The sequence below is a fragment of the Oryza glaberrima genome, chromosome 10 (genome assembly GCF_000147395.1).
Source record: "Oryza glaberrima chromosome 10, OglaRS2, whole genome shotgun sequence".
Lineage (NCBI taxonomy): Eukaryota > Viridiplantae > Streptophyta > Magnoliopsida > Poales > Poaceae > Oryza > Oryza glaberrima.
In genome coordinates this window covers 9077253-9221431 of record NC_068335.1, presented here as the reverse complement: position 1 = coordinate 9221431, position 144179 = coordinate 9077253, and the positions used below count along the sequence as shown (strand labels likewise).

General features: G+C 46.3%; 3 protein-coding genes and 5 pseudogenes across 6 annotated transcripts; 4 read left to right on the top strand and 4 right to left on the bottom strand.

The window, feature by feature from the left end:
- The first annotated feature begins 46349 nt into the window (after positions 1-46349).
- On the top strand, positions 46350-48273 carry LOC127753157 (tyrosine decarboxylase-like). Its single transcript, XM_052278624.1, has one exon. The coding sequence runs from the start codon at positions 46463-46465 to the stop codon at positions 48038-48040; it is 1578 nt and encodes a 525-aa protein (XP_052134584.1). The 5' UTR covers positions 46350-46462; the 3' UTR covers positions 48041-48273.
- Positions 48274-61284: 13011 nt separating this feature from the next.
- LOC127785810 (berberine bridge enzyme-like Cyn d 4) lies at positions 61285-67041 on the top strand (annotated as a pseudogene).
- A 12612-nt stretch (positions 67042-79653) lies between these two features.
- On the bottom strand, positions 79654-81373 carry LOC127753128 (tryptamine hydroxycinnamoyltransferase 2-like; annotated as a pseudogene).
- Positions 81374-85430: 4057 nt separating this feature from the next.
- LOC127785809 (probable inactive purple acid phosphatase 2) lies at positions 85431-103343 on the top strand (annotated as a pseudogene).
- A 3931-nt stretch (positions 103344-107274) lies between these two features.
- On the bottom strand, positions 107275-113564 carry LOC127752825 (beta-galactosidase 13-like; annotated as a pseudogene).
- A 3008-nt stretch (positions 113565-116572) lies between these two features.
- LOC127786290 (uncharacterized) lies at positions 116573-117079 on the top strand (annotated as a pseudogene).
- A 6414-nt stretch (positions 117080-123493) lies between these two features.
- On the bottom strand, positions 123494-124771 carry LOC127752661 (uncharacterized). Its single transcript, XM_052278065.1, has 2 exons — positions 124528-124771; positions 123494-124425 (listed from the first exon to the last, which is right to left on the bottom strand). Exons 1-2 carry the CDS (start codon positions 124664-124666, stop codon positions 123674-123676), a joined length of 891 nt encoding a protein of 296 aa, XP_052134025.1. The 5' UTR covers positions 124667-124771; the 3' UTR covers positions 123494-123673.
- Positions 124772-126135: 1364 nt separating this feature from the next.
- On the bottom strand, positions 126136-131934 carry LOC127752662 (uncharacterized). 4 transcript variants are annotated; one of them, XM_052278067.1, is made up of 7 exons: positions 131763-131934; positions 131526-131661; positions 130076-130403; positions 127210-127692; positions 127039-127098; positions 126886-126950; positions 126136-126571 (listed from the first exon to the last, which is right to left on the bottom strand). In XM_052278067.1, the coding sequence occupies exons 3-6, from the start codon at positions 130286-130288 to the stop codon at positions 126945-126947; spliced, it is 762 nt and encodes a 253-aa protein (XP_052134027.1). In that variant the 5' UTR covers positions 130289-130403; positions 131526-131661; positions 131763-131934; the 3' UTR covers positions 126136-126571; positions 126886-126944. The 4 variants fall into 4 exon arrangements, with proteins under 4 accessions (XP_052134027.1, XP_052134026.1, XP_052134030.1 ...); XM_052278066.1 differs by lacking the exon at positions 131526-131661; XM_052278070.1 differs by lacking the exon at positions 131526-131661 and having other exon boundaries at positions 126136-126564.
- Between the last annotated feature and the right edge of the window lie 12245 nt (positions 131935-144179).

Genomic DNA, 144179 nt, shown 5'->3' with positions numbered 1-144179 from the left:
TCCAACATGATGATGATTGAAGCCTTCGGGTTGGTCAGGGCAGCTTACAAATCAAAGGATGGGTATGAGAGAGCAATGGTTGTTTTGAAGGGACTGCGAAATGAAGTAGAGGACATACCAGGCGACACTACAGTGATTGTTGATACCAATAGGTAGGACGGCGCCGCCGGCCAAGTTGAAATCAGCAAATTAGTAGGGAGCCACCTCCAAAGTCCAAAACTAAAGGCAGGACTCGTGATCCTGACGAAGAAGTTCAACTCGGGGTGAAGGGCAAAAAGTTGTGCACACGAGAATATGGGTGGTGCCATAAGAGGGATGGACACTATGTGAATACATGCCCGAAAAACCCGGCAAATTTCGATAAGGTGATCAAGGTTGCTAATAGGGGCAAGGGAAAGAGAGGCAGACCACGAGGATCAACCAGGGGCAGAGGTCGTGGTACGCATGTTGCTAGCATGGTTATAAGCGCCGTCGCTAGATCAACAAGGAGAACCGGTGCAGCAGGTCTGTCGCTCCGAAGATGCTTGGACGATGAGTGGACTGAAGATGCGGATGATTCAGCTGGTTTAACAGATGAAGAGCTCGCTCATGCTGATGATTTAAACGGGTGGAATGAAAGCGAGTTGCCATGAAATAGATTTCCTTACTACACCCTACATTTTTTATCCAAACCGTCTTTGTGGCACTGTTGATTTATTTAATTCTTATGAAACGGAACATCATCTATCAGTGATTAGCTACATTCACTTATGTTTTGAACCATGTTTACAGTGTGATTTGATTTCATCAAAGTGTTCATGCAACTCATAGTAAATAACTCATTTTCATCCCCTAGCTGGGTGTACGTCCAGTACTTTAGTTACTTTTTAACTTTACCTAGCTGCAATGACCTCACCAAACAACATGTGTTACATAACAAGCAAAACTTTAACTTAATAACTATAGTAGACCGAAGGGAATCCCATCCCACCACGCTACCGATTCTAAGTTATATTATAACTGCAATCAGTGTCATCAAGGTGCCCAGGAGCAAATTTGTAACTGACTAACACAGCACCTGAGTATAATAAACTCGTACAAGCCCGGGTTGACCGTTCTGGTTTTTTTAAGATAGTCAAAATTTAACTCCACATTAGTGTGTCTCCAAAACACTACCCAATGAAACGAATGAACATTTTTGGAAATCTGTAAACAACAAACCTTACTGAGATAACCAGCTCTTACGCATGACTTTTTTTATCTTTCAAACCAGAAGATAACGACACGCCATCAAAAAACAGGGATTCCAACAAACTAAATAGATGCTGAAAGCACATCATAAAATGGGTGGCACTGATAAGGAACACAAATAAACTAGCTACGTCTTTGATGCTTCAACCTGGTAGTTGGCGACTGATCATCGATGGGTGGGGATGGGTGCTCCATAAAGCTGCTTGTGTCCTCGTTGATTACCTCATCGTCGGTGTCGTCAACGAATGTCGGGTGGTCAGTGCAGATGCTCTGTGGTGAATCAGGAGGGTTCAGGTTGTCGATGTCAGATGGAGGTGAAGGGCACAGAGTTGAGACGTACCCTAAATCTTCGGCGTAAACCATGTAGTCTTCTTCCATCGACGGCGACAACGGGAATGGGTCTGGGTACAACGGTGGAGGTAGCTCTTGCACATGGAACTCCTCTGGGAGTTCACATCTATCATCATGTCCTCCGGGGTTTGGGTGTACGGGTGGACATTGCTCGATTTCTTCGACATCAGGCTCTTTGTGGGGTGATGGTTTGGCATTTTCATCCATGTCGATATGGTTGGTGCGCGACCATAAAGGGAGCACCGATAGTAAGTTTATAAAGGGTAAGGGCACAAGGAAATCAGTAATCATGGGATACGATCATAGTTATCCCCGAATTTCCTATACGATATATTGTTACGAATCACATAGCATATACGAGAGCATTACCCGGGATTTTATGGTTACCTATACCTAAATAATTCAGTCAGCCCATTTTTATAACGGACTGTATAAAAGATCTTTACATCCAGAGGTCCAAGTTAAAATTTAACTGAATATGCACCTAAACATCATCCACGTCACAAACGGTACCAAGTAAATCATTAACTCAGTCACCATCCACGCAATATCCGATCACACCAGTCAACGGTAGTCAATAAATCAGCAATATTAACCGATTAAAAGTTAAAAGATAACTCTCTTTTTACGGCATCACAAACCCACCACCGATTACACGAAAGTTATTTTTTAACTCCGCATTCTGTTGGTTGCACTCAGCGGGGAGGGGGGGAAGTCTCCCTCTGTCTCGCGTTACGTACTTTCATGGCACGCAGCGCCTGTGTGTAGCACTGGCTAGCGCTCCGTGTGTGTGTGTGTATATATATATATATATATATATATATATATATATATGTATGTATGTATGTATATATATAGAAAATCATAAGCTACAGTTATGAGTCCGATCGTCTCAAGTTAGTATGGGCGTTTTTTTAAACAGATTCTTATATGAATCCTTATGTATTACCACTGTCGACGGGTGATACCAGTAGACCGGATATAGAGGGTATTGGGGTACGTTGGTACAAGGATATACGTAGTACGACATTAAGCAAACAGAAAACGAAGATTATACTGGTTCAGGCCCCTTAACAGGTAATAGCCCTAATCCAGTTGATATGGGATTATATGATGGAAATCATAGGTTACAAAGGGAACAATGGAACTCGGTGAAAACCGTCGAGATCGTAATCGAGTTGGTTCGACTAGCTCTCCCGACGATTTGGCTCCTGCAGGCTCCGACTTCGTAGGCTGTGGTGATTGTGTTGGATCTGAGATTCGATGCCTTAGGTCCTCCCAGGGGGTCCTTTTTATATCGCAGGTCAGGCGGTTTCCAAGTCGAACTCGGAGACATCGGACCCTACGCGATACGTTGACGACCCAGTCCTGTCCGAGTAGGACTCTTATTCTCTGCAAACTCCGTGAAGGATTTCCTTAGTGTATGCAGAGAATGTCCGTATATGCGCGGGCATGCCATATCGATATGTGACGTATATCGAAGGGTAAAGGGTATCCCTAACCCGTGACCCTGACAGTAGCCCCCGACTTCTGCTTAAATGAACTCGTGTAACCAATCGCGACTTCTGATATCGAGGCTGATGTCGTTTTCGGTGTGGAAACCGTAGAGACAGGACATAGTCAAGAACACCATGTGAAGCCCAACGGTCATGAGTGAGTTTAAACTGAAGTCCGAAAAACTGCCGCGCGTAACGAACTCAGAGATTTCCGGTGGCCATCTCTCTACTTCCCTTGGAATTCGCTCCATCGGAAGTGCGTTTATTTAAAGGAGTTTTGGGGATTCATTTTGAAGTCCGTCTATTGTGGAAAAAACCTTCCAGCCTCCAAGCGCATTTCGTCTTCTCTGCTCCTGCAGAAAACCCTAGCTTGTCACTCTCCGTCCCTTCTCCGGCGACCTCCGGCGGCGATAGATCTTGGCAAGTCCACCTCCACCAACGCGTCACTGAAAAAGCTACAGGAGGATGGCGCCCTCCCCGGCCACGGAACCATGGAGAGGGAACTAGGAGGTACTGAACCTGAACCCGTCCTGGGTCGTATGGTTGCGATCGAGGACTACATTCCTTGTGGCTTTCTTCCTCCGCCTTCTGAATTTCTTCTCTTGGTCTTGAATTTCTACGGCCTTTCTCTGCTCCATTTGAACCCCAATTCCATCACCTTCCTTAGTATCTTTTCACATCTTTGTGAGGCCTACATTGGGGTAGAGCCGTTTCTCGACCTCTTTCGCTTCTACTACGAGTTGCGTTGGATGGAATCTACCAGGGTATCTGGATGTGTGGGTTTCCGGCTTCGGGATGGCCTGAAGCCGCGATATATCCCCTTCCAGTGTCCTTCTCGTAGCAAATGGCGGGCGAGATGGTTCTATCTTCAAATAGAGGATTCAGATCCGATCTTTGTCATTCCTAAGGAACAACCAGACAAGATCCCGTCTTGGACCGCAAAACCCACCTTGACTCCTTCTCTTCAGTCGTTCATCGATGCCATCGATGACCTCCGAGCACGAGGGTTGTCGGGGTATGAAGTCGCCGCCGACTTCGTTGGTAGGCGGATCCAGCCGCTCCAGGCTCGTGCCCACCAAGCCTTTGACTACTTTGGCCGGAGGACGCGACCCGGGTTTCTCCTTGGGGTATTTTTCTTGTGTTTAGTTTGACTCCCTTATGTGCATGTTCCTCCTGTCTTACCGAATTCTTGTTCTCGGTCTACAGGTTTGAACAGCGAGACCGTGGAGCGTCGCGTTGGCCAATTGATGATCAGCGGCCCGACAACAGCGAGCGACGTCCCCGACTCCCTTTGCGAGAAGGGGAAGGCTGAGCGCGAAGCCACAATCAACGTGAATGCGTTTGCCGACGATTTATTTTTGCTCCTAGATCGCATAATGATTTCGCGTGGTGCAGGCTCTCCCTCTGACCGACGTGATTGGACCGCTCGTGGACCACCAGGCGGTCGCCTCGTTGAAAGAGGGCGTCGCTCAGGAGGCATCCAATGCGGCCGTTGTGGCTGTTGCCGCGATGTCACGTCCTGATAAATTCATCCCAAAATAAAAATCATTCTCTAAAAGGAATAATAGAATTAATTAAAATTCGAAAAGAAATTGGCAAACACTAAAACATGTACAAGAAAAATTCGAATGTGGCCCGGAGAATTTTTCTTAAATTCTCCTTGGTCTAAAAGGAGCCTTCAAATTTTACTTGAATTTTCAGAACACCGGAAATAATTATTAAGCAACAACAACAATTATTAGAGTTTGTTAAAAAGAAAAACTAAAAATTAATCCTCCTTTTCCTTTGGGCCAAGTCTAGCCCAAAGTTCCCCTCCTCTCCCTCGGCCTTCGGCCGAAGTCTCTCTTCCCTCCCTCTCTTTTTCCTCTCCCATCTCTCTCTCGGGCCGCCCCTCCCTCCCCTCCCCCTCCCGGCCCACTTCTTCCACTCCTCCCTCCCCTCCCGGCCTGCCCGGCCCAAGCCGAGCCACCGCCCTCCCGCGAACGCGCGTTGCACGCGCGCTGACTGCGCGACCGCGTGGGCCCCACCCACCCGATCGTCTTCCTCCTCCCGCTCGGCCTCCTCTCTCTCCCGTGCAACCCTAATTCCTTTCCTCCCTCAAATCCGCGCGATTCAAACCTTGGAGTCCAAAATTAATTGGGGGGAATTAATCCCCTTTCCTTCTTCTTCAATTCCCCCTAATTTTCCCCTTGAATGGCGCCGTCCATCGCCCGGAACGGCCGCGTCCTTTTCGGCCACCTTCCATGGCCGCCGGCCACCAATCCCGCCTCTGTTCCCCGCCTCTCCCGTGGCCGGCTCCCTCCCCTCACCTATAAAATGGAACCCCCTCCGTGCGTTCTCTCGTTTTAGCCCCTTCCCGAGCTCCCCCGTGGCCGCACCACCTTTCCCCGCCTCCTCCTTCTCTTTCCTTGGCACCGGCCTCTCCTTCCTCCTCATCGACGTCTCCTCCGGCAGTCCCTTCCGCCGTGCCCGTGCGCCGTCCGACGTCGCCATCTCCTCCTTCGGCATCACAGCGGCGTGTTCCACGTCGTCCTCGCCTCCCCGCCGGCGTTCGTCGTCGCCTCCTCGCCGGTTCCCCTCGTCGTCCTCTCGTCGCTCCCGGTCATCGTCGTGGCGTTCGTCCCTCCGTCAAGCTACGGTCCGCGTTCTGCCAAGTGAGCCGCTGCAGCCCCGTCGTCGTCCTCGTCCTCAGCTCCGCGTCGTCAAGCCCTGCACCGGCCGTGTCTCGCCTCCGTGCAAGGATCGCCGCCGAAGTCGCTCCCTCGCCGTTCGCCTCCATCGTCTCCGAGCCGTCTCCGCCGCGCCCGTTCGCTGTCGTCGTTCCCACGCCTCGTTGCGTGGTGGTAAGGGTCCGTCCTCTCGCTGCCCCGTCCTAGTCCTTTCGGTGTCGCCCGTGCCCGTTGTGCAGTTGTCGACCCCGGTACCCGTGTACTGGTGTCTGTAGTCGTTCGTGTGTGTGCATGGTGACCGTGTTGGTGTGCCCGCTCTATAGCCGCGTGGTTTCCACGTGTGCAGCCCGCGTGGTGTCTTGTGGAGTCCGTTTGTCGGCAACTCGCCTCGGTTGACACACGAGGTCCGCTTCCGTCGACCCGTGGACCGTCTCTGTGTACCCGGTCTATCGTGGTCCCTTAGGTTGACATGTGGGGTCCACATATCAACAGCGCAGCCTTCCTGTCTTTTCCAGGCTAGCGCTTACACATATTTTATAGTTGCAAAGCCTAACTATAATAATCCGCAAATCTCCATATAACAACATTAAACTTCGGATGATCATATCTTGGTCATACGAACTCTGAATCGACCCGTTCAAGTTTCTTAATGTTTGTCATAACCTAAAGAACCATGTGCTTTCTTTTTATGTATTGTTATTGCTTCTTTATAGGCTTGTAGCTTTGCTTGTGTGTTTCGCGTAGCTTCGGTCGTTCCGGAGGTTCCCGAAACGTGGTTCGTGGTCGTCGCTGAAGGTTTGGAAGGCCGTTCTCTCTGAGCAAGGTAAGTCACATCATCCTTGAGCATATTGAATCCCAGTTTCTAAAATTATTTTATTTTAAATTATTGCATTAATGTTTTATTTAAATTCCTGCGTTATCACTGTTTTATTTAGCACTTCCTATTAATCCTTGTTATAGCCTTATCATTGCTATTGTTTATTATGACCTTGTTCACCCTAGGAAAATAAAACCCCAACTAGTGGGTACTCTATTAATGGTTCCACTAGTATGAATTTAGGTAGATGCTTCGCTGATTAATTAGGCAACACTAGATAGTTTCATAACTTTAGACTTTGGGAGTTCTCATATCATTTGAACATTGTGAAATGGTTGACTTGTGATGGAATTGAACACACACCTTCCCCCCCTCTATTCAAAACTCCCGAAATGGTTTTAGGCTGGGCTCGAGGTGCATGGTTTTGCTAGAAGCACCTCGGCCACCATAAGGACCGGTCTTCGGGCCTCTGTTGCAAAGCACTACCGTACTAACCACATGTCTAATGGGTAAGGCTTAACTCGGTGCTCAGTCTAGTCCTGAACAAAAGGACACGGGTAGAGATGGATGAAGTCGTTGCGACGATGGATATGTCTGAGGCAAATGAAGGCTACGCGAGCTGCGGCTCGGTAATCGAGATGTCTAGGCAAATGAAGGCTACACGGGCCGGTGTCCATTAGTCGAGATGCCATGGCACTGGACTAGTACGCGGGTGGTCTCACCCCTATGTGTGTGGCGCACCCGGTTTAGGCTCAATCCTGGCCTGCCTGTCCGGGATACCGGCCGTAGGCAGGGTTGGGTCGGTACTTTTGTTCACGGCTAGGATGGGTGAAGGGTTATGTCACATGTTTACGACAGGTTCCAAGGCCATGGAATACGGAGTAAAGATGTGTCTTGTGGGTAAAGATGTACACCTCTGATCAAAGTAAATCTATTCGAATAGCCGTGCCCTCGGATATGGGCAAGCCTAGCAATGTACCCAAGTTAGTGGTTTAATTCTTAAAACTTGCTTAACAACTAAAATGTGTAATGGTTGGCCTGGGTTGGCTTGGGACGAGCTGGGACCCAGGTCGGGTTGCCAGTTCGGTCCAAATTATCGTAGGCCTTGGGTTAAGGCAGGTTCTTGTAGGTCCACGGCCTTGATTAATAATATTGTGTAGCTCTAGGATCGTGTTTACAAAATAGCTTTGGGAAACTAAGTGACTTTTAAATGCTATTTTCTACAAAGCTTAACCCCTATACTATTTCCCCTTGTACCCCCTTGCATTAATCATGCATCTGCCGGTGTGGCTTGCTGAGTACTGTGGTTGTACTCATTCTTGCTCTATCTCTCCCCCCTTCAGTAAGAGAAGCTTTGGAGAAGAAGTCCTAGGTGGAGTCCTGGCTTATACCCCAGTTGAGCGCCTGTGAAGATGGAGCCTGTGAAGAGTTGAGCGCCTTGTTTGAACTCTAGCGACTTGTCTTGAGGGCCAGACATGATAATCTTCTGCAGGTCGGCGCAGGCGAAGGCGGCGCGCGACAGGTCCGGAGGAAACTCCAGCACATCTCCTGCGGTGGCCTCGCCCGATGTCGTGGTCGTGCCCAGGGGCCGTGAAGCGACGCCGAGCAGCCCAGCCGGTGATCTCGGGCCTACTTGCGGCCCGCCTACTGACGTCCTCACCTGGGGGGAGCTCCAAGTCGAGATGGGGCGCATCCTCGAGGCTGGTGCTCGCGGCATAAGTGGCGAGATTGCGGAGGCGAGGGCAGCGGCAGCGTCGTCGGCGAACAAGCGTGCCGACAAGCTGGACCGCGACCTGGCGGAGGTTCACGAGGACCTCCAGAAAATGAGGGAGCTGGTGGCCGGCAACGAGCGACAACGGCGGGGACTCGAAAACCGGATGTCGGAACTCGAGAACAACCCGTCGGAGATCCACGGCTCGTTGCAGGTCACCTACACCGGCCTACACCAGCTCGCCGGGGAATGTGGTATTACGACCACCATCCCGGCGAACCCCGACGAGTTCTCGCTGACGTCTTCACTCGCGGAATTGGCCACGGCGATGGAGGTGAAACCCTCCAAGCATGCGGCCAGGATCGTGGAGGAGGCGTCCAACGGGATCTATACCGGGGCGTGTCACGTCCTTGCGTGTGTAAGGCTAGCACACCCCGAACTCGATCTTCAGCAGATCTTGGGTCAGGGGGCGGCCAACGACGCGCGTAAAGTAGTGATGGAGGAAGTCGGCGAGCTGGGAGAGTCTGTTCTCCCGCTTTTTGAAGAGTAGGACCTCAGTTCTCTTGTAATCGGTTATGCTTTATAAAACCTTTGTTGGCTTCAAGTGCCTTTGTTCGTGCAGTCATCACCTTGGTCTCGTTTAGCACTTTGATCCTGAGTACTTTTGTTGCCCTTTGTAGAGATGTCGAGGTCGAGGATGTCCAACAGCGTGGGTAGCCTGAGTCATCAGTGGTCCTTCCGGATCTTGCGTCTGAGGAACACGCGTTGCTAGACAACGTGGCTGAGATTTTACCCTTGAGAACGGCGACGACTTCCTTAGGTTGGTGGTCTCTTCATCCCTTTTCGCTCCTCCGACTTGATCAGCCGTGTTCTCGAGAGGGAAAAGCAGCTTGACTTAGTTGCTTCCGTATTGAACAGATCTCGAGAACGCACTTGCTGACCAAGATCGTCGTATCCAGTATTGGAAGACGAAATTCGAAGTGGCAGAACTCGAGAGAGCCATGTTGGAAGTGAAGAAGGAGCAGGCCGTGGAAACGCTCCGAGGTCGTGAGGTGTGGTTCAACTCATACTTGAAGAGTTGCTGCACGTCCATGGCCCGAGTTTGTAAAGAGCTCCGAGTACCCCATGGAGATCCCGAGGAGTCGGCGGCCGGATACATCTCGTGGCTGAATGGGGCTTGCGGTCAGCTCGAAGGCGTCGGCAAGCGCATTGACGAAGCCCTGAAGCAGGAATGTCGTCGATCGAGCCGATATGCGGAGGGCATGTGTTGGCTTGCATACGAGATCATCGTCCGCAACTGCACCTCGAATTCTTCCATGAAGGGTTCGCTCGTTCTCGGAGGACTCCGGCGAAGATAGACCACCAGGCGAAGTCGATGGCGCCGCTAGCGGAGAAGGTTTTCCAGTCTATGGACTGGCGTTGGCCTTCCTAGTAGACTTTGTACCCTGTAATAGATATCTTGGGAAAAAGGTGTAATATAGTTCTGAACTTGTATAGAATTGTAAGAAGTATCTTGTGAAATAGAAAAGAAATCTATCTTAATGAGTCCTTCTTACTCTGGATGTAGTGTGTAAGAGTGCCTCCTCAGTCCCTGACTTTAGCTAGTCGTTTGAGTCGTACACTCTCCCTAGCCCCCAGTCTTGTCGTCGGGGAGTTTTTCCCCGGGGACAAGGCTCTTAGACCTTTGACCTGCCTCGGTTAAGAAAGCACTGATCCTAGCCCCCAACCGTGAAGTTGGAAAGTTAATTTCCGATTACACGGCTTGGTTAATACGCACGGCGAGAACTCTTACACGACTAGGTCTTACATGGTCTTTCGTCTCTGAAGAATCCGACAAGGCCTTATCGGCTCTGGGCGTCTCCAGCTGAAGATCCCTTGGGTTCCTCGGAGGCCTTGTCAGGACGGCATAAAGGGACATGAGGATAGGTTTCAACACTAGGTGTCATCTGGGTAAGGGATCATCAGGCAGCAACACTGTGATTGTAATATGCGCCTGAAAATAGGCTTTATTGATACTGTAAGGTGTCTTACAGGTATGGATTATATTGACTCATACATAGAATTTACGTAGTTGGTCAATGTTCCAAGAATTTGCCAACTCGCGGCCATCGCCGTCTGTAGGATCGAGATGTCGACTAGAGGGGGTGTGAATAGGCGATTTAGAACTAAAAAACACCTAATCAAATATAACCTAAGTTGCTAGGCTTGGTGAGGGTGAACTCTAACTAAGCAACTAAGTTATGTTTTGTAAACCTAGGGTGATAGTGGCTCAATTATATCTCTAGGAAAGTAAATCATGCTCCTATGTCAATGTTTTGCAATCCTAGGGTGATATGATCTCAAGTATGTCTCTAGAAATGTAAATTGCAGAAATGTAAATGCGACAATCAAATGAGACAATGAGATAAGAGATTTTTCACCGAGGTTTGGAAACTCGCTGGTTTCCTACTCCCCGTTGAGGCGAGCCCAACTCCACCGCTCAACCACGAAGCCACCGCACGCCCCCTTCGTCAAGGGGTGGGCAAGGCAGGAGCCGGCCCACGGAGAGGACTACCCAAGCCTCGATCACTCGGGGTAGTTCTTCCTTCACTCCGAAGGTGGTGAACTCCAAACCACTCACAAACCGACGCCGGGCCTCCTCAACAATCTTCTCGGAGAGGTCACCGGGCAACTCCTCCACAAGCCGTCTAGGAGGCGGCAACCTCCAAGAGTAACAAGCAATGACCCGGTGTGGAGATGATCAAGTGCCACACTAGCTCTACAATGGAAGCAAATGCACTTGACTCTTGGCTAAACAACCCTCTAACACACTAGATGGATGAACACAAAGCTCAAGTGAGTGTGAGAGAGGTGCAATGGGTGTATGCAATTGAATTGGGTGCCAAGAGAGCCCCCTTGCTGCTGGTGGGGGAGTATTTATACTCCCACCCACCAAAACAAGCCGTTGGGGGCGAAATCCCCCAACTTTGTGCTCTGCCGGTCTGACCGAAGGTATGTGGCCAGTCAGACCGTGCTACTCTGCAACGGCTAGAAAACTAGCCGTTGAAGTGCTGTCAGAGGGCCCCATCGGCCTGACCGGTCAGACCGACATGGGGTGGCCAGTCAGACACGGCCTCGGCTCGGTCAGACTGCATCGGCACGGCCTCCAGGGGGCCGGTCTGACCGGGAAAATGCCGCCGGTCAGACCGTCCTTATGCGCCGGTCAGACCGCCCGCTTGGGGCCGGTCAGACCGGCCAGGGCATGCCGGTCAGACCGCCCCTATGTGGCCGGTCTGACCGCCCCTGGTCAGGCCGAACCTAGTGAATTTGCAAGTGAATGTGTGTGTGATGAAAAATAGAGCACAAATGAAAATGCAATGACCTAATGTGGCAATTAAAATCATCTCTTTGCTAGGTCATTACCCCTCTCAATAGTACGGCGAAACTAAAAATAAACTAACAAATTTGATCGCCCTACACCTCGATCAATTCTAAATTAAAGCGCTAGTTTTACCGTCTTCTTTCCCTTTGCTTTGCGCCGTCAATTTTAATCCATCGATAATGATCCATGCGCACATATGACGTGGACCTAACTTAAAATGTATAGCTTAAAGACAACGCTTAGTCCACAATTAGCGCTTGTCATTAATTACCAAAATTAACACCGGGGGCCTAGATGCTTCAATCTCCCCCTTTTTGGTAATTGATGACAAACACCACAAATATATATAATCAAACATAGAGCACATGGACATATATTGTATTGACAAGCAAAAGCTCCCCCTAAACATATGCATAACAATCACAAATAGCAAATATGGAGCCAATGCACAATTCAATTTCACAAATCAACATAGCACAACACATAGACAAATTATAATGTGAACTTCACATATGAATCAACCGAATGCATAAGATGGTCACAAGTATATCAATATCACACCAACCATCCATCATAGCACAAGTTCACATTAAGACCACATAAAGGGCTCACAAATAAATATAGGCTATTACAACACCACGAAGGGTCCAAATGACATAGAGAACAACAAAACGAAAAGGAACACACAATATAGAGTAATAGCCCATAGCCATACATAATATAGCCCAAACCTCCTTAACCTATTAGATATGAGGTGACTAACCTCATGTCACGTCCTGATAAATTCATCCCGAAATAAAAATCATTTTCTAAAAGGAATAATAGAATTAATTAAAATTCGAAAAGAAATTGGCAAACACTAAAATACGTACAAGAAAAATTCGAAAGTGGTCCGGAGAATTTTTGTTAAATTCTCCTTGGTCTAAAAGGAGCCCTCAAATTTTACTTGAATTTTCAGAGCACCGGAAATATTTATTAAGCAACAACAACAATTAACAAAGTTGAAAAGGTTTTATAAAAAGAAAAATCCTAAAAAACCTCCTTCCCTCTCTCTGGGCCGAATCCGGCCCATCTCCCTCCCCCTCTCTCTCCTCTCCCTGCGGCCCACTCGGCCTCTCCCCGCGCGCGTCGCTGACGGGCGGGCCCGCCCGCCACCCTCGCTGACGGGTGGGGCCCACCCGTCGTCCCCTTCCTCCCGCCGCCCCGCCCGCGCCTAGCGCCGCCGCCGCCATGAATCTCGCCGCCTCCAGCCGTTCCCGTGAGCAATTAAGTGGGAGGAATCATTCCCCGTGATCTCCTCTCCCTTTCCCCCCATTTTTTCCTTCTCTCTCCCGCATTCAAACGGCCGGATTTGCTCCCGCAAATCTCGCTGGCGCCATTGATGGTGGCCGGATCCCCTGCGCCGGTTTCCTTCCCCGCCGGCCACCCTCTCTCCCTCCCAACCCTATTTAAACCCTCCCCGCGCCTCCCTCGCCCGTTTCCGCCACTTGCCACACCTTCTCCCCGCCGGAAACGAGCTTGCGCCGTCGCCCTCTCTCTCCTCCGTCGCCGACAACCTCCGGCCGGCCCTCTCCACTCGCCGGGACCGTCCCCCGCCTTGGCGTCGCCTCCTCCGGCTTCGCCGCACCGCCGCCGACCTCGTCCACCCCTCCGTTTCGGTCGCCGACCGCCGGAACACCGCCGTCCCCGTCAACCCGAGCCGCACCACCGCCTCCCTCCGCTCCGGCCGCATCCTCCGTCGCCGTCGCCACTTCGGGGTGAGCCGTGGACCGCCGCTTCTTTCCCCCTTCCCTTCCCCTGTCTCAGCCGCCGCTCCACCGCGCCTATGGCCACCGCCGGCGACCATATGGGCGTGGGCGCCGCCTCCCGCCGGCCGCGCCGACGTGGCCGCCTCCGGGCGCGCCATGTGGCCGCCGCGTGGGGCCCCGCCGTTAGCCGCCCGTGCCCTCGGGTGCGGCTGACGCGTGGGGCCCACGGCGCCGGCCGGTGTGAGCCCGGGTGCGCCCGGTCCATCGTGGACCGTGAGGCTGCCGTGTGGGTCCCACTCCCATGGACCCGGTCCGCGCGCCCCCTCCCCTCGGCTGACGCAATAAACCCTTTTTAAATTAAAATTTAAATGAAGAAATTCACAAATGTTCACTTAAAGAGCATATAAACTTCAAATGGCCATAACTTGGCCATTTGAACTCGGAATTGGACCGTTCAAGTCTCTAATTTTTCCTTAAGAAGTCAAAATCCCATTTTTGTGCTTTGTTCCTACTTGTTATATGGAGTTTATTTGAGTAAAAGCCTTTTTCCTTTCCGTTGGTCGGGTAGACGCTGCAGCTTCGGAAGATCCGCTCTACGTGGAGGTTGAAGCCGACGTTTGGGAAAGCGAGCAAGGCAAGTCACAACATCCTTGAGCATATTGAATCCCAGTTTATAAAATTATTTTGATTTAAATTAATGCATTATCGCTTTATTTAAATTCCCGCGTTATCACTGTTTTATTTAGCCATGCCTATTTACCTTTGTTATGACCTTATTATTATTGCTATTGTTATTATTACCTTGTTCACCCTAGGATAAACAAAACCCCAACTAGTGGGTACTCTATTCATGGTTCCACTTGTACGAATTTGGGTAGATGCTTCGCTGATTAATTATGCAACATTAGGTGGTTTTATAACTTTAGACTTTGGGAATTCTCATATCACTTGGACACTATGGAATGGTTGGCTTATGTTGGAATTGGACACACACCTCCCCCTCTTTTCAAAACCCCCAAAACGGTTTTAGGCTAGGCTTGAGGTGCGTGGTTGGGTTTTGTTAGTCGTACCTCGGGTACTATAAGGATTAAGCTCGGGCCTCTGTTGCAAAGCACTATCGTACTTCCACATGTCTAGTGGGTAAGGCTTAGTTTGTGGCTCAGTCTGGTTATAAACAAAAGTACACGGATGGAGATGGACGAAGTCGGGGGTCGATGGACATCTCTAGGACAAATGAAGGCTACACGAGCTGCGGCCCGGTAGTCGAGATGTCATGGCACAGGGCTGGTGTCCTGCTGCTAGGGGCTCAGTCCTGGCTACCTGTCCCGGAGGTTCCGGCCGTAGGTGGGGTTGGGTCGGTACTCTTGTCTATGGCTAGGATGGGTTGGAAACTATGTCACGTCTTTCGTCCGTATGCCGTGGTGGTATGTGGCACGTGGTTAAACGTGAGGAAGATGTGTCTTGTGGGTAAAGATGTACACCTCTGATCAGAGTATAATCTATTTGAATAGCCGTGCCCTCGGTTATGGGCAAGCCTAGCAATGTACCCAAGTTAGCGTTTTAATTCTTAAAACCTTCTTAACAACTAAAATGTGGAATGGTTGGCCTAGGTTGGCTTGGGACGAGCTGGGACCCAGGGTCGGGTTGCCAGTTCGGTCTGAATCATCGTAGGCCTTGGGTTAAGGCAGGTTCATGTGGGTCCACGGCCTTGATTAATAATATTGTCTAGCTCTAGGATCGTGTTTACAAAATAGCTTTGAGCAAGTAAGTGTCTTTTAAATGCTGTTTACTGCAAAACCTAACCCTATGTTATTACCCCCTTGTACTCCCTTGCATTAATCATGCATCTCCCTGTGTGACTTGCTGAGTACTGTGGTTGTACTCATTCTTGCTCTATCTCCCCCCCCCTTCAGTAAGAGAAGCTTTGGAGAAGAAGTCTTAAGGTGGAGTCCTGGCTTATACCCCAGTTGAGCGCCTGTGAAGATGGAGCCGTAGGCCCGCTAGTCCGCTCCTGTTTATTTCTGTTTGTCAGGCCTGAAGTGCCTTTGTAATAATGTAAATATTATCGATATAATAAAGATGTGCCTTTTGTATCATGTTTGTGTGGTGTACCCCGGCTTTTCCTAGGACGGGGATTAATACACTAGCGTTCGGGAAAAGGTAATTTTCTCGGTCGCAACAAGTTGGTATCAGAGCCATCTCGACTGTAGGATAAGCCAAGTGGATAAAACCTAAGGACATATTTTATAAATAAAACTATTTGTGAAAATTCTTTTTTGCTCCTCTCCATTATGCTTTTTGCAAAATGTTTATTCTCTTCTTTCTTCTTCGAATTTCAACTAGTACTAGATGGTCAGCTTTGCGAAGAAGAAGATGTCGTCAATTGTCTGCCGAAGCTCCAGAAGGCTGCAGAATCCGCTAGCGAAGTGGAGGAAGCAGTGAAGCCAGCTGTGAAGAAGCAGTGAAGATGTTGGAGAACCCGTCGCAGAACCTAAGCCACCCTCTAGTGTTTCTTTTGTCGTGTGTTTCCTTGCTTGTGTGTGTAGCGCGTGGTTTGCATCGGTGGGTTGTGATGTAATCATGCTAGGTTGTTTGCTTAATCAACTTGCAGAATAAGTGAAACAAACAACACATCAACAAGAAGAGTTAGTTCCTTTAAGGTCCTGTCTCTAGTTCTGGTCTATTCTTTGCTGGCTTATTTCCTCTCTCACCTCAATCCCTGTCACAGATGTTTAACAGAGAAAAAGGAAAGAATGTCAGCGGGTATGCCTCCAGTAACTCAAGTTTTCAACTCAATCCACCACTGGCCTCAAGAGAGTTAACAAGGTCATCCCCTTGGTCCATTCCAAGCATGCTGCTTAGTTCACAGCTACCATTGGTTCGAAGTCAAGACCAAAATCAGTATGTGTTTGATCGAGCATTTGCCCCCCAGGTCAATGAGCTTCCAATGCTAGAAGAGGATGTCCCCTTTTGTCATGATTGTAGAGAACAAGGACACTATGCCCTGAATTGCCCATGGGTATATGCCAAAGAAGCCACTTCCTTTGGTTCAGCAGGGCAGACATCGCTAAACCAGCCACCTCGGACCAAGTCAAGCTTGCAGCCTAGTGTGCAAAGTGGAGAGCCCAATGGAGACAATCCATTGAATCCTGGAAAATGCTTTCCTCCTAGCCTCTTGTACCACGTGGGGTCAGGTACTAAGCAAGCCAAAGGCAAGAAGAGTAAGAATTAGAAGAGAAAAGCACCGATGCGAACTGAAGAAGAAGTACGTAAGATGACTATTACCAGCACCGAATGGCCTCCAGCAGGGATAACTATTCCTAGACGTCAAAGAGGTAATACCTTCCGAGGTGCACGACAGTTGACCCAGCACCTCCTAAGCCATGGTGGCAGAGTATCTGATAGTGAAGGGCCAGACCAAGTCTCCTCGGATGATGAAGATGAGTCTCCCCGACATCTCGGCGAGGAAGAGATGGAATCAAAGGCATGCACCCGTTGTGGAGAAATTGGACACGTTGCTAGCATGTGTCTCAAACTCTGCCCTCATTGTGAAGAAGACCATCCACCAGGGGAGTGTCCCACCCGCAAGGTCACATGTTTTCTGTGCGAAGGTACAAACCATGTGCCCAAGGATTGCCAACTCAGTGTGTTATTGATCAAGACCGCAGAAATCCAACGAACAACCCTACGATTGTCTCATCAGCTAGTTAGCTCCAACAGCAACATCGACGATATCATCCACAGCACCAACGCTCCTCTTGCTGCACCTGACTCTGCAATAAATCATAGCAATAATACCTTCAGCACCAACCATTCTTTGCACCGACAGCCTCAGCAAAGAATTGTCGTCGATGGAAGAAGTTGTGTCTCTCCCCGACCTACTCCAGGCCGAGCAAAGGGCAATCAACCTCAGGAGGGCGATACCAAGCAGAAGACCATTATTCGCTTCAAACAGCACTCAGAAGGGAGTTTCTCTCGTAATGATAGCAATATGCAGTTCTATCACATCATCACAGAACCAATCAAGGATCATGTCGTCACTAGAACAATGCCAGTTATATCTCTCCAGAATCAAAATGAGTAGCCACGTTTGTGATTTTCAGTTCGCTACTTATCATTGTGTAATCTGAAGTTTGCAGCAATCATGTAATAAATAAATATATTCATGTTTATAAACAGTGAGTTTGCTATGTTTATGGATGATTCATGTTGAGGATACAATGTACCGATGTTAAGCACCTTCCCTTTTTGTTTAAGGCAATGCCTTGTATTCATGTAATAAAGGAGAAATGTGCAATACATACAAGTTCTATGAGGATTCTTTTGGAAGATGCTGATATGGGATTATGTGTATAATTGTTTACCATCAAAGGAGACCTAGGGTCTCATTTCAGAGGAACTATGTTCTAACCTCGAGTTAATAACCAACCTGATGATGGAAAATAAAATCAAGTGATTAACCAAAGAGAAATTTGTTTGGACTAAGAGTTTTAGATGTGTCTTTTTCGGATCAAAGGCAACGACAGTCAGTACAGCTTTTGACAAACCACTTCAAGGTTTCACTGAAAGGCAGCAGGCCAAAGGACCTCATCGTCCCCAGAAGCGTCCGCAACCCACATTAAAGAGTACCACCTGTTAGAGATAGCCGAAAGATGATTGATAAAAGAGATTGGCAAAGATGTTCTCTAGCAGGAAAGAAGTAGACCGAAAGGTGATTGATAAAGGATAACCAGAAACATGCTCTGCATCACTCAAGGAAGACTCCTGATAGTAATCACCCTGCAACAGTCACCTTGTCATTGAGGTAGAAAAAAAAATTCGTGAGTAAGCAAGATGACCTAGGTAAAAGTGTTTCTATGAAGGCAAGGAGTGAAATCTTCAACTCGGTATCAGATGCTACACGGAGTGAAAAGTGCAGGCACCGGTTACCAAGCAATGCCATGTCTTGGGAGATGATCCAATGGGAAGGAACTCATCAAGGTCAAAGGTGTAAAGGAATACGTTGAATGCTAAATAATGACAACATGAAGAGAATAGTGGGAAATAAACTAAATGTTAAGAAAGTGAATCCGAGTTGCTTGTTCGTGAGAGCTATTCCTAGTTATGAACCAAGTGAAATGTTCGCATATAATCTACAGAGGTCTGATTAAAATCACATCTCACAACGAATCTTCAGATTTGGCAGGATAACAACCAGACAATAACAAGTCCAGCAGTAAAGCCATTTGGGAAGACGTCAAAGCATGTCAAGTGGGATAAGTTGGTTCTGTTGAGAAACATAATTCAAAGGCAAAGTTATCGACCCTCGCATCGAATAGCAGTAGTATCTAGCACCCGGAGACCAGGAAAGCTAATATGATGCAGTTAGTGGCAAGTTGTCAAACATGGTATGCTAGATAAGCGTGATATCATAGTCCAAAGCATTCAGTGGTAAGCTGGAAGGAAATGACAAGCATGATATTGTCATGATGACAAGCATGGTATCCTAGTAATGACCAAGCTGGTGTCGACGCATGATATGAAGTGGATAACTTGTATGAGGTTGACGCCAAAGATATGAACTATGAGAAGTTCTGGAACTGAAGCCCCATCTTCAAGTGCCGCAACCCAATCGAAGTCAGCTAAAGGTTCAACCAGGGACAAGTCAGGTGAAGAGAAGATTCCATCTGCAACAAGAGATCGAGCCAGGCCGTCCAGAGTAGAGAAGTTTTGCTAGGAAAGTTTGTTATAGAAGACGGAGTGGAAGAAGTCAGACAAGAAGAGAAGGCCGCCCAACCTATCTTCTTGCTAGCCTTCTCGAATCTCGGGGGCGAGATTCCTATAAGGGGGGTGGATTTGTCACGTCCTGATAAATTCATCCCGAAATAAAAATCATTTTCTAAAAGGAATAATAGAATTAATTAAAATTCGAAAAGAAATTGGCAAACACTAAAATACGTACAAGAAAAATTCGAAAGTGGTCCGAAGAATTTTGTTAAATTCTCCTTGGTCTAAAAGGAGCCCTCAAATTTTACTTGAATTTTCAGAGCACCGGAAATATTTATTAAGCAACAACAACAATTAACAAAGTTGAAAAGGTTTTATAAAAAGAAAAATCCTAAAAAACCTCCTTCCCTCTCTCTGGGCCGAATCCGGCCCATCTCCCTCCCCCTCTCTCTCCTCTCCCCGCGGCCCACTCGGCCTCTCCCCGCGCGCGCGCCGCTGACGGGCGGGCCCGCCCGCCACCCTCGCTGACAGGTGGGGCCCACCCGTCGTCCCCTTCCTCCCGCCGCTCCCGCCGCCCCGCTCGCGCCTAGCGCCACCGCCGCTGCAAATCTCGCCGCCTTCGGCCGTTCCCGCGTGCAATTAAGTGGGGGGAATCATTCCCCGTGATCTCCTCTCCCTTTCCTCCCATTTTTTTCCTCTCTCTCCCGCATTCAAACAGCCGGATTTGCTCCTGCAAATCTCGCCGGCGCCATTGATGGCGGCCGGATGCCCCGCACCGATTTTTTTCCCCGCCAGCCGCCCTCGCTCCCTCCCAACCCTATTTAAACCCTTCCCACGCCTCCCTCGCCCGTTTCCGACACTTGCCGCACCTTCTCCCCACCCGGAAACGAGCTCGCGCCGTCGCCCTCTCTCTTCTCTGTCGCCGACGATCTCCGGCCGGCCCTCTCCGCTCGCCGGGACTGTCCCCCGCCTCGGCGTCGCCTCCTCTGGCTTCGCCGCACCGCCGCCGACCTCGTCCACACCTCCGTTTCGGTCGCCGACCGCCGGAACGCCGCCGTCCCCGTCAACCCGAGCCGCACCACCGCCTCCCTCTGCTCCGGCCGCATCCTCGTTGCCGCCGTCGCTTCGGGGTGAGCCGTGGACCGCCGCTTCTTTCCCCCATCCCTTCCCCTCTCTCGGCCGCCGCTCCGCTGTGCCTATGGCTGCCGCCGGCGACCATAGGGGCGCGGGCGCTGCCTCCCGCCGGCCGCGCCGACATGGCCGCCTCCGGGCGCGCCATGTGGCCGCCGCGTGGGGCCCGGCCGTCAGCCGCCCGTGCCCTCGGGTGCGGCTGACGCGTGGGGCCCACGGCGCCGGCCGGTGTGAGCCGGAGTGCGCCCCGTCCACCGTGGACCGTGAGGCTGCCGCGTGGGTCCCACTCCCGAGGACCCGGTCCGCGCGCCCCCTCCCCTCGGCTGACGTAATAAACCCTTTTTAAATTAAAATTTAAATGAAGAAATTCGCAAATGTTCACTTAAAGAGCATATAAACTTCAAATGGCCATAACTTGGCCATTTGAACTCGGAATTGGACCGTTCAAGCCTCTAATTTTTCCTTAAGAAGTCAAGAACCCATTTTTGTGCTTTGTTCCTGCTTGTTATATGGAGTTTATTTGAGTAAAAGCCTTTTTCCTTTCCGTTGGTCGTGTAGATGCTGCAGCTTCGGAAGATCCGCTCTACGTGGAGGTTGAAGCCGACGTTTGGGAAAGCGAGCAAGGCAAGTCACATCATCCTTGAGCATATTGAATCCCAGTTTATAAAATTATTTTGATTTAAATTAATGCATTATCGCTTTATTTAAATTCCCGCGTTATCACTGTTTTATTTAGCCATGCCTATTTACCTTTGTTATGACCTTATTATTATTGCTATTGTTATTATTACCTTGTCACCCTAGGATAAACAAAACCCCAACTAGTGGGTACTCTATTCATGGTTCCACTTGTACGAATTTGGGTAGATGCTTCGCTGATTAATTATGCAACATTAGGTGGTTTTATAACTTTAGACTTTGGGAATTCTCATATCACTTGGACACTATGGAATGGTTGGCTTATGTTGGAATTGGACACACACCTCCCCCTCTTTTCAAAACCCCCAAAACGGTTTTAGGCTGGGCTTGAGGTGCGTGGTCGGGTTTTGTTAGTCGTACCTCGGGTACTATAAGGATTAAGCTCGGGCCTCTGTTGCAAAGCACTACCGTACTTCCACATGTCTAGTGGGAAGGCTTAGTTTGTGGCTCAGTCTGGTTATAAACAAAAGTACACGGATGGAGATGGACGAAGTTGGGGGTCGATGGACATCTCTAGGACAAATGAAGGCTACACGAGCTGCGGCCCGGTAGTCGAGATGTCATGGCACAGGGCTGGTGTCCTGCTGCTAGGGGCTCAGTCCTGCCTACCTGTCCCGGAGGTTCCGGCCGTAGGTGGGGTTGGGTCGGTACTCTTGTCTATGGCTAGGATGGGTTGGAAACTATGTCACGTCTTTCGTCCGTATGCCGTGGTGGTATGTGGCACGTGGTTAAACGTGAGGAAGATGTGTCTTGTGGGTAAAGATGTACACCTCTGATCAGAGTATAATCTATTTGAATAGCCGTGCCCTCGGTTATGGGCAAGCCTAGCAATGTACCCAAGTTAGCGTTTTAATTCTTAAAACCTTCTTAACAACTAAAATGTGGAATGGTTGGCCTAGGTTGGCTTGGGACGAGCTGGGACCCAGGGTCGGGTTGCCAGTTTGGTCTAAATCATCGTAGGCCTTGGGTTAAGGCAGGTTCATGTGGGTCCACGGCCTTGATTAATAATATTGTCTAGCTCTAGGATCGTGTTTACAAAATAGCTTTGAGCAAGTAAGTGTCTTTTAAATGATGTTTACTGCAAAACCTAACCCTATGTTATTACCCCCTTGTACTCCCTTGCATTAATCATGCATCTCCCTGTGTGACTTGCTGAGTACTGTGGTTGTACTCATTCTTGCTCTATCTCCCCCCCCCCTTCAGTAAGAGAAGCTTTGGAGAAGAAGTCTTAAGGTGGAGTCCTGGCTTATACCCCAGTTGAGCGCCTGTGAAGATGGAGCCGTAGGCCCGCTAGTCCGCTCCTGTTTATTTCTGTTTGTCAGGACTGAAGTGCCTTTGTAATAATGTAAATATTATCGATATAATAAAGATGTGCCTTTTGTATCATGTTTGTGTGGTGTACCCCGGCTTTTCCTGGGACGGGGATTAATACACTAGCGTTCGGGAAAAGGTAATTTTCTCGGTCGCGACACCTCACTACCACTAGTCCCAACCCACAAGACATAGAATCACACTTTTCTCCTCCTTTTGGCATCAAGTACCAAAAAGGTCTTCATTCTTGTGGTGGAGAAGGAGGACGCGCCGAAGTGGAAGGATGATGAGCATCACGACGACGATGATACACAAATGCTTGGGTACTCTCCAAAGTTTGGACTCGAGAATCCAAGACACCTACCCTAGTATGCAATCTTCCCACCGAAGTATTCAAGTTGCCAACATCGGTGCGCAAGCCACGAACATCCTCATGCAAAGCTTCATGCCCGGTAGACAAGCGTTGAATGCTTTCACTTAGGGTATTAATAGCCCCAAGTACCGGGTTGAAGTACTCGTTGGGTTGCATTCCAAAGTAAGCATATTGTGGATGGAAAAAAGCACTTGGATCATACCCATGAGGAGGAGGAGGGGCTGCACTTGAGCTTGCACCTTGATCAAAAGTTGGTTGGCGCACATGAGGAGCTCTAGGAGTGGAGAGTTGGAGACGAGGTTTGTACTTCTTATGTTCTTTTAAATTGTGACCAATTTGTCCCAACTTGCTTTGAATCAACCTCATTATGTAGGGAGCATAATAGATTCCTTGTCCAATAGTCCCCTTTGAGATGGCAATCTCCTTCATCATAAGGCTGATAACATCAAACCGACGACCATCCAAAATGGCATCAATGACATGCCAAGCAACTCCGCGTATGTCATCATTGTTGCCGCATCTTGGGAGAATGGTGGCCCTTACTATGCGGTTGATCACACTTGGAAGAGCCCTCAAACCCGCCACCTTTCCATATGTGTGTCTTCCCCCTTCTTCATAAAACTGAGAAAAGTGATCAATGGAGAAGGGGTTGTGGGTGTGCTCATCATGAAGGTCGTCCCCGTTGTTGAAGCGAATGTGCAAGAGCTCCTTAAATTCACGGCGGTTGATAGAGCATCGAAGGGTCCCCGACATCCACTTTATTGCATCACAATCGCCGGACACCCATACGGTGGCATAGAATTGCCGGATGAGATCTTCATCAAAAGGTTGTTTCATGGTGACAATTCTATCAATCCCAACGGTCCGGAACATCTCTTGCAAATCTTCAAACTCCGGTGTCTCACCAATATGCCTCCAAGAAATCCACTTGTGTTCGGCGAAGGCTTTGTTGGCATACACTTGTTCATACATGGACTTCTAGAACCGTGTATGAAATCTTGGATCATTACAATCATTAGGCCTCCAGAATTGATCATGATGATGGAGGATAGTGTATTGTTGAGCATTCCTCAAATTAAGCACAAATTGGATGGTGGAATCGAGAGGACTCCCATCATCACTTGCCTCATCATCTTCACCATTGGCACTCCCATTGTCATCACCATCATCACTTACTTCCATCTCATCACCCTCAACATTTTCCATATTGTCATCATCACTATGAACATACTCATCTCCGCTTGAATCCTCATTCTCACTGACGGGATCGGGCGTGGGCTCACGACGACCATGACGAATGCGGGGAGGCATGGCTGAAAAACAAGGAGCAAAGGATGGATAAGCAACAATTTTAGAAGCCACATAGTGAAGTGGGAGAAGGGGGAGTGCTTTCTGTCAGGGGCGGTCAGACCGAGAGCCAAGGCCGGTCAGACCGCAAGCCCCAAGTCGGTCAGACCGACGGCCATAGGCCAGTCAGATCGGAGGCTCACGGCCGGTCAGACCGACGGTCTCGGCCGGTCAGACCGCCGGCCCTCGGCCGGTCAGACCGCCACTGACAGTAGCACAACCGAATCCTTCCACAATCCACACAAATGTTTCTAAAAAATTGCTAGGACAAAGTTGCACAAGATTGGAACATGAACATCAAGGTGTAGGTCTATTTCATTAAGATTGAAACAATTTTGAAATGTGTGAGTTGAAATATTGCCAACCATTCATAATATTTGAAATTTATGAAGATTTGCAACAAAACTCACTTGAGTGCTAGGAGGTGACCTTTTATGGTCTATAGGGGTGTTTGGACGAATTTGATTTTCAAACAACTTTTGAAATATTTGGTTTTTGAATATGATTTGCATACCAAAAACATTTCAAATCCTCCTCTCTACCAACTTTGTTTTGAAACTTTTCTCAAATTCCTTCTCAAACTCATTTTGGGGTTTAATCTCATTTTGGCCAAAAACAAGATTCTAGTTTCTTCAAAAGAGGGCCAAAAGGCCATTTTCATCCAAAATACATTTTTCTTGCAATATAAGGCTTGGAAAACATATAGGAACCCTTTTGAAACATTTTCCAAGAGATAGTTTTCAAATTTCATTGATTTTGAAAAAGTTTTGACTTATGTTGACTTGGACATTTGAAAATACTACTAGCACTACTAGTTGATTTGCTCACATATAAGGGGAGGTAGAGCACATGCAAGATTGCAAAACTCCCCCTTAATGTGACATGCTCCATTTTCGCAATGAAGAACCAAATGGCAATAAATCCAAAGCATAAGAGCAAATAAGAGCAAATATACAATATGCAAAAAAAAAGCAACCATGGTGCACCATCTCAAGCCACATTAGAGAAGTCTATGACATTTAACTCATTCCTCAACTTGCAAAAGCGGGTTTCATCAAGAGGCTTGGTAAAAATGTCGGCTAGTTGATCCTCGGCTCTTATGTGGCTAATGATTATGTCACAGTTGGCAACATGGTTTCTTAGGAAGTGATGGCGTATGTCAATATGCTTGGTTCTAGAATGTTGCACCGGGTTATTTGCTATTTTTATGGCACTATCGTTGTCACATAGGAGTGGGGTTTTGGTGAAGGATATGGCATAGTCCAACAAGGTTTGTTTCATCCAAAGCAATTGGGCACAACAACTACCCGCCGAAACATATTCCGCCTCGGCGGTAGAGAGAGCTTCGGAGTTTTGTTTCTTGGATGACCATGACACAAGGGATCTACCAAGTATTTGGCAACTACCGGATGTGCTCTTTCTATCCACTTTGCAACCGGCATGATCCGAATCGGAATAGCCAACAAGCTTAAATTTAGCACCTTTTGGGTACCACAAGCCAATAGTAGAGGAATGCTTTAAATATCTTAGAATCCTTTTCACGGCCACTAAGTGACACTCCTTAGGAGCGGCTTGAAACCGTGCACACATGCAAACACTAAACATGATATCCGGCCTAGATGCGGTAATGTAAAGCAAACTACCAATCATGGAATGATAAAGCTCTAAATCTACCGGTTTACCTCCCTCATCAAGGTCGAGATGCCCGTTGGTTGCCATAGGTGTCTTGATGGGCTTCGCATCCTCCAAGCCAAACCTCTTGAGTAGATTCTTGATGTATTTGGTTTGGCTCACGAACGTCCCATCCTTGAGTTGCTTGATTTGAAGTCCAAGGAAGAAGCTCAACTCTCCAATCATGGACATCTCAAATTCCCTAGACATCATATCACCAAATTTCTTGCAAAATACCTCATTAGTAGAACCGAATATGATGTCATCAACATAAATTTGACACACAAAGAAATCATCACCAATGATTTTTGTGAAAAGAGTGGTGTCAACTTTTCCAATTTTGAAATCCTTTGAAAAAAGAAAATCTCTCAATCTTTCATACCAAGCCCTAGGAGCTTGTTTTAAACCATAAAGAGCTTTTGAGAGTTTGTAAACATGGTTAGGATATTTAGGATCTTCAAAACCGGGAGGTTGTTCAACAAAGACAAGTTCGGCAATTTCACCATTTAGAAAAGCACTTTTCACATCCATTTGAAATAGTTTTATATCAAAGCATGATGCAAATGCAAGAAGGATGCGAAAAGCCTCAAGTCTTGCCACGGGGGCAAAAGTTTCACCAAAGTCCAAACCTTCAACTGTGTGTGAAACCTTGCGCCACCAACCTTGCCTTGTTTCTCACCACCAATTCGTTCTCATCTTGTTTGTTCCTAAAGACCCACTTTGTCCCTATGACATTGTGGTCTCTAGGTCTTTTAACCAAAGTCCACACCTTGTTTCTTACAAAGTTGTTGAGCTCTTCATGCATAGCATTCATCCAATCCGGATCACAAAGAGCTTCATCTACATGTTTTGGCTCAAGACAAGAAACAAACGAGTAATGTTCACAAATCGAAGCGACACGAGATCGAGTTTGAACACCCTTACTAATGTCACCCAACACTTGGTCAATTGGGTAATCCTTGGAAAGAGCGGTGTGTATTCTTAGAGGCATAGGTGGATCTTGTGCCTTCTCCTCCTCCACTTCAACTTGAGCTTGACTTGGCGAAGCGGAAGTAGATGGCTCATCTTGAGTGGAGGTGGATGGCTTGTCTTCCACTTCAATAGGCTTGACATCTCCAATAGACATGTTCTTCATAGCTCTCATCAAGCCTTCATCACCTACATCATCCAAATTCTCGTGCCCCTCTTGGGAGCCATTAGTCTCATCAAATTGAACATCGGCGGTTTCTTCTACAATACCTTTGTTCTTGTTGTAGACCCAGTATGCCTTGCTATTTGAGGCATAACCTAGAAGAAACCCTTCATCACACCGACTTTCAAATTTGGTTAGTCTAACACCCTTTCGGTAAATATAACACTTGCAACCAAAAACTCGAAAATAGGCAACATTTGGCTTCCTCCCAACTAATAGCTCATAGGAAGTCTTTTTCAAGAGACGATGCAAATAAAGCCTATTGGTTGCATGGCAAGCGGTGTTTATGGCTTCCGCCCAAAAGGAATCGGAAACACCATATTCATCTAGCATAGTCCTTGCCATCTCAATCAACGTACGATTTTTCCTTTCCACTACACCATTTTGTTGAGGTGAGTAGGTAGCGGAAAGTTCGTGTTTGATACCAAGATCATCACAATAGTCCTCGATATTGGTATTCTTAAACTCGGAACCATTGTCACTTCTAATTTTCACAAGAGTGCAACTAAATTCATTTTGGGCCCTTTTTGCAAACTTTTTGAAATCTCGGCAACAATAGACTTATCATGCAAAAAGAACACCCAAGTATAGCAAGAATAATCATCAACAATCACAAGACAATGACTATTACCACCAATGCTCTTATAGGTTGTTGGGCCAAACAAATCCATATGCAAGAGCTCCAATGGTCTAGATGTGGACATGATACTCTTAGTAGGATGAGAACATGCAACTTGTTTGCCGGCTTGACAAGCACTACAAAGCTTATCTTTCTCAAACTTCACATCTTTCAAGCCCACAACTAGATCACGTTTTGAAAGTTTGCTCAATTGATTCATGCCAACATGGGCTAGCCTTCTATGCCAAAGCCAACCCGAAGAAGTTTTTGCAACTAAACAAGTTTTCAAATTTGCTTCACTAGAATTGAAATCAACCAAATAAAGATTTCCATATCTAAAACCTTTGAACACACAAGACTTGTCAAGAAGGCTAGAAACAATAACTTCTTGCGGGAAGAAAGCACATGACAAGCCAAGATCACAAATTTGAGCAACCGAAAGCAAATTGAAATTTAGAGATTTAACAAGAGAGACATTATCAATTGACAAATCATTGGAGATAGCAATTTTACCTAACCCAATTACCTTTCCTTTGCTATTGTCTCCAAATGTCACTTTCTCTTGTTCATTCCCTCCTACTTCAAATGTGGTGAACATAGCCCTATCACTGGTCATGTGTTGAGTGCATCCACTATCAAGCACCCAATGGCTCCCACCGGTGCGGTAGTTCACCTACAAAAGAAGATCAAGCTCTTTTAGGTACCCAAATGTCACGCCCGGAATTTCTATCCAAAATTCCAAACGCTTACATGTGTGTTAAACCCTCGTCCAGGAATCAACCGAGGCACACAATAACAAATTGATAATAGAGTACAAATAAATAACTATTTAATATTCGCAAATAATAAATTATCACAGAGGTAGATAGTTCCTCTCAAAGAATAACATTCTATGCAGCGGAAAAAAAAAAAAAAAACTATAACAAACTACGGAACAGCTATGGCGACTCCACTCCACAGGCATCTTAACCAGAACAAGCTCAATCCTCCAGATCATCACCTTCGCTAAAATACTCCTCTTCTGATGATTGAATATTGCAAGAATGAGCATATGACATACTCAACAAGCCACACAGCAAATATGCAAGTGCACAGGATAACAAAGGATGGCATAATATAGCTCATTTGCATAACAGCATTTAATAAATATTTAAGAGAATAGTGAAACAGTTGTATAATTAATCAATATTAAATAAACACCATACAACACACCCGTGTTGCATAGGCCCAACCTCATTTGAACAACCAACCCCAGTTGAACAAATTAAACCTCCAAACTAGGAATATACCATTCCAAACTAGGAGTTACATTAACTATCACCGTTACCATTTAATGTGTAATATGAGACTAATCACGAAAAACATTGCTCAACTCACCCATAACCGCGGGTACGGCTATTCGAATAGATTAAACTCTGATCAGAGGTGTACCACTGTACCCACAAGACACAATCCCACAACATGTTACCATGCGCCTTAGTACCACCACGGTACCTCGGAAAGGAACTGTGACAATACCTCTTGCACAACACAACTCACCACAGTGCACCGTTCCTGGATCATAATCTCCCCCTCAAAACCAGAGGCAATGGACTCCCCAGCGACCCCCACGGACTTCTCGCCGCTTCACAGTCTGGCACACTATAATGAATCATGCTACACAAAAGATAAAGCCGTTGCCCACGCTGGCTTGTGGTTGGCACGATAAATGTTTCACAACAGTAGCTCGCGAACCGGTCCTTAATTGTCATGAGCACAACCATCAAAACCATATGCTCACAACCCACCTTAACCAGGTTTTAATTATCAATTAATTAACATCACACGATTAACCATCGTGAGCTACCATTTATTATAACCATCATTAATAATCACAGTATAGTATAATTTATATTTAACCCCTTTAGTTAGCTAATGTTTCTAGGCATGGCTAAGCAAACATACATATAGCATTTAGCTGAACCAATCCAATATATAAGGTTCATGCTAATCACATTATAACCCATAGGAAAATAAGATCATCTTTGGCCATTAATTAATTGGGAAAAGGTTCACCACCCGATGACATTCGAAAATAATGCATAAGTTGAAATAAAATAATAGCTTTAAATGGGTTCAACATGCTCAAAGGGTTGTTTGGGATCTGTGTGACTTGCCTTGGGCTTCCACAAACGCTTCGGACCCTTCCTCAACGGAAACGCTCTCCTCCGGAACGTCGGAAACTAAAGCAATTAAACAAAAATCAACAAAACAGTACAAAAACAAGCATAAACAGTACATGTGGATATTTTTAACATGTAGATATTGATTTTAGAAAAATTTAGCAACTTGAACCACCTGAAACGGATCTACGGTTATTTAGTTATGATTTTCCAAAGATTTAATCTATTAGAAAAACGGGAAAAAGAAAAGATGATGATGTCATGATGACATCATCAATGGTGGCCGGCTCGGTTTGCACCCTCGCCGGAGCTAGGGTGGTCGGCTGCGAATTTGGAGGACATGTACACGTAGAGGACGACGAGACGAACGCAACGGTACTTACCAACACACCGAACGACCACCGACCTTAGCCGGCGTCGAGAAGGCGGCGGCGGCGGCTCGGGTTGACCGGCGGCGACGAGGCTACGGCGGCCGGCGGCGAAGGGGAGGAGGCGGCCGAGCTTCCCCACCTCTTGGCGAAACCAGCGGCAGCGACGGCAAGCGACGGCGACGGCGGAGGCGGCGGCGCGGCGCGGATGGAGGATGACCGGCGGCGACGGCGGGTTGAGGCGGGTGGCGACGGCGCTACAAGGCACGAGAGACCACGGGAGAGGGGGCAAACGGAAGAGGAGGACTAGGGGGTCCTATTTATAGCCTTGGATTGAAGAGATCGGACTCCTCCCGCAAGAAATCGCTTCGGGAAATCAAAAACTCGGTTTTGGAGATAAACTCGAAAACGAGTTCAATTCGGGCAAAATACTCAACCTCTTGCTCCGATTCTTGAGGGGAAAGATAGAGGAAGATGTGGGGATAAAAACCCCTCAAAAACCCGGACTCGGGGTGGAGAGATCGGGGCGGAATCAGAGGCGGAAGGCGGCGGCTCGGCCGGCTCGGGCTCGGCTTGCAGCCGGCCGGAGGTAGGAGACACCACCGACAGGTGGGCCCCACCTGTCGGCCTCCACGTGAGGGAGGGGCGGTGGTGGCGGGCTGGGCCGGCTTTGCCGCGCGGGAGAGAGGGAGTGTTGGGCCAAAAACGGCCCAACAACTTAAGGAAGGGTTTTTTTTTTTTTGAACTTTTTAATTAAAATATTTTGTGAAATATTGTTCCAATTATTAAAAATACTTCCCTTGCTCAAATAATTCCCAGAAAATTCTAGAAAATAGAGGAACAAGCAAAGTATTTAATAAAATTTTATCTAGCTCCTTTTTATGTTGAAAATTTTTCCTAGATTATTAGAGTTTGGCTTGTAGGCTTTTAATTTAATTTCTAAAGAATGATTTAAACAATGTATTTTTACATTAGACGATTTTTAGGGCGTGACACCAAACTTGTTTGGGTCCTTGGAGGTTAGAGACCAAAGCTTTGGGCACCCAAATGGCATTCTTTTTACCACCGAGTATAGGGGAACCCACATATCTAGCAACAATACTACCATCATGAGCCTTCCTAAGCATATAATGAGAATCAAACATGCATGTCTTAGGAGGCTTACCACCGGGGCAATCACTCACCAAATGCCCAACCTCACGACACTTGGAGCAATACTTACCATTGCTCTTGACAAAACGAGTGGCACGGTGAGAAGGTTTCTTACCCTTCTTTGGAATGAATCCAGGTCCCTCCTTGTTAAGGATGCACCGTTGCTCACTCAAAATCTTGTCAAGAGTGTTCTTACCCTTGAAGCATCTCTCCAAACTCTTGTTGAGCTTAGCCACTTGCTCCTTAAGCTCATTGTTCTCAACAACAAGTGAGGCATCACAAATAGAAACACAAGAGCTAGAGCTAGAGCTAGGGCTAGGCATATCCATAAGATCATCACAAGAGGTAGAAATGCTAGATGATGCAACATGAGCAATATGGCAAGTAGCACTATCATCAAGCAAATCACAAGATATGCCAACATCAATGTGAGCTCCATGTTGAGTAGTGGAAAGGAGGTTGTCATGAGCTTCCTTAAGCTTCTCATGAGAAATGGTGAGTCTCTCATGAGAGGTCTTTAGCTCCTCATACAAGACCTCCAAAGAAGCATGATCCTTCTTTAGGGCCTTGAACTTGACAATCTCCTTCTCACTATAAGCATGGAGCTCCTCAAACATACTCACAAGCTCATCATAGGAAACATCATCACAATCATCATCACTTTCACTGTCACTAAGAGATGTTACCTTAGAGGAGCCCTTTGCCATGAGACAAAGTGGAGCGAAGAGTGATGGAGCCTCCTTGATGGCAACAACGGCCATCTTCTTCTTCTTGGAGCTTGCATCATCACCACCTTCTTCCTCGGACCCGTATGAGGCGGAGCTCTCCTCATTTGAGTCCCATTCCCCGATGAAGGCCTCAATCTTCTTCCCTTCCTTCTTAAGCTTCTTCATGAGCTTGTAGCCTCCACTCTTCTTCTTGGATGACTTGTCACCATCATCATCCTTGGAAGGGCACTTGGAAGCAAAGTGTCCCTTCTCACCACACTTACAACACCTCAAGTTGGAGAGAGTCTTGTTGGGTCTTCTATTTCTTCTCCTATTGGAGTTGGAGCCCCTTCCTCTCTCCTTTCTCCTTCCCAAGAGATCATTGAACCTTCTAGCAAGAAGAACCATCTCTTCCTCCAAGTCCTCATTGACTTCATTCACCTTGCTCTTGCTCTTGTCTTCAACTTCGGCTTGGAGAGCAATGCACTTCTTGGAGGGTGAGGCTTCCTCCATCTCCTTCTTCTTCAACTTGTACATGTCATTGGTGTTGATCTTTCCCAAGAGGCTTGCGGGTGTTATTCTTGACATGTCGGAGTTGATGAGCATGGTGACAAGGGTCTCATACTTCTCTGGTAGGGCTCTAAGCATCTTTTGGGCAACCTCAAGATCGGTGTAGTTTGCCCCAAGCCCCTTGAGATCATTCACAATGACATTGAGCCTCCCATACATGTCATTCACACTCTCATGAGGCAACATGGAGAATGTCTCATATTGGATCTTGAGGAAATGAAGCTTGGCATCCTTGTACTCACTTATACCCTCATGGATCTCCGCCAACTTGTTCCAAATCTCATATGCGGTCTCAAGGTTGCTCACTCTATCGAACTCCTCTTGGCTCAAAGAGTAGAACAAGGCATTCATGGGTTGGGCATTGAGTTGGAGGTTGCGGTGATCAATCTCCGTCAAGGGTGTGCCGGTGATAGCAAAGCCTACATCCACAATACTCCAAATATGGAAGCTCATAGCTTTGAGGTGAGTAGACATTTTAATTTTCCAAGTGGAGTAGTTTGTGCCATTAAACATGGGAGCCTTCCCTATATGGTTCACCTCGTTCGACATCTTCTCTCTAGGCGGTGAAGCCCAATCAAGAGAGACCAAGCTCTGATACCACTTGTAGGATCGAGATGTCGACTAGAGGGGGGGTGAATAGGCGATTTAAAACTAAATAACACCTAATCAAATATAACCTAAGTTGCTAGGCTTGGTGAGGGTGAACTCTAACTAAGCAACTAAGTTATGTTTTGCAAACCTAGGGTGATAGTGGCTCAATTATATCTCTAGGAAAGTAAATCATGCTCCTATGTCAATGTTTTGCAATCCTAGGGTGATATGATCTCAAGTATGTCTCTAGAAATGTAAATTGCACAAATGTAAAAGCGACAATCAAATGAGACAATGAGACAAGAGATTTTTCACCGAGGTTCGGAAACTCGCCGGTTTCCTACTCCCCGTTGAGGCGAGCCTAACTCCACCGCTCAACCACGAAGCCACCGCACGCCCCCTTCGTCAATGGGTGGGCAAGGCGAGAGCCGGCCCACGGAGAGGACTACCCAAGACTCGATCACTCGGGGTAGTTCTTCCTTCACTCCGAAGGTGGTGAACTCCAAACCACTCACAAACCGGCGCCGGGCCTCCTCCACAATCTTCTCGGAGAGGTCACCGGGCAACTCCTCCACAAGCCGTCTAGGAGGCGGCAACCTCCAAGAGTAACAAGCAACGACCCAGTGTGGAGATGATCAAGTGCCACACTAGCTCTACAATGGAAGCAAATGCACTTGACTCTTGGCTAAACAACCCTCTAACACACTAGATGGATGAACACAAAACTCAAGTGAGTGTGAGAGAGGTGCAAGGGGTGTATGCAATTGAATTGAGTGCCAAGAGAGCCCCCTTGCTGCTGGTGGGGGAGTATTTATACTCCCACCCACCAAAACTAGCCGTTGGGGGCGAAATCCCCCGACTTTGTGCTCTGCCGGTCTGACCGAAGGTATGTGGCCGGTCAGACCGTGCTACTCTGCAACGGCTAGAAAACTAGCCGTTGAAGTGCTGTCAGAGGGCCCCATCGGCCTGACCGGTCAGACCGACATGGGGTGGCCGGTCAGACCGGCCTCGGCTCGGTCAGACCGCCATCAGCTCGGTCTGACCGACTATGGCTCCGTCGGCTCTGTATCGGCCATCCCGAGCAGCATCATCTCGACCTCCAGGGGGCCGGTCTGACCGGGAAAGTGCCGCCGGTCAGACCGTCCTTATGCGCCGGTCAGACCGCCTGCTTGGGGCCGGTCATACCGGCCAGGGCACGCCGGTCAGACCGCCATTATGTGGCCGGTCTGACCGCCCCTGGTCAGGCCTAACCCAGTGAATTTGCAAGTGAATGTGTGTGATGAAAAAGAGAGCACAAATGAAAATGCAATGACCTAATGTGGCAATTAAAATCATCTCTTTGCTAGGTCATTACCCCTCTCAATAGTACGGCGAAACTAAAAATAAACTAGCAAATTTGATCGCCCTACACCTCGATCAATTCTAAATTATAGCGCTAGTTTTACCGTCTTCTTTGCCTTTGCTTTGCGCCGTCAATTTTAATCCATCGATAATTATCCATGCGCACATATGACGTGGACCTAACTTAAAATGTATAGCTCAAAGACAACGGTTAGTCCACAATTAGCGCTTGTCATTAATTACCAAAATTAACACTAGGGGCCTAGATGCTTCACCGTCTGCAATTTTGAATGCGCCTGGCCGCAAGACTTGTGTGATCGTGTAAGGTCCTTCCCATTTGGGTGAGAGCTTGTTTTGCCCTTCTTGGCTTTGAACCCGTCGTAGGACGTAGTCACCGATCGAAAGTATGCGTGCTCGGATGCGCTTCTCGTGGTAACGGTGGAGGGCCTGTTGGTAACCAGCTGCTCGGACGGCAACTCGTTCGCGATGTTCCTTGAGTAGATTCACATCGTCGTTTCTCAGCTCCTCCTGATCCTCGTCGGAATACCTCTGTACTCGTGTACTTTGATGTCGTAGCTCGCTGGGGAGCATGGCCTCGGAGCCGTACACGAGGAAGAAGAGTGTTTCCTTGTTAGACGTTGTCGGTGTGGTGCGTACGGCCCATAGTACTGATGAGAGTTCTTAGACCCATTTCTTGTCGTGTGACATGAGCCTGTCGTAGACACGGGTCTTGATACCTTGTAGTACTATGCCGTTTGCCCTCTTGACTTGTCCGTTGCTTTGAGGATGAGATACCAAGGCGAAACATATCTTGACTCCCAGTCCATTACAGTAATCCTGGAAATCGGCGCTGATGAATTGGGAGCAGTTGTCGGTGATGATGCGATGTGGTAGTCCGTATCTGCAAAATATCCCTTTGACGAATTTTATGGCGTTGTCGGCCTTAATTTCCCCCGTGTGTATCGCTTCGATCCATTTAGTGAATTTGTCGATTGCCACGAATAGGAACCTGTAGCTGCCCTGTCCTCGTGGGAATGGCCCGAGTATATCTAGCCCCCAGCACGAGAACGGCCAAGTGAGAGGGATAGTCTACAGCGCTTGTGCGGGTAGCTTTGTGTGTTTGCTGTGGAATTGACAGGCTTCACACCGCTGGACTATGTCGCATGCATCTTTGAGGGCGGTTGGCCAGAAAAACCCTTGTCGAAAAGCTTTCCCGACCAACGTCCGACTGGCGGCGTGTGACCCACAGATGCCTTCGTGTATATCAAGAAGGGTTGTCCTCGTTCTCCCATCCTAGCGACGAACTTGCTTAGTGCTGCCATGCATCCGGTTAGCTTTTGTACTTCCCTGAGTTTTGTGGGCGACTTCATGTTCTCGATTGCTTTGATCTTCTCGGGATTTGCTTCTATTCCTCTGCCAGAGACGAGGAAACCGAGCAGCTTGCCCGACGGTACTCCGAACGTGCACTTCTCTGGATTGAGCATGAGGCGATATCGTCGGAGGTTGTCGAACGTTTCCCGTAGATCGTCAATCAATGAGTCGCTTGCCTTAGTCTTGACAACGATGTCATCGACGTATGCCTCGACGTTGTTGCCGGGCTGGTCGCTAAGTGCTCCGTGGACCGTGCGCTGGAAAGTATTCCCTGCGGTTATCAGTCCGAATGGCATCTTAACATAGCAAAATACCCCAAACGGCGTGATGAATGTTGTCTTCTCTTCGTCCTCTTTCGCCATGCTGATTTGGTGGTAGCCCGAGTAAGTGTCGAGGAAGCTCAACAGCTCACAGCCGGCTGTTGAGTCCACCAGCTGATCGATTCGAGGAAGACGGAAGTGATCCTTGGGACACGCCTTGTTGAGGTCGGTGAAATTGATGCACATTCTCCATTTTCCGTTGGCCTTCCGCACCATGACTGGATTGGCTAGCCACTCTGGATGAAGTACCTCCCTGATGAAGCCAGCTTTGAGAAGTTTGTCGAGCTCTTCTCGTATGGCTTGTTTTCGGTCTGGTGCAAATCGTCGCAGTCTTTGCTTTACTGGCTTGGCATCGGGTTGCACCAAGAGTTTGTGCTCGATCACCTCCCTGGGGACCCCCGGCATGTCGGACGGCTGCCAAGCGAACACGTCGGCATTGTCGCGGAGGAAAGTGATGAGCGTGAACTCCTATTTCTCGCTTAGTGATGCCCCAATCTTGACGGTCTTGTCGGGGTTGGCACTAGAGAGTGGAACAATCTTGATGGCACCGTCTGGTTTCAGCGTCTTGTCTGTCTTGGCCACATTCTTGAGTTGCTCAGTTGTAGCGGGTGGGCTGGGTATGTGCTCGACCATGTCGAGGCTCCGCTTGTCACATTGCACCGCTAGCTTGGCGTTCCCTTGAATAGTGATTGTTCCTTTTGGTCCCGGCATCTTGAGTACTTGATACGCGTAGTGAGATGCGGCCATGAACTTCGCAAGTGCAGTTCTCCCGATGATGGCGTTATACGCTGTATCGAATTCAGCGACATCAAAGGTGATCTGCTCCGTTCGGAAGTTGTTCGCTTGGCCGAAAGTCACAGGCAACGTAATTTTGCCCAATGGTTTGGACGAGGATTGGGGAGTAATTCCATAGAAGGGTTGATCGGTGGGTGTCAACTCGCTTCGTGGGATTCCCATCGCGTCCAAGGTGCTGGCGAAGAGAAAGTTGATTGAGCTGCCACCGTTGATGAGAACCCGCGCGACCTTGATGTTCCGAATAGTGGGTTCGACCACGATCGGATAGCGTCCTAGGATGACGGCAGTCTTGGGATGGTCTTCTTCTGAAAATTCAATCTTCTGTTCGGACCACTTCATCTTGGGTGCAGCCCCCTGCCATGTCGAACAGACTGCACGTTCCACTTTCTTGTATTCTCGCTTTGAGGAGTACGCTGTGGAGCCTCTGAAAATGTGCAGGACGTGGAGGTCAGAGTCTGGATATGCTGAGTCCGATTCCTGAGCAGCCGCCTCCGCATCCTTCTCGATTACTCGTACTCGCTTGCCTTTTTCCAACGCCATGTGCTTCTCGAGCGACTTTTTGAAAACAAGGCAATCTTCCAAAGAATGTCTGTCCGTTTTGTGTATGGGGCACCATGCTCTCTTTGCGTCGCTACCTTGTGGGTCTGGGCGCTTGGGTGGGTTCGCGTATTCTGCTGCGAGAACTTCCGCTTGAGCTTTCCTTTTCCTACTCTTGCGATTTTTCTTCTTGCTTGACTCGGGTGCGTCTGTGACTGGTTTCTTTTCTCCCCTGGTCTTCGGCTCGTCGTTCTTGCGTCTCAGCGCATCGTCTACGTGGGCGCATCGCTCAACGATCTCGAATAATCTCCGAGTAGTTGTGATACGTCTTGTCGCCAACTCCTGGGTAGTATAACGATCTCGAACACCGGACTTGAAGGCGCGAATTACAGAAGCATCGGTGATTTCGGGGATTGTATTCCTGCACTCGTTGAAGCGCCGAACATATTCCCTCAAGGATTCACCCGAGTTCTGTGTCAACGCATGTAGGTCATCTTCTATCGCGTGGCGCTTGTAAGTTCCTTGGAAGTTGGCGACGAACTGCTGCCACAGGTCTGCCCACGAAGAAATCGAGTAGGGCGGGAGATGCATCAGCCATGAACGTGCAGAGCCTTTTAATGCGGTTGGCAGATAATTTGCCAACGCATTGTCGTCTGCTCCGGCAGCGTAGAGTACTGTGGAGTATACTTGAAGGAATTCTTCCGGGTCAGTACTCCCATCGTACTTCCCTATTACTCCGGGTCGGAATCTCTCAGGCCATCGGACATCACGCAGAAAACGACCGAAGGCTCTACACCCCGCGCTAGGGGCGGTGGGTTGTCGGCGATCGTGTGTCCTTCGTGGATGTCTGTCTGACGATGAGGATGAAGAAGGTGATGATGATGACGATGGATCGCTTGGTTCCGGTGTGGGATTACGAGGTCGTCGGTTGGGTTTTCGAGAATCCTGTCGTCACCCTCCGTTGCTATCCCGGCGCCGATCTCTGTCGTTTTCGTCATTATGGCAGTGCCCTCGACCGGTATCGCCCTGTATCCGCCTTTCGCGATTATCATGATCGTGGTGATTGTGGCGATTAGCGCGGTCTCGGTCTTCGTTCGAGCGGCCCTCTCGTTCTTCGTGATGTCGTGAAGAGACGCGATGTCAGGAGCGATTCCCGTCGTCTTGTGTGCGTCGTGTCTCTCGGCGGCCATTGAGATAGTCGTGGAGATCACTGGTACCATGAGGTGGAGGGGTAGCTTGATGGGGTGACTCCCGATGTTCGGGATTTTCGCCATCGACACCGTCAGTTGGTGGCTGTTTCGGGTGTTCTGCAGCAGCGGCCTCTTCGAACGCATTGCTGAGGTTGGTTACTGACTCCCGTAGTCGTTCTGTCCACTGTGCGAGGTTATCGTTTAGGACGGGATCGTAAGGGGTTTCCCTCAGTATTGCGTTGATGGTCCTGATGTGCTGGGCCGGTGTAGTCACTTGATTTTGCGCTTCCGCATTAGCATGTGCTGACGTGCTGGTCCCGTCGATAGCCAATACCTTGCGTGGCGTACTCGTTGGTGACGAGCCATAGTCCTCGAGTAGATGCAGGACTGATGGTTCGTGGGAACCGATGTTGATTTCGCCAACGAATCGATCTGAGATCAGCGTTTCTTGTTCCTTGCCTTCATCTCTAAGGGGTACGCCTGACTGCTGGACCTTAGGAGATGACGTCTTTGTGGCGCTGAGAAAGACCTTGCAGCTTGAGAGGTCGTGATTCTTTTTCTTGTGAATAGGACAGTAGACATCACGAGTTGGAGAAATACGCTGAATTCCACGCTCTTTGCAGGCACAAATTTCGGCGTGGACATTGAGAAAAACCCAGCAAGCTTGCAAAGTGTGTTTCCTGGTTTTGTGGATAGGACACCAGGACCTTGTCGCTTCGGAAGTTATTCTCGTCGGCTCGTGGTTCTTGTCGGAACGACAAGGTTTGGCCGCAGTAGAATTCTTCTCGAGCTTGGATGTAGTCGATGTTCCGTTCTCCGCTTCGGCGGGAGGATCCTTCGACATGGGATCGTCTTGGGCTATAGCCACTGCGTTCTCGTTTCTGGTCATTATCAGACCGGCTGAGATTGGCATCGTGGTGTAAACCGAGAAGACGATTTCGCCGACTTGAGTCCACATCAGCATTGTTGAAGCAGGGATTCCCTGGTTGAGGTTGATGTTGATGCTGTTGTCGATGGAGCTGGATGACGTAATAGTAGAACCTTGAGTACCAAGTCCCCCTACCTAGCACGTCACTGTTGACGGGTGATACCCGTAGACCGGATATAGAGGGTATTGGGGTATGTTGGTACAAGGATATACGTAGTACGACATCAAGCAAACAGAAAACGAAGATTATACTAGTTCAGGCCCCTTAATAGGTAATAGCCCTAATCCAGTTGATATGGGATTATATGATGGAAATCACAGGTTACAAAGGGAACAATGGAACTCAGTGAAAACCGTCGAGATCGTAATCGAGTTGGTTCGACTAGCTCTCCCGACGATTTGGCTCCTGCAGGCTCCGACTTCGTAGGCTGTGGTGATTGTGTTGGATCTGAGATTCGATGCCTTAGGTCCTCCCAGGGGGTCCTTTTTATATCGCAGGTCAGGCGGTTTCCAAGTCGAACTCGGAGAAATCGGACCCTACGCGATACGTTGACGACCCAGTCCTGTCCGAGTAGGACTCTTATTCTCTGCAAACTCCGTGAAGGATTTCCTTAGTGTATGCAGAGAATGTCCGTATATGCGCGGGCATGCCATATCGATATGTGACATATATCGAAGGGTAAAGGGTATCCCTAACCCGTGACCCTGACAACCACGATCTTAAAAACCGACTCAAATACTCTCTTTTTACGGCATCGCAAACCCACCACCGTTTACACGAAAGTTATTTTTTAACACCGCATTCTGTTGGTTGCACCCGGCGGGGAGGGGGGAAGTCTCCCTCTGTCTCGCGTTACGTACTTTCATGGCGTGCAGCGCCTGTGTGTAGCGCTGGCTAGCGCTACCGTGTGTGTGTATATATATATATATGTATATATATATGTATATGTATATATATATATATGTATATATATATGTATATGTATATACATATATATATACATATACATATATATATATATATATATGTATGTATATATATAGAAAATCATAAGTGCTACAGTTAGGAGGAGTCCGATCGTCTCAAGTTAGTATGCGGGTTTTTTTAAACAGAATCTTATATGATTCCTTATGTATTACCAAAAGTGAACGATCTTAAAAACAGACTCAAATACGGATATGTATTTCCAAAAGCAAATGAACTTAAAAACCAACTCATACACGGATGATGTACCAAAATACCAACAAAAACATCTTCATTTTTTATAATAGTAGAGATAGAGAAGAGATATAGATTAAAACCAAAACATAAAATTAAAACCGACTCAATCACGGATGACGAACTGCGGAAATATCTTCAATTTTTATAACCGACTCAAACACGAATGACGGACCGCGAAAACATCTTCAATTTTTATAATAGTAATAGATATACCACTTCATAAACATACAAGTTTAAATTTGGCTTCTACCCGTTGTAATAAAATATTATTACAAATCAAACTTTATAATTAGTATATGTATATTTACAATTAAATTTAATATTTTTGTTACTACATCTTGAAATTAAATTTGAACTGGCATGTTTATATATTGATATATTACGTATCAATCTATTTCTTATCAACTTTTTTAAAATTTTTTTATAATCATCTAGTCAACATGCAAATAAATAGGTGAACAACCATTCGACGGACTAGAATCCATCTCAATTATTTTTTATGAACACCACTGATGAAGATTTACAATAACGACATCTCCATGACCAGCGGAGCTGGTGTCCGAGGTTGACCACAGCTGCCTCCGCTATGAATTATTATCGATGTCGGTAGAAACTAGTTAATTAATTGCAGTCGTCAATACTCGACGATGCCGGTGGTGACATCACTAACCACCACAACAATGGTGGTGAGCGAACCCACACCCTCCCTCTCCTTGTCCTTGTCCTTGGTGGATGACTCCCGAGCTGTCTTTGTGACTTCCGTTGTATATTATATTGGTCTCTCTACGCTAGTGTAACTAAACAAGTACTATTTGTAGATGCCTTCTGACCGCACCTTCAACTACATCCCTTGACCATATCTTGAACCAACATTAATTTATGCATGTTGTTCATCCCGAAATAACCATTAGTAATCATCGCTGTGAAGATTTTTCATTCACGAAAAATATTACACTACTACATAAAATAGCTTCAGTGCCGAACCGTAACCCCTCATCAGCACTAAACTTTCAGCACTGATGAGGGGGAAGGGGGGAGGGGGTGAGGTCATCAGTGCCGGGTTATAGCTACAACCAACACAAATGATTTAGATACAAATTTAAAATTTGGGCTATGCAAAAATTAAAAAATATTTTTTTTCTAGTACTACTGCCATCCTTAGGTGTATATATTATAGTAAGACATAACCACTAGTTTCTATTTTTTTCAAGTCAAATATAATTCTTTCCATGATGAAGATTCAAACCAACAACCTCTCCTCCATATGTACCTATCTTTACCAACTCACCTACACATCAATCCAATCAACACATGGATATTTTTTTCTTTTGAGACATCCTAACCAAGATTTAAATAATAGGTTTGACAATTTAAAAGAATTCAACTGAAAAAAATTTCAAGTACAAAATCGTAGATCTCGTTGAGAGCTACAGTTTTCATATAAACTTTGTCGCAATTCAAGTTCGTCTAAAAAAAGTTAAGTTTATGTATCCGAAATAAATATTAATATAGTTAAAAGTCATCAGTGCCGGGTATTCTCAATACCTGGCACGGGTGCGCATCAGTGCTGTGCATCAGTGCTGTACTGATGTCTTTTCCTGCAAAAAATGTAGTCATCCTGCTTCAATTGGCAAGACCCAACACTGATGAGTTGCACATCAGTGCCAATTAGTGGTAAGACCCGACATTGATATATTGCCAAACAAGCAGTGCATGTTGGTGATAAGACCCAACATATATGACTCCTCATCAGGGAAAAATATATGGTGAAAACCACATAGGTAGTAGAAACTTGGAAACTATCGCTGGAATGAAAAATGGACGTCTGATATTCGGCATGTCATCACGAATAAAAATTATTCGTGATGACGTAACCGAATCTCAGACGTCCATTTTTCGATCCAACGGTAATTTTCAAGCTTCCACTACATATGTGGTTCCCACCACATATTTTTCCCTTCATCAGTGCGGGTGAAGGATATGCATAGCACAAGCTCATTTTCTTTTTACGGGAAACTATCATCAGTGCTGTTTTCTCGAACCAGCACTGATGATGGAGGAATTGATGTGCTGGTCTGTGGTTGTGTTAGTAACTGGTGCAATATGTATAAGAAAACGAAAGTGGCGGAACGAGGTCCTATATAAATTTATGGAGAATATGGACAAAATTAAAACATTGCAATTGAGCCTAGGCGTGGCTCCAAGCTGGCTCTGGCCGTGGAGGTATGAACCTGTACAAATTTTGCTTTACATGTTCAACGGAGTAGTTGTGAGAACGCAAAGTTCTTTCCTAGTGTGAACGAGAGTAGACTCACCATTATTTTAATTTGTATTTGTTCGCTTGTTTGCGTGCAAAATCTATATATCTACACGCAAAAGGACCGTACGAGCAACCATATTATGTTTCTTATAAAAGACAGAAATAAATAACGAAGCTCTTCACCAACCCGTAATAACGTACAGAGTAAAAATACTAGCGGTCTATACATATAAATATAACACGGACTTATTCTATAACATCTCCGATCAGATCCGACGCACTGACGCACACACATGCTCTAAACAAAGATTGTACACCAACTTTATAAATCGTAATTTAACCCAATAGCATCTTCGATCGAGCTGTCATCTGGAAAATCATTTTGTTTTGACAAGACCTCCGAGAGTCTTCAGCAAACATGAAATAACTTATTTTAATAATAAAAATAAATTACATCTTCGGTTTATGTCATAAGACACATCTCCATAATCCATAAGTTCGTTAAAAAAGAACATAAAGATAAAAATAAATTAAAATAAGAATAAAATGATGGGACAAATCCCTAGCTCTTCTTTATTATTGACTAGCGTTAAACCATATATTTTTTTTTCATTAGCAATTCTAATGAAACTACATCACCCATAATAAAATAAGATACTCTTGGCTACTGATTCTAAGACTACAGTACCATTGCGCATAGTATCTTGCTCCCCTATGGTAATATCGCAGATCAAAAGTGAATCAAATAGGAAAATATGAAGATAACCTGTACAGGATTGGAAAATTATTTACCATTAAACACTTTATCATTGCGATGATGCCAAATTGACTAACATACCACACTAGCACCAATTAGAATAATCTTTTTTATGGACTTAGATACCCCTCTAAGCCAATTGCCAAAATATTTTTGGCGTTACGGAGTGGAGAGATATTGAAGGGAAAAACAAACACCACTAAACAAATTGAGCAACATGACACTCAAAGAAAAGATGATCTCTTGTGCAGAAAGAATATTGTTTGTCCCCACCCCCACCCCCACACCCACCCCTTTTTTTTTTGTTAGGTTATCATTCGTTAAAATTACTTTCTTATGAAGAAACCATATAAAGATCTTTATTTTTAATAGAACCTTTAAGTCCTATAGAATTCTCTTTTGGGTTATAACATTAGAGTTCATTAGAGTTCATGATTGCGGTATACATAAAGTTGACTGAAAATTGGTCATTCTTGTGGAGGAACCATACAAAGCAGTACTTTTTTTTGTCTTTCATTTGATAGATTTATATTAGCTAACCTAAGGATCAAATCATTCCACTCGACTAGCTTTTTGGCCATTCATAAAAGAGAGATATTCAACAACGCAATGCTTATAACCTCTACCACAGTAGACTATTTCTTTCAAGTCACAATACTGACCTTTGAGAGCACGTGATCCCAACCACGTGTCTTCCCAAATTCTTATGTATGTCCCATTGCGACATAAGAAATTAGTCTTTCCCTTTCATTAAACCAGCCCAAACTGAGAAACACCTATCTTGCTGGAATACTAAAGAGATGTCCACCCTTTAAGTATTTATTGCACAAAAGGTCTTGACATACGCCTTCACCATTAACCAACTAGAAAAGCCATTTGCTTAAACAACTATTTGTGATATCAAGGTTATGGACACCTAGTCCACCTTGATTTTTTGGTCGGCATATGTTTTCCCACTTAGTCTATATTTTGTTTTCCGGTCATCGTTACTCCAAATATATGTGACCTAAAGTAATCCAATCTTTAAAGCACATCTCGTGAAATTTCAAAGAAGAATAACATAAACAGGGTAAGGGTCGAAAGATTGAACTGAGTTTAGAAGGACCATTCTCCCACTGTATGACATGTTTTTGTTCTTTCATGTGCCGAGTTTCCTCTCAAATCTATCTTCAACTCCTTTCCAATCAACATTCCGGATTACCGACAATGAATTGGAATATCAAAATATCTAGAAGGGGAGATCCAGAATTATAACCAAATAGTTGTCTATATATTTATCCTCCACTTCCTTGGCTTTTCCAAAGAAAAAAATCTCACTTTTATAAAAGTTTATTTTCAGCCATGAAAGTTCTTCGAATACATAGAGGAAATAATTAACCAAAGAGAGAATCTATTCTATGCCACTGAATTTGTTCGATTTTAACGATTTGCCATCGACATTGTTTTTTTTTATAATATACCGGCGACTTTACCAATTGTTCTATAATACGCTATTAGGTTGGGTCTTCTTTTCAAAAATACCCAAAATACCCTTATGGATTTTTATGTGATATATGAGAGAGAAAACCCATTTTTCAAGTTGCCATTGGGTTGGGTCTCCTTTTCCAAAATACACAAAATACCCTTATTGACATACAAGGTAACAATTGATTTATCTCATTAGAAGTTTAAAAAAATGAGAACTTTTAAGTGACCTCCTTACACAACATAGAAATTTGTACATAAGTTTTATGTTTTTTACATTTATATTTTTTTAAAAAATATAACTTATCTATTATATGCTATATAAAATACTTTTTTATTTTTGTTTTTAATATAAATCATCTTTCATACACTACATAAGATATTTTTGTGCTATTATCTCTTGTATAAGAAAATTCTCTCTCATATCACATAAAAATATTTTTTTCTAAAAACTAAGTATAGCAGAAAAGAACTTGAAATTCTTGTATACAAACTTCCATGTTGTGTAAGAAGGCAACATTAAAATTTTCATAGTTTTTTGAAACTTCTGATGAGATAAATCAATTGTTAATCTTATATGTCTTTAAGGGTATTTTGGATATTTTTTTAGTAGAATTCTCAGCCCAGTGACGTATTATATAACGATTAACAATTGATTTATCTCATCAGAACTCAAACAAACTCAGTGATATAGAACAGATTCTTTCTTAACGAAAACTGCTACTCCCTCCGGGCTGATAATACTTATCGTTTTAGACAAGGATGGTGGTCAAACTTTTGAATCTTTGATTATGAATCATTTTTAAAATATTTGTCTTTCAAATATGGTGATTACATGTATAGATTAGTCTTCAAAAGTACTTTAATAAAATCATATACTTGTTAACACTTTTATACATATTATAATAGAAAATAATGGTCAAAGTTGTTTTTTGGAGACCGTACCCTTGTCCAAAACGACAAGTATTATCAACCCGAAGGGAGTATATTATAATCTAGTTGCATTAAATTTAGATTGCACCACTGTATATTATCGTACTTAATCACCATATGCATACAAGTGGATCAATATAATTAATGACGTTTGAATCGATCGGTACATGGTCGAGAGAAGCATATACTCCACCTGTATAAATAGATGTTGGAATGGCTTCATATCAGATCACTGGCGCTATATACGTTTTCATATGCAAAGACAACTTCCTAATACTATCCAGTATCCACAGAATTTTTATAGCTGATACAGGCTGATTATCCGTTAACCTAAGCGCGGGGTTAATCCATCGTTCCCATACATGGCGCCACCTTCGCACTGCCACGCCACGAATGGCGGTGGTGCCCCACAGCACAATGGCGCCAACGCCGTTGATGCGCCGGTGACACGAAGCGCGCGACTGCTCGACGCCGAGGAGTTCCGGCGTCACGGTCACCTGGTTATCGACTTTATCGCCGACTACTATGCCGGCTTGGGGGAATACCCCGTGCACCCTAGTGTGAGCCCTGGCTTCCTTCGCCACCACCTCCCGTTGGAGCCGCCGCCCCGCCGGGAACCCGACGTGTTCGACGCGGCGCTGCAGGATGTCCGTAGCGTCATCCTGCCGGGGTTGACGCACTGGCAGAGCCCCCGCCACTTCGCGCACTTCCCGGCGTCGAGCAGCACCGTCGGTGCCCTCGGCGAGGCGCTCGCCGCCGGTATCAACGTCGTTCCTTTCACGTGGGCGTCCTCGCCGGCAGCCACCGAGCTTGAGATGGTTGTCGTGGACTGGCTCGGCAAGGCGCTTCACCTGCCAGAGAGCCTGCTGTTCGCCGGAGGCGGAGGCGGCACCATCCTCGGGACCACGTGCGAGGCGATCCTCAGCGCGCTCGTCGCCGCGAGGGACCGCAAGCTCGCGGTGATCGGAGAGGATAGGATCGGCGATCTCGTCGTCTACTGCTCGGACCAGACCCACTTCGCGTTCTGCAAGGCGGCGCGTATCGCCGGCATCCGGCGTGAGCATTGCCGCGAGATACCGACGTACCGCGACGACACGTTCGCGCTCTCGCCGACCGAGCTGCAGGCCGCCATGCAGCGCGACGTCGACGCCGGCCTGGTCCCCCTATTCCTGTGCGCCACGATCGGGACCACCCAGACGACCGCCGTAGACCCCGTCGGCGAGCTCTGCGCCGTCGCGGCGCCGCACGGCGCCTGGGTGCACGTCGACGCGGCATACGCAGGGTCGGCGCTGGTGTGCCCGGAGTTCCGCGGCGTGATCGCCGGCGTCGAGGCCGCGGACTCGTTCAGCATGAACGCCCACAAGTGGCTGCTGGCGAACAACGACTGCTGCGTGATGTGGGTGAGGACGCCGTCGGCGCTGGTGGCGGCGCTGGGCACGGAGCAGGAGTACATCCTCAAGGACGCTGCGGCGAAGGGCGTCGTCGACTATAAGGACTGGGGCATGACGCTGACGCGGCGGTTCCGCGCGCTCAAGGTGTGGCTCGTGCTCCGCTGCTACGGCGTGGAGGGCCTGCGCGAGCACGTCCGGTCCCACGTCCGCATGGCCGCCGCGTTCGAGGGCATGGTCAGAGCAGACGCAAGGTTCGAGGTGGTGACGCCGAGGCGATTCGCGCTGGTGTGCTTCCGGCTCCGGTCACCGAAGAACTACAGGTTCGCCGGGGGCGAGAAGTCGGCCAACGAGCTCAACAGGCGTCTCCTCGAGGAGGTGAACGCGGCCAGCTCGGGACCGTACATGAGCTCCGGTAAGGTCGGCGGCGTGTACATGCTCAGGTGCGCCGTCGGCAGCACGCTCACCGAGGAGCGCCACGTCCGGGAAGCGTGGAAGGTTGTCCAGGGTCGGGCTACATCCATCCTTCGTAAAATGGAGATTATTATGTAGTGTGTACTTGTCGTCGATAATTTGCTGAAGAAAATGTTGTGCTTATATTCACAAGATATGGGCGATAAAATAATCTTGCCGCGCCTAAGAAAAAGAAAAGAAAAAAGTGAACAGTGGGCCATAGTTCCATACGGGTATTTGTTGCGTGAAAATATATTTTCTGTACTCATTTGATAATTGCGCTTTGCAATTACTTTTCCCTTTTAATATTTCAAAATTGAAGTGTACTAAAATGTGCAAGCTAGGCCATCCCTTCCAGATTAATATTGTAATAATGAGAGTTTTATCATGTATGTATTGTGTATGAATGCTCCAGAAAGATGTATAATTTGTATCTGCATGCATTACCCGCTCGTAAATACAAGCTATTTTATTTATCCCATATATTTGGAGCGATCAATTTTTGTGTCCGTTAACACCACAGCAAGCGAACTAATTCCAGTAAAATTTCTATGTATTTTTTTAACGTACAAATGCTTCGTCTCGAACGTTAGACGCACGGAGAAAAATCAGACGCTCTACAAATGGCACTGTACACATAGCAACAACTACGACCCTCCACAAACAGCTAGCAGCGGCAGCGCACAGCACCCACGTGCCCACGTGAGGAGCAGCTAGGGTTCATGACGTGAGATGTCATATCAGTTTCAAATGATTTTTTCTTTTAAAATATGTATAGGATCCATAATCTGATTATACCATTGCATTCATTGCAATAAAATCTTTATAACAAGATCTTACATGATTATATTCCGATAAAAATATAATATATATGTTGCACGTAGTAAGGGCTTGGTATTGCAATCAACATTTTTCAATGTTGCTTGTACTCGAAACATTTCTAACAAACGATGAAAAAATTTTCCACAAATGATGAAACAACCTAAACATTTTTCGTTCACATTTTTTTATCAAGCGTAGAAACATCTAAAACATGTACTTACACAAGATGAAACGCCTAACGATATTTTGCAAATATCAGATGTTTGATCCACAATGCTCACACATCCAAAGGGATCGAACGCTCATGGATTATTCCCTACACTTTTTATCTAATCCTCCATTTGATAACACCACTGAATTCATTACATTAATTTTTTATTACAAGATCCCACATGAGTATATTCCGTTGACTTTTAATTTTCTTTTTTTTGCACCTTTTTAGTGTTGCACACTATACTATTTGGATATTTCAATAATTATTTTCTGATGTTTCACTATATCATTTGTTAATGTTGCATGTGATGTTCTTTTGGATGTTTCCGCAACTATTTTTTATGCTTAATGCGTGATTTATAAAATTTCAACATAATTATTTTATTTTACAAATGCATGGGATGTTTCATATTATTTATTTTTATGTTTCACTCGTTTGTAGTTAGTGTTCTGTTTAGTGGTTGTTGCATTTTCTCTGAATCTGAAACAATTCATGAGGTGAGATGAAACCATTTTTTTCCCATAAACACTAAAACAATTGTTGATTTTTGGAGAGAGAGAGAGACACACACATATACATATATATAATCAAAATATAATTATGTGAGATCTTGTTATATAGATTTAATTCAAAAATTCTCCCGCTCGGGCGTCCGATGCGGGCGCGCATGCATCCGGCGCCCACACCCGCGCATGCATCGCGCCGCCACCGCCCACACCCCACCACATGTCCCCACCATGTTGCGACAACATCCGGAATATAAACGAAAACGCCCTATTAAGGGGATCCATTTCATTTTTCGTTCCACCAACAATGTTTCCGCAAGTGTACTTGTAATGTTTCACTATATATGGATAAAATGTTATAGTGGATTTTTGATACTGTTTTAATAATTTCATCTTGATGACATGTGGTTTGTTGATGTACACGGGGTTTGAATCGTTTATTGCATACGTTGAACCAAATTGTTTCATCTAGCGATCTGACCGTGTTTTACTTTTTTTCAGAATTGAAGCATTTTTTCGCTATTTGCTGAAACATTGTTTTTATATAGGGTGAAACAACGCCCAATTTTTTGGAAACCATTGTTTTATGCGTTGTAGCAAAATATTTCATGAGGTGATTTAGTTGTGTTTCAGCTTTGATGAGGGAGTTAGGTCCCGATCTTCCGGTAGATATTGATAAACAGTCGATTTGGGCGGAGTCGCGACACAACTCAATCCGGCTTTTGAACGAACACGCTACTGAGCCCCGCAATCGCAGAACCACGTCTCCTCTGGTTATCAACCATGTCGAAACCCAGTTGACCTCGCCGAGAAGGCTAATCCCTGCATGTGAATCGAAGAACACAAGCAAGAACAAGATAGATTGCAACCAAATTGCCTATGAATGATTAAGCACTCGAATTTGGGGTTCCACAAACCGATCTAGCGGCGAAACTATTCTTGACAGAATAATTTAAACAAAACTCTACTCTAAACAATGATGGCTACTGATTAAGTATGATTAGGGACGTCCTAGGGTTACCCTAGGGCGCACACCCCGTTGGGCTAAGCCCACGACACAATTACAAGGCCCAAAACCCAAATCAGATTCGGACTGGATGAGATACGTGGCTTGTTTTGCATATTCCTGATAGCTCGGTAGAATTTTGACGTGGGACCAAAACCATCTAAAAGTAAACTCCATAAGCTATCCAATAAGAACTCATGGGCCCTGAAATTCCTTCTAGATCAGCGGCTAGGTTCGTTTGAAGTTGATGCTGTTAGAAGGCCCGAATCTAAATCCAAAACGTGTAGAACTTTATCTCTTGCCTTCTATAGACCAAAAGTGACGTGTGAGATGGAAGTGGACTTGGAGGAGGTCTTAGTTTGGTCCCCAATCAACTTCTTCAATCATCCATGCATTCCTTACGCTCGGTCTCTTTTCTTTCGCCCAAGCAAATACCTCTGCAAATGAAAACACACAAAACTCATTGTGTAGTAACGTTTGTTTAAATATATAACAAGTAAATCTAATATAGAACATATGCACATTTGGTTGATTAATACATAAGTTGGTCATGGTTATATCCGAGCTAGTTGTATCCTCATCAAGCTTTTTACAAGATTGAAACATTTCCGATCTATTCAGTGAAACATTTCCGATTTACATGGTGGAACAACGCCCGATTTGTAGGCCCCTCCGATTTAATTATGATGAATATATTGATGTAACTAAATAATAGATCAAATATATATTTTGAGAGAAAAAATATTTAAAATTTGATAAAAAAATTAGGTACGTACATGTAATATGAGAGAGAAAATGCAAGCAGTAGTACGGGTATGCAATAACATGGAGTACTGTAGTATGCAGTAGACAAGGGCAGATAGAAAAGCATGCAACGGCATTGGTATGCATGCCTGCAGGCTGCATGCGCAGGCGCGTGGCGGTGTGATGTCGGGCGTCCGATATTAGGGAAATTATCCGACGTTTGACGCGTAGCCACGTCCATTTTATTTATCCCCATATGTTTGGAGCGACCAATATTTGTGTCCGTTAACACCACAGCAAGCGAACTGATTCCAGTAAAATTTCTATGTATTTTTTTTTGAACGTACAAATGAGCACGAGTGAAGCAAAGAACCGGTCCATTTTAACTTGTTCTCCCTCCGGTTTTAACAGATGATGACATTGACTTTTTTAAAAAATAAAATGTATGAGGGTTATTCAATTTGTTTAGGTGTGTCATCACTCCACTTTGTAAATACACATTTGAATCACTAATGTGAGTTAAGTGAGTCATTTACTAATCAAATTGTCCACACGAGCGTACCTCCTACACATAACATGCCACATATGATTAAAAAATTGCATCTAGAAATGTATACGAAACTCTCTGAGTATTTTTTTTTGATTTCTCGCATCACTACCAATTGGTAATACGTGGAACCAAATCATTTCACTTTTGTTTGTTTTGACGAGTTCTAATGATGAGTCCTCTCTTGGTTCCTAGCATCTTTCATTTTTCACCATGTTTTTTGCAACTCAACTATATTGTTAGGTCTGCACATTTTCAGAAATATTTTTTCAATTATAGGTGGTATGCTCACATGTATAGTTAGATGAACACATGAGTCACTTATAGGTGGGATGCCATATGTTCTTTGTCACGCCCAGAAATTCACAAGTAATTACCGAACTAATTTGTGCATTAAGACACTCGTCCAGGAATCAGCCGAGATACACAAACTGACAATTTAATATACAGATTCATCAAAATAACTAAAGCGAATAAATACTTACATAAGAGGCACTTAGTCCTCACCACGAAGAAAACTGCAGCGGCAAAGAAAATCTAGCGAAACTTCAACTCCATTCCAACAGGCAGCTCAACTGGGATCTAAGCCAAAGGTCTTCTGCTTCTGGATCCTTTTTCTTTAACTGAGGTTTGATTGATTATTGCAGGGTGAGTACATGAAATACTCCGCAAGCCACACAACAAGTATACAAATGCACATGGATACCAATGGATGGCATAATATAGGGTTCATTTGCGAAAGCAGCATTTAGCAAATATTTAAGAGTAGTAAAATAGTAGAGTAATTAATCATTAATATTAATCAACACTGAACAGCACACCCATGCTACATAGGGCCAACCAACCCTGAATAACCAACCCTGGTCATACATATCAAACCTCCAAACCAGGAATTAGGCATTCCAAACCAGGAGTCAAATTAATTGTTGCATTATTATCATTAATGAGTAGTGTGGGACTAATCACGAAAAACATTGTTAGACCCGCCCATAACTGCGGGCACGGCTATTCGAATAGTTTTACTCTAGCCAGAGATGTACCACTGTACCTATAAGACACGATTCCACACATATTGCCATGCCCCAAAGTACCACCACGGCATTGCAAAGGGGAAAATCGTGACAATACCCTTCGCACAACACAACTCACTACAGTGCACCATTCCTGGATCATAATCACCCCTCAATAACTAGAGGCTTGGACTCCCAGCGACCCCCACGGACTTCTTGCCGCTTCACAGTCTAGCGTCCTGCAATGAACCGTGCTATACAAAAGATAAAGCCGTTGCCCATGTTGGCTTGTGGTTGGCACGGTTAATGTTTCACAACAGTAGCTCGCGAACCGGTCCTTAATTGTAATGAGCACGACCATCAAAACCATGTGCTCACAACCCACCATTAATCAGGTTTTTCTTATCAATTGATTATCATAACACGATTGACCATCATGTGCTACCATTAAATATAACCATAAGTGATAGTGAAACATGATTTATCCCATTAATGAGCTAATGTTTCTAAGCATGGCTAAGCAACTATGTTAAGCATCAAGCTGAACCAATCCAATATATCAGGTCCAAGCTAATCAAATTATAACCCATAGAAAAATAAAGTCATCTTCGGCCATAATTAAATGAGAAAGGCTCACCACCCAAGGACATTCGAAAATAATGCATAAGTTGAAATAAAACAATAGCTTTAAACAGGTTCAACATGCTCAAAGGGTTGTTTGGGATCTATGTGACTTACCTTGCAAACAAGCATCTCCAATGAACGAACGATCCTTCGAAACGACAATTAAAAAAATAAACCTAGAACGCAAAACGAGGAAAAACACTAATAAAAACCAAATGAACAGTACAGCTAAAGTTCATAAATGGGTAGAGCTTGGATTTATATAAATTATGAGACTTGAAATGGGAATTGAATGTAATAATGTAGCTTGCTGTCAGCACTAGAGCTAATCAGGCTTGGTGAAGCTGGGCTGAGGCTCACAAGGCATCAAAATTCTGATTTATGATTAACTCTTGTGGGATAAATGTGTCGTTCTTAGTATAAATTCTAGCGTGAAACTTTAATTCATGATAGTTATTACAGTATATTATTACAAATTCTAAATTTCCTGCTATTTATTTGGAAGTGCTTTCAAGTTCCATGCAGGGAGAACTGTTTACCCACAAACTCTCTTTAGGAAGCCTACAAAAGTACTCTAGATCAGAAGGTGTCTGTAGGTTGGGGAATTTTATCCCATCATCTATTCTCTCTTCGACAGCTCCAAGTCACTTGCTTATGATGATTGATAGAACTAAAATTTTGATTGCTGTTTCAGTTTAGAACTGGAATAGTTATTTTGTCCTGTCATAAAGTGCATCAATGGGTTTTACCTTCGAATTGACAGAAACCAGAGTACAAAATCATTCATTCATCTGTTGATCCAAGGTAACTTACTTACTTTAGTCATTGTGGGTAGAACTGTAGAAGTTTGTTGCTGGAAGTAGGGATGTTAGGCATGTTCAGATGTTATCAAGTTTTAGGTAATCACTAATAGAAAAATAACATTAGAAGTTAAGGAAAGAAGGTTGACCTTTTAAATTTATATCTGTATGGTGAAACTTAGAAGATAGTTTGGTTAGAAATTGTAAGCCTATTAGCGAAAGCGAGGTCGATTTAGTTCTAATGAGCTGGACCGTACGTCCAGCAGTTCAGCTTGATTTTCCACTTGACTCCGGAGGTGATGGAGCAGATGTCGTCTGTTTCACTCGGCACACCTTTTTGGTCTTGGGTGTGGTCGGTGGCTTCTTTGGAACCGGCTTTATAGGCTGTTTGGCCTGTGCACCAGGCTTCGCCGGTGTCTTCTTTGGACGGGGCCTGCTCATAAAAGCTTCCTTTTCCAGGAAGTTCTTCGTGAAAGCAATGAGGCTGTCTATCTTGGGTGGCTTCACCTCGACCTCTTGAATGTTTTGTGGGTTTGGCCCGTACATGATCTTGACCATGGAGCATTGCTCTGCCCATGGTCTGAACTCGAACTTCTCTTCCTTTCAATGGATGTTCCCGGCTCCAACATCAATGATGGCTTCGGCGGTGCTCAGGAATGGACGCCCCAGGGTGAGTGGCATCTCTCGCCCCACGAAGTCCACCGGGATGAAGAAATCCCAGATCATTGCTGGAACGTCCTCGGTGATTCCCGCTGGGTAGCAGTCTGAGGAGTCAGCCAGCTAGAGCCGCATCAGGGTTGGCACCAACATCATGTAGTTCAGTTTGTTGAATACGTCCTTAGGCATGATGCTAACACTGGCCACAAGGTCGCATAAGGCCTGGTCAAAGTGTTGTGTCCTGATTGAGCATGTGATCGTGGGACACCCCGGATCCTTCTTCTTCTCCGGGAGCCAGTGGGGTATAGCGTTGCTACACTCCTCGGTGACCTTGACCATCTTCGTGGTAGGCAGTGGTCTTTTGTTGTCCAAGATGTCCTTCAAGTAGCAAGCGTACATAGGTACTTGCATCGCGTCCATTAGTGGAATGTTGATATGGATCTTGTGGATGACATCAATGAAACGAGAAAATTGCTCATCCATGGAGGGTTTCCTTTGTCGTTGAGGGAATGGCAGAAGCATGGTGTTGCAGTATTCCTGTGGTGTGGTCTTGTCTGGCCGTGCTGCCTCCTCCACTTCAGCCGAGTTAGACGGCTTTGCCTGCTTACTAGCTTTCCTGGTTCCTGTAGGGTTAGGATATGGTGGATCACGAGTGGATTTTCCTCCCCTCGTGGTGATCGCCTTCACATTTTCTAAGGAAGGTTCCGGTTGCCCCGGAATCCTTCCAGATTCCTTAGCAGGATCTAGAGCACCTAGCTGCGCCAGCTGGGTTTTTAGCATTTTGTCGAAGCTCAGCAGGTTTTGAAATGCGGAAGCAAATCCTTCTAGCTTGACATTAATGTTTTCTAGGATCTTATCATTGGCAGCCAACTTTTTATTTAATGCGTCTGTGGTTTTAGCTTGCGCAAAGGCAAGATCCTTCAAGGAGGGCTGGTTATTAAAGTTACCATTAGTGTTGCTATTGTTGCCTCCTTGGTACAATGGGCAGGGCTGGTTCCACCCCTAGCCTCTTGGCGGACGATAACCATTGTTGTTGTTCCCCATGAACTTTGCCTCTCCATGGGTCTCGGGACAATCGTTCCCCAGTGACCCGTGCTCCCGTAGACCTCGCACGCGACATGCGAGACCAACAACTTTATGGTTCCTTTAGGCTTGCTTTTGTCTTGGTCGTCCAGCTTTTTCATCAAAAGGTCCAGCTTCGCGGCTAGCATCTCCATCTCCTTAACAGTGTGCATACCACATTGACGAGTCTGAAGTTGTTCTTCGCTCCAGCCCATATTAGAAACCATCTTCTCAGTGAGATCGACGGCCCCCTCGGACCATCTTGGAGAAGAAAGCTCCTCCAGCAGCAGCGTCCAGGTGATCCCTGGGAGAGGGGGTTAGTCCATTAGGTCTGCAGGATGAGCCAGTCATCCATCCCATGATACGGATAAGCGGCCACATACTCCTACAGTCGTTCCCATCCTTCAGAAATCGACTCATCCCTTGTCTGCTGGAAGCTTGAGATTCTTGCACGAAGGCATTTGTCTTGCCCATCAGGAAGAACTTAGAGAGGAATGTGGTTGAGCATTTGTCCCATGTGTTCACTGTCGCACGATTGGCGTAGAACCACTGCTTCGCTTTTCCCAGGAGGGAAAATGGAAACAGATGCAGCCTGATGGCGTTTGGGTTGACGTCTTTCATTGTATACATGTTGCAGATCTCGAGGAACTGTTGCAGGTGTGCACTAGCATCCTCCTCGGCTTGCCATAGAACAGGCTTGCCAGCGCCAGCGTTATTAGGATGGACTTCAAGTCGAAGTTGCCATCCCTAGGTTGACTTACGGTCCAATGGGCACGTTGTCAGCGGAGGGAGCATCAAACACTCGAAAGGTCTTCTCAGCCATTTTCTTGAAACTTGGTGACGTTGGTATGGCTGGTTTCTTGGCCGAAAGTGTCTTATGCGGAGGAACGACTCGCGGCATAATGCTCCGGAAGAAAGTTTCTAGATTGTCTTTGAAATTTTCTGAAAAGTTGAAACCAGTCATACACTATCCTGTTTTCACGACAAAAGTGGAAACGACCAAGGTTAGACTGCAAAGGACAGTGATTTATATAGAGGTAATATGTCACACCCGGAGTTTTCCCCTTTTCCGTAGTTTCTAAATCATTGCTAAATAGTCTATAGAAAATATTTTGTTAACAGGAAGAAAACCTAAATAACAATGTGTTTAATAATTGGAATTGTCAGGGGGAATTTTGTTTGAATTCTCTTTGCTTTAAAACACTAACAGGACGTTCAGAGAAACATTCAGCGCAGAGGAAGTACTAATGTTAATTTAATATGTCAGGAGTTGAATTAATAATTCTTTCCTCTCTTTACTTTGGTCGTGAACCGTTCCCGGTTCACACTCCCCGTTCATGGTACACTGTATCCGCCAACCCCGTTGCCACTGCGGTTTTGTTTTGTATGATGAGCCAATTCCTATTCTTTTTCCGGTCCCGTTTCCTTTTCCTTTCCCAAAACGGCACTGATTGGTTTTCCTTTCCTTTCCTATTTGGGTTCCCTCTCCTATCCGTATCCAAAACAATCTCCCCCTCTCTCAAGCCGAGTCCCCCTCTCTCTCTGCCCATACACGCCGCCCCTCCCTTCCCCTCGCGCGCGCCACCCCGGCCCCACCTAAACCTACACTAATTCCGCCTCCTCCTATTTAAGTCCTCATACCCCTCCGTTTTTTCTATCCTTCCTCTGCGCAAATCCCTAGCCATTGCCTGCGCCCTAGCCACCGTCGCTGCTAGCCGCCGCCAGCCGCCTCCTGCCTCCCGCCGTCGCCGTCGCCGGTGAGCCGCACCCCTCTCCTGCCGGTATGGTTCACCGTCGTGTTTTTTCCCTAGGGTTTAATCTAACCTAATTGTCGTCGTCGTCTCTGTGTGTTACTGCCGGATCATCATCGCCGCCTCCTCCTCTCCGATCGTCTTCGTTCGGTGAGGCCTCCGTACGTATTCACCCGGTTTAAGTTTTTAATTTCTTAATCATGTCGACATCGTAACCCTAGTCGCTTGCCGCCGGCCATGCTGCCGCTTGCCGTAGCCGTGCGCCGCCCGCTGCCGCCGCCACCACAGCCGTGTGCCACCTGCCGCCGCACTGCGTCGCTGCGTTGCCGTTGCTTGCCACGGCACCACCGCTGCCGTGCCCTAGTCAGCCGTGCAATGTCGAGTCGTGCCATGCTGATGCTGTGCCGCATTGCGATCGCATCCTTGCGAGCCACCGCTCGTTGCCAATTTAGCCGCCGTTATTCGGTAGCCGCTTTGCCGAGCCGCCGGTTGTGTACTGCCGCTTTGCCAAGTCATTACAATTCCTATAGTTGCTACTGCTAGCCGCTAATCGTTCGTTCACACGTAGTATAGCCGAAGTCCTGTTCGTTCTAAGCTGCTGGTTCCGTTAGCCGGTTCGGTTGACTGTTTGTATGGTCCTGTTTGATGTAGATGCCGAGGTTCCATTAGCTCAAGAGCAAGGCAAGTCATACATACAACATTGATTATGTGCACCTATTTTATAAAATCCCGTGCTTTCTATTAAATTGCACTATTCTAGAATGTCATGTGGGATGGATGCCTATCTTACTTAGCGTTTTGTTTACCTTATGATTGATTAGTTGATTGGTTTAGGAGTGCTTAGCCATGCTTAGATCAATTAGTTTACAATGGGATTCATTATAATTTAGTCCTTTATTATATGATGATGTACCACCATGGTTATGGTTTAATTAAACTAAAAGGGGTGCATGGTTTTGCTAGTCGTGCTCATGACGATTAAGGACCGGTTCTCGGGAATCCCTGGAAGATATAATCGTACTTATCATAGGCTAGCATGGGCTCCAGGCTAAATCTAGAATATAACTTAACCTAGTTGACATACCATGGCAACGGTATAGACGATGGTGCAGTTCGGACCTGGCTTTGGTCTCGGCTGTTTCCGGATTTACCTAGCCATGACAGGGGACTGCCCAACATGGCTAAAAAGGAGGGGGTGAAACCTGAGGTGGGTATATTAGGTTAGGTAGGGTTATATGAAGGGTTTTGTCACAATTTCCCCCTTTGCAGTATTGCGGTGGTACTTCGGGGCATGTTAACATGTATGGAATTGTGTCTTGTGGGTAAAGTTGTACACCTCTGATCAGCGTAAAACTATTCGAATAGCTGTGCCCACGGTTATTCGGCGGTCAACCAACTCACCATGATTAGTCTCATATTTAATAATATGATATAATGAACTGGTGTAGTTCAGGTGGTTTGGTTGGGCCTGTTGCAACGTGGTTTAGCATTGGGCAGTGATATTTAATATTGCTTAATTATATCTATTGTTTTACTGTATTCAAATTATGATTTATAAATGTTGCTTTTACTGCAAATATCCTATAGCCTATCCTTTGCAAATATCCTATAGCCTATCCTTTGTGAATATCTTGCAGCATACTTTCCCGTTGGTATGACTTGTTGAGTATGGCGGTTGGTAGTTAGTCTTAGGCGAATTGAGCTTGTTCCGGACGTTGAGGATGCATGTGGTTTTATGGACGATGCTAAGCTTTTGGTCGTGAAGATTAATTTTAGATTATTTGTTTATTTCCATTGCGTTTGTAAGAATTATTTATTATTTTTGTAAGACGTGGATATGTGTATCAATTTGTCGTTTGCGTACTCTGGCTGGTTCTAGACAGAGATTTTAATACACATTTTACTTGAAATTCTGGTAGCGAATTTCTGGGCGTGACATAATATATATAAGATTATTAGCTTATAGTAATCTCTTTATTAATCTCCCCCGGCAACGGTGACAGAAATGCTTGTTGATATTTCTAAACGGCATTACTAGAAATATGAATTCCCAGCAATGGCACAGAAATAGCCTTGGTATATTTATGGTTACAGAAGTAATCCGCAAGCGCACGGATATACCATTGTAGCTAGCATTTCACCCTGAAGTATTTCAATGTATCGTATTTATTTAATCCCAATGGAAGATTATGAAAAAGAGAACTCTGCTAATATCTTATATATATATATATATATATATATTTACACGCGGTAGCGCTACATGTCATCCATTAGTGCCAGATCTGCCTAGAATCCATGCATAGCACAGGGACGGCCAACCTCCAGCCGCAAGATGAGGGGAACGTCGCCGCCTACAAATGCCTCCTCCCAAGGCGGCTATGGCCAGGACACCACACCGGCGGCCGTCGCCCATGGCTAGACCATGGAAGCGACACCGCCCACAACGCCGTCGAACGCCTCCTCCCATGGCGGAGATGGCTTGAAAAGTACACCGGCACCCGTTGCCCATGGCTAGACCAGGGGAGCGACACCGCCCACAGCCATCTTAGGCTTCTCTCGTCGCCATCCTTCCTATCCGGTAGCCCTGTGTCTCCTCAACATCTTCTTCATCACCAGTGGCCGCGGCCATCAAGCCCTCGCTGGCAAGCGCGCGGTGAAGGGGTTGTCATCCTTTCTTCTGCTGGAGTCACGGTTGAGGCTGCCGTGCCATAGATCCGAAAAAATGGAGTAATTGACGGAGGAAGGAATGGTTGGATAGGATTTCCTACGGTATAAATACTCATATTTTAATCAAGTAAAAATATAACTGAATGTTCAAGAGGGTAGCTGCACATGGCGCGTGAGTAAAAATTTTACTACGCACCTTCCCGTGTCTCTCATCCAATAAGGTAGCGCTTTGTGTTTTCATTCGAGATTAAAAAATTACTGAACATCTTGATGTGGTGGGTGGAGGATGGAGGGGAGGGCTTAAGCTGAGACGCGCCAGTTAGGTATATGGCACGTATATAGGAAAATGATTCTATACACCTGGGAGTACGTACACCTGCTCTCATCCATCATCGATCAACAACCAGCCACGATATGCCTTGTTACCGGAACCACTCAACGGATCCATTCTGATTGGAGATAATTTCATTTCTGCCCTCACTTTTATGTCCAATATTGATTTTACCCTACTTTTTAGAGTTTTCATTTTTGCGTCCACTTTTTTGAACCGAACAATCTTGTTGCCCTTGTTTTGGATGGAGGAGTTAACGGTGTTAACTAATTGTCAAAAGGACATTTATACCATCTCCCATCTCTATTCATTAATTGTGTTTTTGCCCCCAATTTATGCATGACTTTGGAAATTTATTTTTGTGAATATGTTTAAAATTAAATGACAGATTTGGACATATTTGAATTTGGACAGATTTGGACGTTACAATTTGGACAGATTTTGAATTTGATTGAAATTTTGACGAAATTTCGGCAGCATTTTGACAGAAATTGAACACGGACAGCTTCCTCCAATGCCTCTCGGCGAGCAATACCCAGCCAGCTCCTTGTACAAGCAGAGCTCACCGTCGTACATGTCGGTGCTGGACGCCACCGTCGTACATGTCGTACATGTCAGAGTTCATGATGAACACCACGCGGCCGGTCTGGATCATCACGCCGACGAACGCCTGTCACGTCCAGGCCGCGGTGCTGTGTGGCCACCGGAACAGCGTCCGCCTCCGCATCCGCAGCGGCGGGCACGACTACGAGGGCCTCCCGTATAGGTCGGAGCGGCCGGAGACGTTCGCCGTGCTCAACCTCATAAACATCCGTGCCGTCCGCGTCGACGCGGCGTCCGCCACCGCGTGGGTGGACTCCAGTGCGATGCTCGGAGAGATGTACTACGCCATCGGGAAGGCCGGCAACCAGATCGCATTCCCGGCCAGCCTGTGCCCGACCGTCGGCGTCAGCGGCCACTTCAACGGCGGCAGGTTCGGCATGCTGCTCCACAAGTACGGCCTGGCCGCCGACAACGTCATTGACGCCGTCCTCGTCGATGCCAACGGCAGGCTTCTCAACAAGAACTCCATGGGCAGCGACGTCTTCTGAGCGCTCCGCGGCGGCACCGGCGAGAGCTTCGGGATCGTGCTCTCCCGCCTACCCTTCTCCCCACCACCTACCCCTCTCCCCGCCGCCTGGCCGCCGCTCGCCGCTGCCTATCCCTTTCCTGCTTGCCGGCGGGAGGAGCTGCGCCCTAGCCCGCTTGCCGTCGCCTGGTCGCCGAATCGAGAAGAATCGATTCTCTGCGAGAAAGAAGAGATGGGAAGTGTTAGATATTTCCCACAGGTACAAAGGTAAAACACAAATTCAAAAAAAATCTTTATTTCCTTTATTTCTTTATTTTTTACTGCCATAAATCCGGTCTCACTAACTTCCATCTAAACTAGGGGTAAACGCTTTTTTCGGTTAAAAAAGTGGGGGAAAAACAAAAAACCCTAAAAAGTAGGGGTAAAATCAATATTGGGTAGGAACGAAATTGTTCCGTTTTGATTTTTGTCGGGATAATTTTAATTAGCCCGCGCTAATCGGGAAATTCAGTAATAAACTCCGGAAGAGATCGCATAAATCCCTGACTGCTAGCCATCTTATTCGGATCGACCGGAGATCAATCGGCATCTCGGAGGGGCGGCACGATTCAGCGATGACGAGACGGCGGCGAGATCCATATGCCGCAGCTGCACAAGATCCACCTCATCGCTCGCTGGTGCGGCCTTTCGTGCAACGCGATGGCAACGGCGACGTGCCAAACGGCCACTGGCGGCCCCTGCCATCAGCGAGCACCTTCGACGGGCCCGGAGATAGCGGTCCAAACATGAGTGGCGTCACTCCTCAGAATCGAGGTTCCGAGGCAGCCACGCCGTACGTGCGCTGCTAGTCCCAGGGCCCTCAAGCGGAAGCGTTGTAGCTGGATCCAAGCGGCAACGGCGTCCTTCCAGCTACGAACCGAAGACCTGGATGTCTCGCGTCCAGGCGTCGAGAGACGGCCACATGTGTCAACCAAGGAAGCGACGCGACGGCGGATTATCCAAAGATGCTGCCATGCTGTGGCCTGTGGCTACGACCCCCAGATCTTCACAGTTGTGGCCTGTGTGTACTGCTTGATCTACTTACAGTCTTGTTACTATTACTCCTCTAATCTCTGTTACAACCATGCAGGTGCTCTGCCAAAAATTCGCCAGCGATCTGACGCATTATTTTTTACAGCCTTCCGGGAAAATAAAGTGTTGAGATTATAGGCATATAATGATTTAATCTATTCCATAAATAAATCATGATATTACAGATGAAAACTAGCATGAACGCATCATTAGATCTACACATGTAAACTACACAGTGTAATATGAACAGATCAAATATACGCAACATGTTGAACACGTACCGAGGTGACGGAAAGACCGGCTGCTTGGTCGAAACTTTTCGCAGGCGTCTACGAAGGCACGAAACACGCGAGCGAAGAGGAAGGCGAGCCGTCGCGAACGAACAGGGAGCAGACGCGCGAAGCGCTTCCCAAAAACCTTATTGCCGCCTTCTCCCGGTGCAGGACGTCGAAGGCAGAGGTTCCGGAGACCTGCTCTCCCGATCGCCGGTGCACGCCGGCGAGCGAGATGGAGTAGTCTACGAGCGACGGTGCAGTACAGAGTAGGAGGCAAACCCTAGATTGATTTCGCATGTGTTCCGTGAAGACGGCAGGTCGGTTTATATAGAGAAGGGTCGCTTGATCAGGGCGCCCGCACGATCTCTACTGCGCGTAACCGAACCGGATAAGTCGCGCGTAACTTATCCGGACTCCACGCCGTTTGCACGCACCAAATTTTTCGGAACGTTTCCAGCCCAGCCCAGGCGAGGCGAGGCGAGCGAGCGCGCGCATGTGTTTCCCCTCTTCTCTCCACCACACATGCTTCAAGTGGCTAGGAGGGCATCCTCCCTTTTAAGGAGATCCCCCTCTCCTAGAATAAGCAAGGTGGTACTAAACTCCACATGCATGCCATCCCATGAGGTGGGCTTTTGTGATTTTCCAAAGAATTAATCTTCGAGTGGGCTAAGCCCCATTCATTAATTCCAACATAAAGAACCGATCGACGTATGAGTTCCTTACTGGCGTAACAACAAAGATTACGTCCAGGGGTTACTTTAATTATATGGGTAGAGTGACACGGAGCAGAAAGTCTATAGAGGGGTTACTTTAATCATATGGGTAGAGTGACACAGAGCAGAAAGACTTAGATTCTCTCATTCAAATAATTCTAGACTAGACTAGTGTGGAGGAAGAAATAGAGAAACAATCATTCATATACTTCTAATATACCCTAAACCTTAGTTTACATTTCCTAATATAAAGTTGTACTGATCAATACCCTCTAACCGTTCCCTCCTAGTGCTTCGAGAGACCACCCCAGGTTGCCGAGTTTCTTACAACAACCTATCATCACCGTTCAACCGGGGCTAAATACAAAGGAGTACCTTTCCCAGGAATTTGTTTTAGGAATATATATACTAACATGGAGGAATACTCGTACTGAGCTGTCACTATCAGCGGCCCACCTCTACTGTCCCCGCAGCATATATGCCTAATTAATGATATTTAATAATCTAAGCACCATGCTTACATTATCAAATATTACTCTATATCCTCTAGAATAACATAGAGCAATCATTTGCATGAACATTAAACCTACACCATTGCACCTTTATGGTAAGCTAGTCATACAACTATATCGGCACAAATATAGAGTAAAACCAGTATCCAGACAAAGCAAAGTACCGAAGGTATATAAAGAAGAATATTCTATTAATTCCGAGAGTTTTACAAAGGAAGAAAGAAAACCTACTAGAGCCATACTGAAATTTTCCGAAGACTTGAGGACTCCGAGAACTATCCTATTCAACTCCACTTAGTACTAGAGCACTAACTAAACTTGAGAGAGAGATCAAAGCTTCTTGCTTGAGTGTGAGTTGAAGTAAAGAATGAGCACCCTTTATATAGCCTTCCAATGACCGTTATGGCATGGAATTGTCGGAAATGCCACGCAACCGTCATTGGGAGTGCATCTAGAGCGTCCATGAGGAGGGCCGAGCTGAGCCGGCGTTGCCAGGGCTCGGCTGGGTTGGCCCAGCAGGCCTCCAGATTTGGTCATGGGGCTGATAGGTGGGTCCTTATGGCGGTTGTGGCAGTTATGACGGTTTCCAAAACGGTTACACCTGACATGTGGGCTCCTCTATCCTTAAGCTTGCTTAGGAGTGAAGTTTTCCTTCATTTCTTCTTTATTTATGTGCTAATCTCTACAAACAAATAATACTCCAAATACATGTGGAAATATATTATTGTAAAACATATATGCATTGCAAGCAAAGCCAGTTCTCCTTTATTTTAGTTATATTGACAGTTGAAATTGGTCTATAACGACCGTCAACACGAATATTGGAGGCCGACTGATCCCAGTAGGGTTCGGCCAAACCCCTTTTTCAGCCGAACCATGGTGGCGCCCAATCGCCTCCAAATTTCAAACCTGCATCTCCCCGCTCGTGTTAACGGTAGAAACCCGGTCGTTTGTGAGATAGCTCCGTTAGATCGATCCAAACTCTATTAAATCTTTGAATTGTTCATCCTCCTCTCCATTCTCTCCTGCATTTTCAAAACAAAATCCCCCCTTGAAGACATTCCACGTCAAACACAATCACCATGGCTGGGAAATCTCTGATCCTATTTGTTGCCTCCACATCCAACACATATGATCTCAATGGGGAACCATCTCCGGCGAACCAAATCATTCTGGTGCACGATATACCACTGAAGAAGCTAGAGCGATCTATGTCGATCTGCTGGAGGTCATCCAAGTTGCCTCGCCGAACCACGGGGCGATTGGCGCCGCTGCGGGTTCGGCCGAACCGTAGCAGGCCCCGATCAGTCCCCCGTTCGGTCGAGCGACCCCTCTCGCCTCGTTGCAACACACCGACCAAAGCGTGGTGTGTTTCCCGTGCGTAGAGGCCTACAACGAGCGAATTGGGGCCATTAAAACTAGCGCTATGGCTTTTTCAAGATCAAGAGAAGATCACATCTCCCGTCGGCGAGCAATATGTGGGATCTCTGGAAACCAAGGCCGGAGATGTTGTTTTCCCCATATATGAAGCCCCCAATGCCACACCGGTCATGCCTCAAGAACGCTTTCGTGTTTTTGGTGTGAGGACGCCCGGTGGTGGCAATGGGAAGGGGCTCTACTGTTCCTTGACCCCTCAAGAGAAGGAAGGGGCAGTGGAGTCAGCGAACTCCTCACCTTTCAAGGTGAGGCGTCAATTGTCTCCACCACTTATTCGAGGGGTGGGTAGTAAATTTAAAGGAAGTGATTCCCCTTAACCCTCCGTAACGAAGCTCGCGAAGAAGATCAAGAAACTCCACAAGGAGAATGAAGAGCTTCGTATCCGTGATGCAGAACGCAGGGTAGAAATCGCTGATCTTAGGAACAAATTTAATGTGCTAAGTCACGGCTTATGCTCTAAGATCAAGCGTGCTTCTAAGGAGATGGGGAAGGAAGATCGTTACTATGCTAATTAAAGGCCTTCCCCTCTCATTTCAATAAGATAGGTGCTTTAGGTCCCGGATATGAAAAGACAAGATCAATATGTCAGCTAGCTTACTAATACGGCATTTCAATGTAATCTGCACCTATATTTTGATTTCAATAAAGTTTGCCACATTGGTGTTTTCCTCAATGGTTGCCTTTTATTTCTATTTTGTATTCAATAAAGTTCAGGTTCGAAAATAAGTGTGGGGGAGATGCTTCAGACTCCTGACGTTCAAACTCTAAAAAATCTGGATATCTCTGAACTCCTGACAATTGCTAAACTTCCATGAAAATTTCAGAGAGAATGACTGTCAGAGGGGTTCGGCCGAACCCATCCTGGCCCCACTCTCTCTCACTTTTGTCAGGTGCATAGGTGAGCACGTCCACGTCCTCATTCTCTCCCATATTTCATTAGTACACGAGCAGGTATTAACTGGAAAATTCAACTCAAGGTTTTTTTTTTTGACTGGAAGTACTACTAGGGGCTTTGTCCAGCAGTGTGATTTTCATTTATTAAGAAAGATATTTACAAAAAGTTACAAAAAGGAAAAAAACCAAAACCTATAAATTTTGTAACCATTCAGCTACAGATTGTTTGAGTGGGTCCTTCATTCTGCAGAGATGCAGAAGAACTTCATTTTCAAAAAGAGATTTCCAAGACTGGAAAGATGGCTGGATATTTCTTAAGATGAGGCCATTGCGTTACTTCCAGATGTGCCAGGCGGCCAAGAAAAAGATCTCCAGAACACCAGGATGAGTGAAACGCCAACTTACCGAAACTATCATTTGAAAAAATTCCAGTTGAGGACTCCAAGAGATTCCCGAAAATTGCCAACATCTGGTGCTAAAAGGACAAGTAAAGAAAAGATGCTGTCTTGTTTCCCTTTGATTGGTGCCACACATAACACAAGTTAGATTATCATCCTCTTTAGCTCAATGTCTCCTGTCCAACATGTCTCTCGTGTTGAGCCTATCCCAAAACAATAACCAGGCAAAAACATCGATTTTCATTACGCATTTAGTCTTCCACAACCAAACCAAGGGTCTAGGTACCTGGAGGGCAGCAAAATTGAAAAGTCCAAGAATCCCCTGTTCCTTGTTGTAGGTGGAGATGTGCAAGCTCATCCTCAAGCTGAAGGTACTCATTATAAGCCTGATTAGATAGTGGGAGCAGAAAAGAATCCTCCATTGGCCTTGCACACATAGTTTTCACTAAGTCATTCTTGTATAAGGCTGAGACATATAGGTGTTGATACTGTTGGCATTTGAATTGTTCATTCCAAAGATCACTCCAGAAAAGAGCTGTGGTACCAATCTTAATGGTGCATTTAGCAATGCCACTAAAAACATCTGCAAAAGCAACAATATCCTTCCTCAAAAAAAGCTTTTGCTTACCAAGTGTGGAACTTTAGTAGAAAGATAAGAGTTTGTCACAAGATTAACCCATGGTAGATCAGTTCCAAATGAAACTTTAACTAGATGTTTCATAAGCAGGGCAGCATTTTGAATTCTTAGATTGTCCACTCCCAATCCACCTTTTCTTTTGGTGAACAAACTTTCTCCCATGGGGCCAGGGACTTCCTGGTTGATCCAGGGTTATTTCCTCTCCAAAGATAGTTCTTCCTTGCAGTTAAAAGAGAAAATGATAAAATCTTAACTAATCAATTTTCCTAAGATTAATGTTGTACACATTTTATTCTTAACTATGCTTGTCACTTGTGAACAACTATTTATGTTACGGACCCTTATTCATCTAAGTAATTGTTATTTGAGAGATGGTTAAGATGAAGGAACTTCTTGTGATCCATGTCATGACACTTGGGGATTTGTTTTCAAAAATTAAAATTCTTTTGGTGCTTATTCCTCAAATGACTTCATCATTACCTATCAAGGCCATATACATATATATCAATGTTTAACCCTACATATGTGTATGACTACTTGTCATTATATTGAGCTTTGTCAAATTATTGTGACTCATGTTAGATGTTTCTTATACTCTCTTGATCAAGGTTGCTCATCCACCACATATATCTTCATGAAATAAGCTAAACTTCTACTCTGGAAGTTTGTGCTATTCATACACATTTCCACCATTATCTGAAAATAAATACTCCATTCCAATTATGCCTTCTTCTCCTAGAAAATCCTTTGCAAAAGAAAGAGAAAAGGAGGGAAAGGCATGGCTATGATAAAAATAATAAATTTTTGCTCTTTCCAATTTGAGCATCATTGAAAAAAAAGAAAAAGAGAGAAAAAAAAGAAATAGCCATGCCCTCTCCCTAGTTATAAAAGAAGGAAACTTGGAGAAGAAGGTATAAACAAAGGAGAAGCATTTTCTTTATTTATATCTTCTTTACACACAAAAATACCATACACATTCTGCACAACTGCACATTCTTGATCAGAGAGTATGATTGGCTATCTTCTTGAGTTCATATATTTGGCTTTGCAATATATATGATGCAGGTATGTCCCGAATTATACTTACGAAGCCCCACATATATAGCCTTTAGAATAGGGATAAAGTTCGGCAAGATATATGTCACGCCCCGAACTAGCCCCGAGCGGAACTAGCCCGTGACGCTCCAAATTAACCTGTTAATCGATACCAGTCCCAGGAAACAGTGCTAGTATCACAGGAAGACAGAATATCACAGCAATAGTAGTCTCTTTATTACAGAGTAGGGGTACAGTCATGTTGGGCTGCGGACAGATCCCGAGCTCACAACTGCATTACAAAAGGGAAAGCGGAAGCCAAGACTTGGACCATTCATCACAGGCACGACTTGGGAACTAGACCGAAACCCTAAAACTCATCGTAGCCGACTTGCTCCTGGAAGAACTCCTCATCAGCAGGATCCACTTCATCTTCTTCAGCAACGGGGAGGGGGGCGGATTATTTACATAGAGCAAGGGTGAGAACATGAGTACTCAGCAAGCCATGGGAATTTAAGTGTTTAATGCAGGCTTCAAAGGAAAGGTTGTGGTTTTTGCAATTGATTTTAGTTAAACTCCTTTTCGAAATAACTAAGTGAGTGCTTCTCAAACGACACGGATGAGACAGTGCGTCTCATCCGGTCGGAGTATGTGCAAGGTATCAGTCTTTGAATTGATCAAGGGTGGCACCCGGCCAACAGCTTTCAAACGACCACCCGGGCCTGGCTAATCCCATCAGCCGCAGATCTTTCCTAACATCGACCCCATTCCACAACAGCAATTTCACAAAGCAGTAGTCAAACAAAACTACGCTAGGAATCACCTCACATCCGCCATGACCGTGGGCACGGCTGTTCGAACAGTTTAATAACCTCTGCAGAGGGGGTACACTTTACCCACACGACATTACTAACCCAGATCACCCAGCCCGTGCAGAACGGCCACGTCTAGAGACCTTGAGGCTTTCATGACAAGGCATTTCGAAAGCCGACACAGTTTTACCATATGCCAACGAGAGGGGTCCCAAACCAACACCAGGTTAGGTCCCAGACCATACTGTGCCAGGAAGCCCGAGGGTTCTCCCCGACACCACCCCGTTGAATCCACATGTCTCTTGGCATCATGGTTTCTCCGATTAGCTAATTACTCAGCTAGGGGTGTCCCATTTCACCCATGTGGTCGCACTTGTCTTATGTTCGGATGAAATTCCAAGGGAAACGGTCCTTAAGTGCAAGAGCGGGTAACCGTACTTCCGGTACGTTCCCCGGTATGCGGTTTTGGAAATTCATTTAGTTCGCAAGCACTGACCCAAGTGTCGGGTTTTCCAAGTCTTTTGTAAAACCCCAAGTTTTACCCATCGTTGGATATTTTAAATTTGAGGGGATGTGTTCCGATGCGCGTACCTGAAGGCCCGTGCATCGAAGCACAACAGTTGACAAAGGAGGTTTAAGTGTTCAATAATTCACGGAGGGTAATTGCAGCAATTTAGGATAGGGGGCCGGCAGGCTATCTCGCAAGCCGCGGCTGATTTACTGGTGTTAATCCTATTCATGCAATTTTTGCGGAAAAGAAATACTTAGATTTAAATTATGGGTACAAGATGATCAAAGGTGACTTGCCTTGCTCGAAATCTTGAGCTTGATCCTCGAAATCCTTGCACTGTGGGTCTTCGGGCTCCGAAACTACACACGAAACGGGACGACTCAACAAACGGCGAAAATAAAGCCCTATTATTGACCTCTAAGCGTGCCATTATATAGATCTCGAGGTTTGAGAATTTTTGGAACTTGAACGGAGTCAAACGGATGTACGTATGAGAAGATATTGAATTTCTAAGATTATTGGATTTTTGGTCTAAAGGAAAATGGATTCATTTAAACCCTTTTGAAAAAGAAAAGAAAGAGGGAGGGGGAATGGACTTCCCTCAGGCGGCTAGGGCGCGGCCCAGGAGAAGGGGCGGCTCGGCCGAGCTAAATGGGCCGGCCGACTCGAGGAGGCGGCCCAAGGGGGGCGCGGGGAGAGGGAGGGGGAGGGGAGAGCCGGTGGGCCGGGTCCTCCTCGCGTGGTCCCGAGTGGGACCCGCTTGTCAGTGGCTCGGCTCACCGTGAGCGGGGTGCACGTGGGGCGCGCTAGGGTTTGGGGGGAGGCGCGGTGCACGCGTGGCTCGCAGTGGCCGCGGATGCGGCGGGCCCACGCGCAGCTTCACGGCTCGCGATGGACCACGAGCGGCGGGCCGGGGTCGGCTTGACCCGGTCCGACCGCGCTGGCGCCTTCGTGGCAGCCACGTGGGCCGGCGAGAGGAAGAAGAAGACGTCGGCCGCGAATGGACGGCGGACGGCGGGGCGAACCACGGCGACGCAGGCGGGGGCGAGTACACCGGGAGGTAGCACGGGACGAGAGGAGACGAGCCAACAGCTCGGATTCGCCGGGGGGAGTTCGACGTCGGCAGATTGCGGCGGCGGCAACCGGCGGCGAGAGAAGGGGGAAACAATGGCGAAACGACGAGGGTTCGATTCAAGGGAGCTAGAGCATCTAGGGGTCCTCGGGAATCCATTCCTTGCGCCGGATTGATCGGAAACGCTACGAGAGAGGCCGGCGACGAGCGGCTTCTACCGAACTCGGGCGGCGATGGCGGCGAGCACACGGCGAGCAGCGACGGTTGTCGGGGCTGCGCCAGCTAGCTATGGGGGGTCCACTCATGCTATTACTCGAATCTAAGGGGAGGAGATGGAGCGAGGAGGGAGAACGGAGGAAAGCACTACCATGCGGGGTGAAGGGGCGCAGTGACGATGGCCGACGGCGCGGGGCGTGATCGCTCCAGCCTCGGGCCGGGGAAGAGGAGGAAGACGAGCGCCCGGAGTCCACGTCACGCGTCCACGAACGCGCCGGCTCCTCCGGCACGCTCAGCAACGGACGGCGATGGCGAAACAGGGCATGGGAGTGGCGGCAATGGCGTGGCGGCTTGGAGCTAAACAGGGGGGAGATTGGTTTGGGGAGGGGCTCAGGTTTATAGGGCGGCAATGTCGGTTCGGAAACCGACCTTGGGAAGTACTAGGGTGCGAGGGAGCTTCGAGGGGAAAGGACGGGGCTCACGGGCGCGGGGTCAAACACGGGCGACGAGCTGGTGCGGCTGCTCCTCTGCGTCCATGGCGCGGGAACCGAACAGAGGAAGCAGAGGCCGGGCCAAGAAGGGAAAAGGGGAAACGGAGGGGGAGAAAAAGAGCTCGGGCCATGCCGATTTTGGGAGGGAGAGGGATGGGAGCGGGAGGCGCTGGCTTCGGGGTTTGGACGGACGCGGGTGGCGCGGCTCGGGCACGTGCGCTGGGCTCGCGAGGCCGAGCGGCTGCGTGGCCACAGGCGCGGCAGAGCTGTGGGGCGCAGGCGCGGCACGGGCGGCAGCGCGGCTGACGACGGCGGCGACCGCGCGGGCGCGCGCGTGGCAAGCAACGGCGCGCGGGGGTTGAACTCGCAGGCTGTAACGCTCCGATTTTCATTCGGGATTAAAAATCAATTAATAATGCATTTCTAGAAATTATATTAAAAGTTAAAGCAATTTAATCAAGTGAAAGATTGGGGAAATTAAAAGGTTTCCTTTAAAAATCATTGGCCGAGAATATTTTGTAATATTCTTTGTGCCCTAAATATTCTCTGAAATTTTCCCGTGAATTTTCGGAGCTCAAGAAATAATTTTAAAAGAACAAAGTTCATTTAATCAGTTAAAATAAAAAGAAAACCAAATAAATTTCCCCTCCTTCACTTTGGGCCGCTTTCGGCCCAAAGCTCTCCTTCCCTCCTTGCGGCCCGTCCCCACCCCTCTTCCTTCCTTCCTCCTTGGGCCATCGGCCCGTCTTCCTTCCCCCCGCGCAAAGTCTGCATTGCCTCTCTCCTCATCCCTCCTCTCCCTGAGCCGCCGACAGGTGGGGCCCACCTGTCGGGGTCATCCCTAACCTCAGGCCGGCAACTGTCGTTGCCGCCATGGCCGCCGAAAACAGCCCACGTCGCCGCCATTCCCGGCTTCCTCAAGCCCTCTCTTGCCTGGGACCGGAAGCCACCCCTCTCCTCCACCTCCTCCCCCTTTGTCCCCAAAAACCGGCACCGGTTTGGCCCCTCACGATCCCACGATGCCTCGCCACTTCGCTGGCCGTTGCCGCCCTACTCGGCCACGGTTCCCCCTCCCCGAGTGTATATAAACGATCCCCGTGCCATCCTCTCTCGTTTCCCCTCCTTACCCGGGCTCGTCGCGCCTTCCCCCGCTCTCTCGACGCCGCCCCCATCTCCGCAGCTCTCCGGTGAGCTCCAGCCGCCTCTAGCCGCCACTCTCACCGTCACCGCGCTACGCCGTCACCACCACCGGCTTCACCACTCCACACCACACCCCGGCCTCCACCTGTCCTCCTCAAATCGCTGCCGAAACCCCGCCGCCACCTCCAACCCGAACCGCCACCATAGCAGCCACCTCTAGCCGCCTGTCACCGCCGCTCCAATCGTCGCCTCGGCTCGCCGTTGGTGCCATTGGCTTCGCTGTCGCAAGAGCAAGGCCGGCTGCCACTTTGTTTGCCCATTCCACCGCTGCAACCACCCTCCCACCGTGCATCCCGAGCTCCACCACCGTCTGCCGCCTCCGGCCGCCGTTTGGCATCATTCCCGGCCGCCTCACACTGCACCACCGCCTCCGTCGCGTCCCCCTCATCCTATCGCACATCGGCCACCACTCCTATTCACCGGAAACCCGTCGGAACCGGGTTCCCCTCCATGCTCTGGTCCTCCCGCATCCCGTCCACCGCTCATCGTCGTTCCCTGGTCGCTTGCCATCGCCGTCCGCTGTCGCCTCCTTCCGCGCTGACCGAGCCCCCTTGGTAAGCACCCCGGTTTCCTCCTTCTTTCCCTCATTGCGCTGCACGCTGCAGCTTAGCCTCGTCCGCCACCACTTCCGTGCGTGCGTCGTCGCCTTGCGCCGCCGTGGTGGCCTAGGGCCCGGCGCGTCGCCGTCGCGCTTCCGTGTGCTCAGCCGGCCGGCTTGCCGCCGTCCCGCTCGCCCGTGCCGCCCGACCCCCTGGTCGCGCCGCTCCCTCGCGTGAGCCACCGCCGCCGCCAGCGTGCGCCGCTGTTCCCCGCGCCGTCGCTGGCCGTCGCCGCCGGTGGCCGCGCCGCCGCACGTCGTCGCTCGGCCGGGCCGGCCTGAACCGCGCCCGTGCCCCAGCGCGCCGCTGCGTGGCCGCCCGATCGGCTTGGGCTGATCCGGGCCATCGGCTCCCGTGGACCGGCGGTGGACCGCCTCGGTGGTTCACCGCCGCCGCCCGCGTGCACCGCTGTTCCCCGCGCCGTCGCCGGCCGTCGCCGCCGGTGGCCGCGCCGCCGCACGTCGTCGCTCGGCCGGGCCAGCCTGAACCGCGCCCGTGCCCCAGCGCGCCGCCGCGTGGCCGCCCGATCTGCATGGGCTGATCCGGGCCGTCGGTTCCCGTGGACCGGCGGTGGACCGCCTCGGTGGTTCCGGTCCACGGTGGACCGGCGCCCTTGTGCCGCTGACCGGTGGGGCCCGCTTGCCGGCGCTGCCCCTCCCCCTTGATGACGTCAGCAACCCCTTTTCCTTTGGAAAAATAATTAATAATTGCGTCATAAATCGTATTTAATTCTAGAAATTCATTTAAATGGCTCAAAACTTCTAAAATTCATATCTAATTCATTTGAACTTCAAATTGGGCCATTCAACTTGCAAAATTCATCTAAAATTGATCTCTACATGTTTGTTTACTTTTTATGCACTGTTTCCTTGGTTTTTATTAGAGTTTTTCCTCGTTTTGCGCGCCAGTGTGTAGAATCCGTCGTTTTGGAAGTCCGCGGTTGCGAGGAAAAGAGTTCGGAAGATTGTTTGAAGAAGCAAGGCAAGTCACACATTCCGCTTGAGCATATTGAGCCTACTTTACAAATGTTTTACTGTTTGCAAATAAATATGCATGTTTTGCTAATTACATGGAATCAGGGTATACCTATCTGCTAGCTTGTGCCATGTTTACTTGATATCCATCCTTTGTCAACCTTGGGTGATAAATCGACTAGCTCGTGTTACTTATGTGGCCTTGCTAGAACTTTATGCTTAGCCATGCTTAATTACCACTAGCTCAGTTGATGGGATAATTGCAGTATTAGACCTCTTAGTATCATGATGAGCTGCGTGCTCGAGACATCCGACCATGTTTCATTGGTCGTAATTATCCAACTAAATTTGCGACTGAATGGTGGGCTGTGGGTGCATGGTTTTGCTGGTCGCACCCATGGCAATTAAGGACCGGTTCGCGGGAAACCCTGGAAGACATACAACGCTTGCCACAAGCGAGAATGGGTAACTGCCTGACTTGAAGTATAGCTTTCCGATGGCTGACGCATCCAGGCAAGGGTGAGCGTGATGGAGTTCGGATGGGCCCGGCGACGGCCTATGCGGCTTTCTGATTCGCCTAGGCACGAGAGGGGACTACCCGCTGCCTGCTGGGGGTGGGGGTGAAACCTGAGGTGTGGTGTGTTTGGTCAGAGGGGATTATATGAAGGGTCTTGTCACAATCACTCGACATGGTGACATCTCCGGCCAGGCGCGATGACATGCCGGTGGATTGTGTCTTGTGGGTAAAGTTGTGCACCTCTGGCCAGAGTAAAACTATTCGAATAGCTATGCCCGCGGTTATGGGCGATCGACCAGATTCACTGTGATTAGTCTCACCCTTAATAAATCGACCCAATGCACTATAGTTCAGGTGGGTTGGTTGGGCCTGTTCAACGTGGTGTAGCGTTGATCAGTGGAGATTTAATATTACCTTAATTACTCAACAGTTTTACTGTTTTGCTCAATAAAATGTTTTACAACTGCCTTTATGCAAATAGCCACAAACCTCCCTTTGTCTCCCGTTGCACGTCTGCATCATTGGTGTGGCTTGCTGAGTACGGTGGTTGTACTCAGCCTTGCTATTATTTCCCCTTTCAGAAGTGTAGTGCTTCTGAGCTGAAGACGAACTTCGAAGACCAAGGCTCAGACCCAGTTGAGTTTTGCCCGTGGAGTGGAGCTGAAGCCCCGCTAGGATCGCCTTTTCCGCTGCTGCTGTTTTCTTTTCGGTGTGAGGACTAAGTGCCTCTTCTGTAAGTATTTACGCTGTATTTACGTTTGGATCTGTTTATTACTTGTCGTTTTGTGTACCCTGGCTGGTCCTGGACAGGGATTTAATGCACAAAATAGTCTGGAAATTTGGGCTAAATTTCTGGGCATGACACAGGCGGGGGGCTCGCCGGGGAGAGAAGCGGAGAGAGGGAGAGCGAGAGAATGAGGGAGAGAGGGATGGCACGGTTCGGCTCACGCGCACGCACGCGCGCGTGCGGTGCACGAGCAGAGCGAGGGAGGGGAGGGCTGAGGGGGAGAGAGCGGGTCGGGAGAGAGAGAGAGATGGGCCGAGGAAAGAGAATTGGCCCACCAAACCTGAGGTAGGCAAAATAGACTTTTGCAGATGAATTGATTTGGGAGATTTTGAGATTTGGAATTTGAATTTGACGATAGATCGGGGATTCGAGATCCAGAATGGCACGGAGACTTGACAACACACAAAGAAACAAATTTCGCAAATAGGGTTTTTTAGATTTAATTTTCCCGCTAGGCGCCACGACGGAACCGGCGCTACAATATGCCTTGGTGAGGATCCACATAAGTTGCAAAACACTTAAGTGATTTGAGAGTAAGTCATTATGAGGACTATAGCATGTTCTGCAAAAATGTATAAAAACCTTAAGAGTTTGACAAAGAAAACAAGTAGGACCGGATTCAAGACCGTTCCATTTATCAATTGCCCAAGATGGTAAGCTAGCCACTATTGAAGTTCACTGGTACGAGAATGGTTTTGAATAATTTACGTGCTTGAATTATATCTTGGAGAATTTTATTGTACAGTGTCATCTTAACCTTTACCCAGGGACAAGTAAACAGCTAACTGTGGGGGGTTTGTTGGCGGATGTTAAATGCTAATTTTATGCCGCCAATACCTGCATAAACATAGCTAATGAAAACATCCAACATAGTGATAGGACTTAAATCAAACATATTCTACGAGTGTTTGTGTATATTTAGATGTAGGTAACAAACCACCAAAGTTGAGAGGAAATCTAGACTAAAGTGAAGGAGAATTTCATCCATACATGTGTTGGGCTATAAAACTCCGTTTTTACATCAAAAAATGGGCCAACTCTCGAAGAAATAGATAAGGCAGATTGAGAAGGAGCAACAGGCTAGTTTCTGGGCCTGGCCAGACCAGGGTTCGGCCGAACCCCAATCTCAGTCTTTCAGGCTGAGGTTTGACATGTACGCTCCAGATGCTCTCCCGATGGCGGTTGAGGGGCACTTCAGACATTTCGCGTTCTCCAACCATCATTACCTACTTATATAAGGACATCATCTTCTCACTTCACTCACACACTCTAAGCTTGAGCTGTATTATAAGAGGCTCTATTGTACTTTACTGTATACTACAATTAGGGAGAGAGTAAAGTAGAAGAAGTCGGAGGAATTTCGGAGTTGCCGGTAATCCTTTTCTTTTTTCTTTTACCCTATTAATTGCTCTATTTTAATAGAATTATCATTCTGAGTAATTAAGATTTGCTCAGTGAGAATCTCTTAGTTCCAAATTAGCGTGCAGGATCATTGATCACTATAATCCAGTAAAATATAGTGGTTGCTTAAGTGTTTAGCTAGCACTAAAGTAGTTATTAATTGCGTAGACGTGGTGTATGGGTAGTTAATTTCCGGTGATTGCTCTGTATCCACGGTAGGTTTGAGGTGGGTGTAGAGGTGGTGACAGCCCTTAGTTACACTAAAGTCCTCCCTGTCCAGGGACACAGTAGAGCGACATCCTGCAGCAGCAGGCTGGCCAGTGCCTGAAGTATCGCGTTAGGATTAAACTGAGCATTTCGTAAACACTGTTTCTCACTAGTAAATCCTCCCTACCCTTTGCCCACAATTGCTTCGTGTCCTTGGATGAATCAGACGAAGAGCTAAGCACACACGTTCCCTGTGGAAATCGATACCTTGGAATACTCCCGGGTGAAGTGCTACATCGGTATTTTCTATGCGCTTGCGGATTTTATCTGTGAGGTTAAAAAATACCAACACCTATCACTAAATTTAGCATTGTGTTTGTTTTGTTTGCACAACCAAGAACGACAACCATGGACTAGCTTGGGGGTCGCGGAGGTCTGATATGGTGGCGATGCTACTCCTCTCGACTGGCACCATGGCTTCCAAAACCTCCTCCTCCCCTCTTGAAAACAAATTAACCAACGAATCCACCCATCCAACCAGATCTCAAATTGATGACACGAAACAATGAAACAACCAGACCAATAACCTATTATCGGTGAAGAAGATCACACGAAACAACAAGTCCAGAATGCCACTAGGGGCGGTGGCAATGGCAGAAGAGGGAGGCAGAGGAGGTGGTGGTAGCAGTGTCAAACGAAGTAGGCAGAGGAGCCGATAGAACCATGTTGGCACTTTGCAGGTGCAGATTCAACGTGGGACCCATGGATACCCCCTGAGTCCCCCTTTCAATTTTTTCACTATGGATGATGAGGTAGGGTGTTGATGGTCTCTGGATGGCTGGAGGTCGAAGAAACAGCATATTGGGCCAATGATCCGCGTAATTGCGCCAGCGATCAGAATTGAGCCAGGCAGCCAAGGGCATCAAAATTGCCTATTTCCTATTGGGCTTTGCACTCACTCACACAGGCCCACATGGCCACATATAACTCTCTATGCTCCAGCCCGACCCCCAATCCCCATCCCCAATGGCAAACAATTTTCAAATCCAATCAATTGAGGCAGTTCATGAAGGCAGGCAGTGAGCAGCGCCGACAAGCTGACGGAGCGCGGACTGCGTGTGACGGCGAGCGGCGGCCTGGCTGGCGGCACTGCAGCACACGGCGCCAGCGAGCTACGGCGTGTCGGCACAAGACCGTGAGCGGCACTGCGGCAGCCGGTAGCCGGGCCGCGGAGCGTCGGAGCACGCGACGACGCGAGCAGCAGGCTGACAGCGGCACGACGCCACGAGAGCGCGCGAGCGGGACAGCAGGAGGAGCATTGCAGCAGGCCGGCGGCGCCACAGAAGCGAGCAGCAGCCGCCAGCCTGCTGGCTGGCGGCGGCGCGGGAGCGAGCAGGGAGCAGAATGTCAAATAAAACTTTGTTCAACTATTATTCAGGTGGCTGCAGCAGTACAACTACTGCAGGGCATGATGAGATTAGAAGGCAACAAAAAATGGCAAGGGTGAAGTTCTGTTGCTCAGATATTATTAGTGATCCAGGAATGAGCAAACCAAGCAATTGTCTTGTGAAGTTGTGATGTTTTTCGCCTTATTTCTCAATGTTTTCATATAAAACCTCTTAAAATTACAATATACTGTTGTGGTATTGTAATCTTTTATAAGACATAATAGTGGCGGAGCCAGGATTTCAAATTGGGTATTCCCATCTAAACGCAGAGTCGCTGGCCGCCCCTGCCCCTCGCGGCCGCCGGCCACCCAACCGGCCTGATCGCCTGAGCTTGACGGGGCGGCGAGCACCGCCGCTGCCCGCCGCGGCAATGGCCTACCCCTCCGCGGTAGCACGGTCCAGCTCCTGCCACCGGTTGCCGCCTCACAATTCTGCCGCCTATGGTTTGGAAATGGGGAGCGGCGCGAGGGAGCCGAGCTAGGGAATGGGTCACGGAGGGAGAGCGAGAGGGGGTCATCTGGAAGAGTGGTGGCTAAGTGGGTTAACTGATGTTTGATGGGTCATGAAGGAGTGGGTCGGTTTGGTAGAAGGTGTCGCAAGAGGCTGGTTGGGCTGTGTTTGGACCGAAGAATTGAGAATTTAGGTGCACTAATATGTGTATATATGTATATACTAGAGGTATACTTGTTTTTTAATAAAATAAATTGGGTATTCCCGGGAATACCCGGGAATCATGGTAGCTCCGCCCATGAAACATAATGTATTTATACTGAGTACAGTGTGTTATGTTGACCCTCTAACTTTTTTTCTTGAATCCGCCCCTGATTAAAGCATGGTGTGTATTACCAATGTTGTCGGTGCATCCATTGATAAAAATTGTGATCAGTCCATGGAGTAGCATATCTGGCTAAAGGCCTCGACGTGGCTGTCGTCGAGCGCCACGAACATCTCAATGCCACCCTTCGCCGCGCATGACGGCACGAAGATCAGGATCCCCTCGACGGGCACGTCAGGTGGCAGGAATGCGCACGGCGGCCCACCGCCGAAGTCGAGCTCGTGGAACCGGAACCCTAGCCGGCTGTCCACCTCAAGGTCCGGGCAAAGCACCGTGCCGGGCTCTGCCGCCGTCAGTGTCAGCTCCTCACCGGCAGCCACCTCTCCGAAGTCGATGAACGATTGGATGTACCGCTGGTCGATGCGCGCCACGGCGTCGCTGATGACGCCGACCACCGTGGCGTAGCTGGAGGAGAGGAGGTCTCTTACCCGCATCCTCGGGAATGCCCAGAGCACCATGTTGCCGAAGTAGTCCATGGGCACCGCCGGGCTAGCACGGCCGCGGCAGTTCACCGCGATCCTGACCCGCGTGAACTCCTCCGGCGAGAGGCCCCACGCCGCCGTGATCTTCCACGTACGCGTGCGCCAGGAGGCACCGGAACGTGCTGCACCGCGTGCCCACCCGGGCTTTGAGCCGGGCGACGAACTCCTCGGGGAAGTGCACGGAGAAGTTCCCGATCCTATGCAATGGGAGGGCGGCGCCGTAGGAGTTGCTCTGGCCGTGCTCGCCGTCAAACTCGATGTTCCGGTGGTCGAACGCCGGCTGCGGCAGGCGAGACGGCACGACGACGACCTTGCGGTCGTGGAACGGCGTCGGGAGGAGGGTCCCACGGGTGCGCACGGCTGCGGCCCACGCGACGAAGAAGACGCTCATGGACTGGCCGTCGGCGACATGGTGGTGGGCAGTGACACCGATCACCAGCCCGCCGCACGTGTACCGTGTCAGCTGCACCTGCAACAGCGGCTCGTCGGCACGCTCCTGCAACGTACCAAGCATATGTTCGTGGCAAAATCCAGCTCGATATCATATTAAACGTTGTTACGTACCTTAATTTCCACACGAGTACACATAATTTATTAGAGCTAGCTAGTTACTTGTTGCCATCTTGGAGGTAAGGGTAAGCTACCTTGTCGGCTTGGCGTAGAGCTCGTTGACGTGCGCGGGGACGTCGTGCGACAGAGCGTCGCGAGGCTGGCGGACGCTGTGGCTTCGAGGACGAGCACCCCGGCGTCGTTGAGGTCGAAGCACCTCCGGCCGTGCTCGTCAACGCCGAACCTCCCCGCGAGGTGAGGAAACCTGGCAAGCACGGCGGCGAGGCCGTTCTTGATCTTGTCGTTGGACGGCGCCTGATCCGCACCACCGGCGTCGGCGTTCCAGGCGTAGACGGAAGGGACGTACAAGTCCATGGCTGCGCGGTCGAAGACGGTCAGCGCGCGGGGACTTCATGCCGGCGCCGATGGCTGACGCCGGCGATGGCCTGAGCACCTCGCTCTTTGTGATCTCTACTGGCACAGCCATGGCTACCGAAGATGCTGCTTGCTTGCTTTCTACGAAGTGCAGTTCGCTTCACTAGTAACCTGATTGTGTGAGTTGGTTTTTGCAAGTAATAATTTCAGTGCGTGAATATAAAGGATTTCATCTGTTCTGGAATCGATTAATTATTCGGGAGGACGGAGATGATGGAGAGACACCAACCACAGCGTAGGGCTGTAGGTATAGCAGCAGCCAGCAGGTATATTGACGTAGGGATGAGAGTCTTCGATTAAAGAAAAAATAAGACATGGTGGTGAGTCTTTCATATAACAGAAAATCTACAGTAAGGCATCCCGGCCCTAAGAGGCTCAGGATAGTTCATCTGTTGACATCATGTACTATTCATGTTGTTGTTAATACGACGTTGGTAGAGAATATGGATACTAGATAAAAATACATAGTAAAAGTGTAAAACTCTAGTACTATACTTCATCGTCCAAAAAACCAACTTCTGAGGATAAACCTGTACAAACATTTATTCAGATTCATCTCTAAAAGTTATCTTCTTTATTTTTAAGTGAAGGAGGGAGTAGGGTGGTACGTACATACTTTACAAGATCGATATCAAGCATAGTACAAAGGTTTTTAATTTGATAGAGTATCAGATTTGGTCTCTAGGTTTCAACTTGACATCAGCATGAAGTCACTATTTAAGCTATCACGTGTCCCAATCCCATCCCGTGTGTAAGTAGCTCTTTTCAAATAAACATTGATGCTTTTATCACCACTAGAAAAAGTGTCCGTGCATTGCATCGGGAAAACTAATTGTTTAGTTTCATGACGCATTGCATGTGTAGTATTTTGATATCATGGATCATGATGTTGACCCATATGGTGAGCTATCGCCTAGCGCTTGCTTCACTTGATTGCAAATATCTCTTCGAACTAATAAATGGTGTGTCACTAAAGCTGAATATGATTTGCAAATATCTCTTCGAACTAATAAATGGTGTGTCACTAAAGCTGAATATGATTTATCGCGTGAGGAGAAACATTAGCAGTTTAAATTTGTTAATGATAGCACTAATATGAACGTAACCAAGGATCCACCTAGGCATTGAAAAAGACAAGCCGCCAGATCTGTATTCCAATTCGATCAGGATTGTATTGGCATAAATCTAATTTGATCATACAAATTTAAAAAGTAATATATGTTATTATATGTATACCTTTAAAAAAATTGCATTAGAATTTTCATCAAATTGGAATAATAGGAATAATAGGTTCCTTCAACTTGGTGGACCTCGACAAATGAATAGTATAATCAAATAGAAATTTAGCCTAATTTAATTCAGCTTTACCAATTTACACATAGATAGCCAAAAAAAATAAAGACTATGGATTTCAACTTGTTGATATTTTACATGATTAGAAATTTGATAAATACTTTAAAATATATTCTGGTTTGGAGATTACTGTTTACTTGGAAATAAGAAGTATTAAATAGGATTAATTGCCTCTCATCATTAGCAGGCAGCTACTCATGCGCTCGACGACTCAAGTCCATCTAACCACACACTTAGGACCTTACCACACAGGAGGTCGACAATCAGGACACATATGAAAGTTAGATGAGTACATACTAAATGCAAAATATGTTATTTTTATGTAAATTATAGTTCGGAGAAAGTAAATAATATAAACTTGATCGATAACGATCCTGGAGAAAGTAGATGACATTTGAAAGATATTCCTTATGTTATCAATGAAAAAAAAGCAAAGTTGGTGATGAAGTGTAAAAAAACACAGTAAGAAATTATATATATTACTGGTTTAATATTAATTTCAATCACATGGGCGTACTTTTCAAAATGAATTAATAAGAGGAGGTGATAAAAAACACAGTGGGAAATTACAAATATTGCTGGTTTAATATTTAATTTCAAACATACGGATGTACTTTTATAAAAATATATAATCAAGCATAGAAGAGAGAAAAAATAGGGCATATTTTTAAAAAAAAATTAATAAGAGGAGTTGATAAAGTGTAGAAAAGCACAGTAGGAAATTATATATATTGTTGGTTTAATATGAATTTCAAACATATGGATGTACTTTTAAGAAAATATAATCAGCTTGGGAGAGAAAAAGCAATCCAGCGGCACCAACCTATACGGATATTAAAGTGCGCGAGATGCTCAGGGTCTGCGGGAGATACATAACTAGGTTTATAGTTGTAATTCATTGTGCTCCTTAGATATAGGAAATAGTTCTTTTAAGTTGATTTTAACACATCATTTTTCTTCTATTTTCCATAGCTTCCGAGCATCCCATATACCGCAAACCGGTTCGATCAGAAAATGATTCTCAACTTCTGCGCGGACTTAAGCCGATACATTCATCGCGACATCTGCAACCATCTAGGGGAGTACTATGACCATTATAGCGAACTTGCTGCGGACCCCAAATTCGAAAACCTAAGGGATTGGGAGAGAGAACATGCTATAGAGTAAAAAAGAAATATTTGTGAGGGAGAAACTTGTAATATTATGAACACTAGACATGTACATATGCTATGTAATTATATATATCGATGTTTCTAATTGAGCTCGTATAATTTATATGTAACTTTACAATTCAAACACACACGAAAAAAAAGAGTGCGTAGATCTTCCTAAATGGCTAGCATGTGCTAGGGTGACTGCACGAATCTATTATCCTGTACGGTCGGCCTAGCACATGCTAACTGACTAGGATAATAGGATATCACGTGTGGTCGGTATAACTGGTATCCCGTGCAGTTGAGCCGCCTGCATGAGAAAATATGAATTTTCGTAGACACCTGGGTGCAAACGAGCGGTATCTCCGCACAAAAAAATGCATTTCAACCGCACGAAAAAAATTAATTTTGTACTAGTATCTTTAAAAATATAAGTCAAACCCAAAATACTTTCAAAAATAATAAAAACATAATTACATAACTTTTTTATAAGATAAATAGGCAAACATATGTTAAAACACATTTATTAGACATTTGAATTGATTCATCTATAGGAAGTATTTCATACTTATAGGATTAATGTTTGCACTTTCTTCGGTTTTTAATATATGATGTTGTCTACTCTTATACATATGACTAACCATTCGTCTCATTAAAACTAGTTATCATTTACTCCTTCCATCCCAGTTCGATCATCCTACAAGCAAAAGAAGATCAGAGACACCAAAAAAATCATCATTCTTAAATTAACGATCGTCGGTTAAGGTGCTCCATTGTTTCGTGTCCCGTGGATTACTCACGCTTTAAATATTGATGCGATTAAACCAATAAAAATTAATTTTGGTTGGTTGCGTGCAACTCAATCAATGATGCACATTTACTCTTTGCATAAATAAACGGAGAGACACTTGTTAGACAATAATCATTTTGGGAAGGCCTTAAAAATCGTAACGGACAATCAAATATAGGATAAAGTGAGTACTTTTTAACTCGATTTTATCATTTACTTTTTTTACTTGCTTTGGTATTGAAAGGTCAAAAAGTAATTTAAGAGATTTATTACTATTTTATTTCCTAAATACTAGTTGTAATAGTTTATTCTTCGAACTAATAACTTTTGTGCCATAACTTATTTGTTTGACTTTTACAAAAGAAAAAGGTACTCCCACCGTTTCAGGTTATAAGATGTTTTGACTTTCGTTAAAGTCAAACTATTTAAAGTTTAATTAAGAAAGATACTCCCTCCGTTTCAGGTTATAAGATGTCTTGGGTTGAAAATGTTACTATTTTTTTTATAAACTTGGTCAAACTTAAAGCAGTTTGACTTTGACGGAGAAGAGGAATCCATGATTGGATCCATTATGATTGGAATCCCCTATCCAATCGAAGACAACCTATCAGCATAGTTGATAAAAAACAAATCATCACCACAAAGAAAGGCTAGTCTCACAAAATTATAGTAGAAATGAAAGAGCGTATCAATTCATACAAGTTGAAGCACAGTGGGAGAGTCAAGTTCCCATGACTTCACCACTTTATCTCCATTTAAATTTTAAAATTTGCTTCTAAAAAGTCAACTCTTTGCTACACTTAGCAGAAAGTAATGCTGTAATGGTGCTCCCTAACCAAGCTCATTACCACTAATCAAATCAAGCTTAAGCTAAATGCGTTCAAAATCCCCCATCCTCCATGCGCTCCACCTCACCGCCACCCTCGCCGCCGGCGAGCCCGCCACCACCACCACCATCACCCTGAAAGTGACCTCAGCGACCCTGAGTAGGTCCAACAACTCCCTTACGATCCAATGGTCAGGCCTTCCCTCCCCAAGCCCTCTCGACTACGTCGCCGTGTACTCACCACCGTCCTCCGGCAACCTCGACTACCTCGGCTTCCTCTTCCTCAACGGCTCCGCGTCATGGGCCACCGGCGTGGGGAGCCTCACGCTCCCGCGCCTCCCGGACCTGCGCGCCCCGTACCAGTTCCGGCTGTTCCGGTGGCCGCCGGGCGAGCCGTCCAGCAACCCACGGCTTGACCAGGACGGCGACCCTCTGCCGGACGCGCACCGCCGCGTGGCGGTCTCCGGAGATGTCTGCTTCGAGGAATCCGCCACCGCGCTGTTAGACTTAATCTTGTTGTTTATTGTGTGAGTTGTTCAGTTGTGTACGTGTGTGCATAAGTTAGTTTGATTAGAGTGCATGCCGGCAGCCTGTAGATGCACGTTGGCTTGACGCAATGGCCAAGTCAAGTGAAGCACGGATGCATGGCATGAAGAGTGGATCAACTAGCTAACTGCATGCGGGTGTTGTGCGTGGTCATCGGATAAGAGCAGTCAGGCAGGATTAATTGGAGAAAATCTTGCCTGTATGCGCGTCAGTTAGTGGAGCTCTTCATGCAGGAATATGTGCCTTGCATGTAGGGTGAAGAGTTAGTTGTTTAGTTGCAGAGCACCTTGGCCGGGCCGTGCAGCCGAGCAGGGCGGAGTGGTAAATGCCGGCCATTGCAGTGCGTGGCTATTTAATCCTGTGATCAGTGGTGTATGTGGTGTTGTGCCATAAGTGAAATACAGGTGTTTTGTGTTGTGCGCGCTGGTGTGCAGCGTGGAAAACTTGCATACTGTTCATCTTCTTCCTCCCTCAATTCATCATCTGTGTGTGTTTCAAGTGAGAAAGAGAGGTGTGTGTGTGCAAGTGAATAGTTGCGCCAACAGTGGTATCAGAGCTCAGGTGCCATGTCTGGAGATGGTGTGTACACGCTGCCGCCGATCCGTCGCAGCAGCGGTGACGGTGGCAGCAGCGGCGGCAATGGCGGGATGGCAGCCTAGGCGGCCATGATCTCGCCGTGCAGCAAGTGAAGGAGGCGGGGGTGACGTTACGCTACCCCATGCTTGGAGAGAACAACTACGCCATTTGGGCGGTGAAAATGAAAACATTCATGCGCGCACAAGGTGTGTGGGCTGCCGTGGAGGGCAACACAGCCGATGAGAAGATGGATCAAATGGCTCTCGCCGCCATTGTTCAAGCTGTGCCAGAGGCCATGGTGATGGCCATATCCGAGAAGGAAACAGCGAGGGAGGCATGGGACGCCCTCAAGCAGATGAACATGGGTGAAGAGCGTGTCAAGAAGGCCCGAGTACAAACTCTCAAGAGAGTGCTTGATGGTATGTACATGGGTAATAGTGAGAAAATTAATGATTTTGCTTTGAAGGTTACCACGATCGTGAACGAGATTCGTTCTCTCGGCATGAAAGTGGAGGAGACCACCGTCGTGGAGAAGCTCTTGCATTCTGTTCCCGACAAGTTCCAATCCCTCATAAGCAGCATCGAGCAGTGGGGGGATGTGTCGGAGATGACGGTGACGGAGACAACCGGGCGTTTGCGGGCGTTCGAGGAGTCCTCCAAGGGGCGACGTCGTGAAAACATAGGGGAGGAGCAGCTGCTTATTGCAAGCGCTAAGCAGCAGCTCACACGTGCTGAGTGGGAGGCCATTGTTGCTGAAGAGAAGAAGAGCGACGAGGCCACTGGCAGTGACACAAAGAAGTTTCGCGGCAAGTTCGACAAGTCAAAGATTGAGTGCCGCAGGTGTGGCAAGTTCGGACACTTCGCAGACGAGTGTGACGAGCTGCGGAAGATGACCAAGGCAGTGATGCAGCTTGCCATCGTGGACGCGGATAATGAGCCGACGTTGCTATGAAGATCATGTGGAGGTGCAGAATAAAAATCAACAAGATTAGTGGGTGATTGTTAGACTTAATCTTGTTGTTTATTGTGTGAGTTGTTCAGTTGTGTACGTGTGTGCATAATAAGTTAGTTTGATTAGAGTGTATGCCGGCAGCCTGTAGGTGCACGTTGGCTTGACGCAGTGGCCAAGTCAAGTGAAGCACGGATGCATGGCATGAAGAGTGGATCAACTAGCTAACTGCATGCGGGTGTTGTGCGTGGTCATCGAATAAGAGCAGTCAGGCAGGATTAATTGGACAAAATCTTGCCTGTATGCGCGTCAGTTAGTGGAGCTCTTCATGCAGGAATATGTGCCTTGCATGTAGGGTGAAGAGTTAGTTGTTTTGTTGCAGAGCGCCTTGGCCGGGTCGTGCAGCCGAGCAGGGCGGAGTGGTGAATGCCGGCCACTGCAGTGCGTGGCTATTTAATCCTGTGATCAGTGGTGTATGTGGTGTTGTGCTATAAGTGAAATACAGGTGTTTTGTGTTGTGCACGCTGGTGTGCACCGTGGAAAATCCTTGCATACTGTTCATCTTCTTCCTCCCTCAATTCATCATCTGTGTGTGTGTTTCAAGTGAGAAAGAGAGGTGTGTGTGTGCAAGTGAATAGTTGCGCCAACACGCGCTGCCGGCGCAGGTGCACCTGGCGTTCGCGGACGCGCCGGACGAGATGCGGGTGGTGTTCGTGTGCGGCGACGCCGGGGCCAGAGCGGTGAGGTACGGGCCGGCCGGCCGCCGCAAGGAGGAGTGGGAGGAGGCGGCGGCAACGGAGGCGAGGACGTACGAGCGGCGGCAGATGTGCGGCTACCCGGCGAACGACAGCGTCGGGTGGAGGCATCTAGGGTTCGTGGGGCCTACGGCCTGGGAGAAGATACCACTACAAGGTAGTAAGACACTAAGACTCGTATGTGTATTCACTAGTTTCATGAGGAGATTTTGTGGAGATGTGTATTCACTAACTCAAAATCATACTGAGTGAATTTGGGAGAATTTTTGTGCACAAAATTTCCACACTAAGACCCGTATGTGTATTCACTAGTTGCATAGTCAATGTGGAGATTTTGTGCTACCTGACAGAACTAACTCAAAATCATACTGAGTGAATTTGGGAGAATTTTTATTGATATATGTATTGATTTGGTTGTTTTCTATTGAATAAGTCGAGTAAGGGAGGATTTGATGTGGGTTATATGCAGGATTTGTGCTCAGAGTGCCGGAATTTTGTGAAAATGGGAACTGAATGTAATAATGTAGCTTGCTGTCAGCACTAGAGCTAATCAGGCTTGGTGAAGCTGGGCTGAGGCTCACTAGGCATCAAAATTCTGATGCATGATTAACTCTTGTGGGATAAATGTGTCGTTCTTAGGACAAATTCTTGTGTGAAACTTTAACTCTTGATAGTTATTACAGTATATTATTACAAATTCGACATTTCCTGCTATTTATTTGGAAGTGCTTTCAAGTTCCATGCAGGGAGAACCGTCAGCCTGTCAATTTACCCACAAACTCTCTTTAGGAAGCCTACAAAAGTACTCTGGATCAGAAGGTGTCTCTAGGTTGGGGAATTTTATCCCATCATCTATTCTCTCTTCGACAACTCCAAGTCACTTGCTTATGATGATTGATAGAATTAAAATTTTGATTGTTGTTTCAATTTAGAACTGGAATAGTTATTTTGTCCTGTAATAGAGTGCATCAATGGGTTTTATCTTCAAATTGACAAAAACCAGAGTACAAAGTCATTCATTCATCTGTTGATTCAAGGTAACTTACTAACTTTAGCCATTGTGGGAAGAAATGTAGAAGTTTGTTGCTGGAAGTAAGGATGTTAGGCATTTTCAGATGTTATCAAGTTTTAGGTCATCGTTTATAGAAAAATAAAACATTAGAAGTTAAGGAAAGAAGGTTGACCTTTTAAATTTATATCTTTAAGGTGAAACATAGAAGATAGTTTGGTTAGAAATTGTTAGCCGAATATTTTTCAACAATTTTTTTATTAGCCTAGTATTTGCTAGAAGTCTTAACACTTGTTTATTAACTTGGTTGTTCATTGACACATACATCCTTATGGATGAATCAACTCAGTTTGTCGAGGAAAATGTTGGAAGTGAGTTTTGATTTGTCAATTTTCTTCTTTTGTGAAGATTTAATTTTGTAAACTTAGTTTTGCTCTTTGAACTTTTACTTGCCTTGACCACTTTCCGGGCAAGTCAAGTCTGCACTTGTGCTATATGGTGGCAAAGTTAATCTAGATCTTTATATTTTTCCTTAACTTCTGCTCATGTGCTTTCATATATTCCTCCACACTGGTTTGGCTGAGGAGCTTAGTGATAACTGTCAATCTGAAACTGTGCTACTAGGAAGAGAGACCTGTGTCGTATCTAGTGGTCAAACAACAAAACAATGATGTTATAATTTGTTCTAGTTTATCTTCCACTTATCCATTGCAAATGTTTTCATCATACATGCACATGCCTTTACAACCCTTAGCTATATCCCCATGACCATCTAAGGTATGCCAGACAAATTCTTGTGCTCCAGTCTTCACCAATCATAGTTAACTTTCAGCATACTTGTTCTATGAAATTCAACTATTTATTGATATGGTGAAATACTTTGACAGGTAGGTAGTGACTCCTTAGGATGGAGTGAGACTTACAGCTTCATCTCACGTGACATCGAAGCAAATGAGACAATTGGCTTCCTATTTGGTGATTGTCACGCCCGGAATTTCTATCCAAAATTCCAAACGCTTACATGTGTGTGAACCCTCGTCCAGGAATCAGCCGAGGCACACAATAACAAATTGATAATAGAGTACAATTATTACTCTAATTAATAAGCGAATAAAATGTCATTACAGAGGTAGATAGTTCCTCTCAACCAATAAAGATCTAAGCAGCGGAAAAAAAAAATAAACGGCGCAGACGATTCCACTCCACAGGCAGCTTGACCAGGGCTACACCTAATCCTCCACACCATCAGCATCACTGTAGAACTCCTCCTCTGATGAATGATTGCAAGGTGAGTATATGACATACTCAGCAAGCCACGCAGCAAATATGCAAGTGCACAGGATAACAAAGGATGGCATAGTAGGGTTTCGTTTGCATAAACAGCATTTAATAAACATTTCAGAATTTAATAAAACATTTGAGTAATAATTAAACAATATTAATCCAACGCTATACAACATACCCTGTTGCATAGGCCCAACCATTCTGAACAACCAATCCCGGCTGCACAGTTCTATCTCCAAACCAGGAATATACCATTCCAAACCAGGAGCTAATCAAATTATTACCAGTCATAGTATCTTTTATTATGATGAGAGGTGTGAGACTAATTACGAAAGACATTGTTAGACCTGCCCATAACCGCGGGCACGACTATTCGAATAGTTTTACTCTGGCCAGAGGTGTACCACTGTACCCACAAGACACAGCCCCACGACATGTTACCATGCGCCTTGATACCACCACGGTACCTCAGAAAGGAGCTGTGACAGTACCCCTCGCACAACACAATCCACCACAGCGCACCGTTCCTGGATCATAATCACCCCCTTATAAACAAGGCATGGACTCCCCAGCGACCCCCGTGGGCTTATCTCCGCCACTTCTCAGTCTGGTGCCCCGCAATGAACCATGCTATACAAAAGGTAAAGCCGTTGCCCACGCTGGCTTGTGGTTGGCACGGTTAATGTTTCACAACCGAAACTCGTGAACCGGTCCTTAATTGTCATGAGCACGACCATCAAAACCATGTGCTCACAACCCACCATTATCAGGTTTTAGTTGGCAAATTAATTAATTAACCAATTATGATTAACCATCATGAGCTATCATTAAGCCATCATTAAATAATAGGGAGTCATATGTTATCCCAATAGTGTGCTAAAGTTTCTTAAGCATGGCTAAGCAATCACATCTAATATCTAGCTGAACTGATATATAAAGCTCAACTAGTTAAGTTGTAATAACCCAAGGTACCAAGGAATAAAGTAATCAAGAACAAAAGGGCTATAACAAACAATAGGTTAATTCCACCCAATGACATTCGAAAATAAATGCAATAGTTGAATAGAAACAATAGCTTTAAACGGGATCAACATGTTCAAAGGGTTATTTGGGATCTGTGTGACTTGCCTTGCTGGCCTCGGAACTCCTCAAATTCTTCTCCTGCGAAAACGGACTCTCCGGAAACGTCGGAATCTAAACAGAAAAGAGCAAAACACCAAAACAGCACATAAACAAGCATGAACAGTACATGTGGATATTTTTAACATGTAGATCTCAATTTTAGAAAAACTTAGACACTTGAACCAACTAAATCCGAGCTAAGATGAATTACTTATGAATTTTTAAAGATTAAATCGGATTAAAACACTTATATGGATTTTAATTGAATTATGACGCAATAATGAATTATTTTTGAAAAGGAAAAGAGGATTTATTGCGTCAGCGGCTAGGGTTTGCGGTGGACCGGGTGCACGGCGACGGTTCACGAGAACGGACGGCCGAGATCGATCCATCCAAAACGAACGGCCGATATCGATCGGTCCACAGCCAGACCACGGCGGTCGGCACCGATGGCGTCAGCGGTGACGTCACCTCCGGCGGCGACCGAACCGCGCGAGCTCGCCGGCGAACGACGGCGCGGCGGCGCGAACGGAGAGCACCTACGGGTAGCGGACGGCACGGCGAACTCACCGGTGACCAAAGAAGCGGCGGAAGAACAACGGACGGCGACAGCGGCGAAGAAGAAGCGGCGGCGACCTCCGGCTTGACGACGGCGACGATGTTCCGGCGGTCGACAGCGACGGCGGAGGGGCGGACGAGGACGGCGACGCGACGGCGACCACGACGGCGGCCTTCCCGAGCGACGGCGACGACCGGAGCGACGGCGGCGCACGGCTGGAGCGACGGCGGCGACGGTGGCGCTAAGCTACACGGTGCTAGAGCTCTACCGGCGACGAGAGGCGAAGGCGAGGGTGGCGACGGGTAGCGGAGACACCGGGGATCCTTTTATAGGGGCAAGGACACGGCGGCGAAGGCCCACGGCGGCCGGCGACGATAAGGAAAGTCTAGGGTTCGGAGGAGAGAGACCGATCCGATTCGACCTCAAATCCACGAATTTCCAAACGATTTTAGCCGATGATTCCAAAAGAGAAAAGATAGAGGAGATCGAGAAGATCATTTCCCCTCTATCGATTTCATCGGAAACAGAAAGGATCGGCCGGATTTGGAAGGAGACGGTGGCGGCGCGGCGCTAGGGTTTCGGGCGGCGGCGGCGCGAGGAAGACGAAGAGTCTGACAGGTGGGCCCCACCTGTCAGCGAGCGGGAGCGCGCGCGCGAGCGGCGGTTCGGCTGCGGACTGGGCCGGCTTGGGCCAGAGAGAGAGAGAAGGTTTTGGGCCGACTTTCGGCCCAAAGCCAAAAGAGACTTTTTAAAACTTTTTCCAATTTAAATTATTCATGAAATGCAATTCCATTTATTAAAAATACTTCCTTAGCTCAAATAAATCCCAGAAAAAATCTAGGAATTATAGAATTAAGCAAAGTATTTAATGAAATTTTATCTGGCCCCATTTTATATTGGAATTTATTATTTAAAATTAGATCTTCTCTTCTAGGCTTTTAAAATCATTTCTAATAATTCCAATTAAACAACAATTTATATATTTAGGATTTTTAGGGTGTGACAAACCTACCCCCCTTAAACAGAATCTCGTCCTCGAGATTCAGAAGAACTAGCGAACAGATGCGGATGAGCTGACTTCAATTCATCTTCTCGTTCCCAAGTTGATTCTTCTTCCGAGTGATTACTCCACTGAACTTTACAAAAACGGATAGCTCGATTCCTGGTTCTTCTCTCATCTGTTTCCAAGATACGGATTGGTTTCTCAATATAGGTCAGATCCTCTTGGACTTCTATCTGTTCAAGGTTAGCTTCTTCGGTAGGTACCCTCAAACACTTTTTCAATTGCGACACATGGAACACATTATGGATTCCTGCCAAAGATTGGGGTAACTCCAACTGATAAGCGACCTCTCCTCTTCTACTGACAATCTTGTAAGGTCCCACGAAACGCGGTACCAATTTTCCTTTGGTGTGGAAGCGATGAACCCCTCAAAGAGGCGTGACACGAAGGTACACATAATCTCCTTCGTCAAAACTTAGATCTCTACGACGATTGTCGGCATAACTCTTATGACGAGACTGGGCCACACGCAATCTTTCTTGAATGATTTTTACCTTTTCTTCTGCTTCCCTTAGGATATCAGTCCCGAAAACCTGACGTTCTCCCGTTTGATCCCACAAAAGCGGAGTGCGGCACTTCCGACCATACAGCGCTTCGTAAGGAGTTATCTGAAGACTAGCTTGATAACTGTTGTTGTACGAGAATTCCGCATAAGGTAAATTCTTATCCCAACTTCCACCGAAGTCTAAAGCACAAGCTCTCAACATGTCCTCCAAAATCTGATTTACCCTTTCGGTTTGTCCGTCTGTCTGAGGATGATAAGCAGTACTAAAGTTCAACTTAGAGCCCATCTCTTCTTGAAGTTTCTTCCAAAATTTTGAAGTGAACTGACTTCCCCGATCAGACACTATTTTCTTAGGGACGCCATGCAAACACACAATCCTTGCCATATACAATTCCGCCAACCGACTTCCGGAATATGTTGTCTTTACTGGAATAAAATGAGCCACTTTGGTAAGTCTGTCGACTATCACCCAAATAGAGTCATGTCCTGATGACGTTCTGGGTAGACCGGTGATGAAATTCATACCGATTTCCTCCCACTTCCATTCAGGAATCTTCAAAGGCTGCAGCAAACCTGCGGGCTTCTGATGTTCTGCCTTGACTCGCTGACAAACATCACATACTGCTACGTATTCTGCGATTTCACGCTTCATACTTGCCCACCAAAATCTTTCCTTGAGATCCTGGTACATCTTGGTACTACCAGGGTGAATGGAGTATAAAGTATCATGAGCTTCCTTCAGGATTGCATCTTTTAAATCTCTGTTGTCTGGGACGCAGATTCTTTCGCCCAACCATACAGTTCCTTGCTCATCTTCCAAGAAACCGATAGCTTTTCCTCTTCTCATATTCTTCTTAATTTCTTGAATATCGGGGTCATTAATTTGGGCTTCTCTAACCTGATCGATTAGCGTGGGCTTTGCTTCTAAGGCTGCAACAAAACCTCTACTAACAATTCCCAAATTTAATCTTTCAAAATCCTTGCATAACTCCAATGGCAACTGTCGTCCTTCCGTAGCAGTGCAATAGCCTTTCCTGCTAAGAGCATCTGCTACAACATTAGCCTTTCCCGGGTGATAATGAATTCCCATATCATAATCCTTAATTAATTCCAACCATCTCCGTTGTCTCATGTTCAGATCTGGCTGAGTAAAGATATACTTTAAGCTCTTGTGATCGGTGTACACCTCTGTACGAGTACCGAAAAGATAATGACGCCAAATTTTCAACGCATGAACCACTGCAGCCAACTCAAGATCATGAGTAGGGTAGTTCTTCTCATGCGGGCGTAACTGTCGAGATGCATAGGCAACCACCTTCCCATCTTGCATTAGAACACAACCTAAGCCAAGCTTAGATGCATCGCAATACACTTGGAAACCCTTCTTTGGATCAGGTAAAATCAAAATAGGAGCTGATGTTAAGCGATTCTTCAACTCTTGAAAACTCTGCTCACATTCTTCTGACCACTTGTACTTTACATCCTTTTGAAGCAGTCGTGTCATGGGCTTAGCAATCTTGGAGAAATTCTCTATGAACCTCCGGTAATAACCTGCAAGGCCCAGGAAACTGCGAATCTCTGAAACTGTCTTCGGTTGTTTCCAGTTGGTTACGGATTCCACATTACTAGGATCAACGGCAACTCCTCCGGCTGAGATGACGTGACCAAGGAACTTTACTTCAGACAACCAAAATTCACATTTGCTAAACTTGGCATACAACTGATGTTCTCGCAGCTTCTCTAGTGCAAGACGAAGATGTTCTTCATGCTCTTCTTTTGTTTGGGAGTAGATAAGAATGTCATCAATAAAGACCACCACGAACTTGTCTAGGTATTCCATAAACACCTTATTCATTAAGTTCATGAAGAAAGCGGGGGCATTGGTAAGTCCAAAAGACATAACAGTACATTCGAACAATCCATACCTAGTGGTAAAAGCCGTCTTAGGTATATCCTCTTCTTTAATCCTCAACTGGTGATACCCTGATCGAAGATCTATCTTGGAGAAAACGGTGGCACCTTTAAGCTGATCAAACAAATCATCAATTCTGGGCAGCGGGTACTTATTCTTGATAGTCACATCATTTAATGCATGATAGTCCACACACATCCTCTGGGTATGATCCTTCTTTTCCACAAAAATAACTGGAGCTCCCCATGGAGATGAACTCGGTCTGATGTCCCTTTTGAAGCAAATCGTCGACTTGCCTTTTGACTTCTGCCAACTCATTGGCTGCCATTCTGTAAGGTCTCTTATGGATCGGAGTTGTTCAGGGTATCAGATCTATTCTGAATTCAATATCTCTCTTAGGCGGCATACCAGGTAAATTGTCCGGGAACACGTCCGGGTATTCCTGTACTACGGGAATCTCTTCCAAAGCTATTTGGTTCAGACTTGACCTTAAAGACTCAGAAGACAGTGCATGAACCGTTACAACTCGACCATCATTGCTGGTGAGAGTTACTTTTCTGTTGGCACAGTCTATCACACCTTTATACTTGACTAACCAGTCCATCCCTAGGATGACATCAAGATCTTTGGATTCTAACAAGATAAGGTTGGCCAGAAATGGCACTTCTTGAATTTCTATTCTGACAGAGGGGCTATGTTGCAAAGAGAGTACTTTTACTCGGGGTACTAACCATCAAAGGACGTCTAAGATCTTCTACTTCCATCCCATGATTTCCCGCAAAACTCATAGATAAAAATGAATGTGTAGCACCAGAATCGAAAAGCACTGTTGCAGGAACTGAGTTAACAAGGAACGTACCCAAAATCACATCTGGAGCACCTTGAGCTTCTGCAGCAGCAACATGATTGACACGAGCCTTTGGCGTAGGTGCGGTAAAGTTACTCTGGGTAGGGACAATCTTCGCGCGTCGGGGCTTCGGACACTTGTCAGAGTAATGTCCTGGTTCAGCACAGTTGAAGCATACTCCGGGCTTGCTGCCTTGCTCCTTCTTGGCAGGCTGTTGTTGTGTTGGAGCTGCCACAGGACGTGGAGCTTGACTTCGGATGTTGTTGCCAGCATTGTTGTTGAAGAACTGGCGCTGCGGACGAACAACAGACGAAGAACCTCCTTATGGCATGGACTGGGGTCCTAAAGTAAGACGCAGCCTCTGACTATTCCCCTGTTGTGCCTTGAAGTGAGTAATCCGACGTTTCTTCTGCTCCATGCGGTTGTACTTGTCCTCCTGTCGAATAGCCTTATCCACTAACTTCTGGAAATCATGGTAATCCCCAGTCATGAGTGGGTAAGACAGCTCATCATTAAGTCCCTCCAAGAACCTCTCCTGACGCTCTTCATTAGTGCGCACATCTTCTGGAGCATAACGAGCCAGACGATTGAACTCGTGCAGATACTCGGTGACCGTGCGAGATCCTTGGGTGAGCGACCTAAATTCTTTCTTCTTGAGAGACACCACTCCCGATGGTATATGCGTCTTCCGAAAAGCAGCGGTGAATTCAAGCCAAGTGATAGGTTCAGCAGTAGTCCTGTTAAGGCGGAAGTGATCCCACCACTCAGAGGCAGGGCCATGCAGTTGGTGTGATGCAAATGAGACCTTCTCCTGATCAGTGCACTGAAGCAAATCCAACTTCTTCTCTATGGCGTGCAGCCAATCACCAGCTTCCACAGGATTAGTGGTGCTAGAGAAAGTGGGCGGCCTCACACGAAGAAATTCTGCTAACTTGTTCTGGGGAGGTGCCTGGTTATTTCCCTGGTTCTGCTGGTTCTGGAGTTGCTGCATCATCATGTTCATAAGCTGTGCCTGTTGAGCCAGGACTTGGGCAAGTGTGGGATTCTCTCCATTGTTGTTGTTGTTGTTGTTGTTGGGGCCATTCCCGTTGCTGCGAGTGAGCACCATCTGGCATGGGCAAGAGCACAAGAAGAGAAACCGGGGAAAACTACTTAGGACAGAGAAGTAATTTTTCTTCTAACTTAACTTTTATTGATCTTAACTGAGTTTCATTATTACAAAACTGAAGACTCTCTCACACCACTAAACTCACCAACTACCTAACACTCGAAAGCAAACAAACGCATGCACTTACATCCCACCACTGATGTAAACCACATGCAAGACCCACACAACCAAACTTAAAACAAGCAACTAACACAACGACCTAGGACAACGGCTTAGCAAGGAACTCTAGGTCTTCCGGGCATCGGAGTTGATTGAAGGCTCGTTCGGCTCGTCTTCATCATCTTGAGTGGCTCCCCACTCGACCTTTGAATGGGTGCGCTTCGATTCTTCTCCTTTATCATCACTTACATTGACGACCGGAGGATCTGCTAGGGCTGGGGTAACTCCTTTCTCCACCACACGGACCTTTGGCGCCAATTGGTAGCGAGGGACGAATAGAGCTCTCTTCCTTGCGGTAAGACGAACCCTGGCCTTCTGCGGCGGTGCTTCTCCCTTCAATGCAGCTAGTTCCTTCTCCAAACGATCCACCTTGTCTTCTAGCTTGCAAATCTTACCGCGATTCCGGTCTTCACGATCTTGAGCTGCTAGCACAACCTCCGCGCGGGTCTCATCCATAGCCCACAGCATCTCAACCAAATGCCTTGTGGTAGCATCATTCTCAATCCCCTCAGTCTCAAGGTAGCTGCCACGGTCACTTCCCTGGGGTTGGCGAGGATGGTAGCGATACTCAGTGTCGGCCAACTGATCATTGTAGCGATCGCGGAGCTCTCCTATGGCGATCCTTGCCACCTCCTGACATGCATGAATATAATTTCCTCCTCCAGCTTCGAACATCACTGATGGGATATCTTCATTATTACTGTTCAAGGTGACTTTGACTCGACACTTCTCTTTATCCCGATCATGAGGAATCTGGGCATACATAGGGGCAGTCCCAAATCCTATGGCAAAGGACATCGTACGCAACTCCTGGACAAATCCCTCAACACCAAACAAGTACTCAGGCTTGTAGCGCGGCATCTAAAGACAAGTGAAAGGAGGGAGTTAAGACATTTGTCCAATTAATAGCACAAGTTTTTGGATTAATTTGAATAAATTTAGAAAATCCAGGTAAAAAGTAAGTAAGTAAACCAAGCTTGCAAGATAATTCGAAACAGTTGGAAACAAGATCACAAATTTTTGCACTTTTGAACAACAGGTTTCAAAATAAAAGAAAAGTTATAAAATCAACCTGCTAAATTTATTTCATTGTAACAAGATTAAATAAAACCATGTTGTAAAATTTTGGCTGGTAAATGAGCCATTAGTACAGTAATAGATGTACGGTACTAATAACACAGGAATAATAATAAATAAATTTTTAAATGAGAACAATTAAAGGAATTATAAACTGCATGTGCCATTTGTTTGGTTTAATTAAAAGAGAAAGAGAGGAGAACAGTTCTATTTTTCCAATATTTTTAGAGGGCTTCTATGGGTAACCATTGGGCATAACCTAGGGTCAAGGAGGCTCTGATACCAACTTGTCACGCCCGGAATTTCTATCCAAAATTCCAAACGCTTACATGTGTGTGAACCCTCGTCCAGGAATCAGCCGAGGCACACAATAACAAATTGATAATAGAGTACAATTATTACTCTAATTAATAAGCGAATAAAATGTCATTACAGAGGTATATAGTTCCTCTCAACCAATAAAGATCTAAGCAGCGGAAAAAAAAAATAAACGGCGCAGACGATTCCACTCCACAGGCAGCTTGACCAGGGCTACACCTAATCCTCCACACCATCAGCATCACTGTAGAACTCCTCTGATGAATGATTGCAAGGTGAGTATATGACATACTCAGCAAGCCACGCAGCAAATATGCAAGTGCACAGGATAACAAAGGATGGCATAGTAGGGTTTCGTTTGCATAAACAGCATTTAATAAACATTTCAGAATTTAATAAAACAGTTGAGTAATAATTAAACAATATTAATCCAACGCTATACAACATACCCTGTTGCATAGGCCCAACCATTCTGAATAACCAATCCCGGCTGCACAGTTCTATCTCCAAACCAGGAATATACCATTCCAAACCAGGAGCTAATCAAATTATTACCAGTCATAGTATCTTTTATTATGATGAGAGGTGTGAGACTAATCACGAAAGACATTGTTAGACCTGCCCATAACCGCGGGCACGGCTATTCGAATAGTTTTACTCTGGCCAGAGGTGTACCACTGTACCCACAAGACACAGCCCCACGACATGTTACCATGCGCCTTGATACCACCACGGTACCTCAGAAAGGAGCTGTGACAGTACCCCTCGCACAACACAATCCACCACAGCGCACCGTTCCTGGATCATAATCACCCCCTTATAAACAAGGCATGGACTCCCCAGCGACCCCCGTGGGCTTATCTCCGCCACTTCTCAGTCTGGTGCCCCGCAATGAACCATGCTATACAAAAGGTAAAGCCGTTGCCCACGCTGGCTTGTGGTTGGCACGGTTAATGTTTCACAACCGAAACTCGTGAACCGGTCCTTAATTGTCATGAGCACGACCATCAAAACCATGTGCTCACAACCCACCATTATCAGGTTTTAGTTGGCAAATTAATTAATTAACCAATTATGATTAACCATCATGAGCTATCATTAAGCCATCATTAAATAATAGGGAGTCATAAGTTATCCTAATAGTGTGCTAAAGTTTCTTAAGCATGGCTAAGCAATCACATCTAATATGTAGCTGAACCGATATATAAAGCTCAACTAGTCAAGTTGTAATAACCCAAGGTACCAAGGAATAAAGTAATCAAGAACAAAAGGGCTATAACAAACAATAGGTTAATTCCACCCAATGACATTCGAAAATAAATGCAATAGTTGAATAGAAACAATAGCTTTAAACGGGATCAACATGTTCAAAGGGTTATTTGGGATCTGTGTGACTTGCCTTGCTGGCCTCGGAACTCCTCAAATTCTTCTCCTGCGAAAACGGACTCTCCGGAAACGTCGGAATCTAAACAAAAAAGAGCAAAACACCAAAACAGCACATAAACAAGCATGAACAGTACATGTGGATATTTTTAACATGTAGATCTCAATTTTAGAAAAACATAGACACTTGAACCAACTAAATCCGAGCTAAGATGAATTAGTTATGAATTTTTAAAGATTAAATCGGATTAAAACACTTATATGGATTTTAATTGAATTATGACGCAATAATGAATTATTTTTGAAAAGGAAAAGAGGATTTATTGCGTCAGCGGCTAGGGTTTGCGGTGGACCGGGTGTACGGCGACGGTTCACGAGAACGGACGGCCGAGATCGATCCATCCAAAACGAACGGCCGACATCGATCGGTCCACAGCCAGACCACGGCGGTCGGCACCGATGGCGTCAGCGCTGACGTCACCTCCGGCGGTGACCGAACCGCGCGAGCTCGCCGGCGAACGACGGCGCGGCGGCGCGAACGGAGAGCACCTACGGGTAGCGGACGGCACGGCGAACTCACCGGTGACCAAAGAAGCGGCGGAAGAACAACGGACGGCGACAGCGGCGAAGAAGAAGCGGCGGCGACCTCCGGCTTGACGACGGCGACGATGTTCCGGCGGTCGACAGCGACGGCGGAGGGGTGGACGAGGACGGCGACGCGACGGTGACCACGACGGCGGCCTTCCCGAGCGACGGCGACGACCGGAGCGACGGCGGCGCACGGCTGGAGCGACGGCGGCGACGGCGGCGCTAAGCTACACGGTGCTAGAGCTCTACCGGCGACGAGAGGCGAAGGCGAGGGTGGCGACGGGTAGCGGAGACACCGGGGATCCTTTTATAGGGGCAAGGACACGGCGGCGAAGGCCCACGGCGGCCGGCGACGAGAAGGAAAGTCTAGGGTTCGGAGGAGAGAGACCGATCCGATTCGACCTCAAATCCACGAATTTCCAAAGGATTTTAGCCGATGATTCCAAAAGAGAAAAGATAGAGGAGATCAAGAAGATCATTTCCCCTCTATCAATTTCATCGGAAACGGAAAGGATCGGCCGGATTTGGAAGGAGACGGTGGCGGCGCGGCGCTAGGGTTTCGGGCGGCGGCGGCGCGAGGAAGACATAGAGTCTGACAGGTGGGCCCCACCTGTCAGCGAGCGGGAGCGCGCGCGCGAGCGGCGGCTCGGCTGCGGACTGGGCCGGCTTGGGCCAGAGAGAGAGAAGGTTTTGGGCCGACTTTCGGCCCAAAGCCAAAAGAGACTTTTTAAAACTTTTTCCAATTTAAATTATTCATGAAATGCAATTCCATTTATTAAAAATACTTCCTTAGCTCAAATAAATCCCAGAAAAAATCTAGGAATTATAGAATTAAGCAAAGTATTTAATGAAATTTTATCTGGCCCCATTTTATATTGGAATTTATTATTTAAAATTAGATCGTCTCTTCTAGGCTTTTAAAATCATTTCTAATAATTCCAATTAAACAGCAATTTATATATTTAGGATTTTTAGGGTGTGACAGTGATCTAGGTACTTATGTTCCTTACAACACTTACTTTCGGACACCCTATGAGTGTTTATCAACTGTTAGGTGGATTCTCCGTGATCTTCAAGCCCTTGGTGATAAGGCTGCATTTATTTCACATATTGGAGACATCAGCTATGCGAAAGGTTATGCTTGGTTGTGGGATCATTTCTTCGAACAGATTGAACCTATTGCATCCAGAACTCCATACCATGTCTGCATCGGTAATCATGAGTATGATTGGCCTTCACAACCTTGGAAACCCTCTTGGGCTGCCAACATCTACAATGGGAAGGATGGTGGCGGCGAATGTGGGGTACCGTATAGCATCAAGTTCAGAATGCCTGGTAATTCTTCTCTTCCTACTGGCACGGGAGCTCCTGACACCCAGAACCTGTACTATTCTTTCGATGCTGGTGTCGTGCATTTTGTATGCATGTCGACTGAGACTGATTTCTCCCAGAGAAGTGATCAATACAACTTCATAAAGGCTGACCTTGAGCGCGTCAACCGGAGTCGGACACCATTCATTGTGTTCCAAGGCCACCGTCCAATGTATACCTCAAGCAACGAAGTCAGGGATACTGCTCACAGGGAGCACATGATTCAGCATCTTGAGCCACTTTTAGTGAAGCACAATGTAACAGTTGCTTTATGGGGACACATCCACAGGTATGAGAGGTTCTGCCCAATGAAGAAGCATCAATGCCTGGACACATCGTCAAGCTTTGTTTACCCCGGTGCTCCAGTTCATGTTGTGATTGGCATGGGTGGCCAGGATTGGCAACCAAGCTGGGAGCCAAGGCTTGATCACCTAGATGTGCCAATCTTCCCACAGCCTAACAGTTCGATGTACCGTTCCAGTGAGTTTGGCTACATGAAACTTCTCGCTACAAGGGAAAAGTTGACGCTGATATACATTGGGAACCATGATGGTCAGGTTCATGACATGGTGGAAATATCATCTGGGCAAGCTTCCTCAGAAGCTGAACTGGTTGCTACTACACAGAGAATTTCGTGGATGTACGTGGAAATTGTAGGTTGTGTGATGCTTGCTTTGCTTATTGGTTTTGCTGCTGGATTCCTTACAAGGAGGAAAGACTCCACAAAGTGGAGTCCTGTGGAAAGGGAGGAAGTTGAATTGTCTTATTGAGTAATTTCTATACAGTTTTTCATTTTCTGCTGGACAGGTGGCTATATTTTGGAGTGTAATATTTCCTTCTACCATTTATGTATTACTAATTTTGCTAATTTATATATACAGATGACTGCTCACTTCACTCTTTGCTGGCCCATACATTTAATATTTCTTTACACCTAATTAAGAAAATTCGCATCTTACTGGCCCGTAAATTTGCATGCAATTCAACAAGCTTTCACAGGGCGTGTAATGTCCGACCAATCGTGTTGCACACTTGTGTACAACACGTGAAGACATGCGAAGGATGTCAGCGGCATGGGCGAAGACAACCTGCTCTAGTTTGGCCCTTTGCCCGCTAGGGGCTGGATATCATCGGCCCATTCTCAATGGCGAAGAATATCTATTGGTTCACCATTGTGGCGATTGAATACTTTTCCCAGCGGATTGAAGCTGAGCCGCTTGCCTCCATCACATTGGCAGCAGTCCAAAAGTTTGTGCGGAAGAATATCGTCTGCTGATTTGAGGTGCCGAAAGAGTTCATCACTGACAATGGAAACAGTTCGACTCGCAGAAGTTCAAGGAAATGTGCTGGAGCCTCAACCTACAAATCAACTTTGCCTCAGTAGTGCACCCACAGTCGAACGGGGCGGCTAAGCGAGCGAATGGCAAGATTTTGGAGGCACTCGAGGAAAGGCTAGAGGGGTGCCAAAGGAAAATGGCCCGAAGAGATGCGCCCGGTCCTAAGGGCCCTTCGCACCATCCCGATTAGGCCAGCCAAGTTCAACCTATTCATGCTCCTGTATAGTGACGAAGCCACGGCATCGAGCGAGCTAGGAGTTAACTCACCAAATGGTGGTACTCTATGGGGGTGGCAAAGGCCACGAGGGTCACTTGAACTCTTGGAATGAGTGAGAGTTAAAGCTCTAGGCCACATGGCAAAATACTCTGAGGCCACTTTGGCATCTTTCAACAAGAAAGTTCATCCCAGGGAGATAGTGCCAGGTGACTTGTTCCTCAAGAGGAAGGTGAACCCAGTGGCAGTTGGGAAGCTAGAATCGGAGTGGGAAGGCCCCTACCTCGTGGTGCACAGGTTGCGAATTGACTGGTTTTGCATGGCCACGATGGACGGCGAAGAGCTTGACCACACATAGAACGCCGCCTTGCTCAAGCGGTTCTATGTGTAAGAAAGGGTGGCACCCAATCGCCATATGTACATATACTATGTAAGCCTTTCAGCACCTCTCAAGAAAAGAAAAAAGAGGAAAAAATACAAACTGGAGTAGGGTTATTATCCATAATGGAGGCCCGAACTAGTATAATTTTGTGCCTTCGACTGTCTGACTTATCACAAAAAAACCCTTAAGACAAACGTTTGATCAGCGAAAAAGTCAATGGGGCCGAAGTGAATCGATCAACGCACTGCTCGATCGAACACCGAAATTGCGACAATCCATTTCCAATTCCGATTGGCTATCACTATATTCGATCTCGTGCAAACACTTAGAGAAAGTGCGCTTGTCACAATGAGCCGGGGGGAGAATGTCGAAGGGGTTCCAAAACACCTACGATCCTTGCGCGACCTAGTGGAAAGAGAGTCTAATGACATAATCGAAACATGCAAAAAGTCGAAGAAGAAACACAAAGAATGATTTCATTCGTTTCTTATAGACAGATTACATCCCCGGTGAAAGGGGGAACCTATTCGGAACTCGCATTGCTACTCTGCGAGGGGATTCTAAATCCTAAACACCCCTGAAAGGAGGTCCACCGCTGACGCCTTCCGGGCCTCTCCTACGGTTCGACACCGAGGTCACACATGAGATGATGCTCTCCCTTCTCTCATGTCGTCGCCACCACCGCCGCCGCGTCGCCGGCCTCCGCCGCGAGTCGCCTCCCTTCCCCAGCGTCACAGCCGCCGCCACCGTATCGCCAGTCAACAGATCTCCTCTCCTGCCTCGCCCTGGCGACCTCCCCACCTACCGCCCGGCCTGTCCCAAATGAGGATAAAAGTGAGAGAGAGAGAGAGGGGGAGGAGGAGGAGGAGGAGGAGAAGGGAGAGAAGAGGGGAAAGAGAGAGGGTGCTGACGTGGACACCCTGACATGTGGGACCCACGTGGGTCCCACGTTGACTTAGCCGCCACGTCAGACAAAACCGGGGTCAAAACCACTTAAGGACTTAAAGTGAACGGTTTTGTAAGTTGAGGGATGTCCTATATCTGGTTTTGTGGTTTAGGGACTATTTTGTAACTCGATGATAAGTTGAGGCACCTTCGGTGTACTTTTTCCTTGGGTATTCTACTGCTGCTATGTGCTTGCTCGATGCCCATCGGCCATTGCAATGGATCAGGGTAGATTGCGATTATTTTTTTTTTTAGTGATGTTTGTCATGCCTGACAAGTAGGAATGTAAACTACCGAGCAGGCTAGCTTCTGATGTAACTACTCTTTCCGTAAACTACTTAATTCAGGTCCCTTTTTTTTATTTCATTTTCAGAACATTTGGATTGACCACGCTTTACCATCGAATAAGGTGTAAGTGTACGTAAATGTGAAGTTAAGACTCCCTGCTTATGAAGACTACAGGAACATATGTAGCAACAAATTTGATTTGCTTCTTTGCTTTTGTGTAGTATAGGACGTTTTGTAGCTGCCGTACTGTTGACACTTGTTACTTAATTATCTTCCGATTTTCAATTTGCAATAATAACCCTTGTACGGTAATTATCTTCCGATTACCGTACAATGAAGCTGCGATATAGAAATCATTCAGATCTATAACATTTCTATCAAAACCTAGCTTGCACCATGCAGAACGATAATCCTCAAGGCATAGACGCTACAAACTTCCATACTCAAAATATAGGTTTTTTTGCTGAGGTCACAGAGGAAAAAAAGTTGAGAGCCTAATTAAGCTAGAGCCAACTTGGTGAGACGACTCATACTACATTTCAATTAAAATGGATAGATGAGTACAGAGAGCTCCCAAATTACCTTCCTTCTTAGAGCATCATCAACAGTCCTCTTATAATCTCCTCCCAAAAGAATATTTTAAGTTTCCTAAACTGAAAATAGGAAGTAGAAAAACTGATCTGTTCAACACAACATTTAAATCTAATTCCCAAAACTTAAAAGTGGACCCTTCCGTTGAACCACCAACATATTTTTTTTTTCGTTTTTCGTTTATACAGCACGCGTGATCGTGATTCCCCTTGGCGGTACCCAAGCAGCGCCGCTTCCTCTCGCCCCTCTCCCCATCGCCAATTGCCCTCCCGTGACAGCACACAGCAGCAGCTGCTGCCCTTGCAAAATTTCAGCAGCACCAGCAATTTCAGCAGCATCTCACAGCTGCAGCAGCAATTTCAGCAGCTGTTGGGGTGACAGGCCGATTCAGGCTGAACCGAGGCGGCAGGAACGACCCCGCGGCGAACGAGGGCACAAAGATGATGAGCTGGATGGGAACATTTCGCCTCGTGCGCGCGAATGTGCTGGATTAGGCGATTGGGAGCCAAATCGATTCTCCAGATGTGGAGAGCGAAAAATCTGGAGTAGGGAATTCGTAGATCGGCATATGCGAGTAGGGAACCTGTTGGATTGTGGTTTTAGCGAAAATCCCCCAAAACCTCCATGTACGTATGCTGTTGGTGATGCTCTTCCTGGAAGAGTTTCCTCTTTTTTTTATAGGAATCTATTTTAATAGTGAAATAGCAGAAATAACTACCATTACAAAATTATAAACCCCCAAAAATTATTCTTTAATTCCAGGAAACAAAGTAAAGACAACAATTTTTTCACTCACAAAAATACTGTATAGATGCAAATTGTTCCAATATCACACAATCTACGATTACTTGATCGCACTCTAATTTAACTCACATATATAAGACTCTAGTTTAATATTGAACTGAATACATGCACCAGGTTTTCCTAGAGCATATATAATCTAAACAAACCAAATCTAATTATTAGACCCCAATAATGCATCAACATGAGGCTTGAACGGTGAGGACGCCGGAGAGGCACCCGGACCCGGTGAGAGCATTAGTGATTTGCACTGTGCATGATTCCTTCCCAAGGCAAGCTTCTGTGAAAGCCTTGTACGCAGCCTTGGACTCGCACCCACCCTCATAGGCGCCGCACTGGCCACGTGCAACACCAAAGCTGGTCACGTCGACGGTCGAGATGGTTTTGCTGTGCTGACCGCAGGATAGTGTGATGGCATCCCCAACCTCAGCGGATACGCACACAGAGCCTGCCGCGACAGTGTGGAAGCTGACCTGTGATGGGTCGCCGCCGGCCTCCTCGAAGAGAATGAGTGTGTTGGGCTCGCCATTCTTGAGGAAGGAGCGTGGAACATGATAGTACCGTTGCGACGGCTCACCGCATCCTGTGAGGCATTTTTGGCCATCACCCTCAGCCTGAAAAACTCCGCGGTAGTCGCAGTGATGGCAGCCATCCATCTCCACCGCTGTATATGATGGCCAGTAACGGCCAAGGTTGTTCCCGTTCACCCATGCCACGCCCTTGTTCAGCCCTAGGAGGTCCACCACCACCGTGTCCTGACCGGCTGGAGCTTGGAAGGTAGTCTAAATAGAAAAATAAAACAAGGGAATTACTTATATTTCATAGCTCAATACAATATGGATAATACATATCAACCTATATAATACCTTGTACCACGTAAAGGGCCTGTTGATAGGGACTGTGCTCCACAATCAATAGAAACAGATCTTTAGGGTGCTCCACTTATCTCTTAGGAGGTAACTAAAGTGGTAAGATGACGAGTATTAATTAATCTAAACAATCTATTGAATCAAGGGAAAATTTTGCTGGTATATTTCCTAATAACATACGTCGTCAAAAGTCTTAAAAATATCCATAGAAATATAGTTGATAATTAAATAGTAATAATTGACAATTGATAGAGGTTTTGTGCACCTTATATGACCAGGAACTGTTGGAGAGATCAATCCCTGTGCCATTGTTGTCAATCAACTTAACTGGTCCTCCAACAATGCCAGCAGGCATCTTCTCAAACAAAGGGCCATAGTTCTGTTTGACATGGAACAAATATCTTTCATCATACACAACAACACATATACAAAAAAATATAGTGACAGGCTTTTAATGAACTGTTTAGTAAATATATTAGAAACCTTTAGACCAATGGTAGCACTCAAAAGAGAAATGTAGTTCTTGCCATCATGAAGCTTTATTGCTGACTCAAGCTGGAAAACAAAGTCTCCATTTGGAGAATGGTTTTTACCTGCCAACCAGATTGATAGTGTACATCTCAATGAGAAAATTATCACGAATTGTTATGTTGTGCAAGAAGCTAAATTTAACTAGCTACTTACCAACAAGCATTCCATTCACAAAGGCATATAGTTCATGCCCTGTTGTGTTCAGGAACAAAGTGTAGCTCGCCTCACCCTTGTGGTCAAGGCTGCATTTCATTATATGTGTCAAAATTAGGCAGCATATTATTCAATAATAAGTTAACATTAAAAATGCTTCTTATCGTATAAAAGTTGCAATAAAAATGTTTTTTTTTGGCCAATACCTTGTTCTGTACCACAAGTAATCACTTTGATCGGTTGATGTGACGATCTGCTCTAAGAGCTCATTCTTCCTATAGCTTCCCTTCTCATCAGTCATGAAGAGCGTCAAATTTTCACGCATCCATGACCATTTCAAGCTCTCTGGCTCCTTCTCTACCATGTTAGCCTTCTTTACCATGACAGTCGTTTGGGCTTTGATCTAATTGTTCCAGAAAAAACAGAAACAAAAAAAAATCCTAACAATTAGCTTGTAACAATAGTGTAATATTATAGATCCTGCATCAATCAAATTATATAGTAAGAATTCAATAATGATTGGAAAAATACCTTGGCGCTATTGAAGGCAACGGTCTTGCAGTCAGGCAAGATACTCACAGACCAAGCAGGCAAAAGGTGAGTGTTTCCATCAAGGGTTACGTTAACTTCCTTGTTGTCATTCCGGTTGTTGATGAAACAAACTGAGGTGGAGTCCAAGGTGTACTTGGTAACCTATAGAAAATAAGTGATCATAGTGCATCAGATATGTTGAAAAGAAATTATCAATATGAACCGCATGTATCAGTTTGCCAGAAAACTTGAATCTATTAGGGAAATTCTGCGAAAGTATGGCATGAATCATACTGTGACATTATCACTGTAGTTGGTGTCAACATATTCCCCATGGACAAGAATCTTCTCAATGGACTTGATCACGGAGTGGAGGTCCTTCAAGTGGCCATATTTCGGCTGCCGAAGATTACCTAATTATGATAGGTAAACCAAAGGAAAATCAGAATTATACTATGATTTATAGCTTATTAATTGTGCATTTAATTAAATAGACTAAAATGTTGTATGCTCATTTCTCACCATATTCATCCAAAGGTGCGTCATAGTCGTAACTAGTTGTGATGTACGGGCCACCTGAGGTGCGACCAAAATTCGTTCCGCCATGGTACTAGTAAAAATGGTGTGATGGCAACAATTAGTTCGATTCATTGTGAGACATATATATGTGAGAAAGCCACAAGAAATTGAGAGTACATACCATGTAGTAGTTCTGGAGAGAACCACGCTTTTGGAAGAACATTGCAACTGCGAAAGCAATATCTTCGGCGGATCTATGGAAATCCGGCTTGTCCCAGGCTTTAAACCTAATCCGAATCCATGAAAGTCACAAAAAATATGCTTCAATTCATATTTGAATATTAAAAAAGTTCTTTTACAATAGAAGAGAAACATATATATGTGATGAAAGAAAATTATAAATATATATATACCATCCAGTCCAGTTCTCTGTCCAAATCTTAGGGATGCCAGTCCTATTTGGGAACCAATCATGGCAGTAGAATCCGTTGCAGGTGTTCACCTAAATTAATCGGGAAAAGAAAAACAATAGCATGAATTTCAACCAATCAATAAAAGAATTTAAACACATACAAACATTATACATTATTTTAAACAAATTGAAAGTTATGCTCACCACATTGTGCGGTACATCACTGTCTTGCTAACACATGATCCATGGGACACCGACATTCTGCTTGTTGGTCATGTCCGCACACCAATGGATGTATTTAGACGCAGACTGATTATTGTTCAGTTGGCCCATGACATTTCCGTACTCGTTTTCGATCTATAATATAAAGATACAAGCAATGCATTTGTAATTGAATAACTTGTATTATTGGCAACAGATCGAGGGTGCTAGCATGCATCACACCTGTGCCAGGATGATTGGGCCACCTTGCCCAGCAAACATGTTGGCATCCTTCATCTTGTTGATAATGAGAGTCGTGAAGTTTTCCATTTCATTCTATTCAATAGGAAACAAAACAATTGTTCAAAATTTCGATTGCTATATATAATATATAAATATATACATGTCTGAATTAATTTATTATTATATCCCATTACCTCAAATGGTGCATTATGCATTCTGAACTGCATTCGTGGAATATCACGTAGCCAAGCAGGAAGTCCTCTGGATATGAGGAAAACGATTCAAAAGTATGATTAGCATTTTTTTTATGTATGCAGTGTGCTGGTGAAATAGCATTCAACATTCCCTTATCTATCACACAAACGTGTGTAAGATTGAGCATAGTCATGTACCCATAGTTCCATTCGCCGCAAATGTATGGCCCGATTCGAAGAATAGCGTACATGCCAGCATTCTGAATATCCTTGAAAAATCTGATGATGTCGTAGTTCCCCTCAAAGTTGTACTACATATGTATCAAAGCATTTCACGAAGGTCATGAGAAGAACATTGCTAGAATAGGCTAAAATTTTTCAAAATGCACACATCGTAGGTCATGAGAAGAACATTGCTAGAATAGGCTAAAATTTTTCAAAATGCACACATGTAGGAGATGGCATATATTCTTAGTTTGAGCACATATTCTTAGTTTGAACTATAATTACTCCTATATGACCCCTCCATAATTCTAGGAGTACTAAAAGCTGGAATTTTCACGCCTGACATAATAGAACAAAAGAAAAAAAAACTAAACCGTTCAATCTACATGCAATTTCGATTATACTACTTTGTTTCATGCATTGGTTAGAAATCAAGAATCAGGTTTCCAAAATAAGCTACATGTACGGATACTGTGATCTATACGCAAGCAATATAAGGATGTATAAACTAAGCTTAATTCATCTAAATAATATACATGAACAGCCTTGCTTTGAATTACATATGCTGTGGATTTACATATTCGATTACTTACTAAATAAATAGTATCAGCTAAAGCCGCATACATATTTTATCAGAGACAGAACTAACCTGGCGGCGATGGGGCTCATGGCCGTTCCAGAAGACGTAGGTCTCGATCGCGTCAAGGCCACCTTCCTTTGCTTTCTTGATCAGATCAGGCCACATCTGCACCAGGGAAAGCATGATATATATATACGTGTATCATTGGCTAGTCATGAAATTTTGGGGGCCTAGGACGAGACAAAAATAAAGGGTCCTACAATACTAGTAGTAAATATATATGTAATTTTTTTATTTTAAATAGGAAAAAATGTTGAACTTTAAGACATCATTAAGCACAAAGTAACGTTAGGTGATAATTGAATAGCAGAAACACTATACAAGGAATTCATCAAATATTCAAACTATTCAAGTTTATAATATCTTATATGTCCCCAATAAATTAAAGAGCACGTCATCTGTTAGTGTTAAGGCTGCAAGAGGAATGACTCAACCAAGAAGATTGTGATGTAGAGATACTAATTAACTACGAACATATCGTGAACACTGAGAAGGAATAAATTCCAAACCTATTCACTTAAAGCTCCTATCTCAACCAGTCAACTCTAGTAGCTATAGAACAAAAAGAAATTAGTGAAGTTCTATCTGAATTTTGTGTTGAAGATACTATTAAGAATAGAAGAAAAGAACATAGGCTTCAGAATGAGATTAATTAATGGCATATCCCAGAAAGACCAATTGCTTAATTAGGATTGCCAATTGAGAGGAGAGAGAGGCCAGGCCTTCGAGAGGAAGGAGATGGTTTCAACGCCGAGAGCGATGATGTTTCCTGAGCAGCAGCTCAACTGCGCAAGCACTGATGGGTTTCCTGGTTTTTGCTAACGTTAACGTGCCTGTACATAATCTGTGCTTTACTGCTTCCCCAAGGCCGGCCCAGTATCAGCATGAGCAGATCTTATAATTAAAAACTACCACATTAATAAAACAAAATATAAAACTAGAATTTCCACTTAAAATTGAAAATAATAAAGTTATCATTGTTAAAATTATATACATATCGGGATGATTTTTTTCTCACTGGGATCAACTTCCGGTGTATAACTATATAAATTATATACCGGCATGTGTGTATCTGAGATTCATGAAATATATATGAGGTCAGAAGAAAATACGAATTCTGAGTTTTACTAGCTAGCCTTGAAATACGACAGACCAATGAAAATAAAGATGTGAGGTTAGGCTATTTAATACGACATATAGTAACCTGTAATGTAAGTGTAGCTAATTAACACTGATCTTCATGTGAGTACTTAAGTATATATGATACAAACGACGACTAGTCGATCGCTAGTATACGTACTGTGAAAGTATGAAGCGAAGATTAATCTACTTAAGTAAATACGTACTGTTAGTCATATTTCGGCCATATGTTTAAGGGAAGCCAAGCAACTGGTGAAAAATAGAATAATGATGCGCGGGTGTATGACAGAAAAACTGAGAGAATCATAAATTTGTAGACATCGATCTAGAGTAGATATAAATGAGATGTATAAGAAATAATTACAGTAGATATAAATGACGTCTATATTTAGATTTTGTGTGATAGATCCTTTGAGATTGGTGTATAGCATATATATGAAGAATAATACCAAAATCACACGTACTGCTAATCTCAACTCATGCATGTACGTTCAATATCAAAAGACGGCTAAGACCTACCAAAATCACACATATTTTTCATGCATGCATGCCTGCGCATAGCGATCAATATATCCATAGCTAACTTTCATTATACCTCCGGGGTGCTCCTCGGGTAATGGATAGATCCTGAAATGATGATGCGCCGCTCGCCGTCGATCACCAGGCTGCGGTCATTGTAGGCGACGGTGGTGCCGCCCACGCCGGCCGCCTCCGCGAGCACCACCACCAGCAGCGCCACGAGGCAGGTCGCCACCGCCGCCATCGTCGTCTTCATGGCCGGAGCACGACCACGAGCTTTTGCCAATACTAAGATGGATGCGAAAAAGAGAGAGAGAGAGAGCAAGAAGGCGTTGATGAGATGGATGAGGAAACCTCGGCCGGGGTGCAGTCAACTTATAGAGGAGGGAAGCAGGGGCTTGGATGAGAAATAATCTGGAGATTAGTTTAATTATCTTGGTGGATAGATTCGGCGCCGTCGCACGCGTATGGCTTATCTAAACCAAATGAACTCTGTTAATATTTCGTGTCGCTGGGAATCGCGAAATTTTTGCATGTAAGCACATGTGTGGATCAGAAAATCGGAACTACGCGCTCCTCCTCCGCAGTCCGCACACCACCGTCGCGCGACTCGATCGATCGCGATCCGGAATCAGCGAAAAGAAAACGGCCGAGCGGTGTCTTGATCCGTCCGCCTTCCTCTCAAGTCTCAACCGCTGCCGCGATCTCCTCCGTATCAACCGCAGCCGCCGCCGAGGCGCCGATCCGTCGTCCTGACGCCGCTTTTTCTTTTTTTTCTTTTTTTTGAGATCAGGCAATTTTCATTACCCAGCTTGAAAACCAAGCCAAAAGGAACAGAGTCTCAAACAAACAACAATCTAACTGAAAAAGAAAACCAGGACACAAACTAATAAAACTAATAAACAGGCTGGGGTTTCCAGCTAACATTCAAGCAAAGCTGACACCACGATCACAGAGAAAACACCACCCAAAAACCAGCTCCAGCATCAACCACCAGCGTAAGATGAATTCAGGAGGGTCACAAAGTTGCCGCAGCCGCGCCAAGTTTGCCAAGATCTTGTCTCTCCAGTTATCTACTTGCCCTCGACCTCCCCCCTTTAGTAACTCCTTCCACCTTTGCATCATAGCAACGGCCTTGTACGCCACCTGCAAAGGAGATTTGACCAGAATATTTTCAAAAACCCAATCATTTCTATTGAGCCTAATCGTCCAAACACACACAACAACTAAAAAAACACCCATTGAACTCCCTAGTTTCTTTTTAAACATAGCCAAGACATCCCCTAAGTTGCCAGGAGTCAAATCTAACCCCAAAGACTCTTTAATCACACACCAAACAATTTGGCAATAGAGCAGTTAAACAAAACATGATTCACTTATTCCCTTTTCCCACAGAGCTTACAAAATTCATCACCCCCTCTCCATTTCCTTTTGATCAATTCTACTGCACAAAGAATTCTCCCTCTTATGGCTAAGAACACAAAGTGTTTGATCTTAAGAGAAATTTTACTTTGCCATACTACCAGCATATGTAACCCCACCAAAACTTAATGATCTATACAAGGATCTCGCATTGTACTCCCCTTTCTTCCCATAAGGCCAAACAATTTGGTCATTATCTGTTGTAATACCAAACCCTTTCAACCTACCTATTAGTTCCTGTAGTTCTAAAGTATTCTCTTCATTCAATTGCCTTCTGAAACTTAACTCCAATTTTACCCTATCCCACACATGTCTGACAGACTTCTTACATTGCAAACTAATTTATACAACCCAGGGTACTGCACTCTAAGAGGAGCTTGTCATAACTGTTGGATAGTATGGGGAAAGAGGATACTGCGAATATTGGACACATTGTATTGAGCCTCAGGGGGCCGGTATATATAGGAGTACATGGGGAGGAGATAAGGAAGGATTACAGATATGGAAGGAGTCCACACAAATCAATCCTATCCTAATATGTCTCTAACTACCATATACTCTAACATCCCCCCGCAGTCCAAGCGTGAGCAGCGCGGACACTTGGAATGGAGAAGAAAACGGCAAGAGTGCTCAACACGGATGATAGCCCTTTGTGCCGTTGTCGACGTAGCCAAAGCGATGGATGCGAGGGAGCCGTGGTCGATGAAGTCGTGCGTAGAGTAGCCGTGGTCGTTGTAGCCGAAGTTAGGAAGCTGATGTCAAGGTAGCCGAGCCACAGGGAGCGCATGAGGCGCCGTAGAGTGGTCGTGGACGCACAGGAGGGCGTCGTGGACCAAGGTGTGTGAGGATGCACCGGAGATGAAGACGGTGACACAATCGCGGCAGTCGTTGAGGAAGATGACGCCGAAGAGCCGATGTAGTCGAACCGTGAAGGACGAGACGTCACACAAGGTTTGCCAGACTCTGGGACAACTCGGGACGAACGCGCATGCCAGTGTTGTCAATATCGCGCGGCGAGACAGGGGACCACCATGAATCATATGCCAATGTCGGAGGAGACTAGCAGAGAAGGCCTCCAAGACGATCGCGGCGCGAGAACGGCGTAGAGGGAGAATTGCCGGAGCAGCACGTGGTTGTCGGAAAAGAGCAAAGTGTAGTCGAGGAAGATACGGCGACGCTGGCGATGAGTCATGCTGGATGAAGTAGAAGGCGAAGTAGCGGGACCAATGGCCTGGACGGCGACGTCGGTAGCCATGTAGAGGTAGCTGGACCACCGGCCTAGAGTGGAGACAATGGCAGCTTGGAGATGTGGCGGCGATGCTCGAAGTAGACGAAGAAGACTCTGAGCGGCTGATGATGACCAATGAGGACGACGAGGTTGTCGATGTGCGAACGGCGATGAAGACGACAGGGGCAACGCTGTGACACGAAGGGGCAACACAGGTGCAGCTCGATGTCGATGCAGCAGTGAGAACACCACCGGCGGTGAGGCCACGCTGAGGAGGGCGCCTCTCAGCGTTCCAACAACCAGTAGAGGTGGACCACAGGCGGCGACACTGCAGCCCGAGAGGGCGACGCAGCGGCAACCCAAAGCTTGATGACATAGACGCATGCTCGATGACGATCGGTTGTAGAAGTCGTTGTAGCCGGGCGCTTGAACGGGTGATCAAGCCGAAGATGCGCGAGGCGGAATGATAAAGTCGAAGCTGAGTCGATGCCGATATCGGAGACGCGCGGATGTCGACGAGGCGGTGGGCGACGCAAACCCAAACTCTGTTCGGAAAAAAAATTGATACAGTAGCATGCAGTAGTCCACAGTAGAAGCCAAACTCCACGTCTTCCATGGTCCATGGACCAAGTTCACACAGTCCTGAGCCCGTGAATAACTTGCTCATCCCCAATCTCTCACTTCATTGGCATGGAGCAGACGAACAGTCAACGCGTCCACCATCTCCGAGAGAGACAGAGCGGGGGGAGGGAGAGCGCCAGGCGGTGGGCGTCGAGGCCGGCGAACGGATGGGAGGCGCTGGTGGAGACGAGCTGTCGGCGCAGCCAAGGAGACGACCTCGAGGTGAGCAGCCGAGGCCGGCAGCCCGGCGGACAGTAGAAAGCGGCGCCCCGTCAGCCAGGCCGGAGGCCGAAGGCGGAGGGCGTGCGGCGCCGGCCGATGGTGGCATGCTCCAAGCGGCAGTCCGCCAGATCGGCGAGGAGTCCGGGCGGAGATGGCGACGACGGTGAGGCCGGCGCTCGGCGAGATGGGATCGACCGCACCTCGACCGCAACGACGACGACCTCCAGATGACGACTGCCAGATGGTTGCGTGGATGGTGGAGGGGGCGTCGACGGTGAACAGCGGCCTGCAGGCGTAGGCGGCCGCCGAGGAGGAACCGGCAGGGATGTGTCCCCCCGTACTCTGTGCCGCGCCAACGACGCCGCGACGACCATGGCAACACCGGCGCCCGGACGGAGCTTGATGAAGATGGCGCCGGTGGCGTCGGGGCGGCCTTGCCCTAGGTGAGGCCGACGACCAGCGGGCGGCGTGGCCTACCGGCGACGTCAGGGTGCTGGTGGAGATCGGGTCAGCCATGCCCTCCAGATCGGCGACGACGATGTGGATGGTATGATGCTACTGACTTCTTCACAATGACGCGAAGACGACTCGACGATGCCGAGGAGATCGAGATCGATCTCGGCGGCGAAGCACGACGAGAAAAAAAAACGAAAAACGGGTGGCCACCCCCAGGAGATCGAAACCCTCCCGGGGGCGACGAGCGGAAGCGTGAGAGAGAGGCGACTAGATCGCCCGCTCTGATACCATGTTGGATAATATGGGGAAAGAGGATACTGCGAATATTGGACATATTGTATTGAGCCTCAGGGGGCAGGTATATATAGGAGTACATGGGAGGAGATATGGAAGGATTACAGATATGGAAGGAGTCCACACAAATCAATCCTATCCTAATATGACTCTAACTACCATATATTCTAACACTAACCACACATCCTCCCAAAATAAGGTATGTTTTCCATTCCCTACTTTTCTCTCCATGAACAACTGCAGCCACTTCTTGCCAGCATGAAGTCCCTTCCAGAATTGAGAACCCCCAATTGAAGAACTGCTAAAGAAACTTCTACCATCCCTCAGGTACTTCCTTTTCAGCACTTCACAACTCATGTCCTTAGAGTTATTTTCCAACTTAACAATCCATTTGCATAACATTGCTGTATTCATCAGCCTTGTGTCAATGAAACCAAGCCCCCCAAAATCTTTTGGTTTACAAAGGGCCTGCCATTTCAGCATATGGTATCTCTTCTTTTGCCAGTAAAATCTCCCCCTAATTATGTCCATCTTCTTATGGAACTCCTCAGGAAGATGATAGAACCCCATAGTGTACAAAGTAATGCTGGTCAGGCAAGCATTAATCCTTATCTCCCTCCCACCATAGAAAAGGTGTCTGTTGACGGTCGTTATCGATCAGCTTTACCCATCGATATTACCAAAATAAAGGAGAACTAGTTATGCTTGCAATGTGTATTTGTGTTAGAATAAGTTATATTCCACTAGCACTAGGCTTTCTAACCTCTTGTAGAGAATAACACAAAATGGAGGAGAATTGGCAGCAAAACGGACGATCAATCAAACGAACGCTATCGAGAATCAGACTTATGGATGAATGGGCCAAGAACACAGAATTGCCACAATCCAATAGGCCCAAAATTTGTTGTTCTGAATAAGGGAAGAGATAAGGAGGCCGCCAGCCGAGATTGGGCTGGTTTGGCCTAGCCCATGGTTCGGCCGAACCATGCAGCCATTCGATGCAGGGTTGGCGCTGGATGGTCTGGATTGCTTCCCTATGGCAGTTGGAGGGTATTACCGATCTTTCCAACCACCATAACCGTCATTGCCATGCTATAAAAGGAGCTCTCATCCTCCATTTCAACACACACCTCAAGCAAGAAGATTCATATATACATTATCTCAAGTTTAGTATAGTCTCCAGAATATAGTGGAATAGAAATAGAATAGAATCCTCAGTTCTCGGAGTCTTCAGAAGAGTTGGCTCTAGCAGCTTTTCCTTCTTTTGTAAGACTTGCAATATTTATAGAATATTCTTCTCAATATATTTACGATACTTTACTTCACTCTGACTATTTGAGTACCTACTTTATGAGATATTATTCGAGATATAATTGTTTAGCTAGCTTTCTCGGGAGATGGAATGGTGTGGGTATAATATTCATTTATATCATTACTTTAAGTCACGATAGTGATTGTAGAGTAGTATTTGGTAGCATAAGCGAGGTGCTTAAGCTATTGAATATCATTATTTGGGGTTATATGTCATGGGCTTTGGGCCAGGAGTCCTAGGCTCATTAGATAGAGTTAGGGTTTGTTAGGATTAGATTAAGGAGTCCTCCATCTATATAAGGAGCAATCCTATCCCAGGTCAGTTAGACATTAGATCAAGATTTATCTCAGTGCCCATCGGCCTGCCTTCTCAGTGCGACGGAGAGCGTCGCGCTGTTTAGGTTCAGGACTGTTCCTTGTTATTTCATCTACTATAATCCAATCTATTCCCATTCATCTCGATTCTTCTCCATATAATCCTTGCTCGTGACAACTTGGTATCAGAGCTTCGGTTTCGTGCCCATGGGTTCCGAGATCGCTGCGGTTCCCGACACCCTTGCGCCAACATCAGCAATGACCTTGCCGAGATTTCGAAGAGGCTGATGGACTTGGCAGAGCAAGTCCAGGCTTTAGTGGCTCTATCAGCCGAGCAGGCCATGTCTCTCGGAGCCACCGAGCGATCTGACCGGCAGGTCGTGATGTTCCTGCGACCACGGCAGCACAATTTCAAGCGTCGGTTGCGAGGTGCCAGCTCGAGGAAGAAGATGAGCCGCCTACCGCAGCCAAAGATGGCTGCCCCTCGCGGTCGTCTGCCAGGAGCTCTGCTGCTCATCTTGGCGGAAACAAGATCTGGTGGCGTGGTGTTGGGGATGGCATCAACAACAGCTCCTCTGCCCAAGCCGCCGGTATCTACTGTGGGGAAACGGTGTGCTTCATTAACATCTAAAAGAACAAGGCCGACAGAACCAGGTCATGGGAGATCCAGCCTATCCAGCATTCGATCACACCGCTGGGCCTGGCGATGGCGTCATCGCCGTTGACGCCCTCAACGGAGGCAGCGAAGACAACGGCGAGTTCCACTTCGACGGCGACACAACACGGCTTGGGCGTTCGGTTCTCAAGCGCAATTTCTAGGAGATGTGACGCGGTTTCCGCAGTTGGCGGCGCAAATTTCGCTGACGGTTGGAGCAAAGCCATGGGAGGCGAAGCAGTTTCTTTGAGCGCCTGGTTTGGCACGATCTACTCGTGAACCGCGTGCTTCACGGGGTTGGCCCATTTCGTGCGCTCAATGGGTAGAGGCGTGGAGGCGGCACAGATCGCGCCAAGTCCAAGCGCTAGAAGTTTGCAGCTCGTCGCTCGTAGCGGCGTGGTCACCGGAAGAAAAGGGAGATATGGTTTCTGTCCTCTCCTGGTTGGGCTGGTTGGTTTCCATGTTGGCCCATCACGTAAAGGTGGATCATTATCATATTTTGGGCCAAGGATTTTTGGTCAGGGCCTCCATCGGAATCTACTTGTGGGCTGTTCTGGTGGTCAATTGGACTGGAGATTGGGTTACTATTCGAGCCCTCCTTTCGCTCAAGGTTCTTGGGTGGGGTCCTCCTGTGCATGCTGCTTGCATAGTAGCCTGGCAATAACAATGAATTTTGTTCTATTTTCGTCCATAATAACAGCAAGACAAGATGTAAAAGGCTTGAAAGTCTTTGTTTAGGTTATGGTACTTCGTTTGAGTCTAGCAGGGTGTGCTGCAGCTCGAGGACGAGCTGCTCAAAAAGAGGGGAGTAATGTCATGGGCTTTGGGCCAGGAGTCCTAGGCTCATTAGATAGAGTTAGGGTTTGTTAGGATTAGATTAAGGAGTCCTCCATCTATATAAGGAGCAATCCTATCCCAGGTCAGTTAGGCATTAGATCAAGATTTATCTCAGTGCCTATCAGCCTGCCTTCTCAGTGCGACGGAGAGCGTCGCGCTGTTTAGGTTCAGGACTGTTCCTTGTTATTTCATCTACTATAATCCAATCTATTCCCATTCATCTCATGCTATGAATATGCCGAGGTGGGCCGTTGATGGTGACAGCTCAATACAGGTATTCCTCCACGCGTGTATATAATCCAAAGTTACTTTCCTAGGGAGGGTACTCCTCCGTATTTAACCCCGGTTGGATGACCATGACGGGTTGTCGTAAGGAACTCGGCAACCAGGGGTGGTCTCTCGAAACACCAGGAGGGCATCGTAAGAGGGGTATTGGCTATATGATTATATAGTAGATAATATTGACTGAAGTGTATGTATGTATATTAGAAGTATAGGAAATGATTCTTTTCTTATTCTTTCCATTTAGCCTAGAATTAGTATATATGAGAATAGTGAATGCTTCAGCTTTGTGTCACCCTACCCTTTGAATTGAACTAGCCCCTGTTTAGACTTTGATTATTACAAGTAACATATAAATATTAGCTTGGTTCTCTCTATTATAATCTTCCCACGGGATTAAACAAATACGATACCCTTGGAATATTCTCGGATGAAATGCTACAATGGTATATCCGTGCGCTTGCGGATGAAATCTGTAACCATAATATACTACGAGTATTTCTGCGCCATTGCTGGGAATTAGATTTCTAGTATTATCGTTAAAAAATACCAACAGTGTCCACTTTGCCAGCTATCCATCCTTTTCTCAACTTTTTGCATGATTGGTAACAACTCCCTCTTAGTCACCTTATCTTTGCTCATAGGCAACCCCAAGTAAATCAAGGGCCAACTAATCGTTATATGCACTGTGCACACATGCCTCGTAAGCAATATGGCTTGGTGATTAGTGGATAATGGCTTATATATAAAACTTACATACATGAGGATCAGTGAGGATTTACATGAGGATCAGTGAGGATTTACGATTGATATTTTAGGGTAGGATTGACCAAATATATTGTATAGTATATATTGTGTTTGTATCTAAGTAATAAATTTAAGAGTGTGTTCTAAAGAGCTTATAGGATTAGATACTCCCTTATTTGTAGCGAGCACGTTTCTCGAACAGCTAAACGGTATAAAAAAAGTTAACAAATAAATAATAATATTACTTATTAAATCATAACATTAAAATTAACAATACAATTCTAATTATATAACAATACTGGAGTTGTTTTTATTTTTCAAAATGCAATTCTAATTTAACAATACATGTCATTAAGTGACATACAATTATATAATTATATAATGTATATTATTCATTTATTTAGATATTTTATGAATATTTCAATGATGTGCGTATAGTACAATACAACTCAAAAAAATTATATTTGTACAACTATGGGTTGGAATTATTAATGTGGTTTTTATCTTATGTGAATGAAAAAAGGAAAAAGAAAAGAAATGTGGGGACGTGGGGCCCTACATGCAAGTACATACTCCGAACTAAATGGGCTGGAATATGAATTTTGTTTTTTCTCACGTGTTAGTGAAAAAGAAAAAAAAGAAAAGGGGGTGTGGGGCCCACGTACAAAATATGTACGTACATGCACGTACACGTACGGCGCATGTGTGGATTTCTAAAGATAATAAATCTATTTGACATTTTCTATGCTATACATCTGACGGTTAAAAATATTGGATCCACCAGATTGAATGAAAACCAGCTAGTACACATTTGCTTAATTCTTCTAATTTATTAGAGTGCCATATGGCGGCGTAGGAGAGTTTGTAGAGGTGCCACGTGGTGGCTTAGGAGCGTTCGTAGGAAGTTTAATGGACTTTTAGTATATAATAGATAGATAGATACTCCCTCCGTCTCATAATATAAGCGATTTTGAGTTTTTACTTGTAGTGTTTGACCACTTGTCTTATTCAAAAAAAATTTGGAATTATTATTTATTTTTTTGACTTACTTTATTATCCTAAGTACTTTAAGCACAACTTTTCGTTTTTTATATTTACATAAACTTTTTGAATAAGACGAGTGGTCAAACACTACAAGTAAAAATTCAAAATCCCTTATATTATGGGACGGAGAGAGTAGATAGATAGTACATCCAATGTTGTTATTTTTGTATCCTCTTTTTGAGGCTCGTAGTCCCGGCCTTGGATTATGGGTAAAATATATAGCCCATGTGCAGCCCAATTAAGTTCCTAGCATAGTGGCGGAGCAGATGACAAGGATTACTAATTAACCTCTCATAAGACGTGTTTGCCCCCAACCCGAAACACCCGATGAGATGCCAGGGTCATGGTCATGGACGAGCCTCTTATCTCCAAGGATAGCAAGTCACTTCACACAAATTCTTCTTACTCTTGGATCTAGATGCAGGTGAGCTCCAAGTTGCTCAATGGTGTTTGGCAAAGCGAGCACCATTCAGTTGGAAGTTTGAGGCTTTTGAATGGTGTTTGAGGCTCCAAGTTGCTCAATGGTGTTTCGTTACGTGAATTAAACGTTTGAGTTTATCGGTACAAACTTGCCAATATTTATGTAGAAATTTTAAAATGAGTGGTAGAATGTATTGAAAATTTGACATTCTAAGCTGAAATTTCTAAAATTGAAAGAATTTTGATTTGAAAGTTAAGGCTTTAATTATAAAGTATGAAGTAGTGTATGCGTTGGAGACGAGAAGGGCATCAAGGTGTGTTCGCGTAGTGGTGGGCAAAACGATAAGAGTACAAGATACAGAGTATAGAAATACAACCCTCTTTAAACCTACCGTGATGACTAAAAGCCTAAAATCATTAATCTGAAAGGAGTAAATACTTTACTTGCGAGTTAATTAAGAGATTAATTAATTAATTAATTACATAATGGTCACCCTTGAGAAGTAATCAGTCACCACACCCTCCTCTCTCCGACGAGGCCCTGCACCTCCTCCCAGAGTCCGCCCTTGACGACGGTGGCGAGGCCCAGCACGGCGGGGCTGCACGCCGCCACGCGCCACAAGCCCGCGCGCACCTCGTCGCGCAGCTGCTCCCTCTCCCATCCGCAGAAGCCGTCGAAGAAGCGGAAGTCCCTCACCCCGACCACGCCGCGCTTCACCAGCTCCGCCGCGCACCCCACGCTCTCCCGCGTCCCGTAGTGCACCCCGGGCATCACCTCGTCGAACAGCCCCGTCCTCCCCACCACGTCCCCCGCCGCCGCCGCCCGCGGCCCCAGCAGGAAGAAGCACTCCTCCAGCGGGCCACCGAAGAAGAGCGGCCGCCCCGAGAACGCCCCCGCGATGTCCGTCTCCGCGAACACCGCCTGCGCCTCCTTGATCGACATCAGCGACGGCCGGTTCAGGATCACGCCCACGGGGCCCAGCACGCCGGCGGACAGGAGGAGGACCACCGTGCGCTCGAAGATGTGCGACCCGTCCAGCTTCTCCGTCGCGATCAGCAGGCACCCCTTCTCCGGCTCCACCAGCGGGTGCGCCCACTTGTCGCCGATCTTCACCGGCTCCGGCGTCGTCGCCGTCGCCCTCACCGCCGCCACCGCCGGGTTCACGCTCTTCGCGTACTGCTCGTTGAAGTAGAGCTGCGCCCTGAACGACCGCCAGTCCGGGTCGATCGCCGGCGCCGCGCCCTCGCCGTTGTAGCTGCAGCCTGCACATGCCAATTGCCAAATAAACACACACATCTAATCAAACCCAACAAAACAAGAATCCATCAAAGAATCACCAGCCAAACATGTGATCGATCACTCACAGGTGGTCACCGACGAGCTCGCCGCTCGCCGGCCGCCGAAGAGCACGTGCGGCCTGGCCTTCACGACGCCGGCCGGCGACGGCATCACCATGCTCTTCACCGGCGAGGCATTGGAGGTAAGGAAGCACGAGGTCTCCATTGCTAGCTGTGGTAGTGTACGCTACTAGTGAGTAATGTGTTTTGACAAGCTAAGTAAATAGGAGGAACCGGAAGCAGCTGCGCCACAAATCTCTCCAGCCATCGATCCAAGATTGGATATAGCTCGCTTTTTGGGGCTCTGTTCCGGACCAATGGCGGCGCGCGATGTGTCGTAACGCAATAGCGACACGTGGACCGCAGCGGAGCTTGTGGCTGAGCAGCGGCTGCTCTGCTCAAAGTACATGGCTTGGTGAGAAGAGAGAATTCTTGGCTAGAATGGATTAGGAGAATACGGACACAATGGACAGCAACTTGGAGCATGGTGGCTACAGGGACCAATGGTGTTTGGAGCTTAGCTGCGTCGACTAACCATTGCAGTTGTGAACTTGTGGTTGCTGAGCATTTGGAGAATTGGAGTGTGCTAATTTTCAGCTGGCAGTTCTGGATCAAGAGAATTCTTCAGAGCTATGTTACTGTCATATTGGCAAGAAGCTTTTGTGATCAGTGGTCACATGGACGGCGATCAGCTAACACCAAATAAGCAATCAACCGTTCGAATGATCTAATCAGGCAAGGAACGGTCGGTTTCCAAGTGAGAGAAAAAGCTAAGAGCAGACATCGAATTGAATGATCAACGGTCGAGATAAGAAGTTGATTGTGATGGCAAAACGTGCACCTTATTTCCACGCTATGATTGATTGGGACCGTTCGTTCATTCTGGGCTACAAGTTCTACACGTCTGGAATATTTAGCCATATTCAGTTCACCGTAACATTTCAGATTGGTAAAACAGTCCTTAAAAAATAAAGCAAACATCATTGGAGAGGAAGGTTGGAAGTTTCGAACTTTGTTTTCTCTGTTTTGTTGCTGCTAGATACCGTTCGGAAGCCTAGTGCCTGGGGTTTATGTTTTGTTGCTTGAAACCTGTATTGCGAGTTTAAATGCTCAGACTACATAACTTTGTGGCTGCAAATATCCTGCAGGGTGTAGAGGCCGGGTTTTTTTCAAATCCATTATCTAAAATATCATTCTCTTAGATGTGTATTTCCGACGAGTAATCAAAATATTTAAGCTTGGAAGCCCATGGCAATGCATGTGACTAGAGGGTAACTGGATTACTGCAACAAGACCTCCAAATCTTCATAACAATTGGTGTCTTAAGACAGCCACTAACTAGTCAAATAACTATACAACCAAACATCAGATTAGGTTATGACGGACCAATCATTCCGACAGGGAAAAAAGCGTCCAAGGCGTAGTTAAGAGAGAACATGTCAAGATAGATTCTAGTACTAGCCATGAAGATTTGAGATATTGTATCTACAATTCTACATAACTCCAGCCACGAAAACTTTGGAGAGAAAATCAGAACTGCGGACATCATATAAGCAGCAGAATTCCCTTATGTCTGCAATCCTTAGAGGATTCATGTCTCAAAATGAAGAATTGTTGGTTGAACAGACAAACAAATATCAAAGGTGCATTGCAATAAATTATGATATTTGAACTATACAAACTAAAAGCAAAATTATGACAAAAGAAAACTGGAGAAGACAGAAGAGTGATAACCAGAAACTGTCTTACTGACCAGATAAAATTTCCAGAGCAATTCAAGCTAAAGCATGCAAGATACCATCATCCAAGCAAGGATTTTTTTTATTTCTACATGATTTGCAACAAAAAATAAGACAACTAGTGTAAAGAGAAAACTATGTACATCAGCAGGTTAAAGACCTGTTTGGTTCCAGCCAAGTTTGTTTCTTTACTGAATGACAGCACGCCACAGTTCAGCTGCAGTACCTCCCGTTTCTTTGCCCAAAGTGTGGTGCTCAAATCCTTGGCTGCACTTGTGGCATGACACACACATGGGGACAACTGGGAAGATGTTCCTGAAGTATGCTATAACCTTGCAAAACGAATAAGCTTAGAGTTAACACGACCCTTCCTCTAAGGATGCTAAATGGTAAAGCTACGCACAAGCCTAACAAACAGATATAGAAATAGAATCATTCAACAGAACCCTGACTGTAAAGGCAAAGCAATACACCAGCAAAATTATGATGATTTAAGCCTATAAGGCATATGGACATATAATACTACACTCATCTGAAAAACTAAACTATAACATTTTACGCTCCAAGCATGCAGGACTCGTGACCAGTTTACAATCGATTAAAAGAAAATGACTGGTGAATCTGAATTACATAAAACAGGACTTACCGGTTCAACCATAAGCTTCAAGTATCTTTATTCATCACTTGTGTTCAGATGATCCAGTATCAGCACTGTGCATTTCATAGAAGGAACAAAGAGTTAGTTGGTATCACAAAAGTACCGCATATACCATATTGCACTATGGTCGGAGGCTCATACATTTTGCTCTAGTTTGCTATTGCTTATTCCATCACCATCAAATGAGATTTCCTTGTGAGGCTGAGAATTAAACATGTCGATTAGTATTTCAGAGGAAAATGAAATCAAAATACTTGTTATAAACATATAGCCATGTAAGTTGCAAGCAGTCATTAACAGAGAAGTACATACATTTCCAATTGTTCCGTTGGTTTGACTTCCAGAGAAAGTGTCACTGCTTGGTTGGGCAATATTGCTATTAAACACATTTGGTTCATTGTTTCTGCTTCCAGAACCTGCGTTGCCATTTGGTCTGGGATTTCTATTACCTGTACATTGATTGCCAGTGGCAGGTCTTGCATTGTTTCTATTACCAAGAATCTCCAGCTTTTTTGCCTTGTGTTTTTTTCCTCCGATATGGGCACCAAAATTAAATTCTGTAACACAATCCACCTTACAAATTTTGCACCAAAAGGAAGGTATCAAATTTGGCCTGGGGGCCTGCAAAGCCTGTGAAGGATGCTGTAGAACTTTCAACTTTTTCTTTGAGGGGTACCAATTTGCTGGTGGTCTTTGTACAGTGGAACCAACAAAACATGCCTGTGGTGAGGGCATATAGCTGTCATGGGCTGAGTTCCTCATTGACAAATCAGGTGATGAACCAGATCCAACCTCCTGGAAGTTTTTTTTTTTAAGGACATGTTAACACCAATTTATTTCTGTAAAGTAATGTAGCAAGGTACGATGAACAAAAGACGTAGCAACAATAGCGCATGGTCTTTCATGATTCTGGAGAATAATAAGAGTAAATTTCATAAAACTACAGGTATTTTGATCAAACTATCGTAAAACTACAGATTTAAGGCGTTGTATCACAAAACTACAGATTTACAAAACTACAGATTTAAGGTTAAGTATCACAAAACTGCATATTTAATATTGAAGTTATGACAAAACTACAGGTTTTAGAGTTTAAATCCTTAGCACCATTATTATGCTAGAGCTATAAACATTACTGTTTTGTAACTAAATTGATTCTAAACTTGTAGTTTTGTGATAATTTAGTTACTAAACATGTAGTTTGACACTTCATCTAAAATGTGTAGTTTTTGTGATACACCGAGTTAAATCTACAATTTTGAAATTTAGTAATTTGATCATAGTATCCGTAATTTAGTGAAATTTAGTAATTTACTCTAAAATATATGCTTGTATACATAGCCCTAGAAGAGCAAATGCAAAAGAATATTTAAAATCAGAAATTCAGAATGCAGAGGCATCAACTGTACAAGGGATTGAGTCAACATCCAAGTGTACATCTAATGAAAAGTCATTCAGAATCATTATTTTGAGGGTTATTTAGATGTTTTCCATATTCCCATTGTAAAGTGAATGCATCAGACTAATGGATATGCCACTGCAAATATGCTCTCGTGGCATCTAACACCACAATGTGCTTTTTTTTCATCCTCATTCCTTTATTCCTCCTTTGTGCTTCCTTGCCTCTAGCTATAGCAACCACCACTGTCACACCTTAACCACTGGCAAGCTCAGTTCTCCTACTCCTTCCCTCTAGTTCCCGCTCGGCCATGTGATGTAATATCAGCCCACATAGATGAGCGGCGAGGTCATTCGACCTCTTTGGGATTACCATTCAAAGATGTCAAATTTTGATGAGGAAACATTCTAGCGGTATACTGGTATCAATAACTAAAATAATCATTAGTTTCATGGTTACATGATAAAGGAAATCCTGGATAGTGATGCATGCTACAAAATGAAATTTGCAATTGTCCTGTATATTAGAACATAGTATAGAGGGTTAATTCTGATTTAACCCCCTCAAATATCACAAAATTTTGATTTACCACCCTCATCTCCTAATACCGGACGTTTTACACCCATCAACTTTTTAAAACCGGGCCAAATACATCCCCCTGCCCAAATCAAAAGTGGTTTAGTCCTATGTGACATACACATGTTTATATGGGACCCACTGTCAGCCACTATTCATCTTCTTCCTCCTCCTAACCCCCCCCCCCCCCCTGTTTGTTGAGCTTCAAACAGTGCAGCCGTAGACCTCCAAGCTTCTCAAAAGCCACTGCTGTGGCGCTGCCATCCTGCTGCTCCTGTGCCTCCGCTAGCATGCTGCTGTACTCGTTATTTGTATGTATGGCCACTAGCCGCTTTCAGATTTATGCTTTCCTATTGACGAATTTGGGGAGTCCTTTGTTGGTTCCTAGGTACAGAATTTTTTTTTATTCTTTAGTTTCTTGTCACTTAATTGCCCATTTGAAATTGTTTTCCTGTCCGTTAGTTAGTTTGTTGGTTTGTCCGACCCATGATTTTTATTACAAATTGAGGATCAGTGCAACCTTGATGAACCAAACGATGCATGCTGTGCAGTTCACATAATCACATGCAGCTCACTAGAGTAGGAAAAATTTTGAGAAGCGGATATACGGAAGATCTGCGGCTGCACTGCTCCAAGCTCAACAAACAGAAAGATGGGGAGAGAGTTGGGAGGGAGAAGATGAATAGGGGCTGACAGTGGGCCCCATATGAACATGTCTATGTTACATAGGACTAAACCACTGAGGGGTGTCTTTGGTCCGGTTTAAAAAGTTGATAAGTGTAAAACGTCCGGTATTAGAGTTGATGGGATAAATCAAACTTTGGTGATAATTGAGGGGCGTAAATCGGAATTAACCCTATTATAGAGCTGCATGGTTTAGAACCTAACCATAGGTAAAACTACAAAACAACAACTCAAGTATATACCTTTAATTACATAGGGATAACACAACCGATCAAACTGCACTAACACCAAGAGGGAAAGCTACTTTCTCATTAAAATTACAGGGTAGACTACTCTCACTTTATTCTATTAGCGAAGAAAACATCTGATTGTGAAATTTTCAAATATCTTCTATTGGTCAGCTTAGTAGGCTAGTTGCATTTTTCTAATCCAGTCATAGAATGTTTGCTACGAAGTTATACTGAAAGCCATCAAATCAGAAACTTACATTCAACCGTCAAAAAAAAAAAAGAAACTTACATTCAGCAATGCAGGGGATCCATTAAGGCCAACCAGCAGATGTGGATGACTCCTTTCAATTTTTTGCCGATACTCCAACTCCCTCTTAAGAGCTTCTTCACATGTGATAGTAGGACATGATGATGTATTAGATTTGTGCATGCCTGAAGGTAACAAATAGCACCTATTTGGAAGTGCCAGTTGTATGTCAGCTAACAAAGTATCCCCTTCCATGCCATAGAATCGTCAAAAAATGTGCTGACTTTCAACATTTATAACCAAAGGTATTTCACCACTTTCTGAAGGTGTGCTTATATGGTCCAAAGCTGCATTTTGTGGAATCATCGATCTGCCATAATATAATGACACGATGAAATCAATACCGTATTTGGACTCAGACCAAGAAAAAAGGAAAACGTATATTATCAAGCATCCATGAGATAATTTTGAAAAATGGAGAAAAGAAATTAATGCTCAATTTCATAGCACCAGACCAATCCTAGGTTGAATAGCTTTGTTAGGAAATGGCAATAAGAAAAGGGCAAAATCATTTAAATTTGCTACAGCAAATTTCAACATATATTGTATTTTGTTAACAGGTAAATTTAATTTAGCCAAGAGTCAAAACAGCCATGGAAGGTAAAGAAAATCTATAGCCTGCCATGTGGGTGTTCATATCCATAATACATGACTCAGTTAACAGAGATATTAAACACTCAAAAACATTGGCAATTTGGCTACGCATTCTTAATTCAATGTTCCATTCATCCATTGATTTTCTTTATAAGGTATATTTTATTTCAAAAGTCAAACATCTTTTGATTTTGGCCAGAAATTAGCCAAATTACAAGTAGTACATTAAAGATATAACAATAGATTCATATTTTAAAGAGGTTTCACAGAAAATTGTTTTTATAGCTAGTAGGAATGTATTTTATAGCTAGTAGGAATGTAAATCTTGAAGACTTTGTAAAATTAATACATGCCTTATCCCTTATAAAGAAACAACAAAGGTTGGATACAATGATGAACGCAACAGAAATATGATTAAAGAACAGATTGTATGGAGAACACAAGTACAAAAGTGGATCAACATAGCATGGTTGAATCCAAGCAATTGTAGAAAAGGCAAAATCAATTAATCAAATGAATAATTCAGGAAACAAGCACCCTTCAGCAATCGGCAGCTGACTTTTTCAAAACACTACATCTTCATCCAGTCCTATACCAGTATTTGGATCTTCTTACACATAAGATGTCATATACAGATAGGTAACGAAAGAACTTGTTCATGCATGGTCCATGTCAGAATAGATGAAAGCCCAAAATTTTAGTTAGGAGATCAGAAACAAAAAAACATCAAGCAAGTTATAGATAATTATTTTTGACTTTATTCTTCAATAATACTAGTATGGCATGGCATATCTATTGACACACAAAGGCCAGAAGTGAATTTAAGCGCCATCCTGACCTACTTGAAGGCAGGGGCGGATCCAACTTGGGACATGGGGGCTCAGTTGAACCCCCAAACTTTTGGGGGAATGAACAAACTGTCACTTGTATTAAGGTTTAAGTCTCTGAAATTAAGAGAAGGGCTTCTTCCAGATCTAGAAGAGAAGCTAGGGTTAACGAAACGCAAGCAAATTCCAGGCAAAAGTAGTCCCGGTGGGAGAGAGAGATGAACCAGAAAGAGGATGTGGATGCTCACCGGATCCCCTCCCCTCCCCTCGCCTGCTCTACTCGCCAGATGGAGATCAGCGACCCTCCCCTCCCCTGCTCGCCGGATGGAGATCGGCGCGCCCTCCCCTCGCCTGTTCAGCCGCGAGATGGCGCAAGGAGCGGAGGAGCCGAGGCGCCGAGACGGGAGATTTTTGGGCTGTTTGGATGATTTCCATAGTTTACCACCAAATAGGTAGTAAATTGTCGCATGCCCCATATTGCAGAGATATTTAACTATTTGCTATTTTTATAAATACTTCCTCCATTTTATATTATATAAGAATTTTCAGCATAGCCCATATTCATATACTATATGCTAATGAAACTAGATATATATGTGTGCTTAGATTCATTAACATCTATATAAATATGGACAATGCTAGAAAGTCTTATAACTCGAAACGGAGGGATTAGTAATTAAGAATTTACCACTAAACCAATATATACCATAAAGGGGCAATTTTGTTTCTGCCCCTATTTTAATGTCTAATATTGATTTTATCCCTACATTTTAGTGTTTTCGTTTTTACCCTCACTTTTTTTTAACTGAATGCCTGTTTTGCTCCTACTTTGGATGGTGAAGTTAACGGTGTTAAGTAATTGACAAAATGACATTTATACCCTTTCATGTATGTTCATTAATTGTGTTTTTGTCCCTATTTTATGCATGTAGCTTTAGAACTTTATTTTTGTGAGTATATTTAAAATTAAATGAAACACATTGACTAATATCTAAAGGGAACATATAATTACATTTTACAAAATGTTGTCAAAATTTTGTTTAAGTTCTATCAAAATGCTGAAATTTTGTCAAAATTTCATCAAATTCTGAATTTGTCCAAATTGTTATATTAGTCAATATGCGTCATCTAATTTTAAATATACTTCCAAAAATAAAGTTCCAAAGCTACGTGTATAAAATGGGGACAAAAACATAATTAATGTACATACATGAGAGGGTATAAATATCATTTTATCAATTACTTAACACTATTAACTTCACCATCCAAAGTAGGGGAAAAACAAGCATTCAGTTCAAAAAAGTGAGGGTAAAAATGAAAACTCTAAAAAATAGGGGTAAAATCAATATTAGACATCAAAGTAGGGATAAAAACGAAATTGCCCCTACCATAAATGCATAAGGGCCCATATGTCATAGATTGAGTGGCAAAGCCTTACTTGCAACATCTTAAATGTGGCAATAAGTCAAACTATCTAGAAAAACTGCCGCAAGTTTTTTTTTGGTAAAACTTTCAAATCTAACTATAGTATAATTGTAATATAATTCCATATAACTATTATATAACTTTTATATAAGTATTAAAATAATATATGCAACTTTATATCTAACTTATATAGAGTTTGTAGTTACACTACGACTATACTATATAGTTACATTTGAAAGTTTTTTTTCCCAAAAAAACATGCGACGGTTTTAAGCAATTCCGAAAGTTGAATGTCCCTACATTATAAGCCAATGACTAGCCTCATCCCATTGAGAATAAGTTGAATCTTCTGCAGTGTAATGACCAGGAGAAGATTGCCTTCGCTACCCACCAGCTCTAGGGCCTCGCTTTTGCTTGGTGGGACAACTACATGTTTACCCGCCAAGCAGGAAGAGAAGTCACTTGAGCAGAGTTCCGGCGCAGTTTCAGGAAGGCGCAAGTTCTCGATGGAATAGTGGCGCAAAAGAAGAGGAAGTCCCGTGCACAAAAGAAGAGGAAGTTTTGTGCACTGCATCAAGGAGACATGACAGATACAGAGTATCTGCATGAGTTCAACCGCCTTGCGCACTACGTCCCTAACGACCTGCACACCAATGCTGAGAGGCAGGAGAAGTTCATGTCTAGTCTTGATGATGAACTGACCAATCAGCTGATCTCTGCAGACTATACTGATTTTGAGAAACTAGTTCACAAGGCGATTCGTCAGGATCCAACTTCTCGTCCCACAACCACCATCCGCGTGCTATCCTACGTCCTTGCCTCGCCACCAGTTTGCCTAGGTCACGCCCACAACATCATGCACTCTAGCCGCTAGCTGCTGATAGGTGGGGCCCGTCGACTTGCTCTCTATGTGACCAACATGTGGGCCCGCTTGTACAAAATACCTTATGAGCAGGGTCATTTTGTCTTTTCAAAATATTTTTCTTACAAAATTGGCAAGAGATATTAAAATAATGGTGCGGTGTGTTGTACTTCTCTGTTTCATATTATAACATTGTTGGCGGATGGCATGAGGCCCTTCGACCAAATCTGCCGAAACCCATGGTGAAGGCTATGGAGCAAGAACGGCATGAGGCAAAGAGTCGTGCGAAGTGCCTTGCCAGGCCAGAGGTGTCTCAGGCGAAGGGTGCAAGGCGAAGACTATCTGCCGAAGGAAGACGACTTCGCCTTGGCAAGTTCGCCCCCGCGAGGGTCGAAGAAGCCTTTCCGGCCCATCAAGCCTAGGGGCAATAGGGCCGGCGATCGCCAGACGGCCCATCAGGGGCCCATGAGCCCCTATATCATCATGTACCCCTGTAAATGTCCCTTTCATAAGGGTAATCATGTAAATTCCCCTGTGTAACCTAAACCCTAGTAGTAAGAACCTGTAATGGGGATATAAATAGCCCCCTAGGACCATGTAACGGGGGAAGATCCCAAGGGAAATTCAAAATTTAATACACTTCGTTTTTCCAACCACTGTTGAGTAACCACGTCTTTCGTCGTATGCGGTTGTCGTTTTGAAAATAGCTGGCGCCGACCGTGGGGACCTCCGAGCGAAACCACTGAGAGCGAATACCACCGAAGAAGGTCGTGAAGGAGAAGGTTGCAAGGCGGAAGAAAAGTAACGCCGCACCGGACATGGCCGCCGAGGAGGGAGCAGAGCCTTCGGCGCCAGTGGCCGAAGATGGAGGAGGACCATCTGCTTCCACATTTGCGCCATCTCAAATGCCTTCGGCCCCTGCCGCCTCTGTGCAAGTGCCGAACGCGGCCGACGTGGCGAAGGCGGCTGCGGTGGCAAGGGCACTCCAGACCAGGGCGGAGATCCTTTCGACAAGCCAACTGGTGGTGCCCCAAGCCGCTCCATCACAGCCGGTGGCAGCCCTGACTGCGCTCGCCGCTGTGCAGGCCCAAGTCAGCCCTGACTCTGAGACACAAGCCGAAGCCGACATAGAAGCCATGCGACAGAACATGACACGGCTCCAAGACATGCTTCGCCAAATGCAAGAACAACAACAAGCATACGAGGCGACAAGGCGGACCAAGGTCACGTCGGCTCCAATCCTTCAGTATTCGGCAGGTTATGTCCCGCCTCAAGTCCATCCGCAAGTGACGACCCAGCCCTATCCGCCTCAAGTCGCATAAGCGCCAATGTACTTCGCCGGGCAGCAATCGGCCGCAGTCGCTGCCCAAGTACACCATCAACCACCCGGCCAAGCGCCAAAAACAGTGGCGGAAGGGGCTTCGGCTCTGCAGGCGCAACTCCAAGCTTTTCTTCAGCAACTCAACCAACCCCACTGCATTTCAAGTACAACCCCATCGGCCCACCCGGAGGGGAATACAAGTCAAGGTGTGCCTAATTGGTTGCCACCGATTCAGCCGGGCCTGGGAGTTTCGCTGTGGAATCAAGGACGCAGTTCGACTTCGTCAACGCTGCCCAGGCGCCAACCGTTCGGCAGCAAGCTCCAACTCCAGGCTTCGGAACAAACCAAGCACCAATCTAAGCTGCCATGACGTGGTCACAGCCAATTTTTGACCCATCCATGGCGGCTCAGCAAGTACCTCCAGTTGGAGCCGGGCAGCCGAAAGCCATGGCCCAACCTCGCGTACAAGCTGCGATTTCGCCCTTCGCCACACCGTACCCACAGCAGGGTGCGGTAAACAGGGCGGGAGGCGAAAAGGGGCTACCGTTGAGTGGGGGAATCAAGACTCGTCCAATCCCAGCCCAGTTCAAGTTCCCACCCGTCCCGTGCTATTCAGGCGAAACTGACCCGAAAGAGTTCCTCTCTATCTACGAGTCAGCGATCGAAGCGGCTCATGGTGACGAAAATACCAACGCGAAGGTAATACATCTCGCTCTAGACGGCATCGCCCGTTCTTGGTATTTCAATTTACCAGCCAATAGCATTTACTCATGGGAGCAATTGCGCGATGTTTTTGTCCTTAACTTTCGAGGCACCTACGAGGAGCCGAAGACGCAACAACACCTACTCGGCATTCACCAAAGGCAGGGGGAGTCGATAAGGGAGTACATGCGTCGCTTCTCACAAGCCTGGTGCCAAGTTCAAGACATAACCGAGGCGTCGGTTATAAACGCCGCTTCGGCCGGTCTGCTCGAGGGCGAACTCACAAGAAAAATCGCCAACAAGGAGCCTCAGACGCTCGAGCACCTACTTCGCATCATTGACGGGTTCGCAAGGGGCGAGGAGGATTCCAAGCGACGGCAAGCTATACAAGCTTAGTACGACAAAGCCTCCGTCGCCGCTGCTCAAGCTCAAGCACAAGTTCAAGTTGCCGAACAACCTCCCCTCTTTGTTCGCCAGTCTCAGCCGGCGATCCAAGGACAGCCGCCGAGGCAAGGCCAAGCCCCCATAACTTGGAGAAAGTTCAGAACAGACCGTGCGGGCAAAGCTGTGATGGCGGTCGAAGAAGTGCAAGCCCTCCGCAAGGAGTTCGATGCCCAACAAGCGAGCAACCATCAGCAGCCAGCCCGCAAGAAGGTCCGAAAAGACCTCTACTGCGCCTTTCACGGACGCTCTTCGCACACCACGGAACAATGCCGAAACATTAGGCAACGTGGCAACGTGCAAGACTCAAGGCCGCAGCAGGGAACAACTGTCGAAGCACCCCGCGAAGCAGTTCAGGAGCAAACACCCCTGCTGAACAACGCCAAGATGTATAGCGAAGGGTAATCCAAGTGATTACAAGGGCTGACCCACCAAGCCAGTTGTCGAAACGGCAGAAGAAGATGCAGATCCGTATGGTCCATAGCATCACTTCGGCGGGTGAAGGGGCGCCGTAGTATCTGAACCAGCTAATTTCTTTTGGGCCGGAAGACGCAGAAGGAGTTATGTTCCCGCATCAAGATCCCCTGGTAATCTCAGCTGAGATAGCTGGTTTCGAAGTCCGACGAATCCTAGTCGACGGAGGGAGTTCGGCCAATGTTATCTTTGCCGAAACATATGCCAAGATGGGGTTGCCTACCCAAGCCCTTACCCCAGCACCAGCATTGCTCCGCGGTTTTGGCGGATAAGCAGTTCAAGTTCTCGGCCAAGCACTTTTGCTGATAACCTTTGGCTCGAGGGAGAACAGACGCGAAGAGCAAATACTGTTCGACGTCGTCGACATCCCGTACAACTACAACGCCATCTTCGGCCGTGCAACCCTGAACAAGTTCGAAGCCATTTCCCACCACAATTATCTCAAGCTCAAGATGCCCGGCCCGACAGGGGTGATAGTAGTCAAGGGGCTTCAGCCTTCGGCCGCTTCAAAAGGCGATCTAGCCATAATCAACAGAGCAGTACATAGTGTTGAGACCGAACCGCATGTACGGCTGAAGCACACGCCAAAGCCCACCCCTCACGGCAAGATAACAAAAGTGTAGATTGATGATGCCGACCCCACAAAGCTCGTATCACTAGGGGGCGACATGGGCGAAGAAGAAGTTGAGAGTATCCTAGAGGTGCTCAAAAAGAACATCGATATCTTCGCCTGGAGCCCTGACGAGGTGGGGGATGTCGCGGCGGATCTCATTATGCATCAGCTAGCAGTCAAGCCGGACATTAAGCCAATAAAACAAAAGTTGCGCAAGATGTCTGCCGATCGCCAAGAAGCGGCGAAAGCCGAAGTACAAAAATTGCTCAAGGCGGGGGTTATCCAAGAGATTGACCATCCGGAGTGGTTGGCGAATCCAGTGCTGGTGCGGAAGTCAAACGGCAAATGGCGCATGTGTGTCGATTTCACAGACCTGAACAAAGCATGTCCAAAAGACGACTTCCCCTTGCCGCGAATCGACCAGCTCGTAGATTCAACAGCTGGATGCGAGCTCATGAGTTTCCTGGATGCATATTCCGGTTACCACCAGATTCACATGAACCCGCTCGACATCCCCAAAACATCCTTCATCACTCCATTCGGTACATTTTGTTACCTCAGGATGCCTTTCGGCTTAAGGAACGCAGGAGCAACTTTCGCCAGGCTAGTGTACAAGGTCCTTAGCAAGCAGTTGGGGCGGAATGTGGAAGCTTACGTCGACGACATCGTCGTAAAAAGCCGCAAGGCTTTCGACCATGCGATCGACCTGCAGGAGACATTCGACAGCTTGCACACAGCGGGCATAAGGCTGAATCCGGAGAAGTGCATTTTTGGCGTCCGCGCAGGCAAGTTGTTGGGTTTCCTTGTTTCCGAAAGAGGCATCAAGGCGAATCCCGAGAAAATCAATGCCATCCAGCAAATGAAGCCTCCGTCAAGCATACATGAAGTACAAAAGCTTGCAGGCCGAATTGCGGTACTCAGACGATTCCTTTCAAAGGCAGCCGAAAGAGGTTTGCCCTTCTTCAAGACCCTTCGGGGCGCAGGAAAGTTTAATTGGACACCAGAGTGCCAAGCAGCATTCGACGAGCTAAAGCAATACTTGCAAAGCCCGCCAGCTCTGATAAGCCCACCCCCAGGAAGCGAACTGCTATTATACTTAGCAGCTTCGCCGGTGGTAGTCAGTGCTGCCCTCGTCCAAGAAACAGAGTTTGGACAAAAACCGGTCTACTTCGTCTCCGAAGCACTGCAAGGAGCGAAGACAAGTTACATTGAAATGGAAAAGCTCTCTTACGCCCTAGTGATGGCTTTGCGCAAGCTTAAGCACTACTTCCAGGCCCACAAAGTCATAGTGCCATTACAGTACCCCTTGGGCGAAATACTCCGAGGCAAGGAAGTCACTGGCCGGCTCAGCAAGTGGGCGGCAGAACTATCCCCGTTCGACTTACATTTTGTTGCACGCTCTGCTATCAAGTCTCAAGTGCTAGCCAACTTCGTAGCTGAATGGACACCGGTACTTGCCCCCGAGCCCGAGCTCGCCGAACAATTCTGGGTGATGTGCTCTGACGGCTCGTGGTCGCACAAGGGAGCAGGCATTGCGGCAGTCCTATTCTCGCCGAATGGTGTGCCGATTCGGTACGCAGCAAGACTGCAATTCGACACAACCAACAATGCAGCAGAATACGAAGCCGTTCTCCTGGGCCTAAGAAAGGCGAAAGCACTGGGAGTCCGGCGCCTGCTAATTCGAACTGATTCCAAGTTGGTAGTAGGCCATGTTGACAAATCCTTCGAGGCAAAAGAAAAGGGGATGAAGAGGTATCTAGAAGCTGTTCGGTCCATGGAAAAATGCTTCACCGGCATAACGGTCGAACACTTGCCTAGAGACCAGAACGAGGAAGCAGACGCCTTGGCGAAATCCGCTGCTTGTGGTGGCCCACATTCGCCTGGCATCTTTTTCGAAGTAATACATGCTCCAAGTGTGCCCATGGACAACTCGGAAGTCATGGCAATCGACCAGGAGAAACTGGGTGAAGACCCGTGTGACTGGCGAACCCCATTTGTGAAACACCTTGAAACTGGCTGGCTTCCGGTAGACGAAGCAGAAGCGAAGCGTTTGCAACTCAGAGCCATGAAGTATAAGATGGTCTCGGGTCAGCTTTACCGCTCCGGGGTACTTCAACCCTTACTTCGTTGCATCTCTTTTGCCGAAGGCGAAGAAATGGCAAAGGAAATACACCAGGGGCTATGTGGCGCGCACCAGGCTGCAAGAACAGTGGCCTCCAAAGTATTTAGACAAGGAGTTTATTGGCCCACTGTGTTGAAAGTCTGTGTTGAGCAAATCAAGAAGTGCGAAAGTTGCCAGTGTCATGGCCGAAGCCAAGCCGCGCCCCAGTATGATCTGCAGCCCATTGCGCCAATATGGCCCTTCGCCAGATGGGGACTGGACATCATTGGGCCGTTCCCGGTGGCGCGAAACGGGTATAAATTCGCAATTGTAGCTGTGGAATATTTCTCTCGATGGATTGAGGCCGAACCCCTTGGGGCAATAACTTCGGCAGCAGTACAGAAGTTTGTATGGAAGAACATTGTTTGCCATTTCGGAGTGCCAAAAGAATTCATTACTGACAACGGCAAGCAGTTTGACTCTGATAAGTCCAGAGAAATGTGCGAAGGGCTTAACCTGGAAATCAAGTTCGCGTCGGTCGCACACCCGCAGTCAAATGGGGCGGCTGAACGTACAAATGGCAAGATCCTAGAAGCACTAAAGAAAAGACTCGAGGGGGCAGCGAAAGGCAAATGGCCAGAGGAATTGCTATCGGTTCTCTGGGCCCTTCGGACGACCCCCACAAGACCAACCAAGTTTAGCCCGTTTATGCTTCTTTATGGCGATGAGGCAATGACCCCAGCAGAGCTAGGGGCTAACTCACCAAGGGTGATGTTCTCTGGGGGCGAAGAGGGACGCGAAGTATCGCTCGAACTCTTGGAAGGAGTAAGAGTCGAAGCGCTCGAGCATATGCACAAGTACGCCACAAGCACTTCGGCAACTTACAACAAAAAAGTTCGACCCACGGAGCTGATGCCTGGTCATCTCGTCCTAAGGAAGAAGGCGAACCCAGTAGCGGTTGGCAAGCTTGAATCAAAGTGGGAAGGACCATACCTCATCAAACACAAGTCCAGGACGGGATCTTTTCGCCTAGCGACACTCAAAGGCGAGGAGTTCGACCATTCCTAGAACGCCGCCTCTCTCAAGCGCTTCTATGTCTAGAATGGGTGGCACCCAAATCGCCAACTTGTAAAAATGTATATACTGTCATGTAAGCCCTTCGGCACTATGTAAGCCCTTTGGCACTATGAAAGCCTTTCGGCAAGAAAAAGAAGAAGAAAGAGTGAAAAAAGAAAAAAAAACTGGATGTAGGGCTATTATCCACCATGGAGGCCCGAACCAGTATAAAACCTCTGTGTCCTCCGCCTTCTTTTTATTTTTGTGTTATTGATAATTTGTGGAAAAACCCCAAGGCAAATGCCTGATCAGCGAAAAAGGCCAGGGGGGCGAAACGAATCGGCCGAAGCATCGCTCGCCGAACGTTGAAACCGCAACAGCTTGTCTCAGAAAATAACTAGCCGAACGGTGTTACATTCGATCGACATAAAAGCAAAAGCGTTTCATTCAACACAGAACGCTACAGATCGAAAACAAACGACGAAAAGCTGAAAAGTCAGTACACCTATTTCGCTAATATACGCAAAGGGACCGACATGTTCCGACCTAACAAAAGCACGGAATGTGACGATGCGAAAGAATAGCGAAAAGGAAATAAAACACATCTTTATTAACTTCGAAAAAATAATCGAAGAATAGAAGGTTTACAACAAGACACAATTCACCTTACAAGCAAATTACATCTTCGCCCCCATAATCACTATCCCTCCCTAAGGAATGGACAGGCGAACTAGGTTCGTCTTCACTACTAATATCATATACAACCTTAAGAGGAGTAGGGGGCGAAACACAGACTAAACTGTAACGACGCTGAAAGATCGTTTCCTGACGTTTAGTCTTCTGATGGTTTCGCCAAAAGCGAGCCATATCCTCCAAACGTCTTGAATGAACAAGATCGTAATCTTCTAAGGTTCGCCCGGGTTGCGCCCGCAGCCAGTTGGCAACCTTGAAAACCTTGTAGCTGCAACCGTTTATCTCCATTTCGCGATAAACAGGCCGAAATGGACATCGCACCTTCGGCAGAACCTTCAATGCCACAAATTTCTCGTTTCGACTTTGCCAGCTCCCGGAAGGGGGCCGAATGCATGACTTTCGGCGAACCCCCTGGTAGATAGTGCAGAAAAGGCAAAACACAGTTTACATAGTAAGAATAGGCGAAGGAAAGGAAAGGTGCGGCATAAAGCGAAATGGGCAAGATAATAATACGCCAAAGACTTCGATCATCAAAAAGTAATTAGGATGGTGTCATATATTCCAAATATACAGAAAAGCCTCTTTTAAGGTTTGGCGGCAGCCTGCCGAATGTACATCATTCGCCTCTCTAGGCAAACGCAAAAGAGGGAGGAAAACTACAAAAATCTAAGGAAAGGGCGGAGGGCCTCACACCTCTGGGTGATCCTGGGCATTGCCTCCACCCTCTTTGCCCGCTGCGTCCTCTCCTTCGCCCCGGTCTGCCGCCTCCGCCTTCGCCAGTTGCTCCAGAAGGCGCGCCTTGGCAGCGGACCGGCCGTCCTTCTACCAAAACTGTTTTCGCCACGCGCGAAGAGCGGGCGAAATGTTCTGCGCACTAATCTCCTAGTCCCCCTTCGCATAGGTAGGGAACTCGGCGACGTGCTCGCAGCCAAACTGTTGCAAAAGGCCTAAGGTGAAGGCCGCCGATACACGCGCACATCAATCGCCGTACGCGGTGGCGCAGTCCGAAACCGATCCGCCAGCCTGCTGGGTCCACTCGGAGAAGTCGAAGGCTGATGCATCCTCGGCAGGAACCCCTCGCACTTTCGCGCCCATGTCGGTAAGGGCGAGGCGGAGCGTTTGACAAGCAGTTCTCGCGGATTCGGTGGTCTTCGCCATCTCCTGTGAAAACCGCTGCGACTCCTCCGCGGCGCTCGCTTCGGCCCTACTAGCCTTCAGTCGAAGAGCCTCCATCTTCGGCTCAGTAAGGTTGTAGTAGTCAATCAGCACCGCCGAATGGGCCTTCTCCTTCTCTAGTTCGGCCTTGAGGCGATCAACCTCAGCCCTGGCCTCTTTCCCCTTATCCAGCTCAGACTGAAGGCGTTTGACCTCAGTCTTCGTTTCCTTGAGGGTGTTGGTCAGGGCCTCCACCTCCAGGTTCTTGCGGCTTATTTCGTCATCCTTGGCCCGAAGACGGCTCTTAAAACCGTCAAAACGGGCCCGTACGGTTCGCTCCGTCGAACAGTGAGCCGCAAGAATCTAGATGAAAGATAGGAGCGGGCCAAAAGAACAAAAGGTTAATTGTCAGACGTAAAAAAAAAGGGGGGACGAAGAGGAAAACGAAGAAGGAAGAAAAGGCGTACCCGAACCGCCAAGCTTTTAATGGCGGAACACCCCTCGTCGAACTCATTAAGTTCGGTGAACAAGCTCGGGGTGCCGGCGGGCAAGACAAGGTTGCTTACTCCCTCCACAAAGGGAACAAGGTCCGCCCGAGTCTCGAAATCACCAGGGGCGAAGTGGGGCGCCGCAAGGGAATACTCAGAGGCAGATGCTTCGGTGGCCGCACACTTCCCCTTCGCCTTGACTAGCGGCGAAATAGCTGGCTCACGCAGAGGGCTCCCGAAGACCCTCACCGCAGCCGACACGATCCGTTCGGCGGAGGCTGAAGCCCCGGCGGCGGCGTTACCGCCTGCCCTAGCAACACCGAGCGGAGCAAGGGGAGCAGTCGAAAGGTCTAAACTACGGCCAGCGGGCGAAGTTGGAGTCCCGTCAGAAGATTCGTCGTCGCTGAAAACGCGGGCGATGTCGACAAGTCTTTCCTTTTTAGAGATCTTCTGCACTGGACCTCCCTTCGCCGCCTTGCCCGAGGAGAACGCAACTAAGGCCCTGCATCATCGTCGGCTTTGTGGGGGTTTGCCCAAGGAGGCAATTCGCCGTTGTAAACCCGGTTCGCCCGCCCAGCCGCTTGTCGTGTTAGCAGCTGGCTATACTCAACGACCGACACGTCGCCGATCATCTTGCGGGCTTCGGTTTCAGCCTGGTCAAGGGTCAACACTGCAAAAGTAGAGTGTGAGGCTATGTCAAAAGTCAAATAAGGCGAAATAACAAAGCACAGTAGTATATAGCAAAAGAACAGTCTTACTGTTCGCCCCCTCAGGAAGTATCAGGTTCGGCAAACCGTCGACCTCTTCGCCTTGATCAACCGTGACTTGCCATGACTGGGAGAGGGGAAAGATGCGAAGCATACAGAATTCCTCCACCAAGTCACGGCAGCTAAGGCGGGAGCAAACCTTGCGCAGCAGAACGAACCGAGCCTCCATAGCGCCGTCCACGGCGATCTTGGGTTTCCGGTTTGGCACGATTGCCCTACGCCGGCACCGGAGGGCTTTCGCCGCATCAGAACCAGCCTCGAAGGGGATGGAATGATAGAACTACCTGGCCATCCAATGGCGGTCCCACTTCGACATGGCAGCGTTCACTGGCCAAAGATAGGACCGCTCGGGACGAACGTTGAAGTTCACACTCCCGAACACTGTCTTCTTCGTTTCAGCTAGGGTAATCACCGTTTTCGAGTTCACGGTGGTGAAAAATATGGCGCCGAAGAGCTCGGCATTAGGCTCAAACCCGGAAGTCCGGCACGCCCAGTCAAAGATAGCGACCCGAACAAGCGCCGACGGGCTTAGCTGTGGAAGTTCCACCTGGAAGAGGCGAAAGATCT

What these genes read in the sequence shown, in the direction of transcription:
- LOC127753157 (XM_052278624.1), top strand. Translation starts at nt 46,463, where the DNA reads ATGGCGCCACCTTCGCACTGCCACGCCACGAATGGCGGTGGTGCCCCA.
- LOC127752661 (XM_052278065.1), bottom strand. Translation starts at nt 124,666, where the DNA reads ATGGAGACCTCGTGCTTCCTTACCTCCAATGCCTCGCCGGTGAAGAGC. An exon ending in GAGCTCGTCGGTGACCACCT is followed by an intron (nt 124,426 to 124,527) that starts GTGAGTGATCGA and finishes TGGCATGTGCAG; the next exon opens with GCTGCAGCTACAACGGCGAG.
- LOC127752662 (XM_052278067.1), bottom strand. Translation starts at nt 130,288, where the DNA reads ATGGAAGGGGATACTTTGTTAGCTGACATACAACTGGCACTTCCAAAT. An exon ending in GATCCCCTGCATTGCTGAAT is followed by an intron (nt 127,693 to 130,075) that starts GTAAGTTTCTTT and finishes AAAAACTTCCAG; the next exon opens with GAGGTTGGATCTGGTTCATC. An exon ending in CCAACGGAACAATTGGAAAT is followed by an intron (nt 127,099 to 127,209) that starts GTATGTACTTCT and finishes TTTAATTCTCAG; the next exon opens with CCTCACAAGGAAATCTCATT.